Source organism: Camellia sinensis, chromosome 6, assembly GCF_055761805.1.
Source record: "Camellia sinensis isolate YWXY chromosome 6, ASM5576180v1, whole genome shotgun sequence".
Classification (NCBI taxonomy): Eukaryota; Viridiplantae; Streptophyta; class Magnoliopsida; order Ericales; family Theaceae; genus Camellia; species Camellia sinensis.
This window is the reverse complement of record NC_138966.1, coordinates 34,798,592-34,942,770: the sequence shown is the minus strand read 5'-3', so window position 1 is coordinate 34,942,770 and position 144,179 is coordinate 34,798,592. Positions and strand designations below refer to the sequence as shown.

At 40.5% G+C, this 144,179-nt stretch overlaps 4 protein-coding genes, 1 long non-coding RNA gene and 1 pseudogene across 5 annotated transcripts; all 6 read left to right on the top strand.

The window, feature by feature from the left end:
* The first annotated feature begins 6,455 nt into the window (after positions 1 to 6,455).
* LOC114313989 (eugenol synthase 2-like) lies at positions 6,456 to 25,104 on the top strand (annotated as a pseudogene).
* LOC145792621 (uncharacterized) lies at positions 21,248 to 22,125 on the top strand. The gene is made up of 2 exons (XR_014332203.1): positions 21,248 to 21,351; positions 21,821 to 22,125. It is a non-coding gene; the product is annotated as an uncharacterized LOC145792621 (long non-coding RNA).
* Positions 25,105 to 61,143: 36,039 nt separating the features above from the next.
* Positions 61,144 to 64,866, top strand: LOC114313956 (isoflavone reductase-like protein). The gene is made up of 5 exons (XM_082873681.1): positions 61,144 to 61,417; positions 61,509 to 61,643; positions 63,057 to 63,300; positions 64,219 to 64,422; positions 64,556 to 64,866. The coding sequence occupies exons 1-5, from the start codon at positions 61,235 to 61,237 to the stop codon at positions 64,720 to 64,722; spliced, it is 933 nt and encodes a 310-aa protein (XP_082729807.1). The 5' UTR covers positions 61,144 to 61,234; the 3' UTR covers positions 64,723 to 64,866.
* Positions 64,867 to 71,942: 7,076 nt separating this feature from the next.
* Positions 71,943 to 126,538, top strand: LOC114311389 (eugenol synthase 2-like). Its single transcript, XM_082873680.1, has 5 exons — positions 71,943 to 72,171; positions 73,476 to 73,610; positions 125,317 to 125,560; positions 125,925 to 126,128; positions 126,224 to 126,538. Exons 1-5 carry the CDS (start codon positions 71,989 to 71,991, stop codon positions 126,388 to 126,390), a joined length of 933 nt encoding a protein of 310 aa, XP_082729806.1. The 5' UTR covers positions 71,943 to 71,988; the 3' UTR covers positions 126,391 to 126,538.
* Positions 126,539 to 141,012: 14,474 nt separating this feature from the next.
* On the top strand, positions 141,013 to 141,960 carry LOC145793263 (protein FAR1-RELATED SEQUENCE 4-like). The gene has a single exon (XM_082876045.1). It carries the CDS (start codon positions 141,013 to 141,015, stop codon positions 141,958 to 141,960), a length of 948 nt encoding a protein of 315 aa, XP_082732171.1.
* A 9-nt stretch (positions 141,961 to 141,969) lies between these two features.
* LOC145793262 (protein FAR-RED IMPAIRED RESPONSE 1-like) lies at positions 141,970 to 143,808 on the top strand. Its single transcript, XM_082876044.1, has 4 exons — positions 141,970 to 143,136; positions 143,354 to 143,419; positions 143,522 to 143,587; positions 143,683 to 143,808. The coding sequence occupies exons 1-4, from the start codon at positions 141,970 to 141,972 to the stop codon at positions 143,806 to 143,808; spliced, it is 1,425 nt and encodes a 474-aa protein (XP_082732170.1).
* The last annotated feature ends 371 nt before the right edge of the window (positions 143,809 to 144,179 follow it).

Sequence of the window (144,179 nt, the reverse complement as noted above, 5' to 3'; positions counted from 1 at the left end):
GAGTGAATTTTTTCTTTCATTTTTTAAAAATCTTTGAGATGCTCCCATACACTCTAAAATAAAAATAAAAATAAAAATTAAAACTTATACTATTATATAAAGCACATAGCACTTTGAAAGTTTGTCACGGTTTTTTCTATTCAAAAAATATCATTTTCAAATCTAATGACTTCAAACGTAATAACTACTATGATTGATCTAACTATTTTGCACACATAGTGTGTGTACCCACACCTCTAGTTTGTAAAAAGTAGGGGTGAGGAGCGGATATACCGATCCATCAAAATCGACCGAACCGAACCGATCCACCGCATTTTAGACGGATGCGTGATGACGAGCGGACGGTTACGGATTGATTTTCTCCAATCCGCCAATTTGGCGGACAGATGGCGGATTTAAAGTTCCTTTAGCCGCAACCGAACCGTCAAACCGCGAGCACCCTTAGTAATTTATAAGATTTTGTGTTTTTAATTTGTTTAAATATTTTATTTGTGTTTTCAATTGAAAAAGAATTCAAATATTCTGTTGAACAAAAGTTTTCAACTTGAATATATTTTTTGAATTGAAAAAAATAAACGTATTATTTATCTATATTTTTTGATTTTTAAATCTAACTCTAAAAGTAATAAATAGAAAATATGATATATACTGCTGGTTTTTATTTTCAAAAACACATATAAATGTAACAATACAGAGACATACAATCTCTACTATTACTCTGTTCATGGTTTTGGTGGTTTGAATTGTTTTTATATTTTAAGAACCATAGATTGTAATACTTTATATGGATGAGACATGCTGTGATTGTAATATGTGGATGAGGCATATAGTGATTGTGATAATCTAAAGTTTCAAACTTTCTTTCTTTGGATGAGGCATCCAGTAATTGTAATACTTTTTTAAGTCATTGATTGCAATTTTTTTTTTTTTTTTTTTTTGTTGAGAAAGTGCACAAGTTGAACTATATTGAAAATTTATGAAATTTCAAATCGCCAAACCGATTCGCATCCAATCACCAAACCGCTAATTCGCTCAATCCTCATCCGTCGGATTGGCGGACGGATGCGGATTGATTTTTTCCAATCCGCCAATCTGGCGGACGGATGGCGGATTGGAGGTTCCGTGGCCGTAACCGACCCACGCCCACCCCTAGTAAAAAGTCCAATGAAAAGCCCCAAGAAAATTGGATTTTTTTTTAAATCTTTATTAAGCTTTTTTTCCAAGTTTTGTAGTCCTCTTTTTTTTTTTTTTTTGAAACTTTTACGGGCTACTACTTTAAAACACCTAAAAAAAAGAAAAAAAAAATTGACAAATTTTTTTTAAAAAGTTTTTGTAGGCAAAAATACAGGGAAAAAACTGGCTTAAAATCATTTGCAAATGGTGGCTGATTATGTGTTGTGTTTCATTTATATTGTTTGAAATCACCCACGCAATAAAATTGTCCTATTAGAGGGGGTGACTAGGACAATTCTGCTCAAATTTTCAATCAACCACAACACCCACAACTTTCAACTACAAAACACTTCCAATTAACCATTGATCAATCAACTCAAACCATTAAATAAGATGAGAGACTCATACAAATAAGGGTTCACAGAGTGTTAACCCTGACTTATACCTATAGTTGAGCCCATCATAAGCTTCAAGAAGTTGGATCTCCACTCCAAAGCGACCTTGCAACCACAAGTTCTGTTGATCAAGTATCTCCATGAAGCTTCAAACTCCTATTTCCAAATCAATGGTTTCAATCTTCAATTAACCATCGTGTTATAGGGACGGAGAATATGTGTGGAGATTTTTATAGAATTCAAGAAGAAAACAATCAATCTAGAGTGATTGAGGGATAGGAATCATGAGATCGTCTCTAGATTGAAAGTCTCGTCAATGGAGTCTTGGAGTGTTAGATAATGTCTCAATGGGACCACATAATTAAATGTGGTGTTATCATTTATAAGAAGCCTACAATTTAAGTGATTCAATTTAGTTAATAGGCTTAAGGGTATATATGTGTTATGGACCTAATGTGTAGATACTAGTTGTATAATTTCTATTTCTATGAGGGGCAGAAATAGAAATTAAAACATATTGGTTAAAGTTGGTTTTTAATAACTTTCAGTTTTAAAACCAATAATAATAATGGTTAATTTATTAGTTTTTATTACCTTTCAGTTATGAAACTAATAATGGTTAATTTATTGGTTTTTATTACCTTTCAGTTATGAAACCAATAATGGTAATTTATTGGTTTTCATTACCTTTCAGTTATGAAAACCAATTACAACCTTTAAAAGGTTATGGTCCCTATTCCTTCCCAAGAGTGAAAAAACAAGAATACTGTTTTGTTTTCTAAATCCTCTCAAGGAAAAACATAAGGCACATAAGGGAAAGGATTAGAAGGCTCTAACAAAGTCAATATTAAGGTTTTATTGACAATCAGACGCTTCCGTTTAACCGTTCATCAATGGATTCAGGTATGTCATTTTGTCTTGATTTCTTGATAATACACATGGTAGATGATCCGAAACATGAAGTTTCATGTTCTGAAATTTATGTTTACAAGTGGTATCAGAGCGGTTATATCATGTGTATTATCAGAATAGATATGCTTTTATTCATCCTATTTAGTTTCTTGGAATCAGATTCTGTTTTTTGTATTTCTGTTTTTCCCTCTGCTACAAATTCTGTTTTGTTTTCTGGAAATGGAACATAATTCGGATGGGCGGTTCATTTTTCAAATGGTGAACATCATGTATTTATATATATATGTATATAATTGGGATGGATTCAGATTATATAACATATACGGGGTAACAAATTTAGAAATCTTTAAATTTAATGTAATTTCATACAACGTCTACAGAAATTTAATTTTCTAACATTCTCAATATAAGTCAATTCAAACAAGATGTCACAAAAGTGATCTCTCTTGTCTAGATTGTTTTATATGGAATGTTTTGAAGTTCATGTCTGTGTATCTCATGCGGGTATTTATCGGTCCAAAGACATGATTAAAACTTGGCAGAATTACACACACATTTTGTGGTGATAAACATGTGCCAATTGTCAAGGAAACCTAATGTGAATAATAAATCCATCAAAAGATAGATTTGTTATTTGACATAACTTATTGTCAATGTTTGATCATTACAACAAGAATACCACTTACAGTTAATATCACTACCCAAAGGTTTGGTATTAATGTTGTGCTAGGTATCTTGAGATGTTGTTATTAAATTAATTTATTTAGAGATTATCTGTTTGGTAACTTAATGTGAGCATAATTGTTTAAAAGGTTATCCTGCTGAGGCGAGGCCTTATAAACCTCATGAACGAAAATTGGACTCTAAAACCATTAGCAGCTACTTTATTGGCTATGCCGAACGATCACGGGGTTACAAGTTTTATGATCCCACAAATAGGTCAATATTTGAGACGGGAATTGCAACATTTTTTGAGGATGTTGAGTTTGGGGGGAGAAATCCAGTTAGAGACATTGTCTTTGAGGAGGAAGCAGGAGTAATCCCACTTCCTACTACTACTTTTGACCAAACACAGGTTCCTATACCTGTCATTGCTCGAGAAGTAATTTCGGATCCTCAACCAGACAATGTTGTTCAAGATAATATAGTTCAAACCCCCATTCAAGATGAGGTAATTGTTCCTGAGGAACAAACTCTACAACCTCAACCTCAAGAATCTGTGCCATTAAGGCGATCCACCAGAGAAAGGAGATTTGCATTTTCAGATGATTATATTGTATATCTCCAGGAACATGAGGTAGAAAATGGAATGTCGAAAGATGATCCAATCAACTTTCGTCAAGCCATGGAAAGTTCCAACTCTCATAAGTGGATAGAAGCCATGAATGAAGAATATAAGTCTATGCAAGACAATAAAGTTTGGGACCTTGTCTCATTACCAGTTGGTGCGAAGCCCGTAGGTTGTAAATGGATATTTAAAACCAAAAGGGATTCAAATGGTAATGTGGAGAGGTATAAGGCACGTCTTGTAGCCAAAGGCTTTACTCAAAAAGAAGGAATTGACTTTAAAGAAACTTTCTCTCAAGTTTCTTCGAAAGATTCTTTTAGGACAATTATGGCGCTTGTTGCATATTTTGATCTTGAGTTGCATCAGATGGATGTCAAAACAGCTTTTCTTAATGGTGACATTAAAGAAACAATTTATATGGTGCAGCCAGAAAACTTTGTGTCAGGAGACCCAAAGAATATGGTTTGCAAATTGACTAAATCCATCTATGGACTCAAACAAGCTTCTCGTCAGTGGTACTTCAAATTTCATCAAGTTCTCACTTCGTATGGTTTTGAAACTAACGTTGTTGATGAATGTGTGTATCACAAGTTCAGTGGGAGTAAACACATATTTTTGGTTTTATATGTTGACGACATATTGCTTGCCACAAACGATATAAACTTATTGCATGACACCAAGAGATTTCTATCTAAGAATTTTGAAATGAAAGATCTTGGTGATGCTTCCTTTGTATTAGGAATCGAAATACTCCGAGATCGTTCTCGGGGTATTCTGGGATTATCACAAAGGAGCTATATCGAAAAAATACTCATTAGATTTGGCATGCAAAATTGTAAATCAGGTGAAACCCCGGTTGCTAAGGGAGACAAGTTTAGTCTCAGCCAATGCCCGAAGAACAGTCTTGAAATTCAAGAAATGCAGAAGATTCCTTATGCCTCAGCTGTAGGGAGTCTAATGTATGCTTAAGTATGTACGCGTCCGGATATTGCGTTTATAGTTGGCATGTTAGGCAGATATTTAAGTAATCCTGGCATGGATCATTGGAAAGCAGTCAAGCGTGTTATGCGATATTTACAGAGAACAAAGGAATATATGCTCACATATAGGAGATCGGATAAGTTAGAGGTCATTGGATATTCCGACTCCGATTTTGTTGGATGCCAAGACAGTAGGAAATCCACATCAGGCTATATTTATCTGTTAGCTGGCGGAGCAATTTCTTGGAGGTCTGCAAAGCAGACACTCATAGCTTCGTCCACCATGGTTGCAGAGTTTGTAGCATGTTATGAGGCATCAAACCAAGGGATATGGCTGCGGAATTTTGTCACTGGGTTGCGTATTTTGGAAGGCACTGAAAGACCACTTAAGATATATTGTGACAATAAGTCTGCAGTTTTATATTCCAATAACAACAGGAGCTCGACAAAATCAAAGCATATTGATATCAAGTTCCTAGTTGTAAAAGAAAGAGTGTAGAGTGGACAGATTTCCATAGAGCACATTGGGACAAACTCCATGATAGCGGATCCACTTACGAAGAAACTACCACCCAAGGTCTTTCATGAGCACACTGCTCATATGGGTGTTGTTCTATTTGAGAACATTCTGGTTTAGTGGGAGTTTGAATTTATATTACTGCTTTATGTCAGCCTTGAGTTTTATCTATGTAATTAGATTAATTTCTGCAGAAATGAGGTATTCAGTTTATTACACTCTGTTACGTATTGTGAAGTATTGATCTCAATAAAGTTAAGTAGGACCAGTTGGAAATAGGCATGTATGGATCACATCACATGTAATTTCCATGCTACGCATCCATGATTGATCTATGTCATTTACCTGTATTAGTATACGTGACCATTGGTGGGTCGAGTTACGATTGATGTAACGAAGACCGCTTTGATCCTATATTAATATAGTTAATGGACAAGATTGTTTGGATACCCTCAAGTTATGATAACAAATTTCTGAGCTCACTAAAGTTAAGCACATTTTTCAGGATACATATGTGGTCCAGTGGGAGATTGTTAGATAATGTCTCAATGGGACCACATAATTAAATGTGGTGTTATCATTTATAAGAAGCCTACAATTTAAGTGATTCAATTTAGTTAATAGGCTTAAGGGTATATATGTGTTATGGACCTAATGTGTAGATACTAGTTGTATAATTTCTATTTCTATGAGGGGCAGAAATAGAAATTAAAACATATTGGTTAAAGTTGGTTTTCATTACCTTTCAGTTTTAAAACCAATAATAATAATGGTTAATTTATTAGTTTTTATTACCTTTCAGTTATGAAACTAATAATGGTTAATTTATTGGTTTTTATTACCTTTCAGTTATGAAACCAATAATGGTAATTTATTGGTTTTCATTACCTTTCAGTTATGAAAACCAATTACAACCTTTAAAAGGTTATGGTCCCTATTCCTTCCCAAGAGTGAAAAAACAAGAATACTGTTTTGTTTTCTAAATCCTCTCAAGGAGAAACATAAGGCACATAAGGGAAAGGATTAGAAGGCTCTAACAAAGTCAATATTAAGGTTTTATTGACAATCAGACGCTTCCGTTTAACCGTTCATCAATGGATTCAGGTATGTCATTTTGTCTTGATTTCTTGATAATACACATGGTAGATGATCCGAAACATGAAGTTTCATGTTCTGAAATTTATGTTTACATGGAGCACATGCAAAATCAAGCGACTGTCAAGAGCGTAGCAATCGCGCTTCAGTGGACTTCCAGCACTCGAGTTCCTGTAAGCATGCACCGAGGAGTTCTAGCAATTGAGCTTATGTAGAGCGCATAGCGAGCAGACCTTACAAGATTCCCAACCCTTGAGAGACTGTCGAGTTCAAAGCAAGTGGACTTCGCAAGCTCAAGCGACTGGCAAGCATATTGCAAGTGGGTTTTGGAAATTTTAAGGACCAACAAGTCAAGTACAAAATGGACAACTGTGATTGTGTGAAATATACCTGACATCCTCAACATCTCAACACAAACTCATGGCAAGATTAATTAAGGACAAAGTGAGCTCAACTTGACTCAGAAATACAACCCCCCAAACGAACAAATCCAAAATGCAAACACCGAACGTTTTATGCAAATGGAAATAAGCCAACTAAACCTAGCATTCTTAAACCATTCCAAATTATAACTTTCCCATCTTTTGACATATTAATTTCCAACTGAGTTAATATTGAGTTTGTTATATTTGTATTGAACCATACAGAGGTTCTTGCCCTCGGACTTTGGAAATGATGTGGACCGTCTTGATCCAGTTGAGCCAGCAAAATCTGCATTTGCAGTGAAGGCTCAAATCCGCAGAGCTATTGAGGCTGAGGAAATTCCCTACACCTATGTCTCTGCAAACTCCTTCATTGGCTTTTTTCTTCCAATGTTGGAGCAGCCAGGAATCTTTGCTCTACCTCCACCCAGAGATAAAGTCATCATCCCTGGTGATGGAAATCCCAAAGGTATTGAACAGTCTTTCTTAATCTCAGTTCTCTCTAATCAAGTAGTGATTTTTTTTTTATTTTTTATTTTCAGATTAATACTCTGATGAAACATAGTAACACAACGAAGTGGAGTTGTCCAAGTATGCCTGTCCAGATGACACACATGTTTTTTTTTTTTTTTTTTTTGCATATTTGTATTCTTACTTTTATAACGCCCTCAAAAATAACAACAATAAAACCCATCAACTTAAACATGCATTGGTATAAAAGATAAATATTCTTCTATTCATTAGAGTAGTTCCTTATAAAAGTATTACATGTTAACAACAAAAGCAAATGCCCTACGGGCTTACAGCTTTTCAAGTTAACACTTAGTTACAAAAGAAGAGTATTAACTCAATACATATTAAGCCCTTGGCTTGAATTTACATGTAATACATCAAAAGAAAGTAAACAAAACAATCTGTCTGCCTCTAGCCTCCCAAGCTATGTCCTTGGAGGTGGCATGCAACCTGTACCTGAAAATGATGTCCCATAAAGGGTGAGCCACAGCCCAGCAGAAATACACTAAACCAGCCATGAGCAATGACTAAAAGATTAGCAGTTGATAGATGGTCAACACAGATACATCCACTTATATCACATTCAATTTCATGACATTAAGTCCATGTTACATTTCATTTCCCATGTCCTTTCAAATTTTGATTTTTTTGAAAACAAGGCTCAACGCCTAGCCAAATAACTTAATGAGGTTTAGGCACATCTTTAAAACACTTTCAAAATTCATGAGGGATACACATTTTAATGTTGTATCAATAACACATAAACCATTCCCACACTTTGCGAAAGATACACATTTCGGTACTGTATCAACATAACATAGAATCACTTTTATACTTTATAATTGATAACGATATACATTTTGGTGCTATAACAAATCAATCCAAACACTTCCATAAGTCTCAAATAATACACATTGTAGTGCTGTATTAATGAAACAAAAATACTTCTAATTCGCAGCCTGATACACATTGTAGTGCTGTATCACTGTCACACAAAATCCGATTTAGTGGTCCATCCCCTATCTTCCCCTAAACCGTGGAGTACATCCCCAATCTCCTCCCACACAACACATGTATATAAACATAGATCATATACAATCAGTCAATAGATAGAATTTATGTATCATTCCACTTGCTAAATTCAATAGCATACTCAATCGATTAGTTTTAGTTTGCCTAATCATCATGCAGTGTCTACAACAATCAAGACTATCCTCCACCGATAGCTCAAAACAGTTATTTCTATACTGAAAATCAATGCGTCAAATGGATATATAATCAACATTTTAACTAGGTGAGCGAAAAATGAATCTAACTACACCCTTTAATCCCATACACTTTCAATTCCAACATTCTCAACTTAATTCCTCTTTTCCTCAAATTAATTATACCAATTAATTCATCAATGTAATTAGAGCATTTCTCATAATTAACATCACAACCCTAAGGTTCCATTTCCTTACCAATAGACCAATATTGATCTCATTTCTCTATGCCAAACATGCATATACGCTTATATAAACAAAACCTCAACTTTTGTAAAATTTCACAAAGCCCCAAACTTTCTCAAAATTACCCAACAACCCCAACTCATCAAAATACTAAAATTCAAAGACAAAACTCATGAGAAAGAGTAGGATATCCCTACCTTGAAGTTAGAACTCAAATGGGGAAGGAGAAGAAGGTGAAAATGCTCCAAACACCACGATTCTCGAATCAAAACGAAGCCCTTGACGATCAACACACTTTTTACAAAGGCCAGAGGATATAGAGACACTCTAACTAGATCAAACCCTAGAGAGAAGGGAGTTTCTAGAGAGAGGAGCTCTCAAAATAGCTTTTTAGAAAGTAAGAGAGAGAGAGAGAGAGAGAGAGAGAGAGAGAGAGAGAGAATGTAAAAAGTGATTTTAAAATGCCCAGCTGCCAACTGATATACGACATTCCCGCTCGAGCGGAGACTACAACGCTCGAGCGTCAAGAACAAAAAAACTGGGTACACTCGAGCGTAAGAAGTCCCGCTTAAGCGCCAAGACACAAGAATAAAGTACACCCGCTCGAGCGCGAAAACCAGTCCGCTCGAGCGTAGATTTTCCTCTCCCAGAACTTACACCAAAAAGTACTACCCGCTCGAGCGCCAGAGCACCCGCTCGAGCGCCACCGCTCGAGCGTAAAGAAACCCGCTCGAGCGTAGAAATCACACCTGCAGAAGTTTTGCAGGGACACGAAAAACTGGGAGTGCGCAATCTCCGCTCGAGCGCAACAAGGCCCGCTCGAGCGGAACGACCAAAAACCTGGCAACAAGATTTTAGACCAAGGTTCAACCCACCTGTTCGAAACAAGCCCAACACATCCTAAAACTCAAACAAATGGAATTAAAGGATGACAACAAGATTGATACAACTACCAACTCTACGAAATCGAGTCCGGAATACAATAGAACAGTAAAGGGACAACCGGGATCGCTATAACCTCCCCTCCATAAAGAATTTCGTCCCCAAAATTAAATACAAGTTTTTTCAAAAACAAGACTTTCTCAATTCCTAACATTATCACAATGTGAATTTTAACAACTCGACCCATTATCGGTCATCTCATCTCTTTTCAAGAGGTAGTTTACAACATTTTCCACAACATGCATTATAATTATGCATTCTCTGAAATTTCACAAATTTCAACACTACATTCCACAATTCTATATCATATTCAGTGTTCATGATATATTTCCATTTCTATAATACATCCAACATATGCAATGTTACATTAAACTTCCATTTCGAGGCAAATTTCAAAATACTCCCATTAAATCAAAACATAAACCATGTTTTACAACCTAAGATATACTCAATACTCATAAGGTTCAACAATACAACAAAATATACAATACATGCTCAAACATCCATAAATAGATCCGGATATCTCTCTCGGACCTCCAACTCACGTTCCCAAGTGGCTTCCTCCACTCTGTGATGTTTCCACAAGACTTTTACCAAGGGAATGGTCTTGCCTCGCAAGACTTGATCCCGTCTATCCAAGACCCGAACTGGTCTCTCCTCATACAAGACATCCTCATCAACCTCTAAATCGGTCCAATCCAATACATGCGATGGATCTGGCTCATACTTCCGAAGCATACTCACGTGAAACACGTCATGCACTCCGGACAACTGCGGTGGCAAAGCTAAACGATATGCAACCTCGCCAATCCTCTCAAGGATCTCAAAAGGGCCGATAAACCGAGGGGACAACTTCCCACTCTTCCCAAACCTCAATAAACCTCGCCTAGGTGATATTTTCAAGAAGACATGATCACCTACCTCAAACACCAAAGGCCTCCTCCTACGGTCGGCATAACTCTTTTGGCGACTCTGGGCTGTAACAAGCCTCCTACGGATATGCTCAACTTTCTCCGTCGTCTCCCTAACCAACTCCGGACCCAACAAAGGTGCATCACCCACCTCGGCCCAACACATTGGAGACCTGCACGGTCGGCCATACAAGGCCTCAAACGGTGCCATACCGATGCTAGACAGAAAACTGTTGTTGTAGGCAAACTCCACCAAGGGCAAGTGCCTCTCCCACGTCCCACTAAAATCAAGGACACAACCTCGAAGCATATCTTCAAGGATCTGAATAGTACGCTTGGACTACCCGTCAGTTTGAGGATGATAAGCCGTACTAAAGGTCAACTTAGTGCCCATGGCACTCTGCAAACTCTGCCACAACCTAGCAGTAAAACGAGGATCTCTATCTGAGACGATCGTCACTGGGACCCCGTGCAATCTCACTATGTCCCGAATATACAAGTTGGCGAGATGATCTACCGAATCTCTCACGCGCATAGGAATGAAGTGCGCCGACTTAGTCAACCGGTCTACAACCACCCAAATGGCATCACTACCCCGCTGAGTCCTTGGAAGACCTACAACGAAGTCCATGGTGACATGCTCCCATTTTCACTCGGCAATAGGCAAGGGTTGCAACAAACCCGCTGGCCTCTGATGCTCGGCCTTCACTTGCTGGCAAGTAAGGCACTTCGATACGAAAACAGCCACATCTATCTTCATATCCTGCCATCAAAATTGGCGACCCAAATCCCGATACATCTTAGTGCCTCCCGGATGCACCGCAAGGTGTGAATGATGAAACTCTCGGAGTACTTCCTCTCGGCAAGACTTCGGCATAAACAAACGGTCTCGGTGTCTCACTCTCTGGTCGGGATACACCGTTAAACCCTTCTCAACTTTCCCACTGGAGATCTTCTCTCGGAAGGACTCTACCTCAAGGTCACCTCTCTGTGCCTCTAATACTCGGGTCACAAGTGTAGGCTGTGCAACAACAGAAGACAAGGCCGTAGCCTCAACAGATTCGCCCAGTAGCAAATTGAACTCGCCAAGTGCACCCAACATCTCCTATTCCCGGATGGCTATACAAGCTACATCACTAATGGATTTCCTACTAAGGGCATTGGCCACAACATTGGCCTTTCCCGGGTGATAGTGCAACTCAAAATCATAGTCCTCAATGAACTCCATCCATCTCCTCTGCCTCAAATTCAAGTCCCTCTGTGTAAACAGATACTTCAAACTCTTGTGGTCCGAGAACACCTCGAACCTCTCACCATAAAGGTAGTGCCTCCAAATCTTCAAGGCAAAGATCACTGCTGCTAGCTCTAGGTCATGTGTAGGGTAATTCTTCTCATGTATTTTCAACTGACGTGAGCCATAAGCTACCACTTTCCCCTCTTGCATCAACACACAACCCAAACCCTCTCGTGAGGCATCACAATAAACTGCATAACCCAACCCTCTCTCCGGAATAATCAAGACTGGAGCGGTGGTCAATCTAACTTTTAACTCTTGGAACGACTTTCACAAGTCTCACTCCATACAAACTTGACTCCCTTCCGGGTCAGCCTAGTCAACGGCGAAGCTAACCTGGAGAAATCCTTCACAAACCGGCGGTAATACCCAGCTAATCCCAGAAAACTGCGGATCTCAAAAACGCTTTTAGGCTGTGCCCAATCTTGCACTGCCTCTACCTTGGATGTATCAACAGACACCCCTTCCCCGGATACCACATGGCCTAAGAATTTGACCTCTCCTAGCCAGAACTCACACTTCCCAAACTTGGCATACAGCTTATGGGCTCTAAGCAACTCAAGCATCACTCTCAAGTGTTCCTCGTGCTCCTCCTTTGAAGGCGAATAGATAAGAATGTCATCTACGAAAATGACTACAAACCGATCCAAGAATTCCCGGAAGATCCGGTTCATCAAGTCCATAAAGACTGCTGGTGCATTGGTGAGCCCAAACAGCATCACCAGAAACTCATAGTGGCCATACCGTGTATGGAATGCCATCTTCGGAATATCCTCCTCCCTTACCCTTAACTGATGGTAACCTGATCTCAAGTCTATCTTAGAGAAACAACGGGAACCCTTCAACTGGTCAAACAGATCATCTATACGGGGCATAGGGTATTTATTCTTGACTTTAGCTCGATTCAACTTCCGGTAGTCTATACACAGTCTCAAGGCACCATCTTTCTTTTTAGCAAAGAGGGCCGGTGCTCCCCACGGCGAAACACTAGGGTGAACAAAATCCTTATCTAGCAATTCCTGGAGCTGAATCTTCAACTCGCTCAACTTGGCTGGGGCAAAACGATAAGGTGCCATAGAAATCGGCGTTGTGCCGGGCACTAAATCAATGGAGAACTCTATCTGTCGGTGAGGTGGCAAACTAACGAGGTCCTTGGGAAAAACATCCGAATACTCACAAACCACCCTCGGTAATACAATCTGGGTCTCATCACACTCACCACTCAAAAAGCTAGCAAGTAGACCACTATGCTCACTCCGCCCTCGCGGATCATACAACGGTGGCAATACACTACCAACCCGATCCCCCAAGAAATGGAAACACTCCCCGCTCAAGGTACAAACTGTGACCCTCTGGCGGTAGCAATCGATAACAGCCCGGTACGACGACGGCCAGTCCATACCCAGAATAACATCAAAACCCTTCATGGGCATGACTACAAAAGGAAAAGGAAGCCTATGGTTGTCGACCTCTATATCATAACCTCTGACACCTGGTTTCAAGATCAACTCACCACCAACAGGCGATACTACACATATAGAAGATACTAACTGTGCCAACTCCAATTCCAAAACAGATGCAAATGCAACAGATACAAAAGAATGAGATGCACCCGTATAAACTCGTCCGGGTTAGACTGGAAGAACTCCCTTTTCAAGAAGGAAGGCCCCGCCTCAACAACCTGGGCCTGAACTGGAGCCTGAACTGGATTCTCAGCTCGAAAAATACCCACAGACTCCCTCAAAGCATCGGCTATCCCTCGGGCTAAAGCGCCCATAGCCTCCTGACCTGCTAGCTCGGCCACATTGGCCTGGCCAACCCCCTCCTGCTGTGCCGGAACATCATCCGATAAAGGCATCTCTTGCCTACCACGTCTGCCACGTCTGCCACGTCTACCACGTCTTCGTTCTGACATCCTAATAAAGGTAACGAAGAACGTTAGCACGTTCATAAATGTGCCGAAGCTACAACACTCACGTCCTAATGCATGGACAACTGTAATTCACTCCACGTAAGCACATAAACACATAAGCACTTACGAATTTCGTTTCCGGATAATGATAGTCCCGAGGCGTTACTAGAGTTCCAGTTAGAAACAGCATTGATCAAGTGCTTTTCCAACAAGACTCACAGAAACCCAAGGATCTAATCAACATCCTAGAAACTAAATCCCATACCCAAGTAGTCACATAAACATGTTATCAAATAAACACATAATGTCGCACATAAGTCTCTAATAAGCGAGACAAACCCATTGTGATACTAATGACTTCTCACGTACCCAAAGTATTCGAACCCGGTACGCTCTGATACCAAGTTCTAACGCCCTAAAAAATAACAACAATAAAACCCATCAACTTAAACATGCATTGGTATAAAAGATAAATATTCTTCTATTCATCAGAGTAGTTCCTTACAAAAGTATTACATGTTAACAACAAAAACAAATGCCCTACGGGCTTACAGCTTTCCAAGTTAACACTTGGTTACAAAAGAAGAGTACTAACTCAATACATATTAAGCCCTTGGCTTGAATTTATATGTAATACATCAAAAGAAAGTAAATAAAACAATCTTCCTGCCTCTAGCCTCCCAAGCTATGTCCTTGGAGGTGGCATGCTACCTGCACCTGAAAATGATGTCCCATAAAGGGTAAGCCATAGCCCAGCAGAAATACACTAAACCAGCTATGAGCAATGACTAAAAGATTAGCAGTTGATAAATGGTCAACACAGATACATCCACTTATATCATATTCAATTTCATGACATTAAGTCCATGTTACATTTCATTTCCCATGTCCTTTCAAATTTTGATTTTTTTGAAAACAAGGCTCAACGCCTAGCCAAATAACTTAATGAGGTTTAGATTCATCTTTAAAACACCTTCAAAATTCATGAGGGATACACATTTTAATGCTGTATCAATAACACATAAACCATTCCCACACTTTGCGAAAGATACACATTTCGGTACTGTATCAACATAACATAGAATCACTTCTATACTTTACAATTGATAACGATATACATTTTAGTGCTATAACAAATCAATCCGAACACTTCCATAAGTCTCAAATAATACACATTGTAGTGCTGTATTAATGAAACAAAAATACTTCTAATTCGCAGCCTGATACACATTGTAGTGCTGTATCACTATCACACAAAATCCGGTTTAGAGGTCCATCCCCTATCTTCCCCTAAACCGTGGAGTACATCCCCCATCTCCTCCCACACAACACATGTATATAAACATAGATCATATACAATCAGTCAATAGATAGAATTTATGTATCATTCCACTTGCTAAATTCAATAGCATACTCAATCGATTAGTTTTAGTTTGCCTAATCATCATGCAGTGTTTATAACAATCAAGACTATCCTCCACCGATAGCTCAAAGCAGTTATTTCTATACTGAAAATCAATGCACCAAATGGATATATAATCAACATTTCAACTAGCACTACAAGAAAATGCATTTTTGCCGACCATTTTTGGCTACCAAAAACAATTTAGTCGCCAAAAGTCACGGAATTGGCTACCAAAAATAATATTAGTCGGCAAAAGTCAACTTTTTAGCTACTAATTTTTTTTAGTAGGGGAATGTTGATTATTGGCGACTAAAAAAAATTTAGTAGCTAAAAATATTACAATTGGCGACTAAAAGAAAATTTAGTAGCCGTAGAGGTACCTTTAGCTACTAAATTATTTGGTAGCCGAATGAAAGTAAAAAAATTAATTTTTAATCTTTACCGACCAAAATTTTGGTCGCCAAATGTTAACTTTCGGCGACAAAATTTCTTTTAGTCGCCAAAGACCTACCTTTAGCTACTAAATTATTTGGTAGCCGAATGAAAATAAAAAAATTAATTTTTAATCTTTGCCGACCAAAATTTTGGTCGCCAAATGTTAACTTTCGGCGACAAAATTCCTTTTAGTCGCCAAAGACCTACATTTAGCTACTAAATTATTTGGTAGCCGAATGAAAATAAAAAAATTAATTTTTAATCTTTGCCGACCAAAATTTTGGTCGCCAAATGTTAACTTTCGACGACAAAATTTCTTGTAGTCGCCAAAGACCTACCTTTGGCTACTACATTTTTTGGTAGCCGAATGAAAATAAAAAAATTAATTTTTAATCTTTGCCGACCAAAATTGTGGTCGCCAAATGTTAACTTTCGGCGACAAAATTCCTTTTAGTCGCCAAAGACCTACTTTTGGCTACTACATTTTTTGGTAGCCGAATGAAAATAAAAAAATTAACAAAATAGTTATTTTATTTTATTAATAACAATACCATTAGTCTCCACTTGAAAATTTGACTAAACAAAATAGTTATTTTTATTTTTATTTTTATTTTTAGGTTGTACACCCACCATCCAAAATTATTAATATCTTATTTTATTTTTTATTATCTCAAAATATTAATTTTAAAAAAAAAATTAATTATTAAAATAATATGAATTTCTTATTTTGTCTTTTTTTTAAATCCATTAATAATACAAAAAGTACAATTATGACAATTGATATTTCTACAAAAATATACTATCAAAAGGTAATTTTGAAAAATTAATATTTTTAAAATGTAATAATTGTGTTATAAAAAGAAATTAAATTCTGAAAATAGACTAATATTTTTAGATGGAAGAAGTTGTCGGCTTTCATTTGATGGGTTGAACACATCTTTCAATAATTGGGCCCTCACGCGAAAGGTATGCTAAAATGGGCAACTTGTTATTGGGTGTTTGTCGATAGTTTTATATTGCAAAAATTTAAAGGCATAGTTACAGGTCAGTCCGATGAATTTAATTTTTAATCATAAATTTATTATTTTTAAAAAGTACAATTAAACTATTTATACTTTTTACATCATCATATTTCAATAACACTAATAAATTAAGAATAAATCAAAATTCACAAATAAAAGACAAAATATCCCAATTATTTATCATTTTAATAAATTTTTCAATATTATTACTAGTACTAATGAAATAATCATTTTATAGACACAAAACATATATTTAAAAAGTTTTAAAAAAATTTCATTATCAAAACGAAGGCTAAGTGTGTAAAAAAAATTCACTCATGACTTATGAGTAAATAAATCTGATTTGTAAGACTTATTTTTAAATTTATACTTTCTAAATATTTCTAAATTTTGTAATTTTTTTTTCACAAACTGAGTCATAAAACTCCAATAAGGTAAAAAGTATAAACAATAAATAAAATTAAAAAATATTAATTTAACAAGCCTGATCTATTTTTCACATCTCTAAAAAAATTAACAACAAATATTTTCACAAAATTTTATCTTAATTTGAAATTCCCTCTCAAATTGGGGATTCCCCCCAAAATTTTGCCCTAACCCTTCTCTGTTTCTCATCTCACTCTCACACACAACTCCTTCTCATTCCTCACTACAAGAAAAGTGGGTATATGAGACGGAACTATTTGCGACGACGCACTTTGTCGCTCATCACTCTGTCTCTTTCTCTGTCTCTCTATCTCTTTTCTCTATTCGTCTCTCACTCATCTCTCTCTCTCACTACCCATCTTCTCTACCACATTTACCACTACTGCAAATGCCATTCAACTACCACCACTCTTCTCTTTCTCTCTTTTACTCATCACTCTTCTTTCTCTGTCTGTTTGTCTATCTGTCTGTGTGTCTTTCGTTCATCTTTCTTCTCTCTATCTCTCTCATTTGTCTTCTTTCTATGTCTCTCTCGCTCATCTCTCTTCTCTCTATATCGCTCATCTCTTTTCTCTATCTGTCTCTCTCACTCATCTCTGTTCTCTCTATCTCTCTATTTTTCTATTCTCTCTCTCGTTCATCTCTTTTCGCTCTCCTTTTATATATCTCTCTCATCTCTTGTTCCTCTCTATTTTTCTATATGTCTCTCCGTATCTCTTTCTCTCTCTGTCTCTCTCTCTCTCTGTATTTCTTTATCTCTTTATCTCTCTCCCACTTATCACTCTCCTCTCTTTCTTTCTCTCTCTATGTCTGTTTGTCTGTCTCTCACTCTTCTCTCTCTCTCTCTCTTTCTTTCTATGTGTCTATCTATCTGTTTATATCTCTCCCCCATTGTGTTCACATTGCTCACTCTCTCCCTCATCTCTGTGTCTCTCTGTGTCTCTCACTCATCTATCTCTTCTTTCATCTCTTTTCTCATTTCTTTTCTCTCTCTGTCTCTTTTGCTCATCTCTCTTCTCTCTATCTTTCTCTCTGTCTCTCTCGTTCATCTCTCTTCTCTTTATGTCTCTCTTGCTCATCTCTCTATCTCTCTCTGTCTCTCTCGTCCAGCTCTCTTCTCTCTATGTTTCTTTTCTGTCTATCACTCTCTCTTACCATCCATCTCCTCTACCACCTTCACTACTACTACAAACACCATTCCACCACCACTATTACTTCTACGGTCGCCACTTTACCTCTACGACTACCATTACTACTACTATTGCCACCACTCTACTACCATCACTACTACTACTGCTACTACTACAACCATTACCTCTCTTTCACCCCTGCCACTCCATTTACACTACCACTACCACAGCTTCACCACTAATCTCTTTTGCCATCACCATCACCACCACCACCACCACCACCATCATCTTTTATCCACCACCTTCACTACTGCTGCTGCTCCTTTTCCTCTACCACAAAAAATTAGTTCATGATATTTAGTAATAAAAAAAAAGCCGCAGAAAAATATTTTTCATTGACTACAGAAAATTAACTTTTATTTTAGTGAAAAATATTTTTCATTAAAATATATATTACCCCTACTTCTACAAAATAAAAAATAATAATATTTTTTTTCATTAAAATAAAAATGAAACAAATAAATTTTCAATCTTAATAACTAAACCAAAAAAAAAAATTTAAAAAAATTCATTAACTACAAAAAATATATATATTTTAACAAAAAATAAATTTATTTAATTATTTTTTTTATTTTTATTTTTATTTTTCATCCCCGCCCCTAAATTGATTTCCATTCCCGCTCCCTCCTTTATTTTTTTCCCATTCCCATTCCCGCTTCCACACCCCCTCCCAAAAAAAAAAAAAAAAAAATCCCTAATCTCAAACCCAAAAAATCCCTAATCACTTCTTCCCTCTCTCTCTCTCTCGATCGATCGATCGACGGCGAGCGGCGGCAGACGAGGGCCAGTCGACAGTAGCCGAAGCGCCAACCGAGATCAGAGACCTCTTCGACCGTTACTCCGAAAATGGAATCATGACCGTCGATCACCTTCATAGGTTCTTGATCGAGGTTGAGGGAGAAGATAAAGCCACAAAAGAAGACGCAAAGTCGATCATGGAGTCTCTCAATGAACTCAAACACCTCAATATCTTCCATCGCAAAGGTCTCCATCTCGAAGCCTTCTTTCACTACCTCTTCAGCGACTCTAATCCTCCTCTCTCTCCTTCTCCTAAGGTAATTCAAACAAAATCATTCTTAATCTTTCTCACTTTCGTAACCGCTCGAGCCAGATCCATTTCAGAGAAATAGTATATAGTGTTTGAGTTGAGAATACATTGTCCATCTGTAAAGCTGTCCTAATCTTTCAAAAGATACCATGGGATATATCATCATACATATATCTATTGAGTATATATGTTTTTATTTTATTTTATTTTTTGATGTATATAGATATAGGATTTTAGAGGGGATTTGAGAAAAAATTAGAGATGATTGGGGTTCAGAAGGAGTCTTAAAGGATGAAGAGGCTCTTTGTTTAGATGCAACACATTATGGAAATGATGCATGGTTTATTAATCATAGGTAAGTTCAACAAAACACAGAAGCGCATATGCCCTTGTGGCTTCCTCTTAATTATTAATGTGTTCTGATCCTTGTTGGTTGTTCCTCAGTCATTAACATTTGGTTTTACTCTGAAATTATCATAACTGATGTGTATATGTATATGATGGTAAGTTTTCATTTTCATCCATTAAGTTTTCATCCATTTTTATTTTCATCTACTCGTTTTTTCCCCCTTATTTGGTTGTGTTTGTTTCCTGAGAAATGTGTGATGGTGTTCGGTGTTTTGCAGATACAGGAAGTGATCCGAGGTACCAAGGACGCACTTTCTCTAGCTGAGGTTTGTTTACTCTCTCCAATGTTTGTCAAAATTTACTTACTAATTTTAGTTTTTGGTATATGGGAAATTGAGAGATGTGAAAAGTTTTTGTTTTGTCCCTTTTAGGTCTCAAATTTGTAATTCACCAATTCATCTTCCACAAGAACATGTTCGGATTGCTGAAATCATGGCCTCGAAAATCTCAATTTTTTGATGATCATTAACAACCAATTACATGTTCCTGATTAAAATCTAATTGAACTCCAACTTAATTAACTTATTTATTTATTTATTTGTTTATAGCCTTGTTGCTTCTACCTAAAGTTTATTACCGGCAAATTGATTTGGGGAACATACAGACTGTGTTGAGATATGAGTTTACAATGAGTTGTGAACATGTGTTATTGTTTTAACTTCAAATGAGGAACTTTGTAAAGGAGGTTGGGAAATGGGAGTGGTGAGTTATATTATAGACCTTGTTTGTGGGCCTGAAAGTATAATTTCAGTGTTTGTATAATACTAACTTATATTAAAAGCATGTATTGTGCATGTCTTAATTTATCCAAAACAGGTTGTATTTTTGTTCCTGTTGCTTTCTAAACTCCTCAATATGTTGAACAAGCACAATTAGGAACAGGTTGACTATTAACAATATATATTTTGCTTAATACATTAGTGTAGGTATTAGGTATATGTGGTGGTTGGTTGTGGACCTCTGGGAAGATAGCAAACACTTCAATGGCTAAGGATTGCTGGAGGTGGTGGACGAGAAGACCAAGGATTGATTGGTTTAACATGATTGTCAAAAGTCTCATTCATTATGAACTGGAGGAGAAGACCAAGGATTGCTGGAGGTGGTAGTCCCTTTTTATTGATTTTTATCTCATTCATTACAAAGTCTTGCATATAGTTGAAGGGGAGATTGAAATTGATTGATTGGTTTAACATGATTGTCAAAAGTATTGACATATCCTACTTTTATCAAACTCTCTCTTATACATTTAACCAATAGCATTTCTTGCAATATAAATTTTATAAACTAATAACAGGCTAGACAGTAGCCCTGGAAAGGACTCCTAGCTTTACTTAAAATTTAGGGAAATTATAACCAAAGTAGAAACTCCTAAAAATTAAAATTCCTAACAAACATGACTTTCTATGCAAGAGCTCCTTTATTGGCTAATGATGGGCTTTAAGTGGGCTGTTTTGGAATCCTTGTCTTTTTATCCGTCTATCCTTTATTAACAGTTTGTGTCTGTTCTCAGTGGATAGAAGGAATGAGAGAAGAGAAACATGAAGGGGCATATATAATCAGTTAAAAAACTCATCTTAGGTCAAGGGCTCAAGGAACTGAAATGCATCTTTATGTAAGATGCACCTGTGCTTTATGAACTGTCTGACAGATTTGTGTAAAATGCATGTGTTCTAGGAACTTTCTGACAGATTTTCATTTATTTATTTATTATATTACCTTATGTAGGGTTGTTATGTCCATTTTTCTAATGTCAAGAAAGAATGTAATGGGTTTTAAATAATTTATGGTTGGTGGCTTTTAGATATTGTAACCACATCTTTATATAAAAACTATTATATATATATAACGTGGCAATATGAATTTATTTAATTCTTTTGCATGGATAAGATTGTTCAACATTATTACTATTTTTTTTTTAATATGTGCCAATTCTCTCTCTCTCACTCCTTCCTGTTTCTTTTCCTTTCTTTTCTTTTTTTTTTTCTTTTTTTAATTTTTATGAATCTCAATAGGAAAATATATGTGTGTGTGAGGGAACTGACCTTGGTTGCTCTTCACTTTTGTTTTGTGTTTTTGATAAGATATATAAGGAGTCAACAGGTACTGCTCCTGTAAACGATGCAATTTTTGGAGATCCAGTGCAGAAGGCAGAAGCAATGGCATTTCGTCGAGCTTTTGAGGGTATCTTCTTTTAGGAAAAGTAATTCCCAAAAAAGGAAATGCTAACCACCCCATCTAATGGGGTATATGTGTAAAAAGTAGATTCGAATATGTAGAAAGTGTATAGAAATATATGAATTGTGTATTGAAATTCTAGCCCTTTTGACATTATATGGTCTTTAACAAAATGTCCAATGGAATCTATCTTTCATGCCATTTCCACCTTTCCTTCTGCTGGGAACAGAGCACAATTCTCAAAATGAGCACAATTCTTTCTTTTGGTTTTGTAGTTAACTGTTAACAAATGTGTGCTAGTAATGGTTGTGTAGCATGCCTTGTATTACTTAGACACGTTGCTATTTAAGTGGATGGTCCAATTTTTGTCACTTTAATGTACATGTATTTTCTAAATGGTCCCTTTGGCCATTATATTGGATTTTACTTTAATTTTTGAGTTATAACTTAGAAATTGTGCTTAATGTGTAATTTTTTTTCTTCTTGCAAATGTGAGATTTGAGCTCCCAATTTGCATAGCTATATCTACCTGAGATTGAATGAAACTTGTAGATTTGAATGTTCAAGGAACTTGTTTGATCTCTCACATTGTACGTTAGAAAAACAAATGAAAGTTGTAATATAAATGAATACAGGTTGTTTACATATTTTTTTTAAAAAAAAAAACAAAAAAAAAAATTATTTGGCTACCAAATGTTTTGGTAGCCAAATAGGTAATCAAAAGTTTTGGCTACTAATAATTTAGTAGCAAAAACATAACCCAAAACGTTTTTGCCACCAAATAATTAGTAGCTAAAAGATTTGAGAATGAGAGAAAGAAACTATTGGTGACTAATACTTTAGTGGCCAAAACATACCTTTTGCTGACTAAACTAAGATTAGTAGCCAAACGTGTACTTTCAGCGACCAATTATTTAGTAGCTAAAAGTGATACCTTCCCCGACCACAACAAGTTAGTAGCTAAATGTGTACTTTCGGCGACCAATTATTTAGTAGCTAAAAGTGATACCTTCCCCGACCACAACAAGTTAGTAGGCAAATATGTACTTTCAGCGACTAATACTTTAGTGGCAGAAACATACCTTTTGCCGACTAAACTAAGATTAGTAGCCAAATGTGTACACTTTCAACGACTAAACAAATTTTAGTCGCCAATACTATCGCCAATAGGGTAAAGGCGACGAGTTTAGCGACGAAAAATTTTGGTCGCTAAATCGTTTCGGCGACTAAATAAGTGACTTTTGGCTACCAATATTTTGGTAGCCAAAAGTGACATTTCTTGTAGTGTAGGTGAGCGATAAACGAATCTAACTACACCCTTTAATCCCATACACTTTCAATTCCAACATTCTCAACTTAATTCCTTTTTTCCTCAAATTAATTATACCAATTAATTCATCAATGTAATTAGAACATTTCTCATAATTAACATCACAACCCTAAGGTTCCATTTCCTTACCAATAGACCAATATTGATCTCATTTCTTTATGCCAAACATGCATATACGCTTATATAAACAAAACCTCAACTTTTGTAAAATTTCACAAAGCCCCAAACTTTCTCAAAATTACCCAACAACCCCAACTCATCAAAATACTAAAATTCAAAGACAAAACTCATGAGAAGGAGTAGGATATCCCTACCTCGAAGTTAGAGCTCAAATGGGGAAGGAGAAGAAGGTGAAAATGCTCCAAACACCACGATTCTCGGATCAAAACGAAGCCCTTGACGATCAACACACTTTTTACAAAGGTCGGAGGATAGAGAGACACTCTAACTAGATCAAACCCTAGAGAGAAGGGAGTTTCTAGAGAGAGGAGCTCTCAAAATAGCTTTTTAGAAAGTAAGAGAGAGAGAGAGAATGTAAAAAGTGATTTTAAAATGCCCAGCTGCCAACTGATATACGACATTCCCGCTCGAGCGGAGAACACAACGCTCGAGCGTCAAGAACAGACAGCGTAAGAAGTCCCGCTCGAGCGCCAAGACACAAGAATAAAGTACACCCGCTCGAGTGCGAAAACCAGTCCACTCGAGCGTAGATTTCCCCCTCCCAGAACTTACACCAAAAAGTACTACCCGCTCGAGCGCCAGAGCACCCGCTCGAGCGCCACCGCTCGAGCTTAGAAATCACACCTGCAGAAGTTTTGCAGGGACACGAAAAACTGGGAGTGCGCAATCTCCGCTCGAGCGCAACAAGGCCCGCTCGAGCGGAACGACCAAAAACCTGGCAACAAGATTTTAGACCAAGGTTCAACCCACCTGTTCAAAACAAGCCCAACACATCCTAAAACTCAAACAAATGGAATTAAAGGATGACAACAAGATTGATACAACTACCAAATCCACGGAATCAAGTCCGAAATACAACAGAACAGTAAAGGGACAACTGAGATCGCTATAGCTTTTGTATCAATATTTCATGGGAATCATGGTTACATTACGAGTGTAATATTAATCAATACTTTAGGAGGAATTTCCTACGTGAGTAATATTTTTATTTTTTGGTTTCTATTACTATTCTATGTGAAAAGTGTTTTGCAATAGTTAACATTTTTTTATACTTATATGCTGTCATTTTTATTTATTTATTTATTTTTTTTCGGGTAGCAATATTCAATGTGGAACATGACATTGATACCTACACCATCAAAGCTGTGGATGACCCAAGAACATTGAACAAAATCCTTTACATTAATCCTTCTAAAAACATCTACTCAATCAACGAGCTGGTTTCACTTTGGGAGAAGAAGATTGGCAAGACCATTGAACGAATTTATATTCCAGAAGAGCAATTTTTGAAACAAATCCAAGGTCGGTAACAAAACTTGTACTAAATTCTTCGCATCCCTATTCAAAATCGGATATACAGAAATGGTTGATGAAATTTGTTAATTCCATTATTACAGAGGCCCCAACTCCAATGAATTTAATGTTAGCACTCAACCATTCGGTGTTTGTGAAGGGAGACCAGACCAACATTGAGATCAAGCCCTCATTTGGGGTTAAGCTTCTGGCCTCTACCCGGATGTCAAATACACCACTGTGGAGGAATACCTTGATCAGTTTGTTTGAGAGAGACTACTACATTTGTTGCTCTTGTTACTAAAATAAATTTAGTGGTTATATAATTGGTTTCAGCGTCTCTTCTTGTACAAAAATTTGAATTTGATGAATGAGTGGACTTTCGCTCTTTAGACTGTTATGTGAAGTTTTTACGAAAATTTGCAGTGTAATTGTTGATAAGCATACTACTCCTACAGTTACAAATACTCCAACAGTTACAAATACATCTCAAGTTAGTTCCAGTCAGTTAGCTACAATTACATAGTTAGTTAGTTTGTTAGATTAGTTAGTTAGTTTGTTATATCTATTGTAACTCTTAGTGTATAAATATCTATAATAGTTGATTGAATGAAATAAGAAAGATGAGTTCATATTCTTGTTATGGTATCAGAGCAATTTAAGCTCTCACGAGTAAACACAAGAAAACAATGGCAGATTCATCTCCATCACTGTCTTTACCACCAAGTCTTACTCTCTTAATCTCAAACTTTAGTTCATTGGTTACAGTGAAGCTTGATTCTGTAAACTTTCTCATCTGGAAAAACCAGATGCAAAATGTTCTTCAAGTAACTAATTTTCTTCGTTTTGTGACTAGATCTATTCCATGTCCATCTCCAGATGTTCTTGATTCATCTGGTAAAACCATTCCAAATCCTGAATTTGAGAAATGGCAGATCATCGATGCTCATCTCCTCAGTTGCGTTATTGCAACGCTTTCTGCTTCTGTATTCTCTTCTGTTCCTCACCTTCACCATTGTTCTGAAGTTTGGACTGCAATTGAGAAGAGATTCACTTCTCTTTCTCGATTACACATTTATTAACTCAACACAAACTTCAGAGTCTTACAAAGAAAGGATTTACAATGGAAGAGTATCTTCAATAGATCAGAGAAATCTTAGATCAATTAAGTCTTGCATCTTCGATTGTTGATGATGAAGATTTGGTTCTTCTTACTTTGAATGGTCTTCCTGAGGAATATGATGCATTCAAAACTACCATTCATGTTAGAGCTGAAGCCATTACAATGGCAGATTTGTCTACTCTGTTGTGTTCCGAAGCTATACATATGGAAAACAAGGTCAAACAAGCTCTTGGAACTAATGCAATTGATGTCTATACTGTAACCAAGACATCTGAGTCTGGTCCTTTCTCTACACATTTTTCTCAACATAGAGGTCACTCTGCATCCAATTGAGGTCGACATCAGTTTCATGGTTCTCGAGGTGGTAGATATCGTAGTGGTAGTCGATCATATCGTAATGACAGAGGCAGAGGCAGATATGGAAATTTCCCTTCTACTGGTTCAGGTTGTCAGATTTGTGGTGTTCTTGGTCATACTACCCTTAACTGTTGGTATAAAATGGATCCAAGTTATCAAACTTACCATCACACAACCTCTTCTTCTAATTCTGCTCCATCTGTTCGAGCATATGCTGCACTGACACCTCCTGCTTCTTTTTCCATTCCTACCACTCCTCCTTGGTATGTTGATTCGGCTGCTACATATCATCTCACTAATGACTTAAGCAACCTTTAGGTCTACCAGCCTTATCAAGGCACAGATCAGGTTACAGTAGGTAATGGTCAGACCCTACCTATTCATCACATTGGTAAGGGTCTCTTGCCTACACCTCAGTGCTCTCTTCATCTCTATGATATGCTTTACGTTCCTCATATTTCCTGTAATCTTTTATCTGTTCATAAGCTTACTAAGGACAATAATTGTTCAGTTACATTTGATGCTAACTCTTTTGTCATTCAGGACAAAATTTCGAACCAGGTTCTGCATAAAGGCTCTAATCATCATGGACTTTACCAGTTTGCATCCTCTTCTTCCTCTCCTCATCCTCAAGCCTGCATTGCTCACTCTCCTTCTCAAGTCTCTATGTCGACTTGGCATCAAAGACTTGGCCATCCTTCTTTGAAAATGCAGCATATTGTCAAACATTTACCTGTTGCAGTAAAAAATAATAGTGCTGAATTTTCATGCACTCCTTGTAATGTTGCTAAGATCCATAGATTACTTTTTAAACTTTCTACTACTACTGTTAATAGGCCATTTTCTCTTGTTGTGATGTATGGGGCCCCTTTCATGCTCCTACTTCTAGTTTTAAATACTATCTCTTGTTTGTGGATGACTTTACTCGATTTACTTGGATTTACCCTTTGCATGTCAAAAGTGAAGTCTTTTCCACTTTTCTTTCTTTTAAAGCTTATGCTGAAACTCAGTTTGCTACTCCTCTTCAAATCTTAAGAACTGATAATGGTACTGAGTTTGTTAACAAACAAATGGATGCCTATTTGACTCAATATGGTGCCATTCATCAACTTAGTTGTCCTTACGGTCCTGAGCAGAATGGCATAGCTGAAAGAAAACATCAACATATTACTGAGACTGCCATTGCATTGTTATCTCAATCTTCTATGCCTGTTTGTTTTTGGTTTGAGGCTATTGCTACTGTTGTTTTTCTTATTAATAAACTGCCTAGCCTATCTCTTGGTTATAAGTCTCCTTTTGAACTTTTGTTTCACACTGTGCCAGATTATTCTTTCCTCAAGGTGTTTGGGTGTCAATGTTTTCCCTGGCTTCGCCCCTATGTTTCTCACAAACTTCAACCTCGATCCACTCCTTGTGTGTTTCTTGGTTACCATCCTAGTACTAAAGGTTATAGATGCTTAGATCCATTGACAAGAAAAATTCATTTGTCTAGGCATGTTTTGTTCATTGAGTCTTGCTTTCTTTTTGCACATGTTTCTAACACACCATCTTCTTCTACCTCTAATCTATCTTCTTTCTTTTGGCAGAGTCTGCCTCTTTTAAGCCTAATTCTCCTAATCCTTACTTGACTCCTACTTCTGCTGCTCCTATACCTTTCTCTATACCTCATTTTGGTCCCCATACTTCTGCTCCTATACCCACTTTTTCTAGTCTAGAACCTGCTATCTCTGCTCATGTAGTTTCCATACCTGCTATTTCTGCTCCTGCAGATTCCATACCTACTATCTCTGTTCCTGCAGTTTCCATACCTCTTACTTCAATTTCTATTGATTTGCCTTTAGTTCCTCATTCTATTTCTCCTTCTTCTTGGCAGAATTTTCATCCTATAGTTACCAGATCTAAAGCAACTCAAGCTCACTTTTCTCAGACTGCTTCTTAGCCACTTCTCACTGATCTGTCTCTTACTGAGCCCTTAACTGCTGCAGAGGCTTTAAAATCTCCCATTTGGGTTCAGGCCATGAATGAGGAATTTCAGGCTCTCCATACCCAGGGTACTTGGGATTTAGTTGCTTTACCTTCCTCTAAATCCTCTATTGGTTGCAAATGCGTTTTTCACATTAAGAAAAACTCTGATGGCTCCATTGCTCGTTACAAGGCAAGGTTAATGGCTAAGGGTTATCTTCAACAAGAAGGCATAGATTACTAAGAGACCTTTAGTCCAGTGGCTAAGTAACTTACAATTCGAATTTTGCTTTGTTTGGTTCTTCAAAATAACTGGCCTCTTAAACAATTGGACATCTCTAATGCATTCCTTCATGGCCACTTGAAAGAAGAAGTTTATATGGATCAACCTCAAGGATTCATTGATTTTACTTATCCTACACATGTATGCAAATTAAAGACAACACTTTATGGTCTGAAACAAGCTCCCCGAGCTTGGTATTCTACATTTTCTTCCTTCATGCTCTCTCAAGGGTTTGTTCTTAGTCATGCTGATTCCTCTCTATTTGTCATAAAAACATCTACCCCCATCACTATTCTCCTTATATATGTGGATGATATCTTGTTAACTAGGAGTGATTCTATTGTTCTTCATGATCTTGTTCATCAAATGCATCAAGCATTCTCTATGAAAGAATTAAGAGATATCTCTTCTTTCTTGGGTATCTTAGTTCATGCTTCTTCTTAGGGTTATTTTTTATCTCAGCAGAAGTATGCCTCTGATCTATTGCTCAAAGCTGGCATGGTAGACTGCAAACCATGTTCTACTTCTATGGCTCTCAAACCTGCTCTTTCTGTTGTAGATGACTATCCTTATTTTCAGCCTTCTCTCTATAGAAGCCCGGTTGGCGCACTTCAATATTTAACCATTACCAGACTTGATATTACCTTGCCTATCAACCAAGCTTGTTAGCATATGCATGCCCCTATAGTTAGACACTTCTCTTTCCTCAAAAGACTTCTTCGATATGTGAAAGGCACCCTTACTCAAGGGCTTCAGTTTAGCTCAGGTCCCTTTGTTCTTTATGCCTATTCTGACTCCAACTAGGTTGGCAATTGTGTAGATAGGAGGTCTACCTCAGGGTTTTGTGTTTATCTTAGGCCTAACCTTATTTCTTGGTCAGCTAAGAAGCAGGCCACTATTTTTAGGTCCTTCACTGAGGCCGAATACAGGTCATTAGCGCATACTGCTGCTGAACTATGTTGGATTCAACAGTCGCTCAAAGATCTTTTTGTTCCTTGTTCTGATATTCCAGTCCTTGGTGTGATAATGTGTCTGCAATGGCTCTTGCTTCTAATCCTATTTTCCACTCTCGCTCTAAACACATCGAAATTGATTGTCATTTCATTCATGAGCATGTTGTGTCTAAACAACTTGCCCTTTGCTATATTCCTACAGCTGATCATATAGTCGATATCTTTACAAAGCCCCTTTCTTCAGCTTGGTTTCACTATCTTAAAGACAAGTTGTTGGTGCTTCCCTGCCCCATCAACTTGAGAGGGACTGATAAGCATACTACTCCTATAGTTACAAATACTCCTACAGTTACAAATACATCTCCAGTTAGTTAGCTACAGTTACATAGTTAGTTAGTTTGTTAGATTAGTTAGTTAGTTTGTTATATCTGTTGTAACTCTTAGTATATAAATATCTGTAATAGTTGATTGAATGAAATAAGAAAGATGAGTTCATATTCTTGTTACTTTCTTTTTTTCTTTGTCATGTGTTTTATAGTAGACCAAGCTTTAGTAGTCGCGATCTAGGAATTTGATATAAGGGGCACTTTCTAACTCCTATCATGGGAAGAAATAAACCAACTATCACAAAAAGTATCAAACTACTCTCTATAGGAGTTGAACTTGAGATTTCACACCAGAAAGGTCCAAAAGAGTTCACGGATCACTTTTCAAATTAGTTCAAAAACTATTCTTACCAACGGTACTTTTTCAATCTTTTTGAAAAAGAGTTCAGGCAACGGTTCTATATATATATATATATATATATATATTCTTTATATAATAAAGTTCACTTTGTCCAATGGTTCTTTTTCAATTGTTTAAATTATAAAGGTCCAAAAGAGTTCACGGATCACTTTTCAAATTGGTTCAAAAACTATTCTCACCAACGGTACTTTTTCAATCTTTTTGAAAAAGAGTTCAGGCAACGGTTCTAATTTTTCTGTGCACCTTTTCAATTTGTTTTGGAACCTGTTCGGGGCAGAGTTTTTGCCTATATATATAGCTGAGAGGGTAATTTATATGAATAAATTGGGCCGAGATTGGGTAATGGGCCACTTTGGGCCGTAGTAAGAAAGGCGGAGTAAAATGGCTTTTTTCATTAGCTCGGTCCAAGAAGGCCTTGTTGTTATCTCAGTCGCCACGGTCAAATTGGTTGGCCTGGTCGTAAACTTTAGCTGAGATATACGGAGCCTTCTTCGGGACTTTTGTTCTTGGTTAGCTTGGTCCAACTCTTCTACGAATAGCTCGGTCTTGGCATGCAAAGCCGAGGTAGAAATGAGGAAGTAAAGAGCCGATCTGACAGTTATCTCGGTTGTATGGTAGTCCGGCCATGGTAAAACCATCTCACTTGGTTTAAGCAGTGAGGGGGATGTTGAAGGATAAGCATTATCCTTCAGGAGTATGAATCCTTGGAGCACTCTACATGGAGAAGTAAAAGTCCTACTTGGATTATGCCACATGAAACCTATAAAAGCTCACAAATATCACCTTTGGAGAGGTAACACACAACTTTGATACACAGAGCTTTTTGTCTACTTGTCTATTTTGCTGACTTAGGCATCGGAGGGATTTCCGGCACACCCCCGCAGGCTAGCTCACGTTTGTGTTTTAAGGGAGTAAAGCGACGACGTTTGGAGGAACGCAAACTTGATCAACAGGATTATACGAGAAGGTTTATTTCTTTCCCGTACAATTGGCGCCGTCTGTGGGAATTGCAGACTAGAACAAGACCTCATGATCAAGCTTTTCCTCTTTAAAAGCAATGGCGCACAACGAAGATTGCCACAGTCCGCCATCGACGAACAGACACCAGAGGGTTGTGCAAGACGCGAAGGCCTACCTTCTATCCCTCCCATGGCGGACTTAGAGCCACAGCGACAAAACCCCAGGAGGGATACAAGGGGGAGGAGGCGGACTAACAGCCCCCATCACTCTCGTTCACGAAGTCCTGACAGACAAAGGCGGAGGATTGATCCTCAAGTTCTGCAGGACCGCGTGAAGGAGCAAGATGAATTAATAAGGAAGATGGCGGCGGACATGGAGGCCATGAAGTGCCAGATGAAGGGAAAAGGAGTGGCGACAAGAGAGGGGCGCAAAAGCAAGACGCCCCCTCGCCGCTCAAAAAACCATGGAAGGCATTCCACACCATCTCAAGCAGAGAGTAGAAGCCTCAGGACAGGCAAGACTCAATCCAAAACCTCCAGAACTCGTTACTCCAGGTCTGAGAGAACGAGATCATTAAGGTCTTACACTGAGGGAAGTACCTATCGACCCTCGCGCTCGCACCAGACATCATCCAAGCAGACGGAGTTACCAAGATCGTCCGATTTGCGGAACATGTTAGAAGAAAAGGCACGATGGAAGGAGGATATTATGGCGCGCAACCCTTGCAGGGTATCTGCCCTTCAACGGTTGGCTCCTCGGACGCATGGAAGCGTCGAGGTCGGAATGCCGTTGCCACGCCCTGCGTACGAACCAACAGACAAAGCATTAGCAAGGTTGCAGACCTTGCCGTTCATTCCGGCAATTGAAAACGCACCCCTTCCTTCAGGTTTCCTTTAACCCAAATTCACCACGTACAAGGGGAAGACGGACCCCTACATACACCTAAGCCACTTCCGCCAGGTTATGGTGGTATATCGGCGAAACGAGGCTTTGATGTGCATACTCTTCCCATTAAGCCTTGGTGATCTAGGTTTGACTTGGTTCGAAAAACTTCTAGAAGGCAGCATAGCACCTGGGCGCAATTGGTGGAGGCGTTCATCACAAGGTTCAGAACGAACACCAAAACCCCTGTGGAGATTGACCAGTTACTCTCCATCGACATGGGCGAAAAGGAGACACTAAGATCCTACAATAGTCGCTACTGGGAGACATTCAACCAGATTGGGGACTATCCTACCAATCTCGCCATCGCACAGTACAAAAGAGGCCTTCCAGTCGGAAACAAACTAAGGGACTCAATCACCATGACACCGCCCCTCACCATGGAGGCCTTGATGGAAAGAGTGCATCAGCACATCAGGGTGGAAGAGGATGGTGCCCGTATCAAAACAAAATTTGGCACAACCGCAGTACTAGATAAAAAGACTGCAGCAAAGATCAACACGGTAGAGTGTCCGAACAAAACGGACGAGGCAGGCGAGACAACGGAGATGACCAGGATAAAAGATGGTTAAGAATCTGTACTGCCATAACCACGGTATTCAAGAAACCAATCTATCGGATTCTGAGTGAAATACGCAATGAGCCTTTCGTCAGATGGCCAGCTAAGCTAGGAGAAGCACAGAAAGAGTATGACGAAAGATCGCGATGCACCTTTCACAAAGAAAAGGGGCACCGCACTGAAAATTGCATGCCATTGAGACAGCATCTGGAGGAGTTGGTGGCAGCCGGTCACCTGGATAAATACATTGAATGAGGGACGCAACCAGCCCTCTAGGACCACGATAAACCCAATGGAATGCCAATTGATGCCCCACCTCAAGGAGTGATCAATGTGAAACATGGAGTATTCGAACCTGAGCGTGTATGCGAGCTCAGAGGGTCGATCAAGATGGCTGAGCACTTAAGGGAGGTGTTAAGTGCCTAACCTACCATTAAAAAGGGGAGAATAGAGGCCACGAATGTCATGTCTTTTTCAGACAAGGACTTGGAAAGAATATATTGCCCTCACAACGATGCACTGGTCGTCACCCTCCGCGTCAAAGATTATGACGTCAAACAAATTCTGATAGACCAAGGTAGCTCATGTGAGATAATGTACTACGACACCTTCAAACAACTGGAATTGGATGACAAAGACCTGGCACCAGCTGTATCCCCCATGATTGGATTCAACTCAATGCCAGAATGGCCAGTCAGCAAAATCATTCTTCCAGTCAGGGCAGGAAGCGTGACAAAACAAGTGGAGTTTTGGGTGTTAAAGGTCCCTTCCACTTACAACATAATCTTGGGAAGAACATGGCTGCATGCCATGCGATCTGTGGCGTCATCCTACCATCAAGTAATGCGGTTCCCCAACGAAGTCGGTGTAATTGAAGAGGTCTTTGGAGACCAAATTATGTCTAAGCAGTGTTTCGTCATGGTTAATGGCAGCCGCGCTGCCAAGGGATATGTTCATTCAGTAGAAGAACCTGAGAGCAATGAACTGTTCACAGATGTCGGCAAAGCAGCTGATCAAAAAGCGGTGGAAGACTTGGCCCGGATAAGTTCTTTTTGCTTGGTTCGTCGTTGTCCAGCACTGAGAGATTAGAGGTCTTGAAATTCTTGACCGCTAACATCGAGGTGTTCGCCTGGACACCCTACGACATGCCAGGCATTGATCCAAACTTCATCTGTCACCAACTCAATGTCCACCCATCCGCCAGACCAGTCATTCAGCGCACTCGCAGATCGGCACTCCACCACGCCAAGATAGTGGCGGAAGAAGTGGGAAATCTGCTAGAGGCAGAAGCTATCAGAGAGGTGCACTACCCCAGATGGATTTCCAACACAGTCGTCGTACCAAAGAAGAATGGCAAATGGCGTGTCTACGTCGACTATAAGACAGTCAACAAAGCATGCCCAAAGGATAGCTTCCCCCTACCACGGATAGAGCAATTGGTAGACCTAACAGCAGGGCACAACCGGCTTAGCTTTCTGGATGCATACAGAGGCTACCATCAGATCACCATGTACGAACCAGACCAGGAGATCACGTCCTTTACTACTCCAAGAGGACTGTATTGCTATAAGGTCATGCCCTTTGGCCTAAAGAACGCAGGGGCAACATTCCAGAGAATGGCCACCAAGATGTTTGAGCCGTTGTTAGGCAGAACAACGGAGGCTTACATCGACGACATGGTTGTCAAGAGCAAGGATGAGAACGACCATCTAAGGGACCTAGGTGAAAAGTTCCAGATTCTGAAGAAGCACAAGTTGCGCCTTAATGCATCCAAGTGCGCGTTCGGTATAAGATCTGGCAAATTCCTAGGCTTCCTAGTGACCAACCGGGGTATTGAGGCAAACCCCTCCCAGATCAAAGCTATTCAGGATCTAGAGAGGCCTAACTCTGTAAAAGAAGTGCAGCATCTCACCGGCATGGCAGCTGCACTCAACCGATTCATTAGCCGGTCGTCAGACAGACTACGACCAATTTTTCAAGCGTTGAAAGCCAAGTTCGAGTGGGACGAAGAATGCGACCGAGCTCTGGAAAGCTTGAAAGAATACATGTCTTCTCCACCACTACTAGTAACCCCAATACCTGGAGAAGAACTCTTCCTGTACCTGGCAGTCTCTCAACACGCAATTAGCGCAGTATTGGTCCACGCGGAAGGAATCTAACATCTGCCCATCTATTATGTCAGCAAGACATTGCTGGGTGCCGAAACAAGGTACTTGCCACTAGAAAAACTGGCATTAGCCTTGATGATGGCCTCAAGAAAGTTATCGCACTACTTTTACGCCCACACCATAGTCGTCCTCACAGCTTTCCCATTAAAAGTTTTGTTTGAGAGGGCAAACTTTTCTGGGCGAATCTTGAAGTGGGCAGTAGAGTTGGGACAATTCGACATCAAGTTCCATCCCAAAACCGCGATAAAAGCCGAAGCTTTGGCAGACTTTGTCGTAGAATTCACCCCAGGAAGCCATCATATTTGCCCAGCCGACCTGACTGATACAACCAAACCAGGAATAGAAGTTGACGCCGGAATAGCACAACCCCTGGTGCAGGATATTCAGTCAGACTCCAAGGCAAAAGCGAACCAAGTTACACCGAGCCAAGACTCACCAACAAATAAAGACTTAGTACAATCAGATAGCGAGACAGCAAGTATGGACCTTGAAGAAAACACCAGCAACATTCTTGACCCCACGACATCATCTGACCCCTCTACTTACTGGAAGTTGTTCATTGGAGAGATGTGGAAGCTCTTTGTGGATGGAGCATCCAACCGGCATAGTGCAGGACTTGGCATAGTCCTCATCTCACCAGACGGCCAGGTTGTGGAGCAAGCAATCAACCTTGGCTTCCCAGCGTCAAACAACGAAGCGAAGTATGATGCACTTCTTGCAGGACTCAAATTAGCATTCTACATGAAGGCCACCGAACTGATGGTCTACAGCGACTCACAGCTGGTGGTAAACCAAATTTCTGGCGACTATGAAGCAAAGGATGACAAGATGGCCAAGTACCAAGAATTAGTCAGAACAGAGATCAAGAAATTTGAAGTAGCAAGGATAGAACAGATCGGTAGGGAGTGTAACAGCGCCCGCGGAGGGCCTCGTGCTACAGTTCGGACTCTCGATTTGTGTCACGGTTCTTAATCTAAACCAAAGAGTCCAAATCTGGCAAATCGTTTGAGAAAACAGATTTTGTTGAAAAAGTAGTGCCAAACATGGACTGCTTTGCCAGATATAGAGTCGCCACCTAAATATTTTTAAAACGGGAAATTTAGGAAACCCTGACTCGGTGCCGAAGGCCACGTGTCCGTCATCACCGGAGTTGTCTCAGCTCGGGAGCTTGGGTACGATCGGGGAAGGTCAGCTATGAGCACCCCCTTTCGCCCGGTCCGAAGACCGGCCTCTACTAACCGTGATATCCGTTTTTGAAAACTTTATGTGTTCTTAAACCAATTATTAGCCTAGAATTACTATGTTATGCGCACAGCAAACAAGTATAGACTAGATTGCCTAGTTTGGAAATAAACATTGCATATCCGTTTGGTTTGAAAATGCTTTAGAATTTGCTACTCGCAAGTAGGCTAAAATACGGATTTCAACGAGTTTTTCCAACTCAAACAACCCAACCTTCACCCACAGGCATTCAAGCAATTATAACACATAAGCATCTAGCCACATGTTAAGCATGCTGTCATGACAATATTCACACTCATGTGATATGCTAAAGCGGAAATACTTACATAGTACTCCGTGCCAAAACAAAGAACTTGTTAGCAAACATGCATGATCCAAGTCCATGTTAAGTGCCTAATGCATCGCATACAGAGTGTTACTAGAATAGGCTCGGCTATCCTAAACATGTCATGTGAAAATGCACAATTATCACGTATTCAGTTTGGGAATTGAAGTATTGATGCAATTAGCATGATGTACCGAGCCTAATGCATGCAATACAAATGCATGGATGCACACATGCATAGCATAAGGTATGCTAAATTAAACGTGCCCTAATACTAACCATTAAAGCGGGTAAGTAAAAGGGAAGAAAGAAGTGGGGTTGGAAGACATACACACCACCCACACACACTTATTACAGATTTACCCTCGCTCGGAGGGACCGAATAAATATTACAAATTAATTAACTACACCAGCTAATTAATATTACAAATTAACTAATTTAATTAACAAATTAAATAAATTAATTAAAGCAGGAAAACGTCTCGGGAAACGCGCCACCATGCGCAAGCTGCCTCTGTTTTTCTTCCTTTCCTCCTCTGGAGGCTGTCAAAGCCTCAGGACTGCATCTTTGGACAGAGGGGATCACCACCGGCTGAATGAAACTTCCACCGGCAGTGTATTATGTCCATCGGCACAAAATAGGGTCTGTCGGCAGAGAAAATGGTGCCGGTCGGCACATTACACTGCCGGTCGGCAGAGTATTCCTGCAGAACCTGCAACTCACAGCAACAGAGGGCAAAACAAGGCATGGCAGCATATTTCAAGGCATGTATGCATCAACCATGTCTCTTATCATTGTGATAACTCAAAGGGACATGTGCCTCGGTTCTCGGACCACCAATCACGCATTTCTATGCATGATGGTCCAAGGAACCAAGCGTGCAACTTTGGTTTCAAATGCATGCAAACCAATCAAACAAATTAGGCCCAATTCCTATCACTAATTCAAGGAACAAGGCATGTATGCAAAATGCAATGCAACCTAGGCATACAAGCTAGGAATGCAACATGACATGGCAAGGCACTTATGCAATCATGCAAGCATACATATGGCAATGCAAATGGATGGCAAGATGGACTTATACATGAATTAAGCAACTCTAAAAAGGCCTAAAACAGTAGCCAATGTGCTAAAAGGTGAGGGCTAAATGGCATGCACGCACACATGCACATAAGGACCAACACTTAAGCATAAATCAAACAACATTCAAGCACACTTGAAAGAAGGAAACATGGACAAATTAGCATGCATTATAAGCTCTAAAATCATGTTATAAAATGATGCCAAATCAAGTTATAAATCAAGCCAAAACATGCAAAGAGTAGTCCAAGTGTTCAAAGCAAATCAATAAGGCATTGAACTACACTTAACATGACCAAACATGGCATGCAGAGAAGGACCAAAATCAGAGGTTTGGCATGTTAAAACAAAGCTAAAGGACTACTTAGATGGCATCTAAGTGGCCCAAATTCAAAGGCATGCAAAGGCACCAAAACATGGAGCATTGCAAAACATGCTTTCAAAGCATTAAAGAGGCATGCAAGGCAATCAAACAAGCATGGAAATGGGACTGAAATGACATGTAGAATGATCCCAAATCACCAAAACAATGCAAAGATGGCATGCTACACATGCACATACTCAAGGCCAACAAGCCCAAATACAAAGGAGCTATGTAATGCATGCAAAGATCAACCCAAACGACTATGGACAGAGCTAAAGCATGTCAAGATAAGCACATAATCTTCACAAGACTAAGCCAAAAACATGCTCCAACAAAGGCTAACAACCTAAGGCACATTAAGGCATAAACAAGGCTTTACATGGCAACTATGCTAAACATGCATGGAGTTCCAAAACCAACTTGAAATCATGTTATATTATAGATATATAAGCATGAAAAACAAACCAAACATGCTCAACACACACTCAAGCTTAGGCTTCCTTGAGAGGCCAAAATATGCCCTTTTCAAGGACAACAAGGAGAGGGGGTGGCCCTCTCCTTCTTAGGACTTCAAAGCATCATCTTCACCACTGAAATCCCTCAAGATTTCAGTGGTGAAGAGACCTCAACACCAAAATCCCGGAGCTAGCACAAAATGGCTCAAAATGAGGCCTTTTGAGGCCTAAGGGTGGTCAACAACCCTCAAACAACAAAACACTCTTAATAAACAACAAAGAGGGCTTAAAAACAGAACTTTTTTATGTTATACAATAATCACAAAAATAGCTCTAAGACTAGTAGAATATTGATGCAAGAATGGGGAAAAAAGGGACTAGAATCTCACCCTTGATGCCTTCTTCAACAAAGATGCTCCAATGGCCTCCTTGAGCTTGAATCCAACACCAAAATTTCAAAACACACTCTTTAGAACCTCAGCTCCAAGAGGAAGGTGAAACACTAGGTGTTTGTGTGCAATAGTAAGGCACAAAACACCTAGTGAACAAAATGAGAGGGAAAGAGAGATAGGTTGTGTATCTAATCCTAACCCTAGGAAAAACCAGAGCTCTCCTCTGTCTTCTCTCCTCAAAAATGTCTAAAGCCTCTTCTTTTGCCTTAGAGAGGGCTTCTCTCTATATGCCTCTTGTAAAGCTTACAAGACAAGCTTTGCAAGAGGGAGATCCCTCCATACACGTGTATGGAGGGGAGCAAAAGCAATACAGCTGTCCAAAAATATCTGCAAAAGCAGATGAACAGCAATCGGCCGGCAAAAAATGTCATCTTGGCCAAAAAGAGTGCCGACCGGCACAAAAGAGTGCTGACCGGCAACAAAGAGTGCCGGCCGGCAAACTATATTGCCGGTGGCAGCAAAAACCAGCCGGTGGCATCTAGCCAATGCCGGTGGTGGGTGGGGATGGTCTACAAGCCTCACCCTGCCTTTCCAAGGCAAAACACAAGTGTTTGGTGCAAAACCAGACACTAAACGGTCGAGTTCGGAGATCCTGAGGCAAGGCACGCGAGCCGAGGCTTCCGGGAACTCCAAACGAACACGAACATGGATAATCACCGAGTGTTCAAACGGTGACGTCCAAGTCTTGAGGACGGTCAAAAATGGGGTGTCTACAGGGAGGAAAATAGCAGAGCAGACGAACTTGCAGGCTTTACATCGACGGCAGATACATCCATCCCTCACCCACTACTAATTGACTACCTACCAAGACCAAGCATTGGGGACCCCAAAGTAGAAGAGGTATGTTGTGCCGAATTAGGCCCCTCGTGGATGGATCCCATCATACTATTCTTAAAAGACGGCGTCTTACCGGAAGAGAAGAAAGAAGCCAACAAAATTAGAGCAAAGTCCCAGCGATTTTGGCTCTCCCCATCTATGGCATTGTACAAAAAGTCATTTTCAGGACCTTATTTAAAGTGTGTCCATCTCAGCAAAGTAGAAGCATTCTTGTTCGAAATACATGAAGGCGTGTGCGGAAGCCACCAAGTCAGAAGTTCGCACATCAAATACATCAGCCGGCCAGAGAACTCCTACCATTGACCAGCCCATGGCCCTTTGCAATGTGGGGCTTGGACATAGTAGGACCACTTCCAACAGCGCCTGGAAACAGGAAGTTCTTTCTCGCAGCAACAGACTACTTCACAAAGTGGGTGGAAGCAGAAGCATTGGCACCAATCAAGGAAAAAGATGTGAAGAAGTTCGTCTGGAAGAATATTATTACTCGATTCGGCATACCTAAAGCCCTAATATCAGACAACGGCACCCAGTTTGATGGCAAAATCTTTAGAGGCTTTTGTGAAGAATACAAGATAGAATTCTACAATTCTACACTAGCATATCCTCAAGCAAATGGCCAGGCAGAAGCATCAAACAAGGTCATCTTAGATGGACTAAAGAAAAGGCTAGAGAAGGCAAAAGGCAAATGGGCGGAGGAACTTCCTCATGTTTTATGGGCTTACCGCACCACACCTCGACGATCAACAAGAGAAACACCATTCTCCTTAGCCTACGACATGGAAGCAGTAATCCCACTGGAAGTTGGCCTTCCCACAATTAGAAGCAAAAATTTTGATCGAGACTTGAATAGAGAAGCCATAACATTGGAACTCAACCTCACCGAAGAAAGAAGAGAAAGAGCACTGGTTCACATTGCCTCATACCAACAAGAGTTATCCAGGAAAAACAACAAAACAATACATCCAAGGCAATTCAAGATCGGAGATTGGGTGCTGTGCAAAGTGATGGGAAACACCTTAGTACTAGGAGATGGCAAGTTAGGGCCTAATTGGGAAAGACCTTACAAAGTGGTCGGATTAGCTGGCAAAGGGGCATACCACCTGGAAGATGAGGACGACAAAGCAATTCCCAGGCCATGGAACACTGCCAATCTCAAGCTATTTTATTTTTATCTTTTCTTCAAAATACTTGTAATTTTCTTTTTTCCCCAATAAAACAAGTAGTTTTCTTGTAAAAATTGTTTTCGTAAGTTAGGGGTATTGAAAACATGGTTGGCTAGAAAAACCAACACTCTTCCTAAGCCTAGGATAAGGATCCAGGTTGCAGGATGTTTGGTCGGAATAACCAAACACTTTACTTTAGGTTGGCTGGAAAAACCAATTTAAAGGTTGGCTGGAAAAACCAACACCCCTCCTAAGCCCAGGATAAGGATCCAGGCTGCAGGACGTTTGGTCGGAATAACCAAACACTATACCCTAGGTTAGCTGGAAAAACCAATCTATAGGTTGGTTGGAAAAACCAACACCCCTCCTAAGCCCAGGATAAGGATCCAGGCTACAGGACGTTTGGTCGAAATAACCAAACATTTTATTCTAAATTGGTAGAAATAACCAATTTAGAGGTTGGCTGGAAAAACCGACACCCTTCCTAAGCCCATGATAAGGATCCAGGCTGCAGGACATTTGGTCGAAATAACCAAACACTTTACTTTAGGTTGGCTGGAAAAACCAATCTAGAGGTTGGCTGGATTAAACCAACACTTGGTACTCTTTAGCGGGAGTAAGGATATCGGCTAGAGAGTGGCTGGCTGGATTAAACCAACACTTCATACTCTTCAGCCGAAGCAAGGATATCGGCTAAAGAGTGGTTGGCTGGATTAAACCAACACTTCACACTCTTCAGCCGAAGCAAGGATAACGGCTAAAGAGTGGTTGGCTGGATTAAATCAACACTTGGTACTCTTTAGCCGAAGTAAAGATATCGGCTAAAGAGTGGTTGGCTGGACTAAACCAACACCTAGTACTCTTTAGCCGAAGTAAGGACATCGGCTAAAGAAAAGGTTGGCTGGATTAAACCAACTCTTAGTACTCTTTAGGCGAAGTAAGGACATCGGCTAAAGAGTGGTTGGCTGGATTAAACCAACACCTAGTACTCTTTAGCCAAAGTAAGGACATCGGCTAAAGAGTGGTTGGCTGGACTAAACCAACCCCTAGTACTCTTTAGCCGAAGTAAGGACATCGGCTAAAGAGTGATTGGCTGGACTAAACCAACACCTAGTACTCTTTAGCTGAAGTAAGGACATCGGCTAAAGAGTGGTTGGCTGGATTAAACCAACTTAGAGGTTGGCAGGATTAAACTCTTATTACTCTTCAGCCAAAGTAAGGGTATAGGCTGAAGAGTGGTTGACTGGATTAAACCACTCTTGGTACTCTTCAGCCGAAGTAAGTATATCGGCTAAAGAGTGGTTGGCTAGTAAGCTCAGTCAGATTGCTCAGCTAAGACCGGAATAAAGTATCTCAGCCACAAATATTGTGTTTCAAGTTGCAGTTAGAAAGCAAGCACAAACAGGAAAGCAAACCAAGATAACAGTTGGAACAAAAGAATTCATTGAAAAACTCATTACAAGTGCAAGCATACAGATCAAACTGGAATAAGTGTTGAGCAGAAAAGATGATTTTCATTGATCAAATTCAAAACAAGTACAAACGAGGGGCCACAGCCCGGTTACAAGAGCAAAAAGAAAAAAGAAGATACAAAATCAGTTAAAAAGATCGTCCAGATCAGTATCCATCTCAACTCTGAGTCCAGTCTCAACAGGAAGTTTGGTCGTAGCCAGAACTCGGTTGGGCTCGGTTGAAACAAGCTCCTCTGGGTTCGGCTCAGCTGGAGACACGACTATAGCATCAGGTGCTGGGGGATTGGAGATTACTAGAATTGGAGGAGTAGGCTGGCGACCGGGCTGGGAGTCGTCTTCAGAAGAAGAACCTTCATCTCCACCTTCTTCAAGAAATTGCTTCTGAAGGTCGGCAGCATACTCCGCCAGTGAGGCCGGAATGAAATACTGAGGAGCATTGTAGACCTCGGTTTCGGGCCCACAACCAAGCTGCTCCAGCCGCACTTCTCCAGCCGCACTTGAAGAATAAATCCTTTGCTGCTTCACATTGATTGATATAAAGGGCTTCGCCCTTCTTGAAACCCCGAAGCTCGGCGTCTTCTACCTTCTTCTTCAGCTCCGTTATCTCGGCGTCCTTCTTACCTTCGAGCTTGACTAGCTCACGAAGGTACTTATCCTTCATCACAGTTAGGGCCTTCTGTTTGTCTGCATCGGCCGAGGTAACTAGTCCGGTCAGACGAGCTACCTCGGCCTCTAGCTCGGCTGTTTTCTGGTAGGACTCCTTCAGTTCGGTTGTTTTTGCTTCAACCTCTGCCATGGCTTGCCTTGCTGTGTTCCTGAGCTCCAACCCTTTTTTATGTGCAATTTGGCCCTTTTGCACGGCCTGAAAAAAAAACTAATGACAAAATCGAACAGAAAGTTGGTGATATTTAGAGAGACAAAAAGAACAACTTACCAGGATCATTGATTTCGTGGCCGAGCGGATGGCCTTTAGCTCGGTCAAGTTCTTGTGGTGTTCCATGAGCTGGGAGGCACACACTCTTGGCAAGGTTGAAAGCCATCAGATGGTCTTTTTCAGCGACAACTGAATCAGTGTCTTGAATATCACGGTTCTGGAAAGTCAGTTTGGGTGCCCATTTGGAAGAGCTGGCTCGGTCAGCGTGCTCCGGTTGCGAGCTCGGTGGAGGGCTTAGTGGCAGAGTGGTTTCGTCCTCATCAACTAAGCGTTGTTCGGCCTGGGTAGTACGGGCACGCTTAGTTCGGTGTGATAAGGAGGGTTGTTGTGATGGTAGGGCCACCACGGTTTCTTGTGTTTGGTTTGGTGGTGGTACCTTGACCCTGTTTGTCTCGGTCAAGAGGGCCCTGACTCTGTTTCTCTTGGCCATTTCTTCTTCAGCAGTCAGTGGGATTAGGTTAATTTGTGGCAAGGTTGGGTCCGGTTCGGGGGCGTCCTCCAACAAAAAGTCAGTTACTCTGGCTTTTCGGCGGCCGCTGTACATGTATGTCGGTTCGAAATTTAGAAGTTTGGCCCAACTTCTTTCTGAAAAATGTAGTGCGGCGCGGATAGTGTTCAGGTTGGGGTAACTGTACAAGGATTGAAGATGGGCTGAATCTGCATAAAGAAGACAAACTGGTAGTTCGGATCAGGAACGGGTACCCGAAATAAAACAAAGCATGCCAACAAACCGAAGTAATTATACCAGGTGCTCCTTTATTCCAGTTTATACTTCGGCCAGGGATCTAGGCTTGCTGGTCTTCAAAATTGCCAGACACCCAGAAAAAGTCATCATCATTCAAGTCTTTGTCCGGTGTGTATTTTATTATTTTTTCTCGGCGACGGCGTATTCTAAGATAGTAAACCCAGCCGTCTTCTTTTGACCCTATAAAGTACTGGTGGAATATTTCGGTTAGGCCAAGGTTAATGCCAGCTCGGCGGTTTAGCTCGGCTATGCCCATTATTATGCGATATGAGTTGGTGGAAAGCTGGGTTGGGCATATTCTCGTTTGCCTAAGGAATTCACAAATTAAGGGTTGGACTGGAAATCTTAGTTCGGTTTCAATTATTGATAAAAGGGTAAAGGGTACAAAGCCTTGGTTTTCCCAAGGTATAGCATCTTTTTTGGCTAAGGTTAGGTGGACATCGTCAGGGATGTTATAATCCCTTCAGAATTCGACCAAGCCACCTGGTGTTTCTACTAAAAACCTATATTTACCCATTTATTCCTAAGTTATGTATAAATTATGCTTGGTGCTAGCTCGGTCAGAAAATGTTGCTGTGTAGCTCGGTTGAGCAATCAAAAGGAGTGCCTGGGCAACCTAAGTCTGCAAAGTGAAAAACAGAAGTGTTAAGCACAGATCTTTAGACCGTGCTACAAAGTAAAAACAAGTGAAGTCCTACTTCGGCTTTGTGAAATGTTGCAGGTCCTATCTCGGTTTCAGCAAGGTGCTTGGTAGCTCGGTTGGGGCAAGTGATTTGTTAGACTGGTTGAAATTCTAGGGGCAACTTTCTTAGTTCGGTCTGAACTAAGCGTGCTGGTTTAGCCCCAAGATAGTTCGGTCGGAATTGAGGCCTTCAAACACACTAAGTGCAGACTTAGTTCGGTTTGTTATCTCGGCTAAGATAAATCAAAAGATGGTTTTTTGACTTGTTAAAACTACTGGTACAAGTGTTGGTTCGGTTGAATGGTCTGGCTAGACTTACACATAGCATAAACAGTATCCTAGTTCGGTTGAGACGTGTTTATGGATCAAACAGAGTGTTCTACAGATTGCTTCGTAAAGTTCATGGGGTTCTCGTGAAGTTTTTTCCCAGAAAACGTAAGGCAGAAAAAGCAAAAACAGTGTTTTGTAAAAACATATGAACAGATTGTTGTGGATTGTATAAAGTAAATACGAAAACAACAAAAGAAAGAAAGATGGATTTGAGTGACTTACTAGATGAAGGGGCAGAAGCACTGAAGATGAAGTAATGGCAATGAAGAACACGAGCTCCTTAGTTACAAGAAAGAATGCGAGAAAGAGAGAGAGAAGAGATGAATAGGAAGATATAATGATTTGAAAGGAAAAACGAAAAAACTTGTTTTTGTGGTTAATGGCGGGAACTGTTCAAATTTTGCGAAGTACGAGGGCGGCGTGACAGCTGCAAAGGGCCAATCAGAGCCTGCCACGTGTCACTAGAATGGGAAGCGATTTAGTTTCTGTGATTGAAGAGACGTTTGAACCGGACAAGTACAGCCCGGTGTGAGCCTAGCTCGGCTGGAAAGGCTAAAAGAGTTTTTTAGCTCAGCCGGAAAAGCTTAAAGGCTTAGCTCGGTAGTAAGATTAAATTTTTTTTGTAGCTCGGCTGGAAGACAAGGTAATCCCATCATGCTGCGCAGATGGAATTAAGGGGCAATTGAGAGGGTAATTTATATAAATAAATTGGGCCGAGATTGGGTAATCGGCCGCTTTGGGCCGTAGTAAGAAAGGCGGAGTAAAATGGCTTTTTTCATTAGCTCGGTCCAAGAAGGCCTTGTTGTTATCTCGGTCGCCACGGTCAAATTGGTTGGCCCGGTCGTAATCTTTAGCCGAGATATACGGAGCCTTCTTCGGGACTTTTGTTCTTGGTTAGCTCGGTCCAACTCTTCTACGAATAGCTAGGTCTTAGCATGCAAAGCCGAGGTAGAAGTGAGGAAGTAAAGAGCTGATCTAACAGTTATCTCGGTTGTATGGTAGTCCGGCCATGGTAAAACCATCTCACTTGGTTTAAGCAGTGAGGGGGGTGTTGAAGGATAAGCATTATCCTTCAGGAGTATGAATCCTTGGAGCACTCTGCATGGAGAAGTAAAAGTCCTACTTGGATTATGCCACATGAAACCTATAAAAGCTCACAAATATCACCTTTGGAGAGGTAACACACAACTTTGATACACAGAGCTTTTTGTCTACTTGTCTATTTTGCTGACTTAGGCATCGGAGGGGTTTCCGGCACACCCCCGCCGGCTAACTCACGTTTGTGTTTTAAGGGAATAAAGCGACGACGTTCGGAGGAACGCAGACTTGATCAACAGGATTATATGAGAAGGTTTATTTCTTTCCCGTACAATAGCCATAAATCCAGCAATCGGGGGACCCGAAATTCAATCTGATTATTGTCTTGTTGCTGTCCTAAATTCTGCATTTTTACATTATTCTTCATATTAGTTTTAGTATAAATTTTAGAGAGTTAGAACACAGGTTTGGTTCACCGAACAAATTGTTTGGAGTACTACTACAATTTGTGAAGATCATTGTATCCTGGGAGATAGACGCCACTCAACCGTAAGTACCGTAGCGGGGCGAATCTGTCTTAAGGACAGAGTGTCACACACTCGACTTGGTCTTTATTTTTAATTTGGTTCGATAATTAAATTCGGTATGTTATTTATTTATTTTGTTTGAATTATTTCAAGTTATTTTATTTACACAGAAAATTGTTCCAACAAAACATTGGGGTTGATCTTATTATTCCTTTCTCCTTAGATTTAAGGTTTTAATGTGCAACCAAAAAAGAAAAAAAAAATCTAAAAAGTTTATTTTAATTTAACTTACAATTTGATATATTAATGGTCAATTTTCACTAATTCAACTATATAAAAATTAATTCTTTTGATACGTTATTGCAAGTGAATTTGAGAATAAAATAGATAGTGAGAGGGTAATTTTTGATGAAAATTGGGCCGAGCTATGAAATGGACTTTATGGCCCCAAAGTACGAAGGACCAGGCAAATGGGCCGAGAAGTTACTCCGGCCCATGAGAAATAAAGTTACTTCGGTCAAAAGAGATGAAGTTACTTCGGCTCAGGAATTGTAAAGCTACTTCGATTTCGACAACTTGAGTTAGTCCGGTCTCCAAGTTAGTCCGGTCATGACGTATTCTGGATAGATCGGTCAAGACCTTGCTACTCGGTAGCTCGGTCCCAACATATCATGGTTCATGCATGGGAGAACCGAGATAAGGAGTGAAAGGAAGGGCCGAACTAAGGATAGTTCGGCCTACCTTGTGGCTCAGCTTAGCCAGTTTACTTCGGTTAAATGGTAGTTCGGCCGTAGTAAAAACCATCCCACTTGGTTTAAGCAGTGGGGGGGGGGTGTAAAAGGAAAAACATTATCCTTTAGGAGTATGAATCCTAGGAGGACTCTGCATGGAGAAATAAAAATCCTACTAGGATTGTGCCACTCGAAACCTATAAAAGCTCACAAGCATCACCTTGGAGTAGGTAACATAACACGATATACCATTTTCACTTCCTAAATACATTGAGCTTTGTCTATTTGTCAAGTTTTCTGACTTAGGCATCGGAGAGGTTTCCGGCACACACCCGCCGGCTAGCTCACGTTTGTGTTTTCAGGTGACAAAGCGACGTCGTACGGAGAAGCGTGGATTTAGTCAACAGGATTATACGAGGAGAATTATTTCTTCCCCGTACAATTGGCGCCGTCTGTGGGAAAAACAGACAAGAACAAAACCTCTTGATTAAAGCTTCTCCCCTTTACATTCAATGGCACACATTGAAGAATTACCGCAATCCGCCGTCGACGGGCTGACTCTAGAAGGGGGCGCAAGGCGTGAAGGATTACCTGCTGTCCCTCCCATGGCGGACTTGGAACCCCAACGACATACCTCCAGGAGGGATGCTAGGGGGAGACGGACTCACAGCTCCCGTCAACCCCATTCTCAAAGTCCCGACAGGCAAAGACGGAGGATTGACCCTCAAGCTTTGGAAGATCGCGTGAAAGAGCAAGATGAATTGATAAAAAAGATGGCGGCGGACAAGGAGACCTTGAAACGCCAGATGAAGAAAAAAGAAGTGGCGACAGGAGAGGGGCGCAAAAACAAGACGCCCCCTCGCCACTCAGAAAATTGTAGTAGGAATACTACACCCTCGCAAGGAGAGAGCAGAAGCCTCAGGACAGGCGACACTCAATCCTGGTCTGAGAGAACGAGATCTGAAAGGTCATACACTGAAGGAAGCACATATTGGCCCTCGCATTCGCACCAAACCAGATCTAAACAGACGGAATTACCCAGATCATCTGACTTACGAACCGTGCTCAAAGAGAAAGCACGATGCAAGGAGGATGCCAGGGCAAGGGATCCACATAGAGTTTCAGCCTTGCAGCGGTTGGCTCCTCGGACGCATGGAAGCGTCGAGGTTGGAATGCCAATACCGCGCCCTGCCTATGAACCGACGGACAAGGCATTAGCAAGGCTGCAGACTTCACCGTTTGTTCCAGCGATCAAAAACGCGCCCCTACCATCAGGCTTCCTTCAGTCAAAATTCACTACATATGAAGGGAAGCCGGATCCCTACTCACACTTAAGCCATTTTCGCCAAGTCATGGCTGTATACAGGCGAAACGAGGCCTTAATGTGCATACTCTTCCCATCAAGTCTTGGCGACCTCGGCTTGACTTGGTTCGAGAAACTTCCTGAGGGTAGCATAGCCTCTTGGGCACAATTGGCAGAAGCATTCGTAACAAGGTTCCAAACAAACACTAAAACCCCGGTGGAGATCGACCAGCTTCTCTCCATCGACATGGGTGAAAAAGAGACCCTCAGATCTTACAACAGTCGCTACTGGGAGACATTCAATCAGATAGGGGACTGCCCCACCAATCTCGCCATTGCACAATATAAAAGAGGCCTTCTAGTTGGGAACAGACTGAGGGACTCGATTACCATGACGCCACCCCTCACTATGGAAGCCCTGATGGAAAGAGTGCATCAGCACATCAGGGTAGAAGAGGATGGCGTACGTGCCAAAGCAAAATCTAGTGCGACCGCAATACCAGAAAAGAAAACCTCAGCCAAGGTCAACACGGTAGACCGAAGTAATAGAAACGGACGTGGCAGACGAGATAACAGAGAAGACCCCGATAAGAGATGGTTGAGAATCCGCACTGCTATAACCACGGTGTTCAAGAAACCGATATATCGGATTCTAAGTGAGATAAGAGATGAGCCTTTCGTCAAGTGGCCAGCCAAGCTAGGAGAAACTCAGAAGGACTATGACGAGAGATCACGATGCACCTTCCACAAAGAAAAAGGGCACCGCACTGAGAATTGCGCACCATTGAGACAACACTTGGAGGAATTGGTGGCAGCAGGCCACTTGGATAAGTACATCGAAGGAGGGATGCAACCAGCCCCCCAGGATCACAATAACCCCAACGGAATGCCAATAGACGCCCCACCTCAAGGCATTATCAATGTAATACATGGAGTCTTTGAACCTGAGCGTGTATGCGAGCTCAGGGGATCAATCAAGAAGGCTGAGCACTTTAGAGAGGTGTTAAGTGCCCAACTTGCCATCAAGAAGGGAAAGACAGAGGCAACAAATGTCATGTCCTTTTCGGATAAGGACTTGGATCGAATATACTGTCCTCACAATGATGCTCTGGTCGTCACTCTCCGAGTCAAGGACTTTGACGTTAAGCGGATTCTAATTGACCAGGGTAGTTCATGTGAGATCATGTACTACGACACATTTAAACAACTGAAGCTACAAGACAAAGACTTGGCACCTGCAGTCTCTCCCCTAATTGGATTCAACTCCATGCCAGAGTGGCCCGTCGGCAAAATAATTCTTCCAGTCAGAGCAAGAAGCGTAACAAAACAAGTGGAGTTTTGGGTATTGAAGGTCCCCTCCACTTACAACATCATCTTGGGCAGAACATGGCTGCATGCCATGCGTTCGGTGGTGTCATCCTACCATCAGGTAATGCGGTTCCCCAACGACACCGGTATAATTGAAGAAGTATATGGAGATCAGATCATGTCAAAACAATGTTTCGCCACGGTAAATGGCAGCCGCGCTGCCAAAGGATACGTTCATTCGGTGGAGGAACCTGAAAGCAATGAACTATTCGCGGACGTCGGCAAAGAGGCTGATCAGAAAGCGGTAGAGGACTTGGTGGAGGTAAAAATAGATGAGAAGAACCCGGATAAGTTCTTCTTGCTTGGCTCGTCGTTGTCCAGTATTGAGAGAATAGAGGTCTTGGAATTCTTGACTTCTAACATCGAAGTGTTTGCCTGGACGCCCTACGACATGCCAGGCATTGATCCAAACTTCATCAGTCACCAACTCAATGTCCACCCATCCGCCAGACCAGTCATTCAACGCACACGCAGATCGGCACTCCACCACGTGGAAATAGTGGCGGAAGAAGTAGGCAACCTGCTGGAGGCAAGAGCAATTAGAGAAGTACACTATCCAAGATGGATCTCCAACACAGTCGTAGTGCCAAAGAAAAATGGCAAATGGCGAGTCTGCGTCGACTACAAAACAGTCAACAAGGCATGCCCAAAAGACAGCTTTCCTCTACCACGGATAGATCAACTGGTGGACCTAACGGCGGGGCACAACCGACTTAGCTTTCTGGATGCATACAGAGGCTACCACCAAATCGCCATGCATGAGCCAGACCAGGAGGTCACATCCTTTATAACTCCAAGAGGACTATACTGTTATAAGGTCATGCCCTTTGGCCTGAAGAACGCAGGGGCAACTTTCCAACGGATGGTCACCAAGATGTTTGAACCATTGTTAGGCAAAACAATGGAGGCATACATCGACGACATGGTAGTCAAAAGCAAGGATGAGAATGACCATCTCAAGGACTTAGGGGAGATGTTCGAAATCTTGAAGAAACACAAGTTGCGCCTCAACGCTTCCAAGTGTGCATTCGGAGTAGGATCTGGCAAATTCCTGGGCTTCCTCGTGACCAACCGAGGTATAGAGGCAGACCCCTCTCAAATCAAGGCAATCCAAGATCTGGAGAGACCAAACTCAGTAAAAGAAGTGCAGCATCTCACCGGCATGGCAGCTGCACTCAACCGGTTCATAAGCAGGTCGTCAGATAGACTACGACCATTTTTTCATGCCTTAAAAGCCAAGTTTGAGTGGGATGAAGAATGCGACCAAGCTCTGGAAAGCTTGAAGGAGTATATGTCTTCCCCACCACTGCTTGTTACTCCAGTACCTGGTGAAGAACTCTTCTTATACTTGGCGGTCTCTCAGCAAGCAGTAAGCGCAGTGTTGGTTCGTGCAGAAGGAATCCAACACTTGCCCATCTATTATGTCAGCAAGACACTGCTAGGAGCTGAAACAAGGTATTTGCCACTGGAAAAACTGGCATTAGCCTTAATGATGGCCTCCAAGAAATTGGCACACTACTTTCACGCCCACACCATAGTCGTCCTCACAGGTTTCCCACTAAAAGCTTTGTTTGAGAGGGCGAACTTTTCTAGACGAGTTTTGAAATGGGCAGTAGAGTTGGGACAATTCGATATCACGTTCCAACCCAGAACTGCAATAAAAGCCCAATCTTTGGCGGACTTCGTCGCAGAGTTTACTCCTGGAAGTCATCATATCTGCCCGGTCGACCTAACTAACACAACCGAACTAGGGACGGAAGTTGACGCCGGAATAGCGCAACCCCTAGTAGAAGGTACTCAGTCAAACTCCGAGGCAGACCAGACTAAGGACAACAAGGAAGAAACAAACAAAGGTTCACCAACAGTACAATCAGATGACGAAGGGCAGACAGCAAACATGGACCTTGAAGAAAACACCATCCTTGACCCCACGACATCATCTGACCCCTCCACGTGCTGGAAGTTATTCGTTGGAGAGATGTGGAAGCTTTTTGTTGATGGAGCATCCAACCGGCATGGTGCAGGGCTTGGCATAGTCCTCATCTCCCCAGACGGCCTGGTTGTAGAGCAAGCAATCAACCTTGGCTTCCCAGCATCAAACAACGAAGCGGAGTATGAAGCGCTTCTCGCAGGACTCAAATCAGCATGCTACATGAAGGCCACCGAACTAATGGTTTACAGCGACTCACAACTGGTGGTAAATCAAATTTCTGGCGACTATGAAGTGAAGGACGATAGGATGGCCAAGTACCAAGAGTTGGTCAGAACAGAGATCAAGAAATTTGAAGTAGTAAGGATAGAGAAAATCGATAGGGAGGAAAACAGCAGAGCAAACGAACTAGCAGGTTTCGCCTCCATGGCAGATACCTCCATACCCCATCCACTACTGATCGACTACCTACCCAGACCAAGCATAGAAGACTCTGAAGCAAAAGAAGTATGTTGCACAGAACTAGGCCCCTCTTGGATGGATCCCATCATCCTGTTCTTAAAAGACGGCATCCTACCAGAAGAGAAAAAAGAAGCCAACAGAATAAGAGCGAAATCACAACGATTCTGGCTCTCACCATCCTTAGCATTATACAAGAAGTCATTCTCAGGACCCTACCTAAAGTGCGTACATCCCAGCAAAGTAGAAGCTTTCTTATACGAGATACATGAAGGGGTGTGTGGAAGCCATCAAGGTGGAAGATCGCTAGCTTACAGGGCCAATTCACAAGGTTACTGGTGGCCATACATGCAGGCAGACTCAGAGAAATATGTCAAGAAGTGTGAAAAATGCCAAAAATTCGCACACCAAATTCACCAACCAGCAAGAGAACTCCTACCATTGACCAGCCCATGGCCTTTCGCAATGTGGGGCTTGGACATAGTAGGACCGCTTCCAACAGCACCCGGCAACAGGAAGTTCTTTATCGCAGCAACAGACTACTTCACAAAGTGGGTGGAAGCAGAAGCATTGGCATCAATCAAAGAAAAAGATGTGAAGAAGTTCGTTTGGCAGAATATCATCACTCGGTTTGGCATACCAAAAGCCCTAATCTCAGACAATGGCACTCAGTTCGACGGCAGAATCTTCAGAAGCTTTTGTGAAGAATACAAGATAGAATTCTACAATTCTACACCGGCATATCCTCAAGCAAATGGCCAAGTAGAAGCATCAAATAAAGTCGTCTTGGATGGACTTAAGAAAAGACTAGAGAAGGCAAAAGGTAAGTGGGCAGACGAACTTCCTCATGTTTTATGGGCTTACCGCACCACACCTCGACGATCAACAGGAGAGACACCATTCTCCTTAGCCTATGGAATAGAAGCAGTAATCCCACTGGAAGTTGGCCTCCCCACAATCCGAAGCGAAAATTTTGATCCAGACTTCAATGAAGAAGCCATAGCGTTGGAACTCGACCTTGCGGAAGAAAGAAGAGAACGGGCATTGGTTCGCATCGCTTCATACCAACGAGAGTTAATCAGAAAATACAGCAAAAAGGTACATCCAAGACAATTCAAGATCGGCGATTGGGTACTGTGCAAAGTAATGGGAAACACCTTGGTACCGGGAGATGGCAAGTTAGGGCCAAACTGGGAAGGTCCTTACAACGTGGTTGGGTTAGCAGGCAAAGGGGCATACCACCTAGAAGACAAGGACGGCAAAGCAATCCCTAGGCCATGGAACACGGCCAATCTCAAGTTGTTTTATTTTTAGCTTTTTTTCTTTCAAACATGTAATTTCTTCTTTTTTCTCAATAAAACAACCAATTCTTTTTCAGCATGAGTTGTTCTTTGTAAAAGTCAGTTTTAGTAAAGATAGGAATATTGCAAATCTTTTGTCCTAAGTTAGCTAGGAAAAAACTAACTTAGAGGTTAGCTGGAATAAACCAACACCATTCCTAAGCCCAAGATATGGATCCAGGCTGCAGGACGTTTGGTCGGAATAACCAAACAATGTTCTAAGTTAGCTGGAAAAAACTAACTTAGAGGTTGGCTGAAATAAACCAACTCTTAGTACTCTTCAGCCGAAGTAAGGGTATGGCTGAAGAGAACTCTTAGTACTCTTCAGCCAAAGTAAGGGTATGGCTGAAGAGTGGTTGGCTGGAATAAACCAACTCTTTGTACTCTTCAGCCGAAGTAAGGGTATGGCTGAAAAGTGGTTGGCTGGAATAAACCAACTCTTAGTACTCTTCAGCCGAAGTAAGGGTATGGCTGAAGAGTGGTTGGCTGGAATAAACCAACTCTTTGTACTCTTCAGCCGAAGTAAGGGTATGGCTGAAGAGTGGTTGGCTGGAATAAACCAACTCTTAGTACTCTTCAGCCGAAGTAAGGGTATGGCTGAAGAGTGGTTGGCTGGAATAAACCAACTCTTTGTACTCTTCAGCCGAAGTAAGGGTATGGCTGAAGAGTGGTTGGCTGGAATAAACCAACTCTTTGTACTCTTCAGCCGAAGTAAGGGTATGGCTGAAGAATGGTTGGCTGGAATAAACCAACTCTTAGTACTCTTCAGCCGAAGCATGGGAATGGCCAAAGAATGGTTGGCTGGAATAAAACCGACTCTGAGTACTCCTCAGCCGAAGTAATTATTTCGGCTAAGGAGTGGTTGGCTGATAAGCATAGTTCAACCATTTAAAATCGGAATAGCAGTTGGAACAATAGAAGACATTACAAGTGCAAGCACACATGAAAACCGGAATAAGAGTCCAACAAAATTTTCATTCATTGAAAATCAATTACAAAGAGGCATAGCCCGGTTACAAAGACAAAAGGTAACAAAAAAGAGAAAAAGTGCAAAATCAAGAAAAAATATCTTCAATTTCGGCGTCAAAGGCAGCGTCGGCATCAACTTGAAGACCGGTTTCAGGCGGAAGGACGTTTTCAGTCGCAAGAGTGGTTTCGGTCGGAATCACGGTTTCACCTGGTTGTTCAATAGTTAGATCTTCCACCGTGGGCTCCGACTGAACTACCTGATCTACATTCGCAACCGAAGTATCCTCAGGGGCAGAGTCTTCATCAGAGTCTGAGCCCCCAAGAAACTACTGTTGCATGGCATTTGCATATTCCATGAGGGAGTTCGGTATGAAGTAGGCTGGAGGGTTGAAAACCTCGGTCTGAGGATCATGACCGAGCTTCTCAACGGCTCCCCTCCAGCCGCACTTAAAGAACAGCTCCTTGGCGGCCTCACACTGTTGGACATATATATCCTCTGCGTTCTTGTAGCCTTTCTTTTCGGCCTCTTTTGCGTCCTCCTTCGCCTAGGATATTTCGGCATCTTTCTTCTTTTCCAGCTTCACCAACTCGCGCAGGTACTTGTCTTTCAGAGCAATGGAAGCCTTCTACTTTTCGGCTTCGGCCGAACTAACCAGTCCGGTCAGTCTGCCGACCTCACCTCGTAGTTCGGCCATTTCTTTTCTGGCCTCCTCCAGCTCGGCCGCTTTTGCCTCAGCTTCTGCCGTTGCTTGCCTGGTTACTTTCCTAAGCTCCAACACTTTCCTATGAGTGATTTGGTTTTTCTGAATGGCCTGACAAAGCAAAAATTTCCCTTTAGTCGAAGTGAAGTTGAAAAAAGAAAGTAGACAGAAAAACGACCGAAGTTGCTTACCAGAATCATGGATTTAGTCGTAGACCGGATGGCCTTCAGTTCGGTGTTTAACTGTTTGTGGTGGTGCTCCATGTCTTTGGGCAGACACACACTCTTGGCCAGATTTATGGCCAACAGGTGGTCTTTCTCAGCTACAACCGAGTCTGTATCTCGGATGTCTCGGTCGTTGAAAGTAAGTTTTGGGGCCCAGCTGCCGGTAGTTCGGTCAGAAGGTTCCGGTTGGGGGCTCGGTGGCAAGCTCGGTGGAAGTGCAGGTTCTGCTTCATCAACCAAAATTTGTTCGGTTTCAGCAGTCTGGGCACGCTTGGTTCGGCGGGAAGAGGACGGCTGTTGAGAAGGGAGGGCCACAACAGCAGGTTGCGATTGGCTGGGTGGCGTTACTTCGGGCCTGGTTGTCTCGGTTAAAAGAGCCCTGACTCTGTTCTTTTTCGCCATCTCTTCTTCGGCTGTCAGTGGGACTAGTCTAATCTCGGGCAAGGATGGGTCCGGTTCTGGGGTGTCTTCAAGAAGGAAGTCAGTTACCCTGGCTTTTCGACGACCGCTGTATCGATAGGTCGGCTCGAATTGCAGCAACTTGGCCCAACTACGTTCAGGATACCGTAGTGCGGCTCGCAAAGCTGCAAGATTTGGATAACTGTACAAGGAATGAAGGTGAGCAGAATCTGCGAAAAAGAGACAACTGTTAGTTTGGTTGATAGACTACCAAAACCGAAATAAAAAAAAATGCAAGGAACAAGACCGAAGTTAAATTACCGGGCTCCCCTTTTTTCCAATTTATAGGTCGGCCAGGAATTTGGGCTTGAAAATCCTCAAAGTTCCCAGAGACCCAGAAAAAGTCGTCGTCATTTACGTCTTTGTCCGGTGTATATTTAATTATCTTCTCTCGGCGACGGCGTATCCTAAGGTAATAGACCCACCCATCTTCTTTTGAGCCGATGGAGTATTGATGGAAAATTTCGGCCAGGCCAAGATTTAGTCCGGCTTGGCGGTTTAGTTCGGCTATTCCCATGATGATGCGGTAGGAGTTGGTGGATAGTTGGGTAGGGCATAATCTGGTCTGCCTAAGAAATTCACAGATCAACGGTTGAACCGGAAATCGTAGTCCGGTTTCTATGATGGATAAAAGGGTGAAGGGGACGAAGCCTTCATTGTCCCAGGGAATGACGTCTTTTTCGGCTAGGACCAGATGGACGTCGTCAGGTATTTGGTAATCTTTCCTGAATTCGGCTAGGCCGCCCGGAGTATTTACCAAATATCTATACTTCCCTATCTATCGTATAATTTGAGAATAAGTTATTTCGGTGCAAATATTGTGCTCAGTAGCTCGGTTGAGTGCACGCAGGAGTGCCTGGGCAACCTAAGTCTGCAGAGTAGAAAACAAAGGGGTTAAGCACAGGTCATTGGACCCTGCTACAAATTAAAAACATGGTAAAAGAGCCCTACTTCGGCTTTGTAGATAGGTTCTATCTCGGTTCAGCAAAAATGATTGGAAGCTCGGTTTGAGCAAAGTTCTTATTGATCAAATCTTGGAAGGCATCTCGGCATATTGGCTTTGGAAACAATTTTGTTAGACCGGTTCATTGTCTAGGGGCAGTTTTCTGAGTTCGGTCTAAAAAACTAAGAAAGCTGGCTTAGCCCCAAAGGCCTAAATCGGTTGAACTAGGAGTTTTGTTATTTCGGTTGAGCCTCTAGGGGCAGCTTTCAGAGTTTAGTTTAGAAACTAGGAAAGCTGGCTTAGCCCCAAAGGCTTAGCTCGGTTGAAGACCGAGGTTCCTTATTTAGTAAAGTCAAACTTCGTTCGGTGGGCTTATCTCGGCTAGAGTTATTCAGGAGTTGATAACCTACTGAAACTACTAATTTCTGGAGTTCTAGTTCGGTTATTATCTAAAGTGATCTACCTATATAGGACACACAGTATCCTAGTTCGGTTGCTACTTGATTTTGGATCTAAGACTAGTTTTCTACAGATTAATCCATACACATGCGTTCTACTGTTAAAGTTCTTTTCATGAAAGAACAGAAGCGAAGCAAAAATGGAAGAACATATTTTGCAAAAATACAGGTAAACAGGATGCATAAGGCAAATACGAAAGCAAAAACAGAGGAAGAGGATGGGCTTACTTACCAGATTGGAGAAGAGGGAACTGGAGTTGGAGCAGTGGCAGCAATAAAAAGCACGAACTTGGAAGCAAAGAAATGGAGGCACAGAAAGGGAAGATAGGGTAGATGAATGTAGGTGAATGATTCAAGGCTGGAGGAGTTGTTTTGTGAAAAGGGAAAGAGGAAAAAAAGCGGGAACTGTTCAAAATTTTCATGGTACGAGGGCGGCGTGACAGCTGCTCACAGCCTATCAGAGCCTGCCACGTGTCATTGGAAAGTGAAGCGTTACAGTCAGTGATTGAAGAGACGTTTTGACCGAACGCGTAGAGCTGGAGTAAAATAAGCTCAGTTGGAGAGGCTAAGTGATTTTTTAGTTCGGCTGGAAAAGCTTATAGACGTTAGCTCGGCTGGTCACTAGGTAATCCCAATCATGCCGTGCAGATGGAATTAAGGGGCAATTGAGAGGGTAATTTTTGATGAAAATTGGGCCGAGCTATGAAATGGACTTTATGGCCCCAAAGTACGAAGGACCAGGTAAAATGGGCCGAGAAGTTACTCCGGCCCATGAGAAATAAAGTTACTTCGGTCAAAAGAGGTGAAGTTACTTCGGCTCAGGAATTGTAAAGCTACTTCGGTTTCGACAACTTGAGTTAGTCTGGTCTCCGAGTTAGTCCGGTCATGACGTATTCTGGATAGATCGGTCAAGACCTTGCTACTCGGTAGCTCGGTCCCAACATATCATGGTTCATGCATGGGAGAACCGAGATAAGGAGTGAAAAGAAGGGCCGAACTAAGGATAGTTCGGCCTACCTTGTGGCTCAGCTTAGCCAGTTTACTTCGGTTAAATGGTAGTTCGGCCGTAGTAAAAACCATCCCACTTGGTTTAAGCAGGGGGGGGGTGTAAAAGGAAAAACATTATCCTTTAGGAGTATGAATCCTAGGAGGACTCTGCATGGAGAAATAAAAATCCTACTAGGATTGTGCCACTCGAAACCTATAAAAGCTCACAAGCATCACCTTGGAGGAGGTAACATAACACGATATACCATTTTCGCTTCCTAAATACATTGAGCTTTGTCTATTTGTCAAGTTTTCTGACTTAGGCATCGGAGAGGTTTCCGGCACACACCTGCCGGCTAGCTCACGTTTGTGTTTTCAGGTGACAAAGCGACGTCGTACGGAGAAGCGTGGATTTAGTCAACAGGATTATACGAGGAGAATTATTTCTTCCCCGTACAGATAGCATTAACAAGTTCAACGAGTGTGTTAGGACTTCAATTCAAATCCACCTACCATGATAAGAAATAAAATACAAAAAAAAATTAATTATTTCTTCTCTTCTTAATTTTTTTTTTCCTTTCTACTTTGCAAATGTTAAGATTAATTACTCTTTCTATCACGGTCTCATTTTAATTTGAACAACAACAAAGCGTGATTTTTAGAATTTTTTTTGGCAAAAATGTTACATGCTAATTTTTTTTTCAAAATTTGAATTAAATTTAAATTTTGTAGGGCATGTTTAGGATAAATTTAATTTATTTATTTTAAATTTTGAGTTTTTTTCATAAATACGTAAACATTACCGATTATGTGGTGAATTTTTAGAAGAAAAATGCCTAACACCCCCAGTGGGGGTCACTGGGGGTCGCCCTTGATAGGCTGAAATTTTTTTTTTTTTTTTTTTTTGAAGTCCACCCAATGACAATGTGCCACCTGCCACTGGGGGTCACTGGGGGTGCCCCCAGCTGGGGGTCTGTAGCATAGCCCTTTTTAGAAGGGGACATGGAGCTCTAATAGCACCTTGAACTACTGTACAATTGATGCATGTCAATAAAGCTCTTTGTACCTAAAAAAAGTATGTTAGTAAATATATAAGTATTCCTAGCATTGTTGATAATATTTACGCATGTCAAAAACACAAAATAAAATATAGAATAAATCACAAGAATCACGTAAAATATATTCAAATGTTAAAATTTATTTATTCAAATGTTAAAATTTATTTATTCATACCACCATAGTTAGGTTTAATCGCAATCATCCATAAATTTTTTGTTACCATTTTGTGATCTTGACATTGTTCAAACCTAATGTATTAGGTTTAATTCTAGTTCTTCATTAAGGTTATATTCAAATTATGAATTTGAATAAGAATTTAAGAAGTTAAATGAAAAAGATGAAAAAAATGTGAATAAAATATAAACTATTTTTTAATTTTTTTCTTTAAATTTCTATTTAAAGTCATGATCTAAATATTAGATAATTTTTCTTTATATATATTTACATCATAAAATAGTTTTTTTTTTTTTTTTTTTTGTCAATAAGTAGAAGAATAATTATAAATATAAGAAATATTTACAAATAAACCATCACCATAAAATATATTAAACTCGTTTCCATAAGAGTTAAACTTGAAATCTCAAATTACAAATAGTATTACATGACCACTATATCCAATACCCTTATTCATATTTTGATCTTAACATTACTCAATAGTGTTTGATAAATTTGATTGTTTGACCACTTAAAGGCTCTTTAAACGTAAGGCATTGTTTGACAAGTGTGTTTTTTTTAGTTTTTTTGGACTAAATTAGTCAATAAATAAATAAATAAAATAAGTTAAAAAATTAGTAAGATAAAATGTCACATTCATACCATAATCATTTCACTTTCTCTTTTACAAAAATCAAAAAAATCAATCCAAACAAACCTTTTAATTCTGAAATTCAAAAAGTCCAACCCACTTTCCAAACTAGCATGTGTTGAGATACTTTTGGCGATTCCATATTGGGACCAATGAAGTCCCACCAAACAAGACTACCAAATCAAGGTCTTACAAGCAAATAGTACCAACAAGCAAGGCTAATTTGGTAAATTCAACATCTAATCTAGTCGATAAATTGCGGGAGCCTCTATTTGCACGTACTCAATCCTCTATTTGCACATCCTTCTTAATTCACATGCCTAAAAAAATAAGAAATAATATTTACTTATTACACACATTTTTATTCCAATTATATCCCCATAAACACAATTTTCCAACCCTCTCAATCCATACACCTTCCAGACCGGCGACCACCTCGCCGGCAACCACTATCGTTACCACCTTCCTTCTAGTCGTCATTCCCAACCCTTCCTCCACCCACCGGCGACACTACCACGACGCCCACCCCATCCCCTCGATCTCTCTCTCTCTCTCCCCTCTCAGTCGCGAAAAGGGGGCTTCGGATCTAGGTTCTCCCCTGTGTGTGTGTGCACGCACTCGCGCGCAGAATTGAGGGTCGCGAAGGGGTGGAAGCTGCGGCGGCGGTGGTGGTGTTGTGTCTCGAAGTGAGGGGTTACGGGGGTAGTAGGGAGGGTGAGTGAGCGACAAACGATGGGATGGGATGGGATGGGATGTGATGAGATGGAGTGGGGTGGGGCTTCAATTCGAGAAGAGGAAGGCTAGAGGGAGGCGACGGAGAGAGGAAGGAAAGCGATGGATTGAGGAAGGAGATGACCGGAGGGGGAGGCACTCTGTTGAGTATTAGGGTTAGGATTAAGATTTTGATTGAAAAAGAAATAAATATTTTGATAATCTTATTTTAAGATAAAAATATAATAAAAAAAATATCATTAAATATGTGAGGGGTGGAAAAATGGTGTGTGCAAAGCAAAAAACACTTGGCACCACCAGAAAGTACGCACGGATTCTTTTCTTCCTACATTTCCGGGAAAATTCGCAATGGCTGAGAAAAGCAAAATTCTGATCATCGGCGGAACAGGATACATCGGAAAATTCGTAGTCGAAGCGAGCGCCAAGTCTGGCCACCCAACCTTCGCTTTGGTGAGAGAGAGCACTGTTTCCGATCCTGTTAAGGGAAAACTCATCGAGGGTTTCAAGAACTCCGGCGTCACTTTGGTCCATGTATGTATATTCATCATAACTATGTGTATCTATATGTATATAATTGTAGATATAGTGGATTTGAGAATGATTGTTTGTTTATTGGAAACAGGGTGATCTGCACAATCACGAGAGTTTGGTGAAGGCGATTAAGCAGGTGGATGTGGTGATTTCAACGGTTGGATCTATGCAGTTAGCAGATCAGACCAAGATCATCGCTGCCATTAAAGAAGCTGGAAACATCAAGGTTAAGATTTGCCTTCTTTGTTGCCTCATTTGTACTCTCCACATGATTATAAAAAAAAAAATTAAATAAATAAATTTGTTGTTTTGGGTTATGATTTATATTATTTTTTACAACAATTATTGGGGCATATAGTCCAGAAAATGAATATCAAGTTACGGTATTATTTGGAATCTAGGAGTACCATGCTTTGAAAATGAATCCTCTGTTAGTATTTGTTAATTGAGACAATTATATGACAACAACTAGTTTCTGTGTTTACCACGGGGGTGGGTGGCCTAGTGGAGAAGGCATCCTTCTCCATAGGCGTGGCCCAGGATCGAATCTTGGGAGGCGAAAAATGGTTGCTTTGCAGCTGGCTCTCTTCGGAGATCTCGCCTTGTATTCCGATCGAAATTTGGGCTCGTTCATGGGGTATGGTTGAACTCGGATAAAAATCTGGCTCTCTTCGGAGATCTCGCCTTGTACTCCGATCGAAATTTGGGCTCGTCCATGGGGTATAGTTGAACTTGGGTATGGTTGAACGTGGATAAAAATCTGGTTCTCTTCGGAGATCTCGCCTTGTACTCTGATCGAAATTTGGGCTCGTCCATGGGGTATGGTTGAACTCGGCCCGTCTGCTGGTGCTTCAGCGGTGGATTCCTTTTTATGGATTGAGTCAAATCAAGTTGACAACCAGTTATTCCGAGGCCTAGCCCACAGATGCCGTGATGACAGCTAGAGTTTTTTTTTTTTTTTTTTTTTTTTTTTTTTTTTCAGTTCACAACTAGTTTTGTGTGTAGTGATTTTTTCTACATTTAAAAAAAAAAAAAGGTTTTTTTTAGGTGCTCCTATATCCTCTATAAAATTTAAGAATAAAATAAAATAAAATATATATTATTATATAAAGCACGTAGCCTTTTGAAACTTTGTTACGAATTTTTCTATACCCAAAATACCTTTCCAGATCTAACCATTTCAAACCTGTAGGAACTATCATGATTAACCTAACTGCTTCACACATATGTAGTGTGTGCCCACACAATTTTGAAAAAAGTCCACTAAAAAGCCTCAAGAAAATTGATTTTTTTTTCTTTAATGTAATCTTTATTATATCTTTTTTTCCAGTTTTAGTTCAATTTTTAAAAAAATTTAGGGGCTTCTACCGTTTTTTGTTTTGGTGGATTTAATGGGCTTCTACTCTAGAACACCTGAAAGGTAAATAAATAAATAAAAATATTGACATCAAATTTCTAAAACTTTACGATAGACAAAAATACAGGGGGAAAAAAAAAATGTTGCAAATGGTGGCTGATTATGTTCATTTTATCTTCTTAAACCATTCTAACATAGAACTTTCGATCTTTTCACATGTTAATAATTTCCAACTGAGTTAATATTGTGGAGTTTGTTATAATTTTATATTGAACGATACAGAGATTCTTGCCCTCGGAGTTTGGAAGCGATGTAGACCGTCTTCATGCAGTTGAACCAGCAAAATCTACATTTGCAGTGAAGGTTCAAATCCGCAGAACTATTGAGGCCGAGGGAATTCCCTACACCTATGTGTCATCAAACTACTTCGCTGGCTATTTTCTTCCTACGTTAGCGCAGCCTGGAGTCTTTGCTCCACCTCCACCCAGAGATAAGGCAATTATCCCTGGTGATGGAAACCCCAAAGGTATTCAACAGTCTCTCTTCCAACTTAACTCTTAGCGGTCTCTCTAATTAAGTCATGAACTTTTTTTTTGGAATTAATCTTCTATGTTAATGGATTTCAAGGTAAACATGGCATGAATGGAAAACCGTTTTTTTTTTCGATTGTAGTTAAAGTAAGCATTTTAGGCTTTTCTTACAGCATGGGTAGAATTCGAATAATATTATATGTACCAATTAATGTACTAATTAGTGGACCAATTGATGATGTTGCATAATTTAAGAGGTTTTTGGTATTTGTAACTAGTATAATAAGTGGGGTCAATAATAATGTCATAACTAGTGTTGGTATATTAGTTAGTACACTAGTTAGTGCATGTAGCATCACCAGTAGAATTCAATTATGTGATAAATCCGCTTCAAAAAACAATGAAAGCAAGTAGTGTTGGGCCACTAAGAGCGTTGTGGGAACGTTCAGTCTGAGCACGAATTTTCACTGGGCGTAAAGCTCTTTCACAGGAGGATTTTACATCAGTAGCTCAACTAGGACGTAGACCTGGCCAAATACAATAACTGAAATTGGTGCTATTAGTCATTAGTTCATCAGTGGCTGAATACAACTGCATTTCTGCATTTTCTTCCTAGGATGAAAATTGGAATTGTCTGAGTTTGGTTGTCCAGATGGCACATGTGCATTATTTTTTTTATTCTTGCTTTCGTATGAATACAATATGGGAGTGATGGTTATGTTACGTAATAATCAATACCTCATGGGAATCATGGTTGCGTCTTTCATAATAATCAATACTTGAGGAGGAACATTGTACATAAGTTATATTTTTATTTTTGTGGTTTGTATCAATATTTTATGAGCAAAGTGGTTTGCAGGTCTTAATTGTTTGTCTGTATTTTATTTTTTTCTTCTGTAATTGTTTGTCTGTAGCAATATTCAATGAGGAACATGATATTGGCACCTACACCATCAAAACTGTGGATGACCCAAGTACATTGAACAAGATCGTTTACATTAGGCCTCCCAAAAACATCTACTCATTCAACGAGCTGGTTTCACTTTGGGAGAAGAAGATTGGCAAGACCCTTGAACGAATTTATATTCCGGAGGAGCAAGTTCTGAAGGAAATCCAAGGTCAGTAACCAAACTTGCACTGAATTATTCATACCCCTAATCGAAATCTGATATAAGCAATTTTATTTTATTTCATTTTTATGTTTTAGTATGTTGGCTAAGTGGTTGACATTTGTTAATTCCATTGTTGTAGAGGCCCCATTTCCAATCAATATAGTATTATCAATCAACCACTCGGTTTTTGTGAAGGGATACCAGACCAACTTTGAGATCGAGCCCTCGTTTGGGGTTGAGGCTTCTGAGCTTTACCCGGATGTCAAATACACCACCGTGGAGGAATACCTCTCTCAGTTTGTTTGAGAAATCACAATATTTGCTCTTCGTGGTGTTAAAATAAAAATTACACAGTTATATACTTGGCTTCTCTTGAGAGTGGCTTCTTGTAAGCAAAGTTGAGTACACTATTATATGAAGTTTCTATGGGAATTTGCAGTAATTGTATTACTCTTTTTTCTTGCCTTGTGCTTTATGAGTAGACCAAGCCTCTGTCTCTAGTTCATTCTTCAAGTGAAATGCATGGAAGTAATTTTCTGTTATGATAATAAGCGACTTCTCTTCTAAATTATCAATAAAGATTTTATTTTGCCGATAAAAAAAAAAAAAAAAAAAATTCTAAATTATGCATTCACAAATAATTCTAAAAAAAAAATCAAAATAATACACCACCTATGCCAGTACATAGGCAATCATCACAATAGTATACAGTAAAAATTCCAACTCCATAAATCAAAACATGCACTCCCACGTAAATTTTAAATTAAAATATTAAGTTACTACTTTCGTAAAAAAGGAAATTTAAAAAATCAGAAAATTTTCCAAATTTTCCAATAGATAGGAAATGAAATTCTGGTTTCAATGGTAACAACCACGCTCAAGACAATGTCCAAATGAGTCTCGAAGAACAATTTAAAGTAGTATGGTCGCGGATGTACTCTCTAATCTTCTCTCACAAAATCTCACGGACCGGCGTATCACTGGTTTTAAGATTACACGGCACTGCCCAGCTCTCTCTCATCTGTTATTCGTTGATGATGTGCTCCTTTTCCTAAAGGCAGAGGTCTCAGAATGTCAAAAAGTTTTGGATATCCTGTCAACCTATTGTGCTGCTTCTGGTCAAATGGTCAATTTTGACAAGTCCAGTGTCCAATTTTCCTCTAATGTGCCTCAAATTTTATGCAACTCCATTTGTGCCATGTCTGATCTTAAGGCTTCACACCCATCTGCAAAATATTTGGGGCTGCCCTCTTTTTGGGGAAGATCGAAAGCAGAGGCTTATGAGTTTCTTATAGAAAAAGTGGTGTCAAAACTTCAGGGTTGGAAGATGAAGTTGCTTTCACAAGCTGCTAGGGAAACCCTGATAAAGGCGGTAGTTCAAGCAATCCCCTCGTATGCAATGGCCTGTTTTGCTTTTCCAAAAAAGTTTTGTGCTAAATTGAATTCCTACATTCGCAGTTTTTGGTGGGGAGGGGAGTTGGATGGGAAAGGGATCCACTGGGTTGGATGGGATCAATTGGTGATGTCCAAGCTCCAAGGAGGACTGGGTTTTCGTGATTTCCACAGCTTCAATTTGGCTTTGCTTGCAAGACAGGGATGGAGATTATTAAAGTATTCGCACTCTCTAAGTGCCCGTATTTTGAAAGGCATTTACTTCCCTCATTCTAGCTTTATGTTTGCAAATAAAGGTCGCCGGGCTTCTTGGGCATGGGCAAGCATTTTGCAAGGACGAGAAATTTTAAAAAAGGGGGTCCAGTGGCAAGTTAATGATGGGTCTTCTATCCGTTTTTGGGAGGACAAATGGGTCCCCTCCCTACCTAATTTTCAAGTCACTTCCATGCCGCCTGTGAACTGTGAGATTAATAGAGTGGTGGATGCTATTGATAATACTTCAAAGAGCTGGAAATTGGATGCCCTTAGTTCCCTTGTGTCAGCCTCTGAACTTCAAGCTATTTCCTCCATTCCCATTGCTTTGGCACCGTTGGTAGATTCTCAAGTTTGGCATTTTGAATCTAAAGGATCATATTCGGTCTCCTCGGGGTATCACGCTGCTAGGTCCCTTGTACATAACCATATAACACAATCTCCGTCTTCTTCCTTCCAAACTCCTAGTAATTTTTGGAAACACATTTGGGCTCTCAAAGTTCCGCCAAAAATCCGCCACTTTTGGTGGCGAGCGTGCCAGAATGCTCTAGCATCTAGAGAGAACTTGGTCCGGAGAAGGTGTGCTTTTTCTAATCTCTGTCCAATTTGCCAATCTACTCCCGAATCGGTGGAGCATTTACTGTTTGGGTGTCACTGGGTTCGCGCAGTATGGTTTGGGAGTAATCTAAATTTCAGAGTTAACTGGAGTTCTATCCACTCGGTCCTTGAATGGTCGTGTGCTATGATGGAGCAGTTACAAAATGCTGCTGAATGGGAGTTTTTCTTTCAGCACGTTGCTTGGACTGGTTGGTTTATTTGGAAGGGCAGGAATGATTTTATTTTTAATCACCAACAGATAGATCCTCTTTCAGTTTTATCTCGAGTTCGGATGGCTATGGCAGAATTTGAGTCAGCTATGGGTTTGGGAGCTGTCTCGCGTCTTCAGATTCAGGCTGCTGCCCCTTTATCTGTAGCAAACTGGGTGCCTCCGTCTATGGGGAATTTAAAAATCAATTGCGTTGTGGCTGTTAAGAGGGGCTCTAATCTAGCTGCAGTGGCCGCGGTTCTTCGGAACTCTAAGGGTCAGCTGCTGGATGGACTCACCAAGAAGTGTAGAATTTCTTCTTCTTTTCAAGGCAAAGCTCTAGCTTGCCGACTCGCTTGTCAGTTGGCTCAAGAGTTCAGTCCAGCAATGGTGGTTGTGGAAAGCGACAATAAATTTGTCATCCACTTGTGTGTTTCTGAGGATGTTCCCCCTTGGGAGTGTGGAGCCATTATCCATGATATCAAGGGAATGGCTGCTCGAAGTCCATTGTCTTTCCAGTGGTGTCCGAGAGCAGCAAATGGAACAACTCACTGGGTGGCCCAGGCATTCCTGCATGGCAATCTTCCTTTTGATTGGGTCTCACACCCTCCTGCTGCGTTACGTATTCTGTGTAATGCGGTTTAGCTTGGTGGTTTGCTTTGTTTCCTCATTTTCTATGTTAAAAAAAAAGAAAAAAAAAAGAAAAAAAAAAAAAAAAAAAAGAATAACAAATAAACCAAGCACGAAGTGGTCAGCAGCCAAGCGCGTGCGTCAGCACTTACATCAGCACCTGCATCAGCGCTTATGTCAGCATCTGCATGTGCATCATTGCTTGCATCAGCGAGGGTCAGTAAATATAAATTGTGGGGATATATTTTCTGAGTACCAACACGTGGCCAAGGTGACGCCGACGTGTCAGCCGAGGTGCCACGTGTCCTGGTTGTTATGCCGAGGTCATCTCATATAGGCCAAGGTTACCTCCGAAGATATCGGAATCCGAGATAAGCGGATGAGGGGCAAGAGTCTTAGATTGATAGAAGATTTCAGTTTGTATTAAGATAAGACTCTTAGAGAGTTTATCCTAATCTTACTAGGAGTTCAACATTAGCAGTAATCCTGAGTCCATAGAAGTTAGGCTTCTATTGGGACTAGGTTTATGTTAGCTATAAAAGAGAGGCACCCCCATGGGTCTAAGGTATGCTTTTGATACTCAAGCTTGTGAGTTTAGCACTTGATTTATCTTTGAGAGATATACTGACTTGATCGTCGGAGTGCCTCCGGGTGGACGAACCACCGCCGGAATTTTCTCTTTCTGTTACAGGTCAGCCAGGTGCTATCTATTCTGCCAGTGCTCTCCAGTTGGTTATTAAGTGGGCAGTGTGGTCAGAGAATCACTCACACAATTTGGCGCCGTCTGTGGGAAAGAAAGGAGAATAGATGCCCATCACTGTACAAGATCAACGTATCGGAAACGACGAGTTTAGCAAAGATGGAGAATGTATCGACATAAACGGAGTGAAGACCCTTTCAGAAGGGATGCAAAGACAGGGGGCATGAGTGCTCCCAAGGAGATGACATTCAAGTATAGAAGAGCTCAGCCCAAGTGAGCAAATCCCGGATTCCAGATCCTGGATCCCGGATCCCAGAAGACAAGATCTCGGCCTAAATAAGTAGGTCCGAGAAGACAAGAGCTCAGCCTAAGTGAACAGATCCTGGATTCCAGATCCTGGATCCCGGATCCCAGAAGGCATGATCTCGGTCTAGATGAGTAGGTCCGAAAAGAGAAGAGCTCAACCTGAGAGAGCAGATCCAAGATTCCAACAGACAAGACCTCGGCACTTAAGCCCGAGAAGAGAAGAGCTTAGTGAGCAGATCTCAGATCCCAGAAGATAAAAAGAAAACATACAAGGTCAGACTGCAGTTAGCCAGGTTGAAGACCTTTTATAAGGTCCACAAAAGAGCATGTGAAAGCCATGCAGGGGCCAGAGAGAAGAAGAAAGAAAAATATGTTTAATACTTGTTGAAATTTGTGGACAATTTACAAGTTGAAGTTAAACCGAAATCATTGTTTAACACTTGTTGAAATTTGTGGACAATATACAAGTTAAGTTAAACCGAAATCATTGTTTAACACTTGTTGAAATTTGTGGACAATTTACAAGTTGAAGTTAAACCGACATGATGTTTAACACTTGTTGAAATTCTGTGTGAATTTATAAGTTGAAGTTAAACCGAGATGATATTTAACACTTGTTGAAATTCTGTGTGAATTTACAAGTGGAAGTTAAACTGAAATGATGTTTAACACTTGTTGAAATTTGTGGACAATTTACAAGTTGAAGTTAAACCGAAATGATGTTTAACACTTGTTGAAATTCTGTGTGAATTTACAAGTTGAAGTTAAACCGAGATGATATTTAACACTTGCTGAAATTCTGTGTGAATTTACAAGTTGAAGTTAAACCGAGATGATATTTAACGCTTGTTGAAATTCTGTATGAATTTACAAGTTGAAACCAAGATGATGTTTAACACTTGTTGAAATTCTGCGTGAATTTACAAGTTGAAGTTAAACCGAGGTCATATTTAACACTTGTTCAAATTCTGTGTGAATTTACAAGTTGAAGTTAAACCGATGTGATATTTAGCACTTGTTGAAATTCTGTGTGAATTTACAAGTTATAGTTAAACCGAGGTCATATCGAAAGGAAGATGGTTTAACACTTGTTGAAATTTTGAGAAAAAATTATAAGCTGAAGTTAAGCCGAGGTTATGATAAAGGATGATGGTTAAAACACTTGTTGAAATTTTTGAGAAAAATTTACAAGTTAAAGTCAAGCTCAAGCAATGTCTGCGTACTTGCCGAAACTACCAGGCTGTTAAAACTTGAAATATGGAAAACTGAAGTCTTGATAGAAGACATTGAGAAAGTGACAAGTCCTAAGCAACACTTGTGAAAATATTTGTTACAATATTTTCAAGTGATTAGGACAAGGCCAAGATAAACAAGATTAGAAGTTGTGACAGAGGTTTTTTTACCCGAAGAGATTGCACAGTCAAGGTGTACTTTGAAGACATACAAATTATTCTAAGTGTAGAATCATACAAGAGTAGAAAAAAAAAAGACATTCATTCAAAGAACAAATTAGAGAAATACATTTAAAGAAGAAAGAAGGCACTTCGGCCTAAATATTGAAAAATAAATTATTCAGACTACAAAAATGGCACGTCGGCCGGATTAAAGCATACAAAGAAGGACAAAGTACAAGATACAAGGTACAAGGTACAAGGAGCAAAAGAAGGAAACAAAACTACTCGGCATCAATGGCAGAATATAGAAGACAGTTGGGAAGAGTTCTCAGCAGCCTTCTCGGCCTCGAGCTCAGCATCGATCTCCCGAAGAGTTTGATCAAAGCTCTTCTCGGCAATTGGCACCTCGGAGTTTGAAGGCAAGAATTGAAAGCAAGAATCTGGAAAAAGACACAGAAAATAGAAACAAGAATGTAATTCGTAATCAAGAATGGTGATGAAGCTATCAGGAAATCAAGACAAAAAGATTGCATAGGTGTGTCAAGCCAAGAATAGTGGTAGAAATCAACAAATGTGTGAACAGTGTGTATTCAAGAAGATGATTTGGAAACAACGGGTAAAACAGCAATGGTGATTAACAATGAAGCAGAGCTTCTTGGAAAGCAATAAGAAATAAAATCAGGAGGAACAGTGGCTTACCAGAAAGAGGGAAGTCGGAATGAGAATTGCCAAAGTCTGACGACGGATGCGAAAATAACAGAATGACATAAACTTCAGCGGAGGAGAGGAACGAAAACAGCTATAGAGCTTGAAAGCTTGGAACAATGACAAATTTAAGCAAAAGAGCTAGAAAGAGGAAAAGCCAGAGGATTGAATGAAAAAAAAGAAAAATCAGAGTCAAGAAGATGACAAAGTTCAAGAATAAAGCCACGTGCACAGGCACTAAGTAAGTATGTGAAGAACAAGAAAGTAATGACCCAGACACGATGCTAGCAACAGAAAGCGGATATCGCAAGAACAGTGCCAGGCGTTCAAACAATTCAAAACTTGAAAACAGATGAAAATAGAAGACAACAGAGGGCAAGTAAACGGATTCAGAAGAGTTACGAAAGATCGAGCTTAATAAAAGAGTTTATGAACCTACCAAGAGAAATGAATGCCGATATAAAGATCGCCGGAGTCAAATAGATAACTGGAAGTCGGGAACCCACCAAAGAATGTGAGTGGAGCAGTTGCAAAGCTCTTGGAGTTTACGAATTAATAGAACAAGAACCTCGGCTAGGAGGTGTGATCTCGAGCAGCTTGGAAAGCATGAAGCTTGATACTTGACAGAAGTGGACAGTAAAGTCCAGGGAACTTTGAGGTCGGCAAGTTTGATCTCAGATAGAGGGGCACAAATGAACGAACAGTGTAGGTTCCATCACCTCAGAATACCGAGGTAATAGAACTTAGGAGGCAGTTGTGGGGATATATTTTCTAAGTACCAACACGTGGCCAAGGTGACACCGACGTGTCAGCCGAGGTGCCACGTGTCTTGGTTGTTATACCAAGGTCATCTTGTATAGGCCGAGGTTACCTCCAAAGATATCAAAATCCGAGATAAGCGGATGAGGGGCAAGAGTCCTAGATTAAGAGAAGACTTCAGTTTGTATTAAGATAAGACTCTTAGAGAGTTTATCCTAATCTTACTGGAAGTCCAAGATTAGCAATAATCCTGAGTCCATAGAAGTTAGGCTTCTATTGGGACTAGGTTTATGTTGGCTATAAAAGAGAGGCACCCCCATGGGTCTAAGGTATGCTTTTGATACTCAAGCTTGTGAGTTTAGCACTTGATTTATCTTTGAGAGATATACTGACTTGATCGTCGGAGTGCCCCCAGGTAGACGAACCACCACCGGAATCTTCTCTTTCTATTGCAGGTCAGCCATGTGCCATCTATTCTGCTGGTGCTCTCCAGCTGGTTACTAAGCGGGTAGTGTGGTCAGAGAATCACTCACACATAAATATATCACAACAGCCAAATAAATTGTGCTCCCCTATAAAAAACAACAAAATAGTTTTTTTTCTTGCTTGATTTTCCGGGAAAATTAGCAATGGCCGAGAAAAGCAAAATTCTGATCGTCGGGGGAACAGGATACATCGGAAAATGCATAGTCGAAGCGAGCACCAAGTTGGGCCACCCAACCTTCGCTTTGGTCCGAGAGAGTGCTATTTCCGATCCTATTAAGGAAAAGCTCATTGAGAGCTTCAACATCTCCGGGGTCACTTTGGTCCATGTATGTATATATCATTACTTACTTATATATAAGAAAACTAGCTACGCACGGAACAATTATAGATGTTTATATTTGTTTTAAATTTTTTAATATATAAATTATGTTTTTTAAGATTTTTTATAAAAATAATTTAACAATATTATCACTAGCTATAGTATATGAGAGAAGTTGAAAAGAGTACTGCAGTAACTACGCATGGATTGTATTTATAATTATTTTTATGAGGAAATTTTAAATGGAATAATACTATATGCACCAATTAGTATACTAACTAGTGTATGAATTGATGATGTGGTTTAATTTAAGAGGTTTTTGGTATTTATAATGTAATTAATGAGTGAGGTCAATAATAATATCATAACTAGTGTTGGTACACTAGTTAGTACACTAATTGGTGCATATAGCGTCACCGTTTTAAATGCTGATCAGAAGATTTTGACCAAATCAAAATGCAGACATGTAGAAAGACATGTGAATTGAAAAAGTTAATAAATGCTGATCAGGAGATTTTGACCAAATCAATAAATGCTGAGATTTTTTTTTTCTTAAATCAAAAAATCAAAAAATTGAAATTGAAATATTAGAACTCCCACAAAGCTTGGAGTTAAAAAATCATTTTTCCTTAATATATATATATATATATATATATATATAGATTTAGATTCTATAACACATTTGTCAGTTATGACGTTTGGTACTTGGTTATAATTTTTTTTTAATTATTAGTTATAATATTATTTTTAGTTTGATGGGTGCAATAATTAACCTCATAAATGTCATAATTTTGTCACATTCTTGTAACTAAAGTGACCCATTATATAATATAAATAAAAATATTATTGGTTTATTGAGTTTCAAAATTCTAACTCTATCTTCATAAATTTTTAAATTAAAAAATTATAAAAATACACATTTTGAGAATCTATTCGTCATTTGATTAATATGTTATGCATATTTAAACTTAAATCTTATGAAATATTTTATATGGAAATCAAATCAAATTTTTGTGTATGTTTCAAAATATCAAAATCATATAATTTATTGATCAATAAGGTAATATATTCCCTAAAATCATAATGCTTTTTTAAAAAATAATTTATTAAAGATTTATAATATGAAAATACAAATGTTATAAAAAGATAAAATTTAATAATATTATATTATCATATCATGAGCACTTTAGTTATAATAATAGTTCTTTCTTATTTATTATTATCTTCTTTTCATTTAATTTAATATATTTTGCTAATCAACATGGTAAGTTTTTTAATTTTTGAGTTATGGTTGTTTGTTGATGGGAACAGGGGGATATGTACAATCACGAAAGTTTGGTGAAGGCGTTTGAGCAGGTCGATGTGGTGATATCAACGGTTGGAGCCATGCAGTTGGCAGATCAAACCAAGATCATAGCAGCCATTAAAGAAGCTGGAAACATCAAGGTTGGTGTGTCTTTGTATCATAACAATTGTCTTCTTTATTGCCTCATTTTGTCCTCTGCTCATGATTTTATTAAGGGGAATTGATCAGTAAATTTCATTTTGTGGACTTGTAATTCATAAGGTCCTGAATGTTTTCTTAGTGACTGGGTGGTCTCTTAATTTGTTTGTTGACAGTTTTGCCACTGCTAGCATTATTGATTGACATTTGGTGTGGGTTTGTTTTGGATAAGGTGAATGGGTGTTTGTGTGTCACGCTGATCGAAAAAGCATACTAATACTGTTTTTAATTTAGTAAGTGTGTAACACTCAAAACATGAGACGTGGGTTGTGACGTGAACACAAGTAATTTGACACATTTTTTTTTTTGTGACGTGGATTGTTTCACGTTTCGGCTTTCCATTAGTTTGACCCTTTGTTTTCCAATTGCCATTTGTGACGTTTTGACGTGAACCTCACCGATTCCACCGATTCTGGTTCTCAATCTCACCGATTCACAGTTATGGTTCTCAATCTCAATCTCAGTTCTGGTTCCACAATTCTGGTTCCACACTGGTTTCACCAATAATCGAAACGATTTGCCGGATTCCTTCATCGTCGTCTTGTACTCTGATTTCGATCTGCCCGAAATCAGAACCAAAATCAGAAACGAATTCAGTACTGTTCACGTGGATCTTGTGCCCATTGTTCACGTCGATCTTGTGCCCATTTCTACTCGGATTTTTCAACACCTGAAATCAAAACCAAAATCAGAACCGAAATCAGTACTGTTCACGTCGATCTTGTGCCCATTGTTCACGTCGATCTGGGGTTTCTCGATCGAACTCGAACCGATTCAGAGATTGCCTCCTCCTCCTCACAATCACCAAGTGAAAAACGGATCCCTCTATTTTTCTTTTGAGCACTGTTGGCGTACAACACCTTGGTCTTTCCTCGAACGATGGCTTCCTTAACCATTTCCAAGTCCCTCAAATCCACAAACGTCGTCGTTATGTTGCAAGCGCGTGGGAAGAAATGGGTGAGAAGTGCGTGGGTCCCACCGTACAGTGTCTGAGAAGCCACCACGTGTCCGCCGCTGCTGTAGAGTTGCAACAACGTCGACGATACGGGGGACATGCCACTGGAGGTGCAGTAGGCGGCTTCGGTGCCCTCCAGAGCCGCCATCTGGCGTGCAAGGTTGAGAACCGTCGGATTGAAGTGGCGGCTGTAGATGAAGAAATCGCGATCTGGGCCGAGTTCGCTGAAGAACATACGTCGCATGGTCTCCGACTCCATCACGGTGAATGTAGCTAAGGCTTCGACCAATGGAATACACTATCACACCTACACCCACCCCCACCAAACGTGGGATTACATATAAAAAAATGAAAACATAACAGCCCATAATTGATGTGAGGGCATATTTGTCCCCCACATAACAATGTAATTCAAAAAATGAGTTATTAGTAAGATATCTCTACTATCATGGACTGCCCAATCAAACAAAATATTCGTGGGACCAAATGGAATACAATTTCGCCATATGGGACTTTCTGATAAATTCCCCTTTTATTAATTAAAAAAAAAATTAATTCAGTGTTTATTTTTGGAAAAAATGGAAGAATCCCTCCAGCTCAAAATCTAAACTTAAAGGTGCTATTTAGGTTTTGTTTCGATGATTCGAACTGTTCATTTTGTCGGGTATTTTATGTATTCTATCCACACAAAAAATTAAGTTGATTTGATAATTGTAATTTGTTCAATTTACTACATTTTTCACTAAAAAAATAGATGACAATTGCGTTTTTAAAAAATAAACATACATTTTTTTGTGACAAACATAATAAATTGACCAAGTTATAGTCATCGGATCAACCTAATTTTTTTTTGTGGATGAAATACACAGAGTACCTAATAAAATGAATGGTTTGAATCATCGAAATGAGATCCGTGATGAGCTCCACAGGCCCAAACAACGCCCTCTAATGTAGATTTTGGACTAGAGAAAATCTACCTCAATTTTTTTTTAAATAAGTGATTAATTTTATACATATTAATAATTAAAGTTATAATTTTTTTTTTTTTTTTATGAATATGTAACAATTTTTAGATAATACCACTGACAAATTTTTCCTATTAAAAAAAAAAGGTAAATGGATTTGGCTTTAATATAAATACTTATATAATACCTAGAAAATTATAATGATCCATGTTTAGAGTTTGTCCGTTTATCTCCTGATTAAGTAAAATGACTGTAGGAGCCGGATTTTAAAGGAGGCATACTTTAACAGACAGGTATTGCCCGGCTCTATCCAGAACCATCAGGATGCTGAATATAAAAGGTAGATGGGCCGAATAGGTACTGAGCTATGGAGCCGAGTAAATATGAACATAATGAGCGAAAAGTGGACCTGGCCCCGAGGCCCAGGGAACGAGTATAAATAAAGGAATAGCAGACGAGAAAGATATGTGATAATTGTGGTGTTTAACTTAGAATACAAGTAATCTAGAACGAGAGACTGACTTGTTCGTCGGAGTGCTAATTCCGGCACCCCCGACCGGAGTGTTTACTTCCTTTCAGGTGCCTATCGGTGGATCATGAGCGTCCCCCAAGATCGGAAGAGTATTTCCAAAAACCACTTCCCTACAATTGGCGCCGTCTGTGGGAATACTCAAGCACATCCATGGCGGACGCGACGGAGGACCCTCCAATAGTCGCTGATGACACAACACAGATAGACGACTTCACTCCAACAAACACGCATGGACCGGAGCCTAACCCAGTAAGACGCGCTTTGAAATTCGGTTCATCTTCGACTCCACAACATGAGACAATGCAGGCGATCGTGGAGCAGGCAAAGAAGAACGAGCAGCGGTTGGAGAACATGATCGCTAAGAACGAGCGTCTCCGTCAGGATTTGGCACTGGAGGTGGCAAAGTCCAAACAAGCCGTGCGCTAAGACCCGGAGCGACCTCTGAAAGCAGGTGGTCGACGACCTCGAGCCCGGCTACAAGACACTGATAGCGACTCCGACTCACTATCTCCGGAGCCCAAAAAGAAAGGACGACCTATAACTTTCAGCTCTTCTGAAGAGAGCCCACGCGTAAGGCATAAGCGCAGAAGAAACAGCTCAGATGACAAGGACCAGCACGATCCTTTTGTGCGATGGATCGCAAGGGCAATCTTGCCCAAAAAGTTTAAAGCTCCGTTATTTACTCTCTATGATGGCAAATCAGACCCTACTGATCATATCCGCCACTACAAGCAAGCCATGACATTGCATGCAGATGACGAAGCCCTCATGTGACGAATATTCCCCAACAGTTTGGGACCACTGGCTGTCAGGTGGTATTATAAACTGGAGCCGGCTTCGATCAAAACCTTCCACCAATTACAGAAGTCTTTCAGGGCCAGATTCATCACAAATGAGGTCCAGCCGAAACAAGCCGACTCTCTATGGGCAATACAAATCCTGCCAGGAGAGATACTAAGAGCATATTCGGCACGATATTGGGAATGCTTTAATCTTGTAGATGATGCTTGCAATGACTCCATGGCCATCACCGCCTTCAAAATGGGACTACACCCAGATAGTGCCCTCCGCAGTTCCTTGACCAGAAGACCCCCTAAAACAGTCTGGGGGTTGATGAAGAAAGTAGAAGAATACTGCAAAGTAGAAGATGACGCTTTGTGAGTTAAAGCCAGACATAGTACCACCAAAACGGCCCCCCTTGAGATTGCCCAGCCAATAAGTTCCGTAGCTTCTCAGAGCCATGAACCATGCCAGCGGACTAAACGAGATAATAAACGAGATTCTCGCCGACCAAGTGATCAGTGCCCACACCAAACAAATGAGCAACTGCAAGTTGATAACAGGCGCACAAAGCGCGCCGACAAGAAATATACGGAGCTGTCAGATTCAATCAGCACGGTTATGTCCCAAATCCAACATCTTTCATTTTTTAAATAGCCATCCAAAATGGTGGGACCTCTCGACACGAGAAGACGGGACTGACAGTGTGAATATCACAAAGATCACGGTCATGATACGGACAACTGCTATGCTCTGAAAGACCACCTTGAGGAATTGGTGCAAGATGGTCGACTTCAGCAACACGTACGAAAGAACGCAATCAAAACTGTTGCCTTTCGGAAGGATTCGCCTCTGCTCGGCATCATTCATGTGATCTACGACCTTCCAACGCCACTTGCCGTACACGTAATTCAAGCCCCCCAAAAGCAACTCACACCATCGAAGTAGCCCCACGAAGCTCCGAGTATTATCTTCAACGATTCTGATCTTATTGGCGTAACACTCCCCCATAATGATCCATTGGTCATTGAGCTACATGTAAATCGATTCGTCGTTGAACGCGTCTTCATAGACCAAGGAAGCACTTCGGAGGTTATGTATTACGAAACCTTCGTCAAACTCGGTCTCAATCAATCAAACCTGTCTCCGGCTTCCCATCCATTGTTTGGCTTCAACGCGAATCCAAAGTATCCGTTGGGAAGGATCACACTACCTGTTCGAGCCGGCTCCCGAACGATGGATGTAGAATTCTTGGTCATCAAGCTCCCATCGCCGTATAATATCATCATGGGGCAAACTTGGTTGCATGCTATCCGAGCCGTGCCTAGCACCTACCATCAGCTGCTGCGCTTTCCTACCCAACACGGTATTGAGCAAATCCGTGGTTCCCGGCACTCCGCACCAGCATTTTGTCCCCCTCTCAAAATACCGAATCGAAACATCTTCGACTAACACGATTATCATCGGAAGGATTCCATATCGGCTCAGAATCACTTTACGGCCCTGGAACTCGAGAATTGTCATTAAAACCGACTTGTGGGGAATGATCTCAGTTCTAAAAATGATTCTCCATGTACATATTCCTCCTTTGTAAATGCAAGGATTCTTGTTGGGCAGATATAATCTCATCCTCTGCCAAATCTAATTAAAAAGGGCATTCCGACCAAAAAGCTTGCTCGGCGCATGACACCGTTGGGCTGATAAAGCCTCCGAATTCGGAGCGCCCTTCGTGGATATCACAATTGGCCAACTAAAGCCTCTAGATTCGGAACCCCCTCGGCGCATGACGTCGTTGGGCCGATAAAGCCTCTAGATTTGGAGTGCCCTTCGTGGATATCACGATTGGCCAACTAAAGCCTCCGAATTCGAAGCCCCCTCGGCGCATGACGCCGTTGGGCCGATAAAGCCTCCGGATTCGGAGCGCCCTTCGTGGATATCACGATTGGCCAAGTAAAGCCTCCGGATTCGGAGCCCTCTCAGCGCATGACGCCGTTGGGCCAATAAAGCCTCCGGATTCGGAGCGCCCTTCGTGGATATCACGATTGGCCAACTAAAGCCTCCGGATTCAGAGCCCCCTCGGCGCATGACGCCGTTGGGCCGATAAAGCCTCTGGATTCGGAGCGCCCTTTGTGGATATCACGATTGGCCAACTAAAGCCTCCGAATTCGGAGCCCCCTCGGCGCATGACGCCGTTGGGCCGATAAAGCCTCCGGATTCGGAGCGCCTTTTATGGATGTCACGATTGGCCAAGTAAAGCCTCCGGATTCTGTCACACCCCAAACTCGCCTCTAAAAGTTCAGGCATGACCCATACAGAAATGGACACTTAACCTGATATACATATCATATGGGGCCTGAACGGAAGCATTTAATATAATAAAATAACACAAAAAAGCATCTATTGAGCTAAACCTAACATGCCAAGATCACATTCGTGAGAGTCATTTATTTTTAGACATACCCGTACACATACATGACCGCATAAACGAACATTGGTATAGAAAGGGGTCATATACATACATTTTAACCTTAGATAAATAATTAAAGTGCAAGCCAAAATCTTAACAAAACTTGACATAAATGCATAGACTTGGTCTGGGAGCCTGGGCATACTGAGGTTGACAACTGAAGGGTGAGCTTCAAGGGTTAAGACAGACTCCCAAAGTGATTACCTACAGAACAAGCATAATATAAAGTGAGCGAAGCTCAGTGAATAATAGTACATAAACGATTCAATGCTCAACTTGAATTATAATACATATCAATGCATACATAAATAATGGGCATAAGGTTAATTGATTCTGTATTAATTCTTGAACGGCCTAAGGCCCAGTCTTGAAACATATTGACTTGAAACATAATATCTTGGAACATGATGGCTTTAAGCCCTTGAACAAAGTGGCGATAGCCCTTGAACATATTAGCATTAAACTTTTAAACATGTTGGCATATAGCCCTTGTACATATGGCATGAAGCCCTTGAACATATTGCATAAAGCCCTTGAACATATGGCATAAAGCCCTTGAACATATGTGTATGAATTCAAGAGGTGTCTCACACGGACTCTAGAGGTGACTCACATCGTAGCACTTAGTTCCGTGTAGCACTTTGTTTCATATTATAATAACTTATCCGGAATGGCCATAGGCCTCATAACTTGCACATATGTATGGACTCAAGAGGTGGCTCGTACGGATTTTAGAGGTGACTCGCATTGCAGCACTTAGTTCCGTACAGCACTTTGCTCCATACCGAAAATACAGAATCGCCTCTGGCCTCATAGATCATATAGAATGGCCATAGGCCCAGATTGGCTATAAGCCTCATTCATATATGTATGGACTCAAGAGGTGGCTCACATGGACTCTAGAGGTGGCTCACAATGTAGCACTTAGTTCCAAGTAACACTTTGTTCCATACCAGTAATTAACAGGTTTTACAAACCAACCATACATATCATGTCATATCATAAACGGAAACAAATTCATACATATGCATTGTGCTTAATTCATAAACAAAAATCAGAATTCAAACTTAATTATACCTGGCACTTCAATAGTGCTAACAAGTCAATATAAAGCATTCTTGTTCCTCGGTACTAAGAACTTGTAATATCCTTGAACTTATAACATACGTGAACTTGTAACAGACTTAAACTTATAATATACGTAAACTTGTAACAGACTTAAACTTGTAAACTTGTAACAGACTTAAACTTGTAAACTTGTAACATACGTAAACCTGTATATACTTGAACTTATAACATATATAAACTTGTACCATACATGAACTTGTAACATGCGTATACTTGTAACATACTTGAAAACATGGTATTATTACCCCCGGGTAAGGGTCGTGTGCTACGGATGTTATGAATACTTTACATATATGGCCAACTGTTCATTACTTCAAAACGTAACATATTAGAACATAGAACATTTCTTGTTATATCATGTCATTACAGTACACTTAGCAAAGACAGAACAAGTTACATCATAATGTGGGTTACATGACAAGGTCATCGATATTTAATTCTGTCTTTGGGTTGAGCCATCCGTAAGTCAATCCGTTGTTTATCATAATACTTAGCAGGTATTAACGTATAAAACAATCCGTGGTCTTAGCTAATTATTCGTTAAGAAATAGCATAGTTCACTTGATCTATTAATAGCATATAGAAGCATGCACCTTTGTTTGCTCGTTCGTGTATGTTACCATATTTGACTTGTACTTAGCAGAGTACTACTGGTAGCCATTACATCATTTAACAGGTCGTTCCTGATAATTACTAATGAGAAATAAGCACATTTACAAATTGAATAATTTCAGAGATACGTGAATATCATGATTCCATAGTGCTTATACGTACCCTTGGTTCGTCATGAATCCCTATAGCTATCTTGCAAATAATGTTAGTATTCTTTATCAACAGTAAATCAAATGTACTGCGGAATAATGCCTTTAGATTTTCCAATCAACATATTGTTAACATAATTACTTGCAAGGTACAGAATGTTAACATTAAGAATCATTAACAATAATTGAACATACGACTACCGTACTACTACTCACAGTGCCACAACGGAGTGCTTGTCCCTCCTGGAATGTGCCCTGTACACATACATAACTTAGACATTAGTTCTTTTTCTTTCTTAATTCATTTCCTGCATCATTTCACTTCGAACGAATTTACAGGCATCTTAGGAACTTCAAACATGAATTTCAAAAATACCAGAAGGTTAAGCATGCAAAACAGAGCGTACGATTTTTTGCAGTTTGGGCCGCACGTGCGGCAGTGCTTCCCGCACGTGCGGTGATTCTGGCAGAAAGCAGTTCGAAAATTCAGCAAAAATCCAATTTTTGGTACTCTTTTTTCAAGGCTCAAAATAGGTTCTTTAATGGTTAGAATATGGTTCAAAAACATGTAAATAGACATCATAACATATATCAATCTCAACATAACTTGAATCTTTGATCTTTAAAACTTATGAACATGAACCAATTCCACCATGCTTCCAATTCCTTACACAAACACACATATAAGCAACCATATATCCATATAGATGGGTTCAAGTTTGATAATTGAGGAAATAAGATGAATTCTCACTCAATACAACTCCAAATCAATTCAACACAAAAGATAACAACTCCATAAATCATTTAGCACAACAACATAGAGGAATTTCTTTTTTATTCAAAGAGAGAGATCTTACCTTGAGTCAAATTCTCCACAATCCTCTAAATCTTCCCCAATTCCTCCCTTGAAAGACTTTTCTTTTCTTTTTCTCCCTAATTCCCTTTTTTTTTTTTGCAACCCTCTCAGGAAGTGTTTTTGTTTTTTAAGGTTCATGAGTCAAATGGCTTAAGCATATACATATATATATATAATGAATAGGACAAAATTTAATTAGTTTAATCATTCCAAATTGAAATTTCACAAAAATGCTTATTATTACCTAAAAATTATGCTGAGCTCAAATATGAAATTAATTTCGGATTATCAAGCCTCTAAGGCTCTCAATTTCTGATCAAATTGTGACGGATGCTTTCCTTACTAAACGGATACAGATTTCTCATGAAACTCTACATGAAGCATTTAAATGCACAAAATAAGGGACTGAAAGTATATCAGAAAACATGTACGAGGGTCGGGTTATTACAGATTCGGAGCTCCCTCGGCGCATGACGCCGTTGGACCGATAAAGCCTCCGGATTCGGAGCACCCTTCGTGGATATCACGATTGGCCAAGTAAAGTCTCCGGATTTGGAGCACCCTTCGTGGATATCACGATTGGCCAAGTAAAGCTTCCGCATTTGGAGCCCCCTCGGCGCGTCACGCCGTTGGGCCAATAAAGTCTCCGGATTCGGAGCGCCCTTCGTGGGTATCACGGTTGGCCAAGTAAAGCTTCCGAATTCAGAGCCCCCTCGGCGCATGATGCCGTTGGGCCGATAAAGCCTTCGGATTCGGAGCCACCTCGACGCATGACGCCGTTGGGCCAATAAAGTCTCTGGATTCGGAGCGCCCTTCGTGGATATCACGATTGGCCAAGTAAAACCTCCGAATTCGGAGCCCCCTCAGCGCATGACGCCGTTGGGCCGATAAAGCCTCCGGATTCGGAGCCCCCTCGGCGCATGACGCCGTTGGGCCGATAAAGCCTCCAGATTCGGAGTGCCCTCGGTGCATAACGCCGTTGGGTCGATAAAGCTTCCAAAAGCCAAATAACATTCCGAATTCGGAGCGCCCTTAGTGCACATCAGAGCAGGGAAATATAACTCGAGCCGCCATAACGGCATAAACGAAACAAAACGTGCCAACACTCGAAATAAGATGCTTAACAAAAATTCACAATGAAATACAAACTTTTAAAATAAAACATTTTATTCGATTAAACAATAATTACAAAAACGCAATTCGCGTTCGAGCATTACAAAGTCTACTTTCATACAGCGTCACCTTCATTCTCACCCTTCTCAAATTTTGAAGGCAAAAGAGGGAAAGTGGTCGTGAAGGTATAGCGACAGCGCCGGATAGTCGCCCACTGCCCAGAGAGCGTCCATAGCTCGAAATTTTTCGATCTAACCACGCTTGAATCCATAATATTCACACCGGCGCAACAATCATCGTCAAGGTCGAGAGCCTTGACACCATAGACAATGTCAAGGCCAAGATCCAGGACAAGAAAGAAATTCTCCACGAAAACAGTAAAATTCAACGGTTACAGCGCTACGTCGGCCTCTTCCTTCCTTCGGGGTGATCTGCTTCGACGACTTGGAGGTCAACGTTCTTCCCGTTCTTTGAACGCCCCACCCCTCGCACGGGTGGGTTCCTTGCTGCGATTCATTGTAGTGTCAAGCTCAGCCAAGGTTTGAGCCCTTCTTTTGCTGTTGAAGAAAATTCCATTCGATATTCACATTTGTCTGCCCCATGCAACAAAGTTGTTTTAAAGCAAGTCTGAACACAGTAAGTGAAATTACTAGGGCGAAACGTCTGAGGCAATCTATTTTTAATCCTTTTGGTGACTCCGAAGCAACGTCATTAATACTGAACTCCAAAAGACGGATGCCGATAGATGTTGGCCATAGCCATTTCATGTACTAATTTTTTGCTTTTTTGAGTTAAAATGGACTAATTATGGCAATTAAAGATGGGATGACAGTTTTCGGATTCGAAGCCCCTGGAGCATGGCACGTTTGGGCCAATTAAGCCCCTGAATTCGGAGCCTCATCGACGCATCACGCTGACCAATACAAGTCTCCGAATTCGGAGCCTAATTGTCGGAGCGATCATGACAAGCCGGCACGTAACTGTTCGGAATTAAATGACTACTTGAGCCAGACAATGTTTATACAATGAAAACATATGCAAACACGTGTGTGCCAAATGTAGATTACAATGAAACATTTAAAATAGGACGTTTTATTCAATCAGGCAACAATTACACAATTACATAGTATTTTTATATGGCGTCGTCCTCATCCTCACTCTTCTCGAGTTCAAAAGCAGAAAACAGAAAATGATTACGTTGGTAAAGTGGCAGCGCCGAATCAATTCCCAACGCCCGGAGAGCTTCTGTGGTTTGAGATGCCCTGATCCAACCGTGCTTAAAGCCATGATTCTCACATCGACAAACTTTTTCGGCGAGCTTCTCTTTGGTCTTCTGAATTCTGACCAATCGGCCGTCATGAAAGCCCTTTTCATAGGCCATGTTTCTCACAGTCTCGATCGCAAACATGCTCGCCGTATTACGATCGGTGATCGCATCACTAATCAGCCTTTAAGTAACCATCTCTGCGACAACCGGGTTGGGGGGGACGGCTGATTAGGGCGACGCAGGCTTGTTTTTCCTCAGCTTGCGCTCGGCCTTTTCGGCGCGAGCTTTTAACTTCCGAATGCGTTCGTCTCTCTGTTCTATGTCCCGACGAGCGGCGCGGAGACGCATACCGATCTCATAAGCCGCGTAAAGTCCCCTCACCGCCTCGTGAACGCCTTCATGAAACACTTCGAAGTCTGGACGGCCTACCATTGACTGCTGAACTTCGGGCAGAAAAATCTATCGAGCAAACTCGACTGCCACATTTGGGTCTCGAATGATGGAATCCGCCTCCGTCATCGGTCTGTTACCCACGAAGACTGCAAAACTCAATGGGCGAGGAGTTGCGTCGGATTCCCTTCCAGGATGAGATTGAAGAAACTTATGTTGTGGCTGATTATCCCTCCTATGCGATCTACTTCGACGTCGAGGAGATTGGTGTCTCTCCCGACCCCTTGACGTTCTACCACCCGTGCGCGACGGTTCACCGCTTCGATTCATGGCACCTCCCAGCTCAGCTAGCGTCTTCGCTTGACCTCTGCTGTTAAAGAAAAGCTTATTTGACATTCGCATTTGTTTCGCCTTCCTCAAAGAGCGGGACTGAGATGCTCATTTAGCACGTAAATAGGACCCTCATTCACGAAGTACACGCCCAATTATTCCCTACAAGGACAGCATCTCCGAGGCTACCTCATTAATAATGAAGCGTCAATAGCCCATCATGTACCGTCTTGTACCAATCCCAATCGCCGACTGAACCAAGCCCCAATCGCCCCATCAATCACTAATATACGGCGTTCTCGGTTCATGAACCATCTAGGGCAAGGGCAGATTCATCAATCTATACAGCTCGAGTGCCCCAGCCGTTCCACGAATCGATTTATCTGAGCACTAGTCTTGAATTCATTTTCTTTCTGACTAAATTGGATCAATATATACGGCTCGAATGCCCCAGTCGTTCCACGAATCGATTCTTACGTGCAAAATTTATTACGTTTTATAAGGCATTCTCGGTTCATGAACCATCTGGGGCAAGGGCAAATTCATCAATCTATACGGCTCGAGTGCCCCAGCCGTTCCACGAATCGATTCTTACATGCAAAATTTATTACGTTTTATTCGGCGTTCTACGTTCGTGAACCAGCTGGGGCAAGGGCAGATTCATCAATCTATACAGCTCGAGTGACCTAGCCGTTCCACGAATCGATTCTTACGTGCAAAATTTATTACGTTTTATACGGCGTTCTCGATTCATGAACCATCTGGGGCAAGGGCAGATTCATCAATCTATACGGGTCGAGTGCCCCAGCCGTTCCACTAATCGATTCTTACGTGCAAAATTTATTACGTTTTATTCGGCGTTCTACGTTCGTGAACCAGCTGGGGCAAGGGCAGATTCATCAATCTATACAGCTCGAGTGCCCCAGCTATTCCACGAATCGATTTATCTGAGCACTAGTCTTGAATTCATTTTGTTTCTGACTAAATCAGATCCCTAATTTTAATCAGCCGATAAGTCCGCTGTCTCACGCATGTTTGACATTTTATTCTAACTACTGACTCTCCTAACTATACGCTCATATAACAGATAATACGAAAAACAACTTGAGAGCATATAACATTTTCATTCATAAACTGGGCGCTGGCAGCGGACATACATATGAAAATCCAAAAAATGTGCATTGAATATACTTAATAAAACTAGAATGTCTCCCAGATCAATCCTCGGGATCAGACTCAAGTGGCTCAACGTCCACTTGCTCGTATGGAATTGGCACGGCCGATGTAGCTCCAACGGCAACAAGGGCTTTAAGCCACCCATGTTTGAATCCCCGATTTTCGAGTTTGGGGACTTTGTCTATGAATTCCTTGAAGGCGGCGCTCTTCCCAGCCTCAAGCGCCGTAGAAACTTTGGATTCGGCTTTTTCCTTGGCCGCCTTCAACTCCTTTAATTCAGCCTCTGCCTTGGCAAGCACCTCCTTGGTTAACTCGAGCGATTCCTCGCTCGCGTTCGCCCTATCCTCGGCTTCGGATCTGTGCTGGTCAGCAGTCTGAGCCCTTTCCATTTTCGCTTCGGCTCGCGTATTTTCCATAGCGGCCCTCATCGTCTTGAACTCGGCCCTGCTCCTTTCACCTTCAACTTCAGACTTTAAGTGGCCAATTCTTTCGGCGGCATCATGCTGCCGGCGGCCTAGTTCGGCTATCCTTCCAGCCATCTGTAAAACAAATCGGGATCATCACATCAAGCAATATAGTGTGCAAACCAAATCAAACGAGCAGAAAAGAGAATATCGTATACATACCAGAAGGGCAGACTGGGCAGCGAACGCTATAAGCTCGAAATCTGGCTCTTCTTGAAAAGTGGCCTTATCAGCTGGCAGTGAAACTGAGGCGGCCAAGCTCAACGCTACGGCCGGATCCTTTATGACGGATGCGTCATTAGAGATTGGCATGTTTTTGATCTTTGGTTGAACAACAAAAGGAACAACCACGTCGGATTCCTCTAAACGAGGCCTTTTGCTAATAAGACTATCCTTCGAGCCTGTGTCTCCCTCGGCATTATGTTTTTCGCCCCATTCTTTACGAACCAGTCGTTCTTCCGTGACCTATTGTTTGGCCTCCCTCTCTATCTCATCCAAAATGATTTGAGCCGTTTCTTCTGCAGTAACGGGTTGTAAACATTCAACCAGGGCAGGCTCAGAACGAGCGGCCTCTACCTTCTTTCGAGCAGGCATTCGCTCGGCATTTCTCTTTCTTGCCATCTGCGTGAGATTTTCCCCGGCCATGCCTTTAAAAAAATCGCCGGGCAGGTCCCCCAAATCCATAAAAATGTCTCTGAAAGAAACTCTACCCGACCCGAAATGGACAGTGAGTTAGCCTAGTTAAGACCGGTAGTTTCAAATGCTAATTTTGGAGCTTCATCGACCTCTTCGGCCTCGGTAATGAACTCCCTAGTTGATTCGGCGACCACCTCGACCTCCGGCTCTAAGTCTTGCTCCAAATCGGAAGTCTCGAGACCAATCTGTCTCAGGGACTTGAAGCTGGGGAAAATAAGAGCTGTATGGTGTTGTCCACCGGTTGGGATTGGAATGTTGTCTGCGGCCGAGAACGTAGTATAGGTAGGCTCATACCTCAGAAGAATATGGGCGGCTCTACCTTGTTTCTGTACGTTTGGACGACCAAAATACTTTAGCGCAGTCTTAATGTCCGAAAGTACTACGTCGTCAGCCGAGGTCAAAACCCTTTTCAACTTATTGCCTGCAAAAACGAAGGATTATATTTGGAGAAGAAGCTAAATAAAAGAAAGTTCAACAAACAAGGGATCACACGGCAACCTGGTTCACCCCTCCGTCTAGGAATAGGGTCCAGGCGATCTTCGCCTTCGCCGAATTCCCAGTTGCCCCGAACATTGACCATTACATCATCAACTCGTTTGCTAGAGCTGGCAAGCATGGTTACCAAGTGATGGTCGGTGTCCCTGGCCCTGAGAAAGTAATGCCTGAGCCGACCGGAGGATTTGGCTATAGCGTAGCAATGCCGAATCGTAGGAATGCCCAGGTTGATACTGAGGCGCCGGTTCAATTCAACAATTCCCATTACGATTTGAAAGAAATTCACATTGAGTTGCGAGGGAATCAGATCCCAGTGGCGGAGGACGGCCCTAAGAAATGGATGTAGGAAAAAGCGAACGCCACCCTCCGCAATGGATAGCAGAGGGAACAAGATTGTATTTGGGTCATCCCTCTCCATATTCAGTAAACTCTCCGTTACTGGAGATAGATGAACATCATCAGGAATAGAGAAATGTTTTGAAATTCGACCCTCAGAGAGAAGGTTTTTCAAATACTTAGCCATTCTAGAGAGAACTCAAGGATATTCTAAAGAAAAAAATAAATATGAAAAGTAGGATTGCAAATAAAAGAGAAGAAGACTTACGAGAGGCAAAGGGAACGAGAAGAAGACGGAGAGGAGTTGCAGAAAATATGTCAGAGAAGAAATACCGATAGGCGGTCCAGAAGGTTCAAATATTCGAAAAAGTATGTGTTCGAAGGGACTTAAACTTCAAATCATAATAAATGTGAGAGAAGCACGAATGAGGCGGGAAGGCGTTACAATGACCGAAAAGCATGTACGCGTCCTGACATGCATCGGGAAGAGGATTAACTGCCGAATTTCTGTTTTCCCAAATCAAGAACCAAACACGCCGGCTAACTGATGCTAGAAGGGTGTTTGGGGGGCAATTATGGGAGCCGGATTTTAAAGGAGGCATACTTTAACAGACAGGTATTGCCCGGCTCTATCCAGAACCATCAGGATGCCGAATATAAAGGGTAGATGGGCCAAATAGGTATTGAGCTATGGAGCCGAGTAAATATGAACATAATGAGCGAAAAGTGAACCTGGCCCCGAGGCCCAGGGAACGAGTATAAATAAAGGAATAGCAGACTGAGAAAGGTATGTGATAATTGTGGTGTTTAACTTAGAATACAAGTAATCTAGAACGAGAGACTGACTTGTCCGTCGGAGTGCTAATTCCAGCACCCCCGACCGGAGTGTTTACTTCCTTTCAGGTGCCTATCGGTGGATCACGAGCGTCCCCCAGGATCGGAATAGTATTTCGAAAAATCACTTCCCCACAATGACTTTAATGTTTTGGAGAAACTACGTATGGTAGGGGAACAGAAAAAATTTATTAATACATGAAAAATATAAATGTGTCTATAATGAGATGTAAATGAAAGAGTGTGGAGTGACACTTGCACTCTTCATGTGTTGATAATTTTTTTCTTTTCTCTCTAATGTTTTTGTCTGTCAACTCCTTGACATGGACTAGTACAGAGTTTCATCTCCCTTCATGGCCCATCTCTTCCCTGTCACCATGGACAAATTTGGTCAACACTCCGGGAGACATTTCATTAAACATTAGAGGGACAACATATGAACCAAAAAAAAAAAAAAAAACAGTCAAGCAAAGATTGTAAGAAAAAAAAAAAATCACTCACTGTAAGACATTTCAACACATTTCATGAAAAAATCAAGCAACATAAAGTTTTAATAAAAAAAAGAAAAAGAAAAAACAACAACAACAACAAAACAAAAACAAAAGCAAAATCAAAAAACAAGTGGCCTATGAGAAACAAATTAGAGAGAGATATGTAGTGCAAAATTTGTTGATTGTTGAGAAGGGACCTAGGTTATTGGTGCTACCGTCGTGATTCATTAAACAAATTAATTGATGATGTCAGCAAATATTGTTAGGTAACCCAATGGTTATTTAACAGAGGAGGCAAATTATAATGAGATTATAAATTTTAGGGAGGAAAATGTAATTTCCAAAACAGTATTGAAGTATATTTATTAAAATCAAATCTCAAAAAGTGTATGTGTAATTTAGTTTTGGACTATTATTTATATTATTTTGTCAACAATTATCTATGTTATATGGATTCAGGTATGGGTGTATGTCTAAGTATCAAACCTTTACAAATTTAAATTTTAAGATTAAGATAAGGTAAATTACACTCATCTCTCCTGAAGTTTGGAGAAAATATAGTCAGCTTGCACTTTTGACATAATTATACTGACGTCCCTTTTAGTAAAACTAAAATAACTGAAACTAATGCAAATACTCAGTACACAATAAAATAAATGAAGATAAATATACATTTTAATTGAAAAATGGATGACAATATTATTTTTTCATTTATACAAGTAACAAATTACTGATGAAAAAGAACCTAACTATTATGTAAGTTACAACTTATTGAGAGAACAATGTATTTATGTAAGTTTAGTGGAGTGTAATTTATCCTTTAAGATATTGGGATATTTTTTCAAAATCGGATATGGGTACAAGGACTTGTACCGAACACACATCTATATTATATGTTATATAATATTCTTAAATAAGATGTTGTAAATATATATAAATTTACTTGAAATTAAATGTACTAGTGTATGCTTGTGCCTGAAGGTACGATATCAATAATGTTGTGATTAGAATATAATTGTAATCTCAACACTATTTAATAAATTATCAATTATCAATTATCAATTTAATATAATTGTAATCCCAATCCTTCTGTCTTATTAAATAGATTATCGCGGACATATGCGCGGGCATACCGGATAAAATACATTTGCTTTCATGTCTTATATGAGCATCAAAATTATAGATTCAATCAAGTACATTAAAAAGTAAACAACCAACTAATAGGCAAAAAAAAAAAAAACAAACAAACAAAATCTAAATCAACAGCCAACATAAACACTCAATGGTGCGTCTTTTTTTTTTTTTTTTTTTACAATAAATCAAAAAACCAACTCTAATTTGACAACAATTTTTTTTAAAACAATAAATCAGCAAACCAACTCTAATTTCACAAAAAAAAAATATATATATATATATATAGAAGAGCAGAGAATAACACTCAATGGTATTCTACACAGACCATCTGATGATCTTCATACACTATCACCGCAACTATACTACAGTGCAAGTAGATGTTGCAACCATATAGACAAACCAGTTCATACCTACTGTTTTATCAAATTTCATAACACTCAATGGTGTTTTACACAAAATTGGAAACCACAACCATCTTCATTCACCATACTACACTACAAGTAGATGTTGCAACCATATAGGCAAACCAGTTCATACCTACTGTTTTAGTATAAAATGTATTTGATTGATTCAAAAATTCGCCCAAAAATATTAAAACTAAATGACTCATAATAACAGTATGTACATAATCTTGAAGCATCAGGATTCCCAAAAAGCTTGCCCTTGCGCTATTGTTCTTTTTTTTTTTTAAATTTATATCGGATTTGTTGCAAGATTATCCACTTATGAATTCCTACTCTTTATTTAACTGTCCCTCCACTCACCCTCACTTTAAATACCCCCTTCTTCCATTACTAACCACTGCTTACACATAACGCCTTACAAACTGGTGTATATTTGTATATAAACACACCCTGGTATGCATGTGCATATATCAATGGTTTAAAGTAAACAATTCATCATAACCACTTAAAATCAAAATAGATCTAAGACGGCCCTATTAACCCACCCTAATTCAACCCAATAATCACCAGTTGACCAAAAATTCGAGGCGTAAAAACAAAACCCAAGAAAATGCGAAAAGTAAAAAAAAAGGGAACTAACTGGTGAGACAGTGACCTACAAAGAATTGAAGACAATGTAAAATACCTCTATTGTGGGGTTTGAATTGCAATAAAGGAAACACAAAAACAAACGCAGCCAAAAGAGAGAGAGAGAGAGAGAGAGAGAGAGAATGGAAGAGGCAGAAATCGAGTGTACCTTGCGAAGGGAGCCGAGTTCGAGAGCAGCGTCGGTAGCAAAGAGGGAGAGTGGGTGTCGATGCTGAATTGGGTTTTTGATTTTTGCTAGTCTTCCTCTTCAATAGTGGTGGACAGTCGCGAAGTTAGATGGGTGTTGGCGATGGTGATGATGAGCAACGGTGGTGGTGGTGAGCGGCATCGAGAGAGAGAGAGAGAGAGAGAGAGGATTATACAGTTTTTGCGATTAGAGGAGTATTAGATGATCGTAAGTGATCAGCGATGGTCGTGGATACCAATTGGTGAAGGATGAAGAAGGGAAAAGGTAAGAATAGTGGCTTAATGCCAAATTTGCTCCATTATTTCTTTTGCTTCTGCTGATGATCGCAGAGATCAGGTTCTTTTGATTTTGGAGAGAGAATGTGAGAGAGAACGTGTAAAAATGGAGTTGAAGAGACATAGGGGAGAGAGAGAGAGAGAGAGAGAGTGCAGAGAGTGTTTGGACAAGAAAAAAAATTGATCTCAACCGTTAGATATTGATTAGGAATCATCTTAGCCATTCAAACCAAATGTATCTCTGATACATTTTTAAAAACAATCCTACTTTATTATATAGATAGCTATACTATTATTAAGTGAAGGCCTAAGTTGGTTTAGTGAAGCCTTCTTTTGCTCATGCCACGCGACAATTTTATATTTTAAAATAAAAAAATTATTTTACACAGCATAAGCAAGTTTTGAACCCAAGATTTTGCGTTTCATTAAGAACATACTTATCACTTAAGCAACATATATATTATGATATTAAATTCTTTATTACTAGTAATCTAAATTGCACACGTATCGCGTGTGCCACCCGCTAGTATATATATATATATAAAGGTAGAATTGTTATTTCTCACCTATATTAGAGGTTATAAATGCTTTGTTTAAGCAAATGCAATTTTTTTATTTGTAAAATATTGAAGAATCCAAGTGTTTAAATTAAGTACAGATGTCAGACACATATTTCACACTCACATTCTTGTCATATCTAATAAACATAAGCAAGGCTGGCTTTGGACACAAGCCGAGGAAGCTGCCGCTTTAGGGACTAAAAAATTGATTGAAAAAAGGCCCCCAAAATTTGTTAATTATTATATTAGCCTATAAAGAAATCTCATTGAAATTTAAAGGGTCTTAACAAAATTCCATTATGATTTAAAACTAATTGATGTGGTGAATTGTTAGAAATTATTAAACAGTTATTTTTCAAATATATGGATTATATATAGAATACGATTAGTTATACGACTTACAATTACTCTTTTCAAGTTAAAATTGATTCAATCTTACCTTTACGCAACTATGTCAAATGAAAGATTAAATGGATCAGCAATTTTATCCATCGAAATTATACGAACTAGAATAGTAAATTTTACAGCTAAAGATGCTAGAAGGATGATATTTAAGTGATTTTTGTTCTGTTTACTTTTTATTTGATGCTTCATTTTTATTTTGGCCATTTTTCTTATTGTAAACTTTAATGTATATTTAAGTAATTTTAATAGAAATATATATATACTGGAAGTAACCTTTTTACGAGTATTGTCAAATATCAAAAAAAGAAAAAGAAAAATGTTAAAAGTTCATTTTGAGCCATGAAAAAGTCAAAACCGACCCTGAACATAAGTACTTAAAAAAAATTAGAAGCATTCATATAACCTAGATAATTATTCAGCCATATAGTGAAGAGTATGACTATCAAGTTATTGTATAATCTGGAATCTAGTAGCATGCTTTGAAACTGAAACCTCATTAGTATTTTTTTTTTTTTAACGGCAAATAGAAGGTTTTATTGATGAAAACATACGGAGTATGAAAAACATATCAATAAAGAGAAGCTAGGAGCTAGAACAAAGCTCCGACCTCCTAGTTGGTGAGAAACCAACAAAGAAGAAGAAAAGAAAACAAACGAAGAAAACTAGACTACATCAAAACAGAGTGTAGACGTCCCCGAACGCTCCCGGGAGGAACGAGCTCCTGTTCCGTTCATTTGGGGTCACTACAGCTCAGGACTCTCAAATTGTCACGGTTCTTAATCTGAACCAAAGAGTCCAAATCCGGCAAATCGTTTTGAGAAAACAGATTTTTTTGAAAAGAAGTGCCAAACATGGACTGCTTTGCCAGATACAGAGTCGCCACCTAAATATTTTATTTTGGGAAATTTAGGAAACCCTGACTCGTTGCCTAAGGCCACGTGTCCGTCATCACCAAAGTTGCCTCGGCTCGGGAACTTGGGTACGATTGGGGAAGGTCACTTCGTGAGCACCCCCGCTCGTCCGATCAAAGATCGGCCTCTACTAACCATGATATCAAGTTTTGAAAACACTGTGTGTTCTTATTCCGGTTATTAGCCTAGGTTACTATGTGATGCGCACAGCATACAAGTATAGACTGGATCGCCTGAATTGGAACAAAACATTTCATGTTCGTTTTTTGAAGGATGGTTTGCTACTCGCAAGTAGGCTTAAAATGCAGATTTTGCCACCCTCAGGTGGGCTTAGGAAAAGATGGTTTCGCCACTATCTAGTGGGCTTAAAACTCACAGTCAATGATTTGTTCCAATTTAAACAACCCAACCTTCACCCACAGGCATTCAAGCAGTTATATCACATAAGCATATTGCCTCATGGTAAGCATGCTATCATGGCATTCACTCACACGCATGCAAGGATGCTAAAGCATAGAGCTCACCGGGTACTCCAAGCCAAAACAAAAACTCATTAGAAATCATGCATGAATCCTAAGTATACAGAAATGCCTAATGCAACACATGCAAAAATGCAAACTATAGCAGGCTCGGCTATTCTAAACATGGCATATGGAATGCTACAGCTAACATGTATTCAATCTTGGAATTAAAAATACAATGCAGTTAGTATGATGCGCCGAGCCCGGTGCATGTAAAACAGATGAATGAATGCAAACATGCTATCATACTGTATGCTAATTGAAATATGTCCTAATCTAACCATCATAAGCGGATAAATAAAAGGGAGAAAGACGTGGGGTTGGAAGACATACAACACACACACGCACACTTATTACAGTTATGCCCTCGCACAGAGGGTCCAAATAAATAATACAGTCCCGAATAAAAGAATATTACAGTCCAAATAATACAGTCCAAATAATATACAAATTCCTAATTAATTAATCAAATTAACTAAGAAAGCTGTAAAACTGGCGTGCAAGCCAGGGACTGCTTTGCTCCTGATGAATGATGCATGTCTGGGCTGCCTTGCGCGGAAATCTACTGGGATGCCCCAATTAGCCTTTGTTTACACCTTTTCTTGAAATGCGCGCCAAGCTCCGGAAGGTTGCCAGTTCTTGATTTGCTGCAACAGAGAGCATGAAAGGGGCATAGCAATGTATTTTCACAAATGTATGCATGCCTCGATCCTTGTGCCACCAATCACGCATATCGATGCATGATGGCCGAGGAGTTAATTTGCATTACTTAATATAGAATGAATGCACATGTAAACACAACAAGAACCTAACTCCATCATGGGTAATCCGGAGTGTCGGTGACTGGGAATTGAGACACGTTCCGTCACTCGGAGTACGAAACGCACCTCGTTTCCCGTGCCCGGGCTAACTCCTATCCCGAACATGATGCAATATTCATGATATGCATGAATGCAACTAAGATACAGCCTACTATGCACAATGCTATGAAAATGAGATGTCTCGAAATGCGTGCACACGGGCACGCAAACCGAGAAAATGACAGAATGCGATCTAAGATACAACCTAGTATGCACTATGCTGTAAAAAAGAGATGCCTCGAAATGCGTGCACAAGGGCACGCAAACCGAGAAAATGACATACGCAATGTAAATGACATGGAAATGTGATATGGGTTTACACTAACATGAGAGAGCCTCAGCCACACTCACATAAGAGGCCGATGGATGAAAATGAAGTGCCTCGAAACACGTGCACACGGGCACGCAAATCGAGGCAATGGCATACGCAATGCAATATGGCTAAAATGGCATATAGAATGCAACATGGACTTACACTAACATGAGAGAGCCTCAGCCACACTCACATAAGAGGCCGATGGATGAAAATGAAGTGCCTCGAAATGCGTGCACACGGGCACGCAAACCGAGGCAATGGCATATGCAATGCAATAGCATGGAAAATGATATGCAAACATGCTAATGGAATTTTAGCACCGAAATGTGGGGGAAAACAGCCCCGAAATGAGGCAAAAGTACACCCGATGCATGGAATCTCTCCCGAAATGCAAAATTGGACACATAGAATGAACTACAGCTATACAAAGCATGCATAATTGGTACATGGAATGAAAATACAGAAGCAAGGCAGCCCCAAAATAAGCATTTTTCCAGTTCAAAGCATGGCCAAACAGCAAACATAAATAGGGCAATACTAGTATGCAAAAATGGCCCTAAATATGAGGTTATGAAGCAACTCACAGCTGCTGACCCCAAACAGGTTAGGGCCCTTCAACAACATTGAAGAGGGGCCCAAAATAAGCCACTTTACAGAACTGTAAAAACCCCAAAAACAAACATAGGTATGGCTAAGCTCTTATGCAAGAATTGGACCGGAAAATGGACAAAGAAGCAAGTGGTAGATGCAAAGCCCAAACAGAAAAAGAGTCTTCTATAACACTGAAGAGGGGCAAAAAATATGCACATTTACAGTTTATGGAAGCCCCAAAATCAGTATACAAACATGCTAGAAATGCAATGCAAAATGAGGCTCAAAAGTGGCTATAACATGAGGTATACAAAGCATTCACCAAACAAGCAAAGACCCTTAATAAAACATGTTAAGAAGGTCAAAATAAGGCCACTTTCAGTTCTGATCATGGTCCAAAAATATAAAAATGATAGGCTAGTGAAGCATGCAAGAATATTGACATACAAAGAGATATTGAAACAAGTGCAAGATGGGGGCCTCAAACAGGGTTGAGCCCTTAAGAAAAAGTGAAAAAGAGCTCAAAATAAGGCCATTTTCAGTTAGGGCCGGAGCTCAAAACAGCAAGCATGTATAGCTTATAAATGATATAAGAAATAAACCAAAAAGGGGGAAATGAGACTCACCCTTGAAGACAAGTCTTTAGCAACTCTTGGCTTGAGTTTGTAGCACCCTTAGGCCTTAAAGAACACCTTCAAACTTTTGGAATGGAGGATGGAAGGGTGGGGGTTGGTGGTGTAGAAGAAATGGTGGTAGAACTTAGGAAGTTTTTTGCTTGAAAGGGATAGATGGAGAGAGATTTTTGCATGCAAGCTTGAAGGTAATTTTTTCTAACGCCTCGGACCAATGCTGCCTGCTGGCTATATGGACCAAAAAGAGGGAGTAAATGTGGGGAAAAGGTGGGGGAAAAGGAGGCAAGTTTTCCCCCAAAAAAATATCCCCCAGATCAAGATATTTTCTGGGGGAAACAGCTATACAGCTGTAAAGTGCACAGTGTCAGGATTATGGCCGGCCACTTTTTGGAGTTACAGGTAGCCGGCCGGCCGGCTAGGGGTCAAAAAGGTCAAGTTGATTTTCTGGCCGGCCACCACAAAAAGGTGTCCTCCCAGGTGCCCTCAACACAACCCTGTGGTTCGAATTTGGAAACTGTAAAACAGGAGAGAGAATAGGCCATTTTTAAGAGGGGTTCAAAAGGGTCAAATGGAATTTATGGCCGGCCATATGATATTAGGATCCTCCCATGTGTGTACAACACAAATATGTGGTTTGGGGTTGAAGAAAGTGGCCCCAAGGTGTTCAACATTGGCTCGGAAGTGAGAAAAACGGGTGCCAGAGGGCGAAAATGGAATATAACTGGTTGCTAACATAATTGCTGGCCTCCCACCCTTCTACGGCCTTCCTAGTGATGAAACAGAGGTACCTGCCAAAAATGAACGAAAACCGATGGAAAACGAATGTTCGGGGGCCAAAACACGCAGTTTGGGGCCCCAGAAACTGCCTGTTAAGCACCGAAAGTGGTATTCGACCACGAAGTGGGTCTCTCAGACCTCAGTGTCCCTCAAAAGGGAGTAAATAAGATGCACGCCGAAAACTGGAGCAATAGGAGATGGTTAAGCAGTCCCGAACCGAGGCACACGGCCTGACGGCTCCGAAAATCGAAAACCGGGCTCCGAAATGCGCAAAATGGCCTACAGCCACAAAATGTAGCCCACGGCCACTGAGAGATGGTCTACGGGACCTCTCTCTCCCCTCAGGAAAAGAAACAGAGAAAACCGATTCTGGTTCTCAAACCGAGGCAAGGCACAGAAGAGGGTTCGGGAATCCGAAGGCAGGGCTCACGGCCGCGACTCTGAGACTTCTGAACGAGCGCGATATGCAACATCACCAAGCGCTCAATTGGTGACGTCTGAGTCTTAAGGTCGGTAAAAAATGGGGTGTCTACAGTTGCCCCTCTTTGACAGAACTCGGAAGTCACAAGTGACGGGAGTGAATGTCAAAGCCTAGAGATGACCCATTTTTGACAAGGCCGAAGACTTAGACAAACGTACAAGATAAACAGAGATGTGCCCGCAGGCATGCCCGCAGGCAAAGGGGGCAAAATGTAAAATGATATGCAAGAAGATTTTGAAGATTGGACTTATACGCTACGTGAAGCCGGCTTTGAAAGTTGGACTTATACACTACGCGAAGCCGGTTTGAAAATTGAGGATTCATGCAATGCACTGTAATGTAGTGGCTAAAATGCAATGTAATAGCTAAGAGGTAAAGGTACCTTACAGGGGCAATTGGCAATGACTTACCTCATGCTGCTGGGGATCTTTCGCTTCTCCTTGGTTGAACCACAGGTACTACTTTTCTCCCTGACTATGGTCGCAGCTTTCCCTATTCTCCAACAGGGTGACAGACTAGGTTGGATCAGTATCCATAATTGAGGTGCATACAGATGCTATCTCAATCTATGGGGCTGCCATACAGATTTCAAGCCGAGGATATACCCCTGGGTATTTAAACCAGACTTTAATCTCGGAAATCCCGAACCTTTGCGTTCTAGGCATAAGCCATTCGAACTCTAGTTTCCACCGTCTCAGTTGGTCTCCTAGGAACTCACCGCAAACACAGGCAGGTGGCTATACCAGACCACCAGAATTCATTCGGGCACGACAAACACCAAAGGAATTGCACCTTTAGAGGATTTAAGGTCTCCTAGACCAGGGAGTGCACAAGACAGTGCGAAGAAATGCAAGTAAAATGCAAGTACGATGCGCAAAAACAGCGCGAATGATGATGCAGGATTTAAGGTCTCCTTAGACCAGAGGATTTAAGGTCTCCTGGACCAGACAGTAAAATAGATACGATGTAATAGATGTGATGCAATAGATGCAAAGGGGGAACACACGCCAACCACGCTGGACTCGCGAGTGGAGGGAGAACAAAGAAAATCAATCAGGAGCGCGCTCCATGCAACCTAAGATAAATTCCAAACACGCTGAAATCGTGTGAGGAAGGGAAGGCTCCAATCACGCTGAAATCGTGAGAGGAGGTCCAAAAGAAAAACCCGCCCAGCGCGTCTACAACGCAACCCTGGGATAAATTCCAAACACGCTGAAATCGCGTAAGGAGCGGGACACTCAAACCACGCTGAAATCATGAGAAGAGGTCCAAAACCGCTCGGGCTCGCACTTCACGCATCCCGAGACACAAAAGAAAGGTACGAGACCACAATTATAATGAAAGTGTGCGCTAGATGTACAAAGTGAAAGAGTGCGATAGACACGCAAAATGAATGAGGGAAGATGGTGTAAACACCTGGCGCACCTGATGTTTCTAACCCAGTGAATCAGCGACCTAACGCGTCTCACGCGAAAGGCGGAAAGATGGAACTGTAAGATCCAAACGCGTTTCATGCGACTGCAGGAAAATGAACACGAAATCCTAACACGTTTCACGTGAAAGGGGCGAAGGTGGTGTAACCAGCAGGCATACCTAACCGTATCTCATACAGAGAGGGAGAAGGTTTTAACCCGGGAAAAAAAACAATGGTGTAACCAACAGGCGTATCTCAACGTATTTCATACGGAGAGAGGGAAGGTTTTAACCGGGGAGAATAACAATGGTGTAACCAACAGGCGTATCTCAACGTATTTCATACGGAGAGAGGGAAGGTTTTTACCGGGGAGAAAAACAATGGTGTAACCAACAGGCGTATCTCATCGTATTTCATACGGAGAGAGGGAAGGTTTTAACCAGGGAGAAAAACAATGGTGTAACCAACAGGCGTATCTCAACGTATTTCATACGGAGAGAGGGAAGGTTTTAACCGGGGAGAAAAACGATGGTGTAACCAACAGGCGTATCTCAACGTATTTCATACGGAGAGAGGGAAGGTTTTAACCCGGGAAAAAAAACAATGGGGTAACCAACAGGCGTATCTCAACGTATTTCATACGGAGAGAGGGAAGGTTTTAACCGGGAAGAAAAACAATGGTGTAACCAACAGGCGTATCTCAACGTATTTCATACAGAGAAAGGGAAGGTTTTAACCGGGGAGAAAAACAATGGTGTAACCAACAGGCGTATCTCAACGTATTTCATACGGAGAGAGGGAAGGTTTTAACCGGGGAAAAAAAAACAATGGTGTAACTAACAGGCGTATCTCAACGTATTTCATACAGAGAGAGGGAAGGTTTTAACCGGGGAAAAAAAACAATGGTGTAACCAACAGGCGTATCTTAACGTATTTCATACAAAGAGAGGGAAGGTTTTAACCGAGGAGAAAAACAATGGTGTAACCAACAGGCATATCTCAACGTATTTCATACGGAGAGAGGGAAGGTTTTAACCGGGGAGAAAAACAATGGTGTAACCAACAGGCATATCTCAACGTATTTCATATGGAGAGAGGGAAGGTTTTAACCAGGTAAACGTCACATCCTAATACGTTTCAAGTGAAAGGAGGAAAGGTGGATTCGAAATCCGAATGCGTCTCACGCGAATGGAAGAATGACTGGGAATGGTACTTGGGGGAAGCACTTCTGATCGCCATTCTGGCTTGAGACAATGAAACAGTCAACAAAGTAATCTGCTCACTTTGAACATACAACTCATATCAGCATGCTGCTCATTTTGAACACGCAGCTCATAACACAGTATTTGGTTTATTCGGCACACAGCTCATTCTGAACAGACAATCTGATCTGAAAAGACAGGACGCAAAACGGAACCGGTAGAAGTTGAAACAAACTCAGATACCCGACATTTTCCTCTTTTGCTTTTGCTTTGCAGTCCGGAACTGTATATAGCATCAGATAGGTCCTGGTTCTACTGTTCTCATATGACCTGGGTTAAATCCTGTGATTTTATGAAAGAACGAATCTCGTTTTGCACAGATGTGGAGAACGGCACGGCACTCGAAGCACAAAACGATTTTATTTTTGAAATTGAGAGATAAGTTTTCGACCAGGTATTGAGCCTATGCCTGAACACAGCAAAATGACTCAACAAGGAAATAAAAGGCACACAACCTAAACACGTCGAGTAACACTCGAAACGACTCAAAACAAGAATCGAGATAAAACAGAAAGACACGACACTCAGACGTGCACAGGGAGCCTGTTTCACCGGGTAGTGTTTTCCCACCCTTTCTCATTTGTGGTTCTCACCTCACTCGGCCCTCAAACTCTGTTTTTTCTGAAAAAACATTTTTCTCACTTTTCCTCTCATCGCACATCTCTCTATTCTTTGTTCTCTCATTTTTCATGCTTCCCCTGGGTGGTTGATGGATAAACAGGAAGTTGCGGGCTCTTGCCCCTAGCACTCTGCTAGATTCTCTTTCTTCCGCTCACAGCTAGTGAATTCCTCCCACGGAAGGGTTGCGCTACAACTGGGTGTGTAGCAAATCTACAACTAACATCAGTTGATGATGCTTTGTTGGGGAGTTTGGACGTGATAAGATCTGTCCAGACGATGGAGTGGAATATCTTGCCCCATTCTAGTTCGTGCTTCGCACTTGGCTTGATACCTCGTTGGTTGGAGGACGTGAGAGCTTTCTGCCCTTTGTTGTGCCCTTTTCTGGCGAATACGGTGCCCTTTCCGACAAGTAGAGTGCCCTTTCTGACAAGTATTTTGACAAAGGGGAAAAGGCAGAACACCTGACTCAATTGTGCCCCTAGTTCATCATTTTGACCATTTTTTGTTTTTGCTTTCTACTAAAATAGTTTTGACCAACATGAGAGTTAGATTAACGCACTTGTTTGATTTTCTGATTTAAAATCATGCAAGTCAGGCCATGAGCACTGAAAATTTTCCTCTTTTGGGTCCAAGAAATGGTCCAGTTTTGAAAATGGAATAGTTTTCGAAAAGATTAGTCAACCTCAGTTAAAATTCTCAAAAACTATTTTTGCAAACGACCACTGCTCAACGAGCACGGAACCTACTCTCGAGATGCACAACCTCGGATTCGAAGGAAAATTGCCCCTTGCTTGAGGGGAACTGCATGGCAACGGAAAGTTGCCCCTTGTTTGAACGGCATCGCGGCGCATTGAATGGCAACGGAAAGTTGCCCCTTGTTTGAATGGCGCCACGGCACATTGTAGGTAGTCCTCAGAGCGACGAACACAACCAAATCCTTAGATACAGAGAAGACAAAGATGACTAGAACTATCGCATGGACACAATCGAATTGGAAGTGTTTATGGCTGGACTTCAGAATGAAGTTGCCTACGTATCCCAAACATGGGAATCAAGCCTTACGTAGTTCGGGGTGAAGGTACACTCGGGTATTTAACCTCTCCTTTTTATGCTCTAACTTTTGCCAAGGCGCCCGTCGCGGGTTTTCGACCTTGCGAGCTTTGTTTTTCTTTTCTTTTCAATTCTTTTTTTTCCTTTTCATCTTTTTTTCCTTTTCATCTTTTCTTTTCATTTTCTTCATTTTTTTTTTTTTTTTTTTTTTTGCTCTAACTTTTGCCTGGGTCGCCATTCCGGGATTTTCGACCCAGCGAGCCTCTCAAGGGTAAAAGTGTAGCTTTGTCCATGTCAAATGGTTTTGAGATCCTGAAGTCATCTGAATCCAGGAGAATGGTTGCTGTATTGATTCGCTGAAGAACCTATCTTTGGTTCTTCGGGCACATCAGACATTTTTGCCCCTAGTTAGAGGGGTGCTTCTGTTCTAGCTTTACAAGCTTCTTCTAACGAGATCTGATCTTCTTGATCTGACTTTGGTGCCTCTTGATCGAGGGCTGCTTCCAATCTGGCCACACAGGCTTCCCTTGATGGTCGATCGTTGAACACTTCGAATTGTGGTTCAAGGTTTTAAAGCAAGGACTTAAGTGTTGAGGCTGAGAGCGATCCTAAGCTGTACAATCTCAAGAGCGATTCCACACAGGTCTTCGCAAGATCGCGCAAAACATTTTGTTTTTGAAAGTTTTTAAAGTAGCGACAAATCGCTCGCGCTGAAGATAGTGTGGAACCAGTCTGAATCAAGCCAGGTTCCTTCTCAGTACTCATGCCGACGGGCATGATTTCAATCATTAAAGGCTTAGCATGCATCTCTTTCTCTCAAATGATCAAATTTTGCAAAACCCGAGGAATTCCTTTCTCTTCGTTTTCACCGCAGTGTTCAAAAAGTTTTGAAAAACTTAGGTCAATGCAATGATTTTGGGGTACAAAAGAGTAGGCGAAAAGTACTGTCGTTTCATTCAAACTTTCTGGCACAATTGGCACACGGCCGAGGCAAACACAAGAGCGTGAAAAACCACTGTTGTTTCATTCAAATCTGTTGGCACAACTGGCTCCCTGGCAGAAACAGACTCAAAACAAAACGAAAAGACAAACATAAAACAAAATGGTGACGCCCGAGGTAACACCCCCCGGAATCACCCGACTCCTATACAACAGGACTGACTCGATACAACAAGACAGACCCGAAACAAAAGAGACTGACTCAAAACAAAAAGACAGACTCAAAACAAAACAACAAAACTGACCCAATACCCAAGTTAGAAAGCACAAAAACTGGTATTTGCACATTGCTCAGAACAGTGCGTGCCATTCCCACGTCTACAGTAAATCGAGTGCCACCTGCCGCTGGTTCAATCTCTGATCAGATCACATTATCCCCCCACAAATTCACTGATCAAGTGCCGATAGACTTTGCAGGACCTGGTGTGGGGATGACCCCATTGTCAAACAGATCTTGTACATCATGGCCCAGACGAAAGCAGTCGTCGGTAGTATGGCCTGTTTGCTGATGGTACGCGCAGTACTGGGTAGCATCATGTGTAGCCGGAAGAGGGTTCGGGAGAGGCCGAGGCTCAAGGGGTTTGAGATGGCCTTGCCCAATAAGGATTTGGAGAGCTTTGGACAAAGGCATATAGAGGGCATGGAAGACCCTCCGACCTCAGGGTTGGTACTTCAAGGTTCGTGGATTTTTGCTGGATGCACCAGCAGGGGGATTAGCAGGTGCTGGCCTGGTTTGCTGATCTTTTCTGAGTGCAAGATTATAGCCGAAAGGAACGTTTCTGATACAACGACCCTTCTCCCGGCTTGCCCCTTGATTCAAACTACCCCCAACTTGAGTGGCGAAAATGTCGTCCACAGTTTTTGCAACGACGGCGAACACTTGCTCTTTGTTCAGTCCCTCGGCTTTCAAAGCCTCAACAGCCAACAGAAGATATTCATGAGGATCCATGTCCACCCCTACCTCATTCCTTCCACTCGCCTCCACTTTGCCAAGGGATTGGCATTCCTCAAATATAGCCCGTTCCGAAATTAGGGAGCCTTTTGACATGAACTCACTGGCATGTGATGTGGTTGATGACGGAGCCGATGTCCCGGAGGCCAAACCTATCACAGTTCTCTGAAGATCTTCGATCATTCTCTTCAGCTCAGAAGTCGTGGGCTCACGGGTTTGAGATGATTGGGGTTCAAGTGCATCCATCGTGCTTAAGCCCATGCTTTCCGGGATAAACATCTCGGGTTTGAGTATATGGGTCGGGGTGTATATACTGGGGTTGTTGGTGGGTGGCAGTGTTTGGCTGAGGTTGAGATGTGGATGAGGTACTTGGTCCTTGGGGTTTTGAGGTGGAACTATTGTCCGGTTGTCAATGAGATTCTGGATCTCATGACGAAGGCGGTAGCAACCATCGGTGCCATGGCCGCGCTGTTGATGATATACACAGTATTTGCTAGGGTTATGTCTGGCAGGGAGTGGATTTGGCGAAGGTTGAGGATTAAGGGGTTTGAGGTGCCCTCTTTCCATCAGAACTTTGAATGCCCTGGTTAGGCTCATATGGAGGGGGGTGAAAAATCTACACTGAGCTCGGGCTGAGCTGGCTATTTGTAGGCTGGCCTTGGCAAAAGGGTCGGCTATGGCGACTGTGTTGACTTTAGCAGGTTTGGAAATAGTGCTACCACCAACATTGGTACTCTCGGCTGGGAGCCTTACGGCAACCTCGGTGGACCAATCCACAATGTCGTGAATGGAGTCAAGGCTCTGTGCCCTCTTGAATTGCTTCTCAAGGTTCACAATTTTCACTGTAGTCGGATTGAATTCATTAACATCAGAAAAAGGAAGCCTCTCAGTAGGCTGCACCGGGGTTGTGGAAACTCGAGCTTGAGTCAACCTTTCTCGGGGATCTAGACCCTGCAAATCTTCAGCTGGTAGAAGTAGGTCAAAGTTCGGCTGGGGTCCCGAAGCTGGATACGAAACAGATACCCCAGATGGGCGTTGCGTTTCAGCACTGGTCTTGTCCTGCATTGCAGTTCCCTGATTTAGCGCTGCTATCACGGCCACAAATTCTTCTGAACCCTGTGCCATCACGGGTCTGCTGATGACGTGACTGGTGACTGTCGAATCAGATGAACAAAATGAACCCTATCTGGCCCTCCTTTGCCTTACCTCAGCGAAGGAACACTGATTTGCCCTTGAACTGAATTTCCGACCTGACAAAGTCTATCGACACGGATCCAATGTACCCGGGGGATATCGGAGCTTTCTGAAGCTATAGTTCCAAGACTACCTAGCAAAAGGGGAAACATGCAGCATCTCAGCCTGATTTCACCTGAACAGATATGAGCTTATTTGAATGAGTGTGCTCTCTATTGAATTCTGTCCCAAAATTCTGCCCCAAATCTGAGTCTGATACCCACAGGTAAAGCTGACTCCCAAATACTGATAGTAATGCCCGCAAGCCTGATGCCTAGACTTGCAAACTGATACATGCATTCCTGTAGGGACACACCCCTAAAAGCACATAACAGATAAGTGAGAGCCAAAACACCCCTATGTTGGGGTAGGGTTTCCCTGTCCTATTTTGTCAAGAGCTAGGGTTTCACTACGCATGCAGCGGTTTCAAACAACCTATAAACGGGTAAGCAACCTGTCATAGTTTGGAATGGTCACTATGGATCCGAATATGCACTAGGTCGAATGGTCAAAGAGGGTGCCCTGGTAAAACCGGGGTTTGTGTTCCCATACTGGCAGAGCCCATAACCGGTCAGCCTTATGGTCATGCCTTGACAAGACAAGCCTCCGGCAAACCGTTCAGGAATAGCAGATGGCAAACACGGTGTCCCAGGCGCACCAATGCAAATGCAATGCAAAGAAACACACAAATGTAATCGAAACCAGATATCATGAGTTCGAGTCAAGTTCTCTAAATCTCCAGCAGAGTCGCCAGAAACTGTAGACGTCCCCGAACGCTCCCGGGAGGAACGAGCTCCTGTTCCGTTCATTTGGGGTCACTACAGCTCAGGACTCTCAAATTGTCACGGTTCTTAATCTGAACCAAAGAGTCCAAATCCGGCAAATCGTTTTGAGAAAACAGATTTTTTTGAAAAGAAGTGCCAAACATGGACTACTTTGCCAGATACAGAGTCGCCACCTAAATATTTTATTTTGGGAAATTTAGGAAACCCTGACTCGTTGCCTAAGGCCACGTGTCCGTCATCACCAAAGTTGCCTCGGCTCAGGAACTTGGGTACGATTGGGGAAGGTCACTTCGTGAGCACCCCCGCTCGCCCGATCAAAGATCGGCCTCTACTAACCATGATATCAAGTTTTGAAAACACTGTGTGTTCTTATTCCGGTTATTAGCCTAGGTTACTATGTGATGCGCACAGCATACATGTATAGACTGGATCGCCTGAATTGGAACAAAACATTTCATGTTCGTTTTTTGAAGGATGGTTTGCTACTCGCAAGTAGGCTTAAAATGCAGATTTTGCCACCCTCGGGTGGGCTTAGGAAAAGATGGTTTCGCCACTATCTAGTGGGCTTAAAACTCACAGTCAATGATTTGTTCCAATTTAAACAACCCAACCTTCACCCACAGGCATTCAGGCAGTTATATCACATAAGCATATTGCCTCATGGTAAGCATGCTATCATGGCATTCACTCACACGCATGCAAGGATGCTAAAGCATAGAGCTCACCGGGTACTCCAAGCCAAAACAAAAACTCATTAGAAATCATGCATGAATCCTAAGTATACAGAAATGCCTAATGCAACACATGCAAAAATGCAAACTATAGCAGGCTCGGCTATTCTAAACATGGCATATGGAATGCTACAGCTAACATGTATTCAATCTTGGAATTAAAAATACAATGCAGTTAGTATGATGCGCCGAGCCCGGTGCATGTAAAACAGATGAATGAATGCAAACATGCTATCATACTGTATGCTAATTGAAATATGTCATAATCTAACCATCATAAGCGGATAAATAAAAGGGAGAAAGACGTGGGGTTGGAAGACATACAACACACACACGCACATTTATTACAGTTATTCCCTCGCACAGAGGGTCCAAATAAATAATACAGTCCCGAATAAAAGAATATTACAGTCCAAATAATATACAAATTCCTAATTAATTAATCAAATTAACTAAGAAAGCTGTAAAACTGGCGTGCAAGCCAGGGACTGCTTTGCTCCTAATGAATGATGCATGTCTGGGCTGCCTTGCGCGGAAATCTACTGGGATGCCCCAATTAGCCTCTGTTTACACCTTTTCTTGAAATGCGCGCCAAGCTCCGGAAGGTTGCCAGTTCTTGATTTGCTGCAACAGAGAGCAGGAAAGGGGCATAGCAATGTATTTTCACAAATGTATGCATGCCTCGATCCTCGTGCCACCAATCACGCATATCGATGCATGATGGCCGAGGAGTCAATTTGCATTACTTAATATAGAATGAATGCACATGTAAACACAACAAGAACCTAACTCCATCATGGGTAATCCGGAGTGTCGGTGACTGGGAATTGAGACACGTTCCGTCACTCGGAGTACGAAACGCACCTCGTTTCCCGTGCCCGGGCTAACTCCTATCCCGAACACGATGCAATATGCATGATATGCATGAATGCAACTAAGATACAGCCTAGTATGCACAATGCTATGAAAATGAGATGTCTCGAAATGCGTGCACACGGGCACGCAAACCGAGAAAATTACAGAATGCGATCTAAGATACAACCTAGTATGCACTATGCTGTAAAAAAGAGATGCCTCGAAATACGTGCACACGGGCACGCAAACTGAGAAAATGACATACGCAATGTAAATGACATGGAAATGTGATATGGGCTTACACTAACATGAGAGAGCCTCAGCCACACTCACATAAGAAGCCGATGGATGAAAATGAAGTGCCTCGAAACGCGTGCACACGAGCACGCAAACTGAGGCAATGGCATACGCAATGCAATATGGCTAAAATGGCATATAGAATGCAACATGGACTTATACTAACATGAGAGAGCCTCAGCCACACTCACATAAGAGGCCAATGGATGAAAATGAAGTGCCTCGAAACGCGTGCACACAGGCACGCAAACTGAGACAATGGCATACGCAATGCAATATGGCTAAAATGGCATATAGAATGCAACATGGACTTACACTAACATGAGAGAGCCTCAGCCACACTCACATAAGAGGCCGATGGATGAAAATGAAGTGCCTCGAAACGCGTGCACACGGGCACGTAAACCGAGGCAATGGCATACGCAATGCAATATGGCTAAAATGGCATATAGAATGCAACATGGACTTACACTAACATGAGAGAGCCTCAGCCACACTCACATAAGAGGCCGATGGATGAAAATGAAGTGCCTCGAAACGCGTGCACACGGGCACGTAAACTAAGGCAATGGCATACGCAATGCAATATGGCTAAAATGGCATATAGAATGCTACATGGACTTACACTAACATGAGAGAGCCTCAGCCACACTCACATAAGAGGCCGATGGATGAAAATGAAGTGCCTCGAAATGCGTGCACACGGGCACGCAAACCGAGACAATGGCATAAGCAATGCAATAGCATGGAAAATGATATGCAAACATGCTAATGGAATTTCAGCACCGAAATGTGGGGGAAAACAGCCCCGAAATGAGGCGAAAGTACACCCGATGTATGGAATCTCTCCCGAAATGCAAAATTGGACACGTAGAATGAACTACAGCTATACAAAGCATGCATAATTGGTACATGGAATGAAAAAAAAGAAGCAAGGCAGCCCCAAAATAAGCATTTTTCCAGTTCAAAGCATGGCCAAACAGCAAACATAAATAGGGCAATACTAGTATGCAAAAATGGCCCTAAATATGAGGTTATGAAGCAACTCACAGCTGCTAACCCCAAAAAGGTTAGGGCCCTTCAACAACATTGAAGAGGGGCCCAAAATAAGCCACTTTACAGAACTGTAAAAACCCCAAAAACAAACGTAGGTATGTCTAAGCTCTTATGCAAGAATTGGACCGGAAAATGGACAAAGAAGAAAGTGGTAGATGCAAAGCCCAGACAGAAAAAGAGTCTTCTATAACACTGAAGAGCGGCAAAAAATATGCACATTTACAGTTTATGGAAGCCCCAAAATCAGTATACAAACATGCTAGAAATGCAATGCAAAATGAGGCTCAAAAGTGGCTATAACATGAGGTATACAAAGAATTCACCAAACAAGCAAAGACCCTTAATAAAACATGTTAAGAAGATCAAAATAAGGCCACTTTCAGTTCTAATCATGGTCCAAAAATATAAAAATGATAGGCTAGTGAAGCATGCAAGAATATTGACATACAAAGAGATATTGAAACAAGTGCAAGATGGGGGCCTCAAACAGGGTTGAGCCCTTAAGCAGAAGTGAAAAAGAGCTCAAAATAAGGCCATTTTAAGTTAGGGCCGGAGCTCAAAACAGCAAGCATGTATAGCTTATAAATGATATAAGAAATAAACCAAAAAGGGGGAAATGAGACTCACCGTTGAAGACAAGTCTTTAGCAACTCTTGGCTTGAGTTTGTAGCGCCCTTAGGCCTTAAAGAACACCTTCAAACTTCTGGAATGGAGGATGGAAGGGTGGGGGTTGGTGGTGTAGAAGAAATGGTGGTAGAACTTAGGAAGTTTTTTGCTTGAAAGGGATAGATGGAGGGAGATTTTTGCATGCAAGCTTGAAGGTAATTTTTTCTAACCCCTCGGACCAATGCTGCCTGCTGGCTATATGGACCAAAAAGAGGGAGTAAATGTGGGGAAAAGGTGGGGGAAAAGGAGGCAAGTTTTCCCCCAAAAAAATATCCCCCAGATCAAGATATTTTCTGGGGGAAACAGCTATACAGCTGTAAAGTGCACAGTGTCAGGATTATGGCCGGCCACTTTTTGGAGTTGCAGGTGGCCGGCTGGCCACCCCCCCTAGCCGGCCGGCTTGGGGTCAAAAAGGTCAAGTTGATTTTCTGGCCGGCCACCACAAAAAGGTGTCCTCCCAGGTGCCCTAAACACAACCTTGTGGTTCGAATTTGGAAACTGTAAAACATGAGAGAGAATAGGCCATTTTTAAGAGGGGTTCAAAAGGGTCAAATGGAATTTATGGCCGGCCATATGATATTAGGATCCTCCCATGTGTGTACAACACAAATATGTGGTTTGGGGTTGAAGAAAGTGGCCCCAAGGTGTTCAACATTGGCTCGGAAGTGAGAAAAACTGGTGCCGGAGGGCGAAAATGGAATATAACTGGTTGCTAAGATAATTGATGGCCTCCCACCCTTCTACGGCCTTCCTAGTGATGAAACAGAGGTACCTGCCAAAAATGAACGAAAACCGATGCAAAACGAATGTTCGGGGGCCAAAACACGCAGTTCGGGGCCCCGGAAACTGCCTGTTAAGCACCGAAAGTGGTATTCAACCACGAAGTGGGTCTCTCAGACCTCAGTGTCCCTCAAAAGGGAGTAAATAAGATGCACGCCAAAAACCGGAGCAATAGGAGATGGTTAAGCAATCCCGAACCGAGGCACACGGCCTGACGGCTCCGAAAATCGAAAACCGGGCTCCGAAATGGGTAAAATGTAGCCCACGGCCATTGAGAGATGGTCTACGGGACCTCCCTCTCCCCTCAGGAAAAGAAACAGAGAAAACTGAGTCTGGTTCGCAAATCAAGGCAAGGCACAGAAGAGGGTTCGGAAATCCGGAGGCAGGGCTCACGGCCGCGACTCTAAGACTTCTGAACGAGCGCGATATGCAACATCACCAAGCGCTCAATTGGTGACGTCTGAGTCTTAAGGTCGGTCAAAAATGGGGTGTCTACGCAGAGCAAAAAAGCACAGTAAAATGCAGTCCTCAACAACACTGGAGCAGTCCTCAACAAAGCAGTCCTCAAAGCTTTGTAGCAACAAGAAGCCCTTCCAAGATAGACAGAAAAAATGCAGAACTGAGACCAACACCACTGGTAGCAGAACAGAACCAATCCCACTGAAGCAAACCAACCCCACTGGTATTACAAGTAATAGAGAGGGTAACAAACCAACAGATACCATTAGTACAAGATAACAGAAAGCGCACTATTGAGTATAGCATCATATACCACTATTGAGTATAGCATCAGAAAAACAGATTGAGAAAGCAAATTCACACCCATTAACAGATACACTTCCTAATGCCAGAGATGTTATAGAGGAAATCATTTATGGAGAATGAAAGAACCTTGGTAGAGGCCTTAAGCCAAATTGCTAACCTTATGATTATGAGCTCCTGCAACTCCTGCATGTTTTGTTGTGAATCTTGAAAGAGATGCTCAATTCTAAGCTTCCATAATGACCAAATGGTGACTAGTGGTATTGCACGCCAAATTCTCTATTCATGTTTTCTACATAAATGACCTGCCCATCATTGCAACAAACCCTCTATAGAGTCTGGAGCCACCCACAGAGCCCCCCACCTCTGCAGCAACCCAGTCCAGACTTTCCTCACCAAAGGACAATGAAGAAGCACATGTTCAATAGTTTCCTGTTGTGATTTGCAAAAAATACATAGAGTAGATACAGACCTATCCAGCACACCAATCCGTTGCAAGAACACAGAGGTTTTAACCTTTTGTTTCCAAGCGAGCCAACTGAAGAACTGCACTTTGGAAGGTAGATATTTTAGCCAGACCAAACTGTAGGAACTGACATTACCACCATAAGCGAGATTAGAATGGTTGTAGAGAACAGATACAAGAGATTGCTCGGATTTTGTTGCTAACCATGTAGCACTATCTTGGACCAACAAATTTAATGCAAGTGTTGGTGCAATGATGCCAATTAGTCTAAGAAGCTTCTCTTTCTTCCAATCAAATAGAGACCTTCTAAAGGAAAACAACCAATTGTTAGAGGAGACATCCACAAAATCTTTGAGTATTCCCTCCTATCATTAGATAATTGGAATAGCCTTGGAAACCCTTCTTTAAGACATAAGGCTCCACACCATTGATCACTCTAGAACCTGATTCTGCAACCATTCCCTACTTTAAGCTGTAGATTACTAACATAGAACTCCATAAGAGATTGTTGATGTTCAACAGCAGCTATGATACCACCCCAGATTTTGGAGAAGATGGTACTAGAGTTAAGATTAGGTAGCCAGGCCCACCTTAAAAATTGTACTTGGTGCAAATAAGCCTCTTCCATAATGAATCGTGTTCAGAGGCAAACCTCTACTACCACTTTAGAAGTAAATACACATTCACATCCTTAAGCCTTCTAACACCCAGTCTACCTTGTTTTAAGCTTTTTGTGACCTCTGTCCATTTCACAAGATGGATTTTCCTCCTTAGATCTGAACGACCCCATAGAAAGGTAGCTTGTATTGTATCTAGCTCCTTAGCTATTCCTTCAGGCAACTTGAACAGAGACAAGAAAAACACAAGGAGACTTGATAGCACTGCTTTCACCAAGATCGACCTCCCTGCAAAAGAAAGAAGCCTCCTTTTCCAGCCAGCAAGCCGCAATTTGAACTTATCAATAACTCGTTTCCAAAACCTTTTCCTCCTTAGATTAGCATCCAATGGCAGACCTAGATACTTAAGAGGTAAGTTTTGGGTCTTACAATTTAACAGGGAAGCAAACTCAACCAAAATAGAATCAGGGACACCAATCCTACAAACTACACTTTTGTGGTAATTGATTTTGAGACCAGATGCTACTTCAAAAGACTTAAGGATCCTTTTTAAGCTCAAAACTTCTGATAGCTCGGTTTCACAAAATAGAAGAGAGTCATCTGCAAATTGAAGATGAGAGAGTTGCACTTGATTGTTGCCTATAAGTACCCTTTTTAACAAATTCAAACCCCTTGCTCTCTGAAGAAGAATGTTTAATGCTTCTACAACCAAGTTAAAAAGGAATGGGGATAAAGGATCGCCTTGCCTGAGACCTTTCTGGGGGCTAAACTCCGTGGTTGGTGAGCCATTCACAAGTATTGAGATCCTTGCAGTAGAGACACATTCCTTAATCCAAGAAGTCCATTTGGAACCAAATCCAAAGTTTTCTAGCATTGAAAAGAGGAAGTTCCAATTGATAGAATCAAGTGCCTTTTCAAAATCTATTTTTAGTAGCAGCCCTGACTTTTTAGATTTAAACCAACCATCCACAACTTCATTAGCAATCAACACACCATCAAGAATATTCCTACCACCCAGAAAGGCTGATTGTATGTCACCAACAATCATGGGCATGACCTTTTTGAGCCTGGATGCAAGAACTTTAGAAAGTATTTTGTATAAAGAACCAACTAACCTTATAGGTCTAAACTCACTTAAAGTGACAACTTTATCTAGCTTTGCAATTAAAGTAATGAAGGCACTATTCAAACCAGGGCCTAGTCTGCCACTGACATGAAATTCTTTCATAAAGTTGATCACCTCCTCCTTAAGCACCTTCCAGTATTTTTTAAAAAAACATCAGATTGAAGCCATCTGAGCCAGGAGCTTTTTTTCCATTACAATCCATAACTGATGACCAGATTTCTTCTTCAGTGAATTCTGCCTCAAGCATAAGGAAAAAGTCACTAAGTCTTACACTCTTAAAATTTCCAGCAAACCTTGGTCTGTTGCTCCAAACTTCAGTGAAATGATTTGAAAAGTGAGTCCACACTGCATGTTTAACTTGACTTGGCTCCTCCAAAACCACATCCCCCACTTTGATGGAGTTGAGAGTGTTCCTAGTTTGTCTGTTGCTGGCCATAACATGGAAGAATCTAGTGTTCCTGTCACCCTTCAGATTCCAATCTAACCTTGATTTTTGGAGCCATTCCTATTCTAACTTCCTACTCAACATCCACATGTCATTTTTTTTTCTCTTTGCAGCTTCAATTCAACCTCCTTCAATGATCTAGATTCATGAAGTTCAGTTTCAATAGCTTGTAATTTGAATGCAACATTGCCATAAACCTCTCTACTCCATGTTTTTAATATCAACTTGAGAGTATGTAATTTTCTCTACAGAATGAAACCAGATGACCCAGAAAAATGAGATTCCTGCCATGTTTGTTCCACTAAAGGAGCAAGATACGAGTGCAACAACCAAACATTTAAAAGCTTGAAAGGCTTGGGTCCTCAATCCCAAACATCCTGCATTAGCACAATAGGACAATGGTCAGATGCAATTCTAGGAAGGCCCCGTAGTTTGAACTTGTATCTCTCTAGCCATTCAAGGCTTAAAAGGAACCTATCAATATGACTCTATTTATTTCCATCAAAAGCATTACACCAGGTGTATTTTCTGCCTAACATTTGCAAGTCCACCACCTCACATGTATCTATGAACTCGTTGAATTCTTTCATGCCCCTATCCCTTATTGATATACCTACTATTTCCCTTGTGTTTCTGATCTTGTTGAAATCACCACCAAGACACCAGGGTTTGGAAAATGAATCCTTCAGATTTAACAGAATCTGCCAGAGTTTCCTTCTCCTAATGACATCATTAGGAGCATAAATATTAACAATTACATAATCGAATGAGTTGTAGAGCTTACCTGATAGTAGAATAAAGTTTCTATTGCTGTAACACTCTGAGGTTGGAAAACCTCAAGGTCCTAGAGGCGGAGTAAACCACCTGCCATCCCTTCAGCATCCACAGCCATAGACTCCTTCCTATCCTTGGGCCAAAGACTTTTCACCTCAAAGCTGGTAATGCCTAACTTTTTTGTCTCTTGAAACAAAGCCATGTCAATTTTCCTTTGTAGCAGAAGATTCTTGATCTTTTTCCTCGTAAAAGGTCTTCCTACCCCCCTAATGTTCCAACTTAGTGTCTTCATAGAAACATTATATGTCACTGATCTCACCCATTTGGAGCTGATCATTCCACAATACCCTTCCATTTTCCCAACGTCTCCTTATGCTTCTCCTCCATGTGTACTAATTTCCTAATAACCTCAGATTCCTGCCCCATGAATTCAAGCCCTAAACTTTTCTCCATCTGCACTGTTGCTTGGGCCTCTTGAAAAATATCAATTCCAGAAAAGGGTTGCTTATTAACTGGATTTTGAAGTGATATGGGAGCAGGTGTGGATCTTGACCTCAAGCCTTTAATGGTTCCTTTGTTTGTGGAAGTTCCCTTCTGATCAAGTCTTCTAGCAAAACCAGTGAATCAACCAGCTACCAGAGGTTGTTTAACTCCTACTCGTGTACTTTCTTTCCTCTTGCTTCTCTTCAAACGATTAATAATAGAGTCTAAAATAGATGGGCTGATAGTGTCACTACCCAATCCTGATGGCCCACACCCTGGCCTTGCAGGTGGAAATTGAAATGCACCACAAGAGGGCCCAAGGGGCAGCAATTCTGAATGGACCAGGTTAGTAGGCTGTAATCCAGTTAGATTATGACTAAAAGCTACCTCTAGACAAATACCAGATCTATTCTTCAGTGAAGGGCTTAGGCTTTTGATAAAACCTGGAGTGAGGATTTGACCTTCTACTATATGGGCTATTGCACCTTTGTGAGCTTCATGATTACACCCTACTCTCTACTACCGGCTACCTACTAACTGAGCTTCAGCCTCCGATTGAGCTTCATAAGTGTACCTATACCTCTGGTGCAGGTTTTCCTTTGGCAAAGATGACTCAATCACACATGCACCCTCTTGATTTGAATTTCCCGCACAATCTATGGTCTCTTCCACTGTTGAGGCATGACTCCAACTGCCACTATTCCCTACGGCCACATCAGATATTTTTGCCACTTTAACTGCCTTGTCATCACCTTTTTTTACTAGGTTGAGTTTTGCATGAAGGAGCCCATTTATTTTGGAGCAAACATCTTGGGCTGCCTCTTTAGATGATGTTCCTTTGCAACTGGTACTAACATCTGCTGAAGTCTTCTCTTTAAAGACTCTGATTGTTTAAAATCTGCCTTTACACTCCAGATTCAGGCTTGTATTAATCGGATCCATGACACTGGTAATTATTTTGAACCTTCCACAACGGAAGGATTTAGGAGTGCAAACATCATCATCTAAAAGAACTAACTGTCCCCACAATCTTCCTATCTTTCGGAAGGTATCTGAGTTCCATAGATTAAGGGGCACCCCATAACAACTGATCCAAACATACCTCTCCTGATGAAGAAGCATAACTGGTCTCCATTCATTGATTTACTTACACCAGTCATGGAACCAATCCTTGAGCTGAGACCTATGACTTAACATATCTTCCTTGGAATTAAATGAGATGATAACATCTCGCCTTCCTCTTTCTCTTACCAACACATTCTACACTCCTCTTTTGATGAGTTCGTTCTTCACATTCAGGACAGAGTAATCTATTTTGAGTCTCATTATCAGACTCTCGTACGGCCACCCATTTCCTAGCTCATCCACTTTGATAGTTACCGGTGGTGTAGATCTGGGTTCAGCTCCCTTTATGACCTCTGCAAACGTCCGACCATCTGTGCGTTGATGCCAAATCTGCTTGGTCACCATAGTGGCATCATGTCTGACTTCTACTTGCCTTGTTAGTGATGGTTTCTACCTCTGTTTATTTTCTATTCCTTTACCATACTCTGCAATTTTGACCGACAGAGATTTGTTATCAACCCACAAACCATTGGCCTTCTGTTCAACAACAGTCGCTGCAATGGAGCAGTTGTAATGCACGAACTCGAATCTTGTATTGGTGGATTTTCTTCACTTTTGTGGTATGTACACATCCTTAACCACGCCAAACTTGGTGAACAGATCATACAAGTTTCTAGGTGAAAAGGATGCCAACAAGTTATCCACAAATAGTGTAATCAATGTTGCCCTTCGACCATCCGCCCACAAGTTAGGACGCACTTGCCTACCTCTTTGCTTGATCACTGGGATCCAGCCTCCCCGTTCGTCATCGTTCACTCTTCTCGCTCTTCTCACCATCGCTCTTTACTCCTACCAATTTGTCTTCTTATGATTAGTATTCCTCATTAGTATTTGTTAATTGAAACAATTATATGGAACTAGGTTTGGAAAATTCCTTCATTAGCGTTTTTATAAAAAAATATTTTTTCCTTTTGTGTGTGTGTGTGTGTGTGTGTGTGTTGAGTGAATTTTTTTTCATTTTTTAAAAATCTTTGAGATGCTCCCATACACTCTAAAATAAAAATTGAAAAAAAAATTGAAACTTATACTATTATATAAAGCACATAGCACTTTGAACGTTTGTCACGGTTTGTTCTATACAAAAAATATCATTTTCAAATCTAATTACTTCAAACATAATAACTACTATGATTGATCTAACTATTTTACACACAGTGTGTGTGTGCCCACACATCCAGTTTGTGAAAAGTCCAATGAAAAACCCCAAGAAAATTGAAAAACACCCACAATTTAAATCAACTACATAACACTTCCGCCGATAACATAAAAAAAAAAAAAAAAAAAACCCCTACATAACACTTCCAATTAACCATTGATCAATCAACTCAAACCATTAAATACTAATTAGACTCTACAAACTCAGTGCAACTAATTAATTAAATGGTTTCCCTAAGTCTAATTGGTTTATGGAGCAATTAGAAAGGAAGACTATAATGGAGCACGGTGGGTGGATTCCAGTAGTCAAGCACAGGAAAAGGAGTGGAGTATGGAGCAACAAGGGAAGTAAGGGCTTAATCTCTGTTTTTGTGGATAACATCCCTCCTACTATGGATCCGAAATCTTTGTTTCATTTGTTCTCCAAGTTTGGACTAGTGAAGGATGTGTATATTCCTCAAAAGCGAAGGAGAAATACCAATACCCGTTTTGGTTTTGTTCGATTTGATTGTTCAGCAGCAGCAAATGTGGCTATACAGAGAACTGATGGTCTGTGGGTGGCAGATAAGGAACTTCAAGTCAAATTAGCTGCGTATGATCGTACTGCAAATAGAGTGGCGAGAGGAGATCAGGTGGGAAGGAGTAGTGGAGATAAGGTCGATGAAGGAAGGTATAATGGTAACCAGTTGGGTTTTCAAAGATCCTTCGCGGATGTGGTAAAAGCAGGAGTTAAGGGACAGGGAGGTAAGGAAGGATTTATAATTCAGGTAAATGAAGAGGGGCATGGCTGGTTGTATGATAGTGTGTTGCTAAAGCTTAAATCGGAGTTCTCGATGAAGGGTATTGCGATGGTGCTAAAAGAGAAAGGAATGGGGCATGTGACGGTTAGAAATGGGGTTGGTAGGACTGTTATTTTGTCTTTCTCATCAAAAGAGGTTATGTTGTCACAGCTAGCATTGATCAAGGAATGGTTCCAGGAATGGTGTGAAGATGTCAAGCTATGGGAACCAGGGGTATATCCAGTGCAAGAGAGGTGCCTGTGGCTCAGGTGTTATGGTGTTCCTCTGAGTATGTGGAATAGAAGCACATTCAACAAGATTGGGAGTATATGGGGTAGTGTGCTGAGTTTGGATGGGAATATCAATCAACCAGAGTCCTTTAGTCATGGAAGAATTAGAGTTGCAACGTATCATATGGAGTGTATAAATCAAACGATAAATCTGGAATGTAAGGGCCGATTTCACCCAGTCTTGGTCTGCGAAGAACAACCTAGTATCTTAGCTGACTGTGAGAGCATGATGTCCAGCGAGGGGAGGGAAGATCGGAATTCAAACGTGGTGGTTCAGCCTCAACCTGCTGGGGTTGATGTTGGTGATCAATTCGATGTGAGGTTGGATGTGGAAGATGAAGACGTTGATGATGTTCTTGTAACCAAACAAGTAGACACAGTGGTAGAGGAGACTGTAAGTGGAGTAGGGGACAACTTGGTGGTTGAGGAGCGTATGGAGATGGCGGTGGCAGAGGGTAGGCTACAGGAACATGATGATAATCTACGTGTGGAGGAGCAGATAGCTACACCTGGATTCATTCAGTCTATGGGCGGGCCAGCTGGAAAGGGGCCGGGTATTAACTTGGAAGTAAATTTGGGCCTTGTTCATAACCCTGTGGTAAAGAGCAGGGTAGGTGTTGGGGTGAGAGGCCCAAATTCAAATTTAAATTCTAATTATATCAAGGAAGCTTCAAGGCCCAATTCGTGTATGAGGAAAACAGAGCATGAAGGCTGCAATGGTAATATGTCTATTGGCCTGAAGTCAAAACAGAAAGGGAAAAGAAAGGTAAGTTCCTCCCGTGCATCTAAATCGATCACTGAGATCTCTGGCTATTCCTTTCTTGCTCGAATGTATGGCCATAAAGGGGCATCATCAAGTAAGCCCACTACTAAATGTGCTGTTTTTCGGGCTGCTGCTGCTGCCATGTCTCTTTCTGCTTCAGCTGAAGGTAGTTCTAGTAGACTAAATCACATTCTTAGTGAGGCACAAGCAAACATTCAGTTGGGGAAAATCCTGGGTATCAATTACAAAGGTAAGGAGTCAGAAGCTCTAGAAAAAATGGTGGATCTAGAGGTAGTGGACAGAGCAAGGAGGAAGGAGAAGAGGAAAGAATAGGGGCTTGAGTCGTGTATCTGGGCTGGAAGATGGTGTTAAAATTGTGTAGTTATGAAGTTGATGTCTTGGAATGTGAGAGGCTTGGGAAAGCTAGAGAAGAGGGGAAGGATTAGGAAGCTAATTTATGAAAGTAAGGCTGATATTGTGCTTCTGCAGGAGACAAAGAAGGTTTACATTTTGGAGAAGGAGGTTAGAGCATTGTGGGGAAGGAGCAACATGGAATTTATGGTGGTGGGTTCCGATGGATCGGCTGGGGGACTTCTTTGCATATGGGACCCAGATGTTTTTAGGATGGTGGATTGTTGTTGTAACAGAAGGCTCATTCTTTTATCAGGTAAATTGCTAAACTCATTTGATTGCAATATTTTGAATGTGTATGCTCCAAATGAGGTGAGTAGTAGAGGTAAATTCTGGGACACATTAATCAAGTTAAAACCTGAATTTCCAAATCCATGGTGTTTGGGGGGAGATTTAAATGAGATTAGAAATATTAGTGAGAGGGTGGGTTGCTCCAGACGAGATAAGGGGATGATGGATCTTAACTCTTTTATTGAGAGTTGCGAGTTGAATGATTTGCCTCTATTAGGCAGGAAGTTCACATGGTCTAATGCACAAGATGGGGAAAAATGGAGTAGAATTGACCGTTTCCTACTTAATCCGGAATGGCTCATGAAGTTTAACTTTAAAGAGTGGGGTCTTCCTAGGTTGTTCTCTGATCATTGTCCTATAATGCTGATGGATGATGAGAGGGATTGGGGACCTAAGCCTTTTAGGTTTATTAATGCATGGTCTAGCCATGGAAGTTTTTCCTCTTTTGTGGCAAAGGTTTGGGATGAATCCAGGATTGTTGGGAAAGCAGGATATGTGCTGTTCCAGAAGTTGAAAATGCTGAAAGTGGAGCTGAAAAAATGGAATCTTGAAGTGTTTGGAAATTTAGCAACAAAACTCAAGAAGGCTGAGGAGGACTTGGTAGAGCTAGATATTGTGGCTGAAAATAGAGGACTGGTTGCGGCTGAGATCGCCAGAAGAAGACAATTGAGGGGTGAAGTTTGGAAGCTTAGTAAAATGGTAGAGTGGCTATGGCAACAGAAATCTAGAGTGAATTGGACCATTAATGGGGATAAGAATACGAGGTTCTTCCATATTATGGCCAGCAGCAGAAGGAGTAAAAATTCAATTAATTCCATCACTATTGAAGGTGAGACAATTGAGGAGCCAGCTACGGTAAGGTATGAGGTGTTACAACATTTTAAGAGACTATATTCAGAAAGTTGGGCCAGAAGACCAGTGCTAGATGGTGTGTTTAAATCAGTTCAAGATAGCTCGAATTATCAGGATCTTGAAGCTACCTTCTCTGAAGCTGAAGTAAGGGTAGCAATTATGGAGTGTAATGGAGATAAGGCTCCAGGCCCTGATGGTTTCAATCTTCTATTTTTCCAGAAATGTTGGAAGATAGTTCATCAGGAGGTTTTGTTGTTTCTGAGAGACTTCCATGCCAGGAGCAAACTTGCGTATGGGATTAACAGCTCCTTTATCACTCTCATTCCTAAGACCGACAATCCTATTGGGTTGTCAGACTTTAGACCCATTAGCTTGGTGGGTAGTTTGTACAAGATTCTCTCTAAGGTTTTGGCTCTTAGACTTAAGAAAGTTCTTCCTACAATTATTGGTGAAACACAATCTGCTTTCTTAGGGGGGAGAAGTGTTTTAGATGGCGTATTTATTGCTAATGAAATTGTAGATGGATGGAAAAAATCAAGGAAAAAAGGCGTGATTATTAAACTTGATTTTGAGAAAGCTTATGATTCTGTTAATTGGGAGTTCTTGGCTTCGATGCTTCATAACTTTGGGTTTGGCTCTAAGTGGGTTTCATGGATGAAGGAGTGTATCGGTACAACAAAGTTATCGGTTCTAGTGAATGGCTCACCTACAGAGGAATTTTCACCTCAACGAGGCCTCAGGCAAGGTGATTCCCTATCTCCTTTTCTGTTTAATATAGTGGCTGAAGGGTTGAATATTCTAATGAACAGAGCTTTAGAGGAAGGTATTATCAGAGGGGTAAAAGTTGGTGTTAATGAGGTAGTGATTTCACATCTCCAATTTGCGGATGATTCAATAATTTTTTGCGAGGCAGATTTGGATCAAATAGTGTTTATAAAGCGGATACTAAGATGCTTTGAAATCCTTTCTGGCATGAGGATAAATTTCCATAAGAGTGTGGTATGTGGAGTTGGAGTGGAGGAGGAAAGATTGGTGTCTTATGCTGATATCTTGAATTGTAAGGTACAAGGACTACCGTTTAAATTCTTAGGTTTGCCGTTGGGAGCGAATCCAGGGAGGAAATCTACTTGGAAGCCAGTTTTGGATACCATAAAGACTAGGTTGACTGGGTGGAAGAGAAGGCTACTTTCCTTTGCAGGTAGATTAACGTTGATTAAGTCCGTTTTATCTAACCTCCCGATTTATTACCTGTCTCTGTTTAGAATGCCTTGTGGTGTGGTTAGAGAGATTGAAAGGCTTGAAGCTTCTTTCCTTTGGGGTGGGAATGATTTGAAGAGGAAGGTTCATTTGGTGAAATGGACTGAAGTTACTAAAAGTCTGAACCAAGGAGGGTTGGGAATTAGAAGAATTAAGGATGTCAATGCAAGTCTACTCCTTAAATGGTGGTGGAGATTTGGAAGTGAAGTAAATGCTCTTTGGAGAAGAATGGTATGCAGCAAGTATATGATTGATGAGGGTCAATGGCTCCCACCTATGAATTCATCAGCTAGACTTTCTAGAATCTGGGGTGATGTTCTTGCGGTTGCTAGTCTGAATCAACCTCTTGTGGAGTTTTTTGTGGAGAAATTTCAGATCAAGGCGGGTAATGGGAGTAGAATCAAATTCTGGTATGATAAGTGGCTTGGTGGTAGTTGTCTTAAAGATGAATTTCCTAGATTATTTAGTTTGTCAACAGTAAAAGAGGGTTCACTGTCCTTCTTTTTTGAAAGGAAGTTCAGCTCCGGGGTTTGGAATTTTTGCTTCCGTAGGCCATTATATGATTGGGAAAAGGCTGAGGCAAACAGGTTGGCAGAAGTGCTTTTGGTGACTCCTTCTATAGGACGGCATGAGGAAGACTGCCCTGTTTGGAATGGTTCTGTTGGTGACAAGTTTAAGGCCTCAGATATTTATCGGTATAGTGATTCCCTCTTGGGCCCTCCTCTCCAACTATGTAAGTTTGTGTGGAATAATGACATTCCCCCCAAGGTTCAATTTTTTGGGTGGTTAGCCTGGAGGAATAGAGTGAAAACAGGGGTCTTCTTAAAACATGTAGGTGTGCTGAACAATGAGGTTCCTGTGCTATGTGTTTTTTGCAAAGTGGAGAATGAATCTGCTGTGCATGTTTTACTTCACTGTCCATTCTCTTGGCAGGTATGGTCTGATGTAATGATGTGGTGGGGGTGTATATGGGTGGTGCCAAGGAATATTGATGGATTGTTTCATTGGTGGATAGGATGGAAGTATAAGAGATTAGCTCGGAGATTATGGAGAGCCTTGCCATGTATTGTACTTTGGTCCATCTGGAAGCTAAGGAATGAATGTTTGTTCTGTGGAGTGCAACCAAGTGTATTTGAGTTAGGTGAGCTGATAAAGATTAGATTTGCTCTATGGGTTAAAGCTACGGTAAAAAAGATCAGGTACTCTGTCTTGGATCTAACCATCAATTTGGCTCAGGTTAAGGAATGCATTTGAGGAAGGCCATGGTTTCTATTCAGCTTATAGCCTGCTGTGGAGCTGCTGGGTGTGTGATGCTGTAAGTGGGCTAATATGTTGTGGGCCAATCTGCTGCTGGAAATTCTGCTGTGGAGCTTCTATTCAGCCTATATGATCTGCTAATCTGTGGAGCTGCTGTAGGTATACTGCTGCTGTGAACCTGCTGTGTGTGGGCTAATCGGCTGCTGGAAATTCTGCTGTGTGTATGCTTCTGTAGTGGCTATCTCTGTAACAGAGGGGTGTGCTAATCTGTCACTCCCTGGAGGCTAATCTGATGCTGTGATTTCTGCTGTGTGTATGGTTCTGTGAGTGGTTACCTCCGTTGGTTCCTCACCAACAGGGTTTTGGTTTGGTGATGCCATGTGATGGCTTGTTTTTTTCTCTCTTATGTTGATGTTTCTTCCTTCTTGTAAGGTTTCCATCATCAATAAAGGGATCTTTGTTGTTGATCAAAAACTCAAACCATTAAATAAGATGAGAGACTCATACAAATAAGGGCTTACAGCGTGTTAACCCTGACTTATACCTATAGTTCAGCCCATCATAAGCTTCAAGAAGTTGGATCTCCACTCCAAAGCGACCTTGCAACCACAAGTTCTGTTGATCAAGTATCTCCATGACGCTTCAAACTCCTATTTCCAAATCAATGGTTTCAATCTTTCAATTAACCATGGTGTTATAGGGACGGAGAATATGTGTGAAGATTTTTGTAGAATTCAAGAAGAAAACAATCAATCTAGAGTGATTGAGAGATAGGAATCATGAGATCATCTCTAGATTGAAAGTCTCATCAATGGAGTCTTGGAGCACATGCAAAATGAAGAACTAAAGAGAAAAAAATGTCTAAAGCTTGTGTTCCTGACTCCCTAGTGAAAAGATGAGATCAGGTTTGTTCAAAGAACAATTAGAGGGCAAAAACATAAATGACTTCAAAACACACGTTGCTAGGAGCCGCCAGTGCTCAAGCGACTGTCAAGAGCTTAGCAAACGCTCTTCAGTGGACTTCCAGCACTCGAGTTCCTGTAAGCATGCAACGAGGGGTTGTGGCGATTGAGCTTATGTAGAGCGCATAGCAAGCAGACCTTGCAAGATTCCCAACCCTCGAGAGACTGTCGAGTTCAAAGCAAGTGGACTTTGCAAGCTCAAGCGACTAGCAATGCAAGCATATTGCAAGTGGGTTTTGGAAATTTTAAGGACCAACGAGTCAAGTACAAAATGGACAACTGTGATTGTGTGGAATATACCTGACATCCTCAACATCTCAACACAAACTCATGGCAAGATTAATTTCCAACTGAGTTAATATTGAGTTTGTTATATTTGTATTGAACCATACAGAGGTTCTTGCCCTCGGACTTTGGAAATGATGTGGACCGTCATGATGCAGTTGAGCCAGCAAAATCTGCATTTGCAGTGAAGGCTCAAATCCGCAGAGCTATTGAGGCTGAGGGAATTCCCTACACCTATGTCTCTGCAAACTCCTTCATTGGCTTTTTTCTTCCAATGTTGGAGCAGCCAGGAATCTTTGCTCTACCTCCACCCAGAGATAAAGTAATCATCCCTGGTGATGGAAATCCCAAAGGTATTGAACAGTCTTTCTTAATCTCAGTTCTCTCTAATCAAGCAATGATTTTTTCTTCTTTTTTTTTTCACATTAATACTCTGATGAAACATAGTAACACAACGAAGTGGAGTTGTCCAAGTATGTCTATCCAGATGATACACATGTTTTTTTTTTTGTATATTTTTATTCTTGCTTTTGTATCAATATTTCATGGGAATCGTGGTTACGTTACGTGTATCATATTAATCAAATACTTTAGGTGGAATTTCCTACGTGAGTAATATTTTTTTAGTATTCTATGTGAAAAGTGTTTTGCAATAGTTAATATTTTTTTTACTTATACGCTGTCATTTTTATTTGTTTTTATTTATTTTTCGGGTAGCAATATTCAATGTGGAACATGACATTGGTACCTACACCATCAAAGCTGTGGATGACCCAAGAACATTGAACAAAATCCTTTACATTAATCCTTCTAAAAACATCTACTCAATCAACGAACTGGTTTCGCTTTGGGAGAAGAAGATTGGCAAGACCATTGAACGAATTTATATTCCAGAAGAGCAATTTCTGAAACAAATCCAAGGTCAGTAACAAAACTTGTACTAAATTCGTCGCATCCCTATTCAAAATCGCATATACAGAAATGGTTGATGAAATTTGTTAATTCCATTATTGCAGAGGCCCCAACTCCAATGAATTTAATGTTAGCACTCAACCATTCGGTGTTTGTGAAGGGAGACCAGACCAACATTGAGATCAAGCCCTCATTTGGGGTTGAGGCTTCTGAGCTCTATCCGGATGTCAAATACACCACTGTGGAGGAATACCTTGATCAGTTTGTTTGAGAGAGACTACTACATTTGTTGCTCTTGTTACTAAAACAAAAATTAAGTGGTTATATACTTGGTTTCAGTGGCTCTTCTTGTACAAAAATTTGAATTTGATGAATGAGCGGACTTTCGTTCTTCAGATTGTTATAAGTTTCTGCGAAAATTTGCATGTTAATTGTGTTACTTTTTTTTTCTTGTCTTGTGCTTTATAGTAGACCAAGCTTGAGCAGTTGCAATCTAGGAATTTGATATAGTGGACACTTTCTAACTCCTATCGCTACAAAAAATTAAGATTTTAGAAATCAAAATTTAGGAACGAACACTACAAAAAATTAAGATTTTAGAAACCAAAATTTAAGAACAAACACTACAAAAAAATTAAAGTTTTAGAGACTAAAATTTAGGAACAAAATTATTTTTTAGAGACCAAATAATTTTGTTGCGAAAAGTGTCGTTATTATATTTTTAGCAGAAAAAATTAAACATTAGTGATGAATTATTATTCTTTTGGGAACAAATTTTTTATCTAAAAAAAAAACCATTATGAGAGCAAATTATTGTCCCTAAAAATCTATTTATTAGTGACATTTTCAAAAAAAATTCGCTAAAAGTCTTGTTTTTGACTTTTCGGGACGACCTATTAGCAACTATCCTCATGACGATAGAAATTGGTCCATAAATATCTTTTGCAACAAAATTTTCACTTGTAGAGACCAAAACATTTAATTTCTAAAACTCTTATACGTTATAGTGAAAATTATTATTTAGAGACCAAATATTTTTATTGTGAAAAATGTCGTTTTTATATTTGTAGCAATGAAAATTGAATATTAGTAATGAATTATTATCCTTGTGAGAGCAAATTATTTTGTCCTTAAAAATTTATTTATTAGTGAAACTTTCAACATTCTTGCTGAAAGTCTTATTTTTAACATTTCGAGATGACTTGTCACGCCCCACTTTTTATTACTCGAAGTTGTTACCAAATCCATTAACTTAATTCAATTTCAAGGATAACATGCCGAAATAAACTCATACATTCAATTTGTAGAAGTGGTTAACATTACTCTCATTCGTATGCAAAGTAAATATTATATGAACATACTTAATAAATTGCCCTTGGGCTTACATCACTTAAGGTACAAGAAGAAGGGTGTAACCCTTTCACAACAATGGCATTCCGCCAACATAATTGAGGCCCCGTGGCCAGTAATTAAGTAGATCCAAATCTTGTAGCCCAACCTGCTTAATACCTGAAAAGAATTCAACAACGTGGGATGAACATATAGTCCAGTAGGGAACTCAACATGATCCTCAACAATAACAACTTACAGATAGTTATGATCATGAACACCCATTCTCATACTAGAATAGTAATGTGACAATTTATACAAAAATAACATAAGTAAGAACATTTCTTGAAAACAACCATTTCAATCAACGCCATAGGCGATTCATTTTTCCTTTTCTTTTCATTAATCCCCGTTCCCACTCTTTCATAACATTAACAATACCTTAGGAAATAATTTCACTAAGCCCACCACACTCTTCCATTTTCCAAATATACACAGATATGCTTTTCAAAGTATATGTTTCTTTAAAAAGTCCGTTCTCCTTCACACTTTCCAAAAGACAAATGTGACATTTTGGCTTTTTCCCGATACAATCAACTCTATACATGTACTGTTATAAAAAGAAATAACAACTCACTGACATGCATAAGATAAACCAATGAGGCAACTCGGCCCTCCAGAACCATAATCAACACAATCCATGATATTCCCTAAACACACTGAAATATCAACAACAAAACTTTGCTCTACTAGCCATGTGCATAGTAAGCCAAAGATACACCTCTTCACAACAACATACCAGTTTACCAGGCGCTAGCTGGAAGGGTGTGGTACCTTAGATTCTCAGCGCAGTCAGTTTACCAGGCGCTAGTTGGAAGGTAACGGTACCTCTGATTATCAGCGCAAGGTGTAATACCACCAATCGAAATGCAACAGGGCATAACCAACATGTACAACTTATATACATAAACCATCCAGGTACAAACAATGTGTTAAAGTATATGAACACATAGGTGTGTGGAGTTCATCCCCTATCTTCTCACACACACTGGAGTACAACCCCTCTCTCCTCCCTAACAAGCATACATATTTAATGCATCTCAATATTTCATCACATAAGATGTTCAATCAACAATGGTGTAATGCATACACAACAATTCAACACAACCACGTCATCCTCCACCGATGACCAAGGACAAAACCTCTAGATGCAAATATTTAGTACATCTATTAAAGACTCAATTACAATGAGACCACAAACCCGACAACACATCAACATGGTAGTTCAAGGTACAATTCCACACATATGTGTGTTCAACACTCACGAAACAACAATCCAGTTTTCATACGTATTTCAAAATATCTTTCCCATTTCACAAAACAAGTTCCATATCCCTTTTGTTTTCACAAAATCAACTTTGTCACTTTTGTTGTTACAAAACCAAATTTATTCCTTTGTTTTACAAAGCCACTTCCATTAATAATAAAGTCATAACTCACATTAGTCCACTACATTCATTTCAAACCATTCCAAAGCCAAGTTAATCCCTTAGGCATTAACACCTTCACCCAACCCACCTCAACAATAGAGATTTACAATATAGATTCACTATTCTCCATTTTAATTTATCAATCGAAATATGATTTAGGGCTTTTTCTTCCATCAACTACAACATGCTAATTTATACTCCAATTAGTCCAAAACATCCATCAATGACAACATAACCATTTTCCAACACCCAACCCTAGGTTCCTTCTCATGATTTCAACAAATCCAACATGGATATGATTTTTATGCAATACAAAATTACCACATGTCTATCTATAGACGAAGTATTGAAAAAGAACAAGGAGAATCCCTACCTCAAATGTAGAACCCAAATAGAGAAGATGAACCGAAATCAAAGTGCTCCAAATCCCAAATTTCTTGGATCACAACGACGCCCTCGACGATCAACACACTTCTTACAAAGGCCCAAGGTGAGGAAAACACTCTAGCTAGATCAATCCTAAGAGAGAAGTTCGGTTTTAGAGTGAGGTGCTCTCCAATGGAGGTTTTGAAAAAGTAAGAGAGAGAAAGGAAATCAAAAAGTGATCAAAAAAGTGATTTCACGGACTGATATAAAAATAGGTCCGCTCGAGCGTACAACACCCCGCTCAAGCGTCAGACACAGGTTCACGCTCGAGCGTCCAAAGATCCGCTCGAGCGCCGGATGCACTCTCCCAAAATTTTCTGCAGACGACCAAAATGCTGAGAGAAGGAAATTCACGCTTGAGCGTCCAAACTTCCGCTCGAGCGGAAAGGCAGCAACAAAAGCCCGCTCGAGCGTCAAACCGCCGCTCGAGCGGAGAGACCAAAACTTGGGCAAAATTTCAAAGCTTTAAAACACAACCAACTAATTTCCAACTTACCCAACACAACCCAAAACTCTAAAACAAAGAGTAAGGGATAGAAATGAGGATAAGACAACAACGAATCTACGGAACCAAGTCCGGATTACAGTTCAATAACAACAGGGAATACCGGGATCGCTATATGACTTTTTAGTAACGATATACTCACGACGATAGAAATTGATCTCTAAATGTCTTTTGCAACAAAATTTTCACTTTTAGAGGCCAAATTATATATTGGGGATGTTTGGCAAGAAAAAAAATAGCCTAGTTTAGGCTAAAATTCACAAAACAAAATATGCTAAAATAGTTAATAAGACAAAATATCACATCAAACACATAATCATTTCATTTTTTCTCTTACAAACATCACATCCAACCACAAAAAAATCTAATCATCTTCCCAAACACAAAAATTTTAGCCTACTAAAATAGCCAAAAACTAAAATAGCCTACTAAAATAGCAACTTCCCAAACGAAGCCATTGTAGTGTATAATGAGGAGAATTAAACCAACCATCACAAAAGGTATCAAACGACTCTTCCATAGGAGTTGAACCTCAAATCTCACACCACAAAGAGTGTTACACAATCCCTAGGTCATAAAAAAATAAAAATAAATTAAAACATCATATAGGAATTCTTTTTGAAAAATTAAAAGTATTAAATAAAATACAATTTTATTCTCTCTAAAAATGACCGTTACTGAGACACTGAGAGATGGAGCACGAAAAACCGACCATGGGTGCTCGACGGAAAAGAAGGATCACCTGATTCGAACTACTAAGAAAGTTAAGAGTAACGTTGACCCTGAAGATGAAGCCATGGTTGAAAGTGCAACAACCGATACGGAATCAGGGGAGGAATTACTCAACCCTAATCCGCTGGTTGTCATTACGAATCAGGAGAAATCTTCTCCTCTGAAGGGAAATCCGATGATGCAACAGTGACAAATACTGGGGCTATTAAAGATTCCACCTCCTTCAAGCAAGCATTAATGCGATCGCGCTTCAATGAGACTGGTAATGAAAAGAATTCCGATCCTGATGTGGAGGTGCTATCCTCTGATGATGAAGAAACAAATACAATAAAACCATCTAAGGTAGAAGATGAGGAAATGGAAGAGGAGAAAGATGGGATCCCCAAGGTTAAACTACCAGCAAATCTTTTGAAGAAGATTAGAGAGCCATGGAAGAAATGTTTGATTGTGAGGCTATTGGGGAAAAACATCGGCTACAAATTATTTATGATAAAAATGACTAAGGTTTGGGGTCTCCAAGCTGATTTCGAAGCTCTGGATATAGGGAATGGTTTCTTTATAGTCAAATTTGATTTGATGGAAGATTATACCAAAGTTTTTACTGGAGGTCCATGGATAGTGATGGATCACTATGTAACAGTGAGGAAATGGCAACCTGATTTCAAGTCCAATGAAGCTAAAGAAGATACCACAGCGAAATGGGTAAGGTTTCCTACCTTACCCATCGAGTACTTTAATGAAAAAGCCCTCTTCCATATAGCAAAAGTGCTAGGAGTCCCACTGAAGATAGATATCAATACTGCGATGGCCGCTCGAGGGAAATATGCTCATGTCTGTGTGGAAATGGACCTCCGAAAGCTATTGGTCTCCCAAATATCTATAGGTAAACATGTTTACAGTGTTGAATATCAATACCTGCACTCATTTTGTTTTTATTGTGGCAGGGTCGGGCACCGGAAGAAGAGTTACAGTGACAAACTAGTGCTGGAGGCTACAAAATCAGTTCAAGGGAAGATTGGAGAAAACAATCAAGGTCAACAAGACCAACACAGAGATGAACCTAAACTCTCTGCAGAAGTTCGTGTTGGCGAGTTTACTCATGGAAAGTATGGGCCATGGATGACTGTTTCCAAACATATAAGGCCAACTAGAGGCCCTGTCATATACAAAGGGAATATGCAACAGAATAACAAATTTGATGCTCTTAATGAAGAAAGTGAGCCAGTTATAAGAAACAAAGCCCATATAGGCCGAGAAAGAGAGATTAATGGGAAGGTCCACTTGGAGGCAGGATCCACCCACCACCCTAAGGTACATGAGAGGAGAACTGCCAATGACACTGCAGTAGATAAGGACAAACAAAAAGAGGAGGTTAGACTGGGGAAGAAAATTGCCACTGACATGGAGAATCAGTATCAAGGGACAGAGATTGGGATAGATGAGCAACCTGCTACTAGCCATCTACTCGTTCAGGCAGCTCCAAATCCAGTAACCCAGAAATCTGAAATTATCAGTAACCATACCTAGCCAACCCAAAAGCTCTATCACAAAATCTCAGGTTCCCAACCATAAAGCTAGTTTCAACAAACCCAAATTTAGAGACCCACCAGACAAATATGGAAAATGAAGGGGAGAACTATCCTATGGAGAAACACAACATGACCCAGAACAGAGTGATTGTGTGCCTCACACTAGGGGAAGAAGCATATCACCTCGTCACCTCAGAGTGGTGGAACGAAGAAACAAAGCTGAGAATCCAGGCTTGGCAACTAGTGGATGCACACCAAGAGCTGCATTACATCTCAATGAGTCTGATGAAGTCAATGGTAGAGAATCACCAAGCAATAAGAGGGTATCTGGAACTTGATATCCAGAACCCTCTACCTATTCATGATATACCCTTCATGGATTTAATAATCTGGAATTGTTGAGGAGCAGGCAACAAGAAATTCAAAAGAACTTTGAGAGAGCTAGTCCATATACATAAACCAACTCTGGTAGTGCTTATGGAGCCTAAAGCGGAATTTAAAGCCATGGGAATGTACTTCAACTGCATGGGATTCACGGCTTCAACTCAGGTAGATCCTATTGGGCGCAGTGAAGGTGTTTGGATGATTTGGAATCCTAATGTAATGAATGTCAGAATTGTGGAGGCATGTACCCAACAGATCACAGCGATAATCTCTCGACAAGACTTCCAAGATTGGGTTCTATCAGCAGTTTATGCTAGTCCTAATCCTAACAAGAGAGATGAATTATGGGAACAACTTACAACTATTGCTCAGTCCATGGATAAACCATGGTTAGTTGCTGGTGATTTTAACGATTTCTCATCCCCAAATGAGAAACGGAGTCTTCAAGGGAGCAACACTCAGAGTATTAATCAAGACCTTAGAAGAAGTAGTAAGTTCAATGATAGACTTAATACATGTAAGCTGATGGATTTAGGTTGTGCAGGTCCACGACTGACATGGTATAATATTCGAAAAGGTTAGGCTAATACTATGGTTCGACTGGATAGAGCCTTGTGCAATACTGAATGGCGAATTACGTTCCCAGATGGTGCTGTCAGGAATCTTCCCCATACCTATTCCGACCATTCTCCAATGATGGTGCTCACCCAAGGTATATCTTCCTTTAATCCTGCTTGTAGACCTTTTAAGTTTATGGTTGCCTAGGTAACCCATGAAAACTTCAAATCTGTTGTTGAAAATAGTTGGACCAATCTTATTTCTTCTCTGAGTGAGAAACTAGATAATTTTGCTCAAGTTGCTAGTACTTGGAATAAAGAGATTTTTGGTAATATTTTTAGAAGGAAGAGATGGTTACTTGGGAGGATCGAAGGGATCCAGAAATCCCAAGCTACCAACTATTCCCATAATCTTCACCGCTTGGAATTTGAGCTTATTGAGCAATATAACCATGTGTTGTATCAAGAAGAACTCTTGTGGTTCCAAAAGTCTAGAGCCAAGTGGATAACTCAAGGTGAAAGAAATACTAAATTCTTTCACCTTACTACCTTGGCTAAAAGAAGAAAGAAAAAGATTGAGATGCTTAAAAATGAGAATGGGTTGTGGGTGGACCAACCTGAACAATTGAAAACCTTGATCACTAATTAATTTATGAATCTTTTTGGGTATACCCCTTCTATTTTTCCACCTAATTGGAGCAACCTGGTGAGCTGCAAGCTAGACCAGACTGATAATGCTGCTCTTACTCATGCTATTACTAATGATGAAGTGTGGAATGCTGTTAAGAATATCAATGCCTTTAAAGCTCCTGGGAGGGATGGGTTTCAGGCTGTATTTTACCATACTTATTGGTCCATTGTTGGTGCGTCTGTGTGTGATTTTGTTAAAAATTGCTTTCTTAAAAATCATATTCCCAGAGATGTGAATAGAACTCTGATTGCTTTGATCCCAAAAATTGATAACCCTGAGAGTGTGAAACAATTTAGGCCTATTAGCCTTTGCAATGTTTCTTATAAAATTATTTCAAAAATTATGGTCAATAGATTAAGGCCCCTCTTAAGCAAGATTATTAGACCTAACCAAAGCAGCTTCATTCCTGGAAGGAATCCTAGTGACAATATAATCATTACTCAAGAAATTATTCATTCTCTCAACAAAAAGAAGGGTAAGAAGGGTGGTTTGGTTTTTAAAATTGATTTGGAAAAAGCTTATGATAATCTCTCTTGGGATTTTTTAAAACAAACTTTGGAGGAGTTTAATTTTGATCACAATTTTATTGAGCTTATTATGTGTTGTGTGACCACTGTTAGTACTGCTGTTATCTGGGATGGTGTCCCACTTCAGGAATTCATTCTAGCCAGAGGTTTGAGACAAGGGGATCCCTTGTCTCCTTACCTGTTTGTGCTTTGTCTTGAGAGGTTATCAAATATGATTAGTTTTCAAGCTTATCATAAAGCTTGGAAAGGGGTGGAGACTTCCAGACAGGGGCCCAAACTCACCCACCTTTTCTTTGCTGATGATTTAATGCTTTTTAGGCAAGCTACTACCTCCAATTGTAGCACTATCATCAAGGTTATGGATGAGTTTTGCGATATATCTGGTCTGAAAATTTACCATCATAAGTCCAAACTGTTTGTCTCTCCTAACATTGATAGGAGGAGTGCTAAAGAAATGAGTACCAAGTCTTGTATCCCTCTTACTTCTGATTTAGGAAGATACTTGGGTGTCCCTATCATCCATGGTAGAGTTAACAGGGGCATTTTCACCCACATTTTAGATAAGATGCAAAGGAGGTTGACAGGGTGGAATGCCCATACTCTATCTATGGCTGGTAGAGCCACTCTAATTCAATCTGTGGCTTCTGCCATACCTGCCTATGTTATGCAGACTATGCTCTTACCTTATAAGGTTTGCAATGAAATTGACAGGATGAATAGAAACTTTCTGTGGGGGGACACTCTGGAAAAGAAGAAAATTCATCTTGTCAATTAGAATGTTGTATGTAAAATGAAAAAAGCTGGTGGTCTGGGGATTAAAAAAGCTAGGGATCAGAACCTGGCTTTGATCTCTAAGTTGGGTTGGAATTTGATTAGTAACAGTAACAGTCTATGGTGTAAAGTATTGAGACATAAATACTTAAATAATACTTCCTTCTTTGCCCAACAGAAAGGTAGGGTTGCTTCACATATTTGGAGAGGCGTCATGAGCACCAGACCTTTCTTAAGGAAAGGTGTTAAATGGAATATTAGTTATGGCAGGTCTGTGCATGTTTGGAAGGACTGCTGGTGTGGTAACAATTCTTTTGAGGACACTATTTCTGGCACTATGCAATCTAATGTTACTGATGCTATTCTCATAACTAATTTGAGAGAGTTGCTGGGGGCAGATGGAAATTGGGATGCTAATCTTATTAATGATAAATTCCCTCAGCCATTAGCTACTACTATTCTGGGAACTCCTCCCCCTGGAAACAGTGGGATGGACACCCCAATCTGGAAGGGATCTCCTGGTGGGGAATTTACTGTTTCCTCTGTGTATGAAATGCTTCAGGATAGTGAGGATAGGGCAGAGGACTGGTCTTGGGTGTGGAAACTGAGACTACCACAGAAACTAAAAGGTTTCTTGTGGACTATTCTCCATGGAAAACTGCTCACCAATCAAATGAGATTGAAGAGAGGACTGACTGATACTTCTTATGGTCCTCGATGCAAATGGGGTTGAGGATATGAATCATTTATATAGAGATTGTTATATAGTAAAGGAAGTGTGGCTCACTGTCTTTGATAAACAACGGTACATAGACATGATGAGGAGACCTTGGATGGATTGGCTCATGAGGAATGCAAAAAATAAAAATCATTTTAATGCACAGCTCTCTTGGTTTCTTGTTTTTGTGGTGGCTCTATGGAAACTTTGGAAAAACATAAATGGATTTGTATTCGAAGGAAAATCTGTTAGTAACCAAGAGAGTACAAAATTTATTTTCGACTACTCTTCGAGAAATCCATCAACCTTTCCTTCAATCTGTACCACAACACAGACCTTCATTTAGACTAATCAAATGGTGCTTTCCTTCTGCAGGTAGACTGAAACTAAACATTGATGGAAGCAGGAAAATTGGAGGAGATGGAGGCTTTGGTGGGCTGATCCGGGATGAACATGGAGCTTGGGTGTGTGGTTATTATGGACGTTTGCAACCTGGAACTAGTCTTGAAGCTGAATTATGGCCTCTATACAAAGGACTCACCGTGATCCTACAAAAAGGCATGAACAATGTGATCATTGAATCAGATGCAATGTAGGTGGTACAACTGATGAATGAAGAAAGAAAGGACAATTGCCCTTTCAAGAATCTGGTGGAGGACTCCAAGATCTTACTCCGAGGTTGTCAATGCACAGTCCAGCACGTTTGGAAGGAAGACAATCTTTGTGCTGATGCCCTGGCAAAGTTTGGAGCGCAACAACCCAAAGATATGTTGGTGGTCAATGAGCCACCAGCGGAAATTAGAAGTCTTCTTATTTCTGATATGATAGGCTTGTCTAGGGAACGGGCTTAGCCCTTGTTTTTCCTTTCCATTTCCGTTGTAACCAAAAAAAAAAAGTATTAAATACCTTAAAATAATTTAGGAGAGGCACTAATATAATTTTATAAGAAATATATTAGAGATACTTTTTATATTCATAGATACTAGTATGGCCTCGTTTGGGAAGTAACCTTTTTAGCCTAAAAGTTAAAAAGTCACTAAAAAAATCAAAAAACGAACAACCTATACCAAAAAGTTAAAGATTCTCTTTTCTCTATATTTTTTATACATCTTTTCGTAAAAAATCAAAAAATATCACAAACATACTAATTTCTTTTACATCATATTTTAGCCAAAAAACTAAAAAGTTACTAAAAAACATATTCCCAAACAAGACCTAAGTTTCAAGAAATAAAGGGGCCACGTGTCCCCTAAACCTTCATTGGCTCTGTCTCTGAGCTTGAGTATAGTTCATTCTTCAAGTGAAATGCATCAAGGCATTCACAATCAAATAAGTCTATTAAAGGAGAGGCTGTCATGAAGCATTAATCCACTTTATTGATTGTAAGGATAGATCTATGTTTTTTGGTCAAATTGGCTGAAATGCGATAAAGGGTTATTTCATTGAGTCCAAAATAGTTCTACTTTTGTATTGTTCTTGTATTGTTTTTTCTTTAAGAAAAAATATGACGGACTAAGTGATAGTAGAATAGATTTGAAATGAGTTTGAGGCATTAAAGCAATGATATGATGGCATGAAAGTTGAAGAAACAAAATAGACTTGGATAGAGGTCTTCTATTCTCTCTCCACAATCATATACTCTCCTTGAGTAGGATTGAATACCATTTTTATATGCACATTTACCCAAGAAGGACTTGAACAGATGGTCTTATCGCCATTCTCTATCTTTACACATTACTTTTTCCTTTTGTCTTTTTTCTTTTTTCTTTTTTCTTTCATTCATTGATTTTCTTCAAGAGTAAGCAAGATTTTCATTTATGAGTGATCATGACGGCATTCATGCTTGTTTGAATGAGTTGGAACACCTAAACAAATTGACGCAGTGAAATACACGAGATTAGATATTGCTTTGGTATAAGAAAGAGATTCTCGAATCTATGAAAAAAAATAGAACCTTAAATTCACAAAGAAGAGAAAAAATTTGAATATTATTGAATAAAAATTTTCTTTGCCAGAATGCTTAAATAGCTATTTATAATAATTTAAAACTTGGAGAACAAGTATTCTAGAAATCTGAAATTAGGGAATAATCTAACTAGTCTAATTCTTGGAAAACAAGTAACTTACCAATTAAGAAAATAAAATAAATCTAAATTAAGAAACCTAATTCTAAAATATTTACAATAAATTACAAAAATCCTAATCAAATAATATATCAAAAATATTAAAACTAAAAATATAAAAATTCTTAAAATATTGTCATACATCACAAATGGAGATAAAAATTTAGAAATATATTTCATGAGTTGCTAGAGATGGTGACTAACAATGAAAGGTAAATGGATGTGGTGGCTAGAGGTGGCCACTGAAGGTGGTAGTTAGAGTATTGTCCGTCCGAGGTCACTGGATAACCAAGGTTTTTGTGGTAATTAGACTCATTTGAAAGTTGGTTGGAGCTCACTTAGAGTTCTTTGGCGGCCGACTGATGGTGGCGGTTGAGATCAATAGTGATGAAAATTAGACTCAAAGACAAATTCTTATTATTTCCTCAATGAATGATTGTACAGATTACATTGTATATTTATAGATCAGTTGGGAGTTAGTTATAACAAACTCTTAATACACAATGATATGCACACTAATCAACTCCTAAGCTAACTGACTTTGTAACCAACTGATTTGATGTGGCTGTAACTGCACTAACTGAAGCTGGGGCTGACTTAGCTACTGAGCAAATATGAGATGAAGGCTTAGCTGCTGCTGCTAAGCTAAGCTGGGATGATGAAGTATTCTCAACAAATAGATGGTGGTCGGAGGGGTTGCTAAGAAAAAAGAATAAAAACTAGTTTTGAAAACTAGTGAAAACACATTTTTATTTTTTGTTTTCGAAATTTTAAAATCAATTCTATTTTTTTGTACTAGGGAAGTTTGGATAATGCTATACAAATAAAATTATGTCTCATTTGTCCATTCATTAGAAGTCAAAATATTCATCTCTGTGAGTCACATAATTATTGTCTTAAACACTATATTAAAATTATGTATGCATTTTATTTTGTAACTATCAGGTGACCATACGATACACGAAAATTTATTTTTAAAATAGAAAATTAATTTTAAGCCTTAATACTTTGTAGGTGTTTGGGTAGACCTAAAAAAGATTTTAAAAAAAAGAGTCAAAAAGTGATTATAAAAGTTAAAAAGTTTATACTATTCATTTTTTTTTAGATGGAAAATAACAACACTGGTCAGAGGTCAAAAAGACAGAAATGCCCCTGTTTTTGTCCTTTCCTCGCAACCTGTACAAAAAATAAAAAATACTTGATATATCTTCTTAGGAGCCGCTCACCACACATTGCATGCACAAGCCATACGCCGTACTAGCGCTTCACGTGATGCAGAGTCACTACGAAACAAATATGTAGGGGCAAACAGGTCATTTTCATATTTATTACAATATTATAATCGACTCCGCTACGTAGCTTGAAAGGCATGGCTCGAGAGTGGCTCGAATTGATGAATTTGCTGCTCTGCTACGCAAGATACACCTTGTTTTGTTTTGATTTCAAAAACAAAACAAAAAATAAAAAACGAAACGAACAGAGCGGAGCACCGTGTAGAGAGAAAGCTAAGCACCGTGTCATCGTAACCTAGCGGAGCTGTCTGGTCCCTGCTACTGCTATTTGATCGAAGTGGGACAAGAGAAAGTTTGTGGGCAAATCGGAGTCTCCACTGACTTCGAACCGGTCTGTTTGTAACCTAACGGAACCGTCTCTTTGTGGCGTCGTTATTGCTGTTTGACCGGAGTGGGAGAGGACAAAGTTTGTGTACAAATCGGACTCTTCACAATTGTGGATAAGGTATTTCCTCTTGGCGTTTTATTTCCCCTTGTGCCATTCCTTTTCCATTGCTCTGTCATTGTTGTTGCCATGGCTAGTAGCTAAACTAAACTGAACTGCCATGGCTGATCAGACTAATTAAGTAAACTAATTAAGTAAATCAGACTGTACCTCATGGCTGCCCTAGCTAAGTTTCAATGTGGCTAATTAGGTAAATCAGACTCTCACTATTTATCTACAAAGGGGGCCAAACTGATAAGACTGAAATTTAACTATATAGATGTTTGAATGATTATTTCAGGTAGAACTAAGAGGGCCTTTCTAGAGAGAATATACACTGGTGGTGTGTTGGACTTTTAGGTAACAAGCCTTCAATTCTCTCTCTCTCTCTCTCTCTCTCTCTCTCTCTCTCTCTCTCTCTAATTTTCCAATCTTTATTGATTTCTTTCTTTCTATTTCGGTGCACCATGACATTCTCCTGCTTAATGCTTTTGTTCTTGGTTTATTCATCAATAATAAAATATGAATTCAAACCATGGAATGTTGGGGGCTCCTTAGCATGATTTTGTGTTCTATGAACTTTCACTTATTGATCAATTGTAAAATGGGAAGCTTTCTAAAGTGAGATTAAAATGGTTGAAAGAAAAAGTTAACCAAATTGGTGAAATTAAAGGACAGTTCCAAGACCTGCTATCACTGCAATGCAAAAGGAGGGTTACATATGTGGGATCAATGAGATGGGTAGAATTGTATCTCATTTTTGGTTAAGTAGACCCAAATTAAACTGTACCTCATTTTTGCCAATTAAGTAAACTATTAGCTTGATCAAATTAAGTAAGTAAACTGTCATGCCTGCTAGCTAAGTTTGAATGTGCCTGCCATGTGTAATTGTAGAAGTTAAACATTCTTCTACAAAACTAGTGCCAAGTAATGTATTTTCTGAAAGTTGTTTGGGCTTCCTGGAATATGTTGGCAAGTATTAGGACAATACTTGGGCTTCCTAGATCATGTATCTTGAATCTTTGTTAATTTATAATGTGTTAATAGTTGTTATTTCCTCACTGTTAGCATGTCTACATATTAGTAATATATATATATTTTTTGACATCAATTTTTTTTTTTCTTTTGACATCAAATTTCATCATATGTATTAGTAATCATATTTTTTTGACATCAAGTTTTGCACTTTGAGCTGATATTAGTATTAGTAATCATATTTCCTCACTGAGCTGATATTAATAATGTTATGAGATTATAGTTAAGATGAATGTAAAAAATTAGCAGATTGAGATGTGGCTGCTCATCCATGGCATGGCTGTCCTTAGTTGACCCTTTGTTTTCAAATGCAAATTAAAATTAAAATTCATTCTACTTGCTTTGAAATTGCAGCTAACAATGTCTATTGTATTTAACTTTGAAGCTACAATGGACATTGATTCAAACAATAATTCATTGAATGGGAGTGAGGAAGTTGAAGAACAGGGTAACAATCTTTATATTAACGAAATTAGCGAAGTTGAAGAACCCGAGAAGGGGATGTATTTTAGCTCAAAACAAGAAGTATACGCATTTTATGCAAAATATGCGAAACACTGTGGATTTTCTATAGCTTTTAGATCACAAAATCTAACAAGTGATGGGGAAGTGAAGTACTTTGGAATTGAATGTACTCGGGCAAGATTGAAAACAAAAAGATCAGAAATAAATCCCTTGGAACCATCTTTGTCATCCAAAATTGATTGTAAAGCAAGGGTCAGAACTAGTCTACAAAACGATGGCAGATATAAATTAATCACAGTTGTGCTTGAGCACACTCATGATTTAATTCCTACTAACTCACAGCGTTTTTCAATGAATAAGAGGATTCGTACTCCAGTGAAGAGAAGACTAGAACTGAACGATGCAGCAACGATTGGGGTGGCGAGGAATTTTCATTCCATAGTTGTTGAAGCAGGGGGATATGAGGCATTAACGTTTGATGATCAAGATGCAAGGAATTATATTGAGAATGCTAGAAGATTGAGACTTGGGCTAGGAGACGCCGAATCAATTACACTTTATTTCCATAAAATGCAACAACAAAATTCGAACTTCTATTCGGCAATTGACCTTGATGAAGATGGTCGCATGCGAAACTTGTTTTGGGTAGATGCAAGGAGTAAGGCGGCTTATAAAGCATTTTGGGATGTTGTCTCATTTGACACAACCTATTTGATAAACAAATATGATATGCCATTTGCTTCGTTTGTAGGAGTTAATCACCATGGACAGTCAATCTTGTTTGGATGTGGGTTGTTATCTAATGAGAACACTGAGACATTTGTTTGGCTATTCAAAGAATGATTAAGTTGCATGTCAGATGCTCTCCCAAAAGCAATAATAACTGACCAGTGTAAAGCTATGCAAAATGCCATAGAAATAGTTTTCCCACAGGCTCGACATTGTTGGTGCTTATGGCATGTGATGAAGAAAAATCCGGAGAAACTAAAAGGATATTCACAATATGAAGGCATAAAGGTTGCTTTGCAAAATGCTGTTTATGATTGGTTCATGAAAGATGAATTTGAGGGAAATTGGCTTGCAATGGTTACAAAATTCAATTTGAATGATAACAAGTGGTTAGGGGTATTATACCATGAGCGACATAGGTGGATTCCTGCCTATGTTAAAGACATATTTTGGACTGGCATGTCAACTACTGATAGAAGTGAGAGCATGAATGCATTTTTTGATGGATATGTGAACTCGAAAACTACCTTAAAGCAATTTGTTGAGCAATATGACAATGCCTTGAGAAGTAAGGTGGAAAAGGAGACAAAAGCAGATTTCAAATCTCCTAACCAATTGTATGATTACCTAACGGTGTATCATTTTGAGAGGCAATTTCGTGCAGCGTACACAAATACAAAATTTAAAGAAGTTCAAGCAGAAACGAAGCGTGTAGTGTACTGTCGTCCGAATCTTGCAAAAGATGAGGGATCAATTTGTACCTATCATGTGAGGGAGGCTATTCTTTTGGGTGAGGGTATGAAGAAAGCAGAATTTATCGTGTACTATAATTCAACTGAATGTGAGCTCCAATGTATGTGTCGGTTGTTTGAATTTAAAGGTATTATGTGTGCCCATTCACTTAGTGTGCTCATTGAGAGGTCCATATATGAGGTGCCAAATAAATACATTGTCTCGAGATGGAGAAAAGATTTGGAAAAATGGTATACATGCATTCCAACCACATATACTAACTTCGAGGCTGTTATAAATCCAAAGTTGCATGATTCGCATCACAAGACGTTAGATGAGATACTAGAACTTGCCACCAATGACGATGGTAAACACAAAGTGATTCAACTTGGGTTGAGAGAAATCAAGGATCGAGTGAAAACTATTGAATCGAGTACTGCGAGTAATGTGTCATGTACTAGTACTGTACCACCTTCTACTTGTATTGTACCACCTTCTCATACTTCGCCGAAAAGTCCGCCACGTTTGAATACTACAAAAGCAAGCAACACTCATAAGGTACTCAGTCCTTTGGTTGCTCGCCAAAGAGGCCGTCCATGTACGAAAGCGAAAGGTTAGCAAGGTTGATCAAATAGTTAATTAGTTGAAGAGAAAGAACAAGAAAACTACTCCCGCACAGGTAAATACTTGGCATAGGTTGTTTCGTAAGCTTTTTGTAGATTTATAGTTGAATGGTTACAATTAGTAATGAAATTGTGTTACTATTTCATGATAGGTGCCGGAAGATCAAGCTTACTATTTTCCTTCTATGGTTGGCACACAAGATAGTATGTATGTACCGGTATGTGTTGAAAGGACTTAAAATATTACACTTTGCTTGTTGTTGGATTTTATGTTAATTCTTCAAATTATTGATAACATTGTCTTACTAAATAATTATAAGGTGCCGCACAATCAAGCTTACTATTTTCCTTCTATGGTAGGCACAGAAGACAACATGTCTGTACTGGTACGTGTTCAATATATGAGTACACATTTGTAATGATGAATGTATTGGTCAATTCTTTTTTAAAGCAATTTGTAATATGTACTTTGTTTTTATAGGCACGGGTTTGCACAATGGAAACGCCGGACAATATTGGAAGCACATCAGGAATGGTCAACAATATAAACAGTCAAAGTTCTACAGTACCAACAATATTGGATCCAAATGGCCCATTTTATTTTTAGTTTTGCACTAGTAATTGTTGGCCATTGTGTGGCCCTTTGTGTTTTTGGTTAATCATGGACGATATGTAATTTGTGATTTGCTAAACTTGTATCAATTCTGACACTGCTGCCTCCTTTGATCAATATGTAATGTTTGGTTAATCATGGACGATATGTAATGTTTCCTCAGAATAATAGTATCTTTTCATAATTATATTTTATGGGTGATAATGTAATAGACTGTGTTCAATGTCTCCTTTGATCAATGTCTGTTTGGTTCAATTAGACAGGTTAAATGAGACTGTGTTCAATTAGATTGTGTTCTTAAAATTTGTTCAGTAGATAGGTTCAATTACTGGTCTGTTTTGTTGCTGGTCTTAAAATTTCTTGTT

Bases quoted from the DNA above. Each gene is read 5' to 3' on its own strand.
- LOC114313956 (XM_082873681.1), top strand. From the start codon at position 61,235: ATGGCTGAGAAAAGCAAAATTCTGATCATCGGCGGAACAGGATACATC. The intron at 61,644-63,056 runs GTTAAGATTTGC...TGAACGATACAG, and splicing joins AAGAAGCTGGAAACATCAAG to AGATTCTTGCCCTCGGAGTT. The intron at 63,301-64,218 runs GTATTCAACAGT...GTTTGTCTGTAG, and splicing joins TGGTGATGGAAACCCCAAAG to CAATATTCAATGAGGAACAT.
- LOC145793263 (XM_082876045.1), top strand. From the start codon at position 141,013: ATGTCTATTGTATTTAACTTTGAAGCTACAATGGACATTGATTCAAAC.
- LOC145793262 (XM_082876044.1), top strand. From the start codon at position 141,970: ATGTCAGATGCTCTCCCAAAAGCAATAATAACTGACCAGTGTAAAGCT. The intron at 143,137-143,353 runs GTACTCAGTCCT...ATTTCATGATAG, and splicing joins AAGCAAGCAACACTCATAAG to GTGCCGGAAGATCAAGCTTA. The intron at 143,420-143,521 runs GTATGTGTTGAA...AATAATTATAAG, and splicing joins AAGATAGTATGTATGTACCG to GTGCCGCACAATCAAGCTTA.
- LOC114311389 (XM_082873680.1), top strand. From the start codon at position 71,989: ATGGCCGAGAAAAGCAAAATTCTGATCGTCGGGGGAACAGGATACATC. The intron at 72,172-73,475 runs GTATGTATATAT...TGATGGGAACAG, and splicing joins CCGGGGTCACTTTGGTCCAT to GGGGATATGTACAATCACGA. The intron at 126,129-126,223 runs GTCAGTAACAAA...CCATTATTGCAG, and splicing joins ATTTCTGAAACAAATCCAAG to AGGCCCCAACTCCAATGAAT.